Below are 144,179 nucleotides of genomic sequence, written 5' to 3' on the forward strand. Positions count from 1 at the left end.
GTTGACCACATGCGGTTTTCAAGCGCAACAAAACCGCATCAACGACGCACCGTGTGGCCTTACCCTAAGGCCCCATGCACATGAACGTGCTTTTGCGACCGCAATTCCCCCGAAAATCCACGGGAGAATTGCGGCCCCATTCATTTCTATGGGCCCATGCAGATGACCGTGGTTTCCACGTACCGTGCATGGCCCAGCAGCCTGGACTGGAGAACACGGGCGTAATAACACATGTCCATTCTACGGTCCAGGCTCCTCGGCCATGCACGGACCGTGGAAACCACGGTCGTGTGCGTGGGCCCATAAAAATGAATGGGGCCGCAATTCTCCCGTGGATTTTCAGGGTAATTGCGGCCACAAAAGCACGTTCCAGACTCATAGAAAATAATCGTTGCGGCCATGTGCATGGCCCGCGATTTGTGGGTGGCTCGCGGGTGACACTCGTCGGGCGGCTGACCCGAAAAGCACGGCCATGCAAATGGCTACTGTTGTGTGCATGAGGCCTAATAGAGAGCAGTCTTTGCACAATGGCACAATCTGGGTACAACATATTGGGCACTGAAAAGGCATACCTGTGGAAAAATTGCAAATTTCACTTCGCTACATCCATTGCACACTAAATTCTGCAAAACACGTGTGGGGTGCAAACGGGACATGGCGTCCGAAAACATGCTAGACAAATCTGCAGTCCAAGGCTGGGTTCCCACACAGAGTAAATACTGCGCAATTTTCGCAACGGAATTCTGTGCGGACATACCGCAGCATTAATAGTAGCAGTGAGGATGAGATTTGAACAAATCTCATGCACACACTGCAGAAAAAAAAATCTGTGGCGACAACTTTCATAAATTGACCTGCGGTGCGCAATTTAAATCCACAGCATGTCAATTTATGCTGAGGATTTGTTGCTCTTCGGTTGTGGGTTTTCCTCATTGAACAAATAGCCAAGTGTTGCAACTATTTTTTTTTTATTTGAAAATAAGAAAAAGAAAAATCCTTTTTTCTGTAAAATAATTGAAAAAGTTAATACTAAGGTTATGTGCACACAAAAAACGTCTGAAAATACAGAGCTGTTTTCAAGGGAAAACAACTCCTGATTTTGAGATGTTTTTTATTCAAAGTCGCGTTTTTCGCGGCCGTTTCCGGAGCTGTTCTTGTATAGAGTCTATGAAAAATGGCTCCAAAAACGTCCCAAGAAGTGACCTGCTCTTCTTTTTCGCGGCCGTTTTTTTACGCGGCCTTTTTCAAAACGGCCCGTCGGCACAGAACATCGGTTTTCCCATTGAAATCAATGGACAGATGTTTGGAGGCATTCTGCTTACGATTTTTCTGCCGTTTTCGGCCCGAAAAACGGCCGAAAATAAGCCGTGTGAACATACCCTTGCAGCCTGGCCGTTGTAATAGCGATACTTTTTTCTGTTGTCCGTCCAGGTCAGCCACCCGGGATGAAGTTTCATCCCATGTGACTGCTGCAGCCAATCACAGTCTGCAGCATTATTTTAGGAGGCCGTATTGTACGGACAGCAAAAGGACGCGTTGCCATTACAACAGCCTGGGGTACGTATAGAGTTTTATTTTATTTTTTTTCAAGCGCTGGTTTTCCGCAGAGGAGATTCCGCCCGAAAAACTGCACCACAATTTGGGCAGAATTTGCTGCGGGTTCTAGGTCAGATACGCTGCGTGCTTTTACGCAGCGTATCTGACATGTGGGAACCCAGCCATACACTGCGGAATTTCTGCAAAAGAAAATCTGCAGCAGAATCTCAAAAAAATTCAAATAATTCAGTCACAGAAATACGCAGCAAATTTTTGCTGTGCATATTGCTGTGAAAAAACCGCAGAGGTTTTACCTGCGGATTTAGTGTCAAACATTGATTATAGCAAAGTATATGTGCATCTGCGGATTTCCAGTGGTACTTCGTGTAAAATGCTGCATAAATGCTGTACAAGCCGCAACAAAACTCATCTGTTGCAGAACTTATGCCCATTTAAGTCTATGGGCCAAACACGCAGCATCTTCGCACAGAACCCGCAGCATAAGCTGACATGCTGCAGAGTTGAAAGTAGCACAGCAGAACACTTTCCACACGACTTTTCTGCATTTTTTTTCCGCAGCGTGGTCATGAGATTTGCTAAATCTCATTCAGGGTATAGTTATCTAAATTGGGGTCAGTTCTCTGGGGGTTCTACTATCTGGTACTTCAGGGGCTCTGCAAATGCGACATGGCGTACAAAAATAATTCCACCAAAATCTGCGTTCCAAAAGCCAAATGGTGCACCTTACCTTTTAGGCCCTGCCATCTGTCCAAACATGAGCTTACGACCACATATGGGGTATTGCCTTATTTGGGAGAAATTGCGTAAGAAACGTTGTGGTGCGTTGACCAAAATTTACCTTAAAACGACACATTATTAGAATTTTTTTTTTATTTACGGCCCAATTCTAATAAATTCTACAAAATATCTGTGGCGGTCCAAATGCTCACCATATCCACCAGATTATTGATTTGAGTGGTGTCGTTTCCTACATGGAGTCACTTTTAGGGGGTTCCACTGTAAGGCAAAAAAGTCTGAAAATACGGAGCTGTTTTGAAGGGAAAACAGCTCCTGATTTTCAGACGTTTTTTAAGCAAACTTCCGTTTTTCACGGCCGTTTTTGGAGATGTTTTTCTATAGAGCCTCGGCTCCAAAAACGGAATAGAACGTATTTCCCATTGAAATCAATGGGCAGATGTCTGGAGGCGTTCTGCTACCGACTTTTTGGCCGTTTACGGCCCGAAAAACAGCCGAAAATAAGCCGTGTGAACATACCCTAGCGATCCCTCAGGGGCTCTGCAAATTCAAAAAAGCATCCAAAGTCCATGCCAGCAAAATCTGCACTCCAAAAGCCAAATGGTGCTCCTCTCCTTCTGAGCCCTACCGTGTGTCTAAACAGCAGTTTACAACCACATTCCTGCGGAACGTCTAAAGGATTACCAGCCTTCCTAAATACTGTTTTAAATACTTTGTGGGGTGCGATTTTTAAAATATGGTGATATCTCAAAATAACTTGTATAACTTTTATCATAAAAAAGTTACACGTCAGATTTGAAAAAAGGGGCTGCGTCCTGAAGTCCAAAATAGGCCGCATTCTTAAGGGGTTAAAGAGGACTTGTCACCTCTCCTGACATGTCTATTGTAGTAATTTCTCTCGTTCCCCAGGAAATATTTTTTGACAACTCTGTGTTTTGCTGTTCCTCTGTTATTCCTCCTAGAAATTTATGAATAAATTGACACCTGGGTGTTACTATTCCCCTCGTCAAAGGAACTTGTCCCTACACAGTCTCACTCTGTCAGCAATGATTGGACCTTATCAGTCTGTGTAAGGACACGCCCCCAACAGGTAACACCCAGTTGTCAGTTCATTCATAAATTTCTAGAAGGAATAACAGAGGAACGACACAACAAAGAGGTCTAAGAAAAGATGCTTCCGAAATGTTAATTTGTGGAATATATCATTATTTACTAAGAGACACATCTCAGGAGAAGTGACAGGTCCACTTTAACTACATCAATATTTGCCACTATACAAGCTAGTTAGGGCGGATTTAAACGAGCGTGTGCACGTGGTGCTTTTCTGTTTTCAATCATACTTCTTACTGCTGTTGCGCGAATCACGCATGTCCCACGGAAGTGCTTCCATGTGGTGGCCGTGATTTTTACGCACCCATTGACTTCAATGGGTGCGTGATGCGCGAACAGCGCAGAAATATAGGACATGTCGTGCATTTCACGCAGCGGACACACGCTGCGCGAAAATCACGGACTGTCTATACGGCCCCATAGGCTAACATAGGTCCGTGCGATGCCCGTGAAAATCACGCGCGTTGCACGGACGTATTACATGTTCGTGTAAATCCGCCCTTAGGGTGAAAATATTTGTTTCATATATGTGTGAACTTTGATGTATTTGGCTATTTGCATCCACAAAGGAACCTGGGAGATATGCTGACAGGTGGCCTGCAACATCAGTCTGGAAATACACACTGCTGAAGTAACATAAATGCTTCAATAACTAGACAATCCTATATTGGTACTGGTGCAAGCACAAGCTATAAAACCTGCTCACCCTAATAAAGCTGAATTGGAGTGCTATCCTCTCACCTACTCTAAGGGTAAGGTCACTTTTTTTTTGTGCCTCCTGTTGATTTCAATGGAGTTTCAGAGGCGGAAACCGCTCCAAGAAAGTGCATGTCATTTTTTTTCCGCGCGCAAACAAAAGCCGTCCGGGGGGCAAAAACGCTTCTACCACTCATTAAAATCAATGGACGGAGATATGGGATGTTTGGCGCTGATTCTGAAGCGGTTTCAGCAACAAAATCAGAGACAAAAACTCTGTATTAACTGGGCTGAAGGCTACATTCACACGACAGTGAAAAATGGTCGTGTGATGGACGTTTTTGTAACGGCCGTCACACAGCCGTTTTTAGAACAATAGAGTTCTATGGGTGTAATCACATGGCCCGTGAACACGTGGACATGTCCTATTTTTGGCCGTTTTGATGGTCCCAGTCTATGGATCAGTTTTTACTGGCCGTTTTTCAGGTATCAATCCTTTTAATAGCCAGTAAAAACTGATCCTGGCCGAGGATTTCCTGCACACAGCACTACTTTGAGCGATGAGCCCGGGGAAGCCCTTGAAATTACTGTCCATATATGGACAGTGATGTTGGGCTTTCAACTATGGAGTCCCCGGCCAGAGCACCGCAAGATCTCTGGCCATTGGGAAAGCCCTTGACGTCACTGCCCATATATGGACAGTGACGTCAGGGGCTCCCTCTGATCCCCCCCCTGTAGATAGTGGCACCCCCCGCCGTAGATGAAACCCCCCCAGATAGCGCCGCTGCAGCTCGCTGTAGGAGTGGAATTCCCGGCCGACGCCCTGGCCATAGGATTCCGGTACTGGAGAAGCCCCTGTCATCACTGTCCATATATGGACAGTGACGCCAGGGGTTTCCTCTGGAAATCCCCTGCCAGAGCGGAATCCCCGGCCAACGCTCCGGCCAGGGTATTCCGCTACTGGAGAAGCCCCCGGGGTCACTGTCCATATATGGACAGTGACGTCAGGATCTACCTTTGGAATCCCCGGCCGACGCTCTCGTGAGGGGATTCCGCTACTGGAGAAGCTCCTAGTGTCATTGTCCATATATGGATAGTGCCGCCAGGGGCTTCTCCAGTAGCGGAATCAACTGGCCAGTGCATCGGAAAAGCTAGTGGCGCTATCTACAGGGGGAGGTGCCATTTACGGGGGCCCGGGTAGTGCTATCTACGTGGGTTCTTCTATCTACATGGGGGAGGTGTCATTTACAGGGGGTGCTTTCTACAATGAGTGGTGCTATCTACAGGGGGTGTGGCGCTATCTACATGGGCACTGTGGCACTATGAGGGTGTTGGCACTTTATATGTGGGCACTATGTCACTGTCACTTTATATGTAGGCACTGTGCCACTATCTACAGTGGGCCTTGTGCCACTATCTACAGTGGGCCTTGTGGCACTATCTACAGTGGGCACTGTGGCACTATCTACAGGGACATTGCGGCATTATCTACATGGGCACTGTGATGTATTCAAGGGGTTTGGACAATAAAACCAACAAATTAAATCCATCAGTTTATTTAATTGCGATGAAAAACGGATGGCAAACGGCCAATCAAAACAGACAGACGAACTGGATGAAAATTTGGAGACACACTGATGCAAAATGGCCATGTAAAACTGACTGTTCATCAGTTTTTAATGGCAATTTTTTTTCACTGTCGTGTGAATGTAGCCTAAGGCCTCATGCACACTTCCGCCTGCCGTTGTACGGCCGCTAATGATGGTTCCGTGAATCACGGACCGCACACGGATGGCTTCTGTGTGCGGTCCGATGTTTCACGGACCAAATCAATGCAAAGGCCGAGACTGTTCCGTCAAAAACGGGCAGGAGTAGGACCTGCACTATTTTTGACTCAATGGCCGCACGGTTCGGTTAAAACAACGGAAGTGTGCATGGCCCCTTTGAAATGAATGTGTCAGGGTGCTATCAGTTAAAACAACGGATAGCACCCTGACGGAAAAAGTGGGCATGAGGCCAAAGGCACACATCCTTCACCGTTTTCACGTCCATTTAAAACGGATCCGTGTGTCCGTTTTGATTTCCGCATGGTTTCCGTTGTCACTCCGCATCCAATCCGTTGTTCCGTTTTAAACGGACATTGTGCTTCCGTTTGTCTTCCATTTTCAACGGTCTGTTAAAATTCATCTTGTGTGTTGAATGCAGGGAACTTTTGGCACGCCATGCCGTTGCTTGGCAACGAATCCGTGAAAAACAGACGGCACACGGATGCCTTACGGGTACCGTCCGTTGTTTTGACGGACCCATAGGCTTCAATAGGCGAAACGGACACTGAACCACAGACAAAAGTAGGACATGTTCTACTTTGGATGGAATGGAAGAACGGAACCGTCAAAACAACGGAAGTGTGCATGGCCCCATTGAAATGAATGTGTCAGGATGCTATCAGTTAAAAAAAAATGGATCGCACCCTGAAGAAAATAACTGAAGTGGGCATGATGCCGAACACCTTTTCTTTTATACTGACGCTTAAAGAGGCTCTGTCACCACATTATAAGTGCCCTATCTCCTATATAAGATCGGCACTATAATGTAGGTGACAGTAATGCTTTTTATTTAGAAAAACTATCTATTTTAAACCACTTTATGAGCGATTTTTAGCTTTATGCTAATGAGTTTCTTAATGCCTAAGTGGGCGTCTTTTTACTTTAGACCAAGTGGGCGTTGTACAGAGGAGTGTATGGCGCTGACCAATCAGCGTCATACACTTCTCTCCATTCATTTACACTGCACTAGCGATATAGTTATATCGTTATGTGCAGCTACATACACAAACATATGATCCTGATAATGAATATACATCACTACCAGCCTGGACATGATGTTTATTCAGAATCCTGACCACTTCTGAATCTTTTCTGTGAGATTCCAGCAAGGCAAACGTAATCTCGCGAGATTACGATGTAACCTGTCATTTCAAACGAGATTACGCTTGCCTTGCTGGAATCTCACAGAAAAGATTAAGAAGTGGTCAGGATTCTGAATAAACATCACGTCCAGGCTGGTAGTGATGTACTGTATATTCATTATCAGGGCACTACAGTAATGTTTGTGTATGGAGCTGCACATAACGATATAACTATATCGCTAGTGCAGTGTAAATGAATGGAGAGAAGTGTATGACGCTGATTGGTCAGCGTCATACACTCCTTTGTACAACGCCCAGTTGGTCTAAAGTAAAACACGCCCACTTGGGCATTAAGAAACTCATCAGCATAAAGCTAAAAATCGCTCATAAATTGGTTTAAAATAGATAGTTTTTCTAAATAAAAAGCATTACTGTCACCTACATTATAGCGCCGATCTTCTTATATAGGAGATAGAGCACTTATAATGTGGTGACAGAGCCTCTTTAACCTCTTCACGCACTGCTCCGCAATAGTACGTCCTGCAGAAGGGTTGCTTCCCGCATCAGGACGTACAGTTGCGGAGTAGTTCCCGGCGCACACTGTCCCAACGGACAGTGTCCGGGAACCGGGAGGTCAGCTGTCCCCGACAGCCGACACTCCAGTCTTGCCAGTCAGCGGACCATCGCTGCTGATTTCGGAAATTAACCCCATAAATGCGGCGACGATTGCGTTCGCCACATTTAAGGAGTTTGAAGCACATCGGCTACCCCCACGAAGTGATTGTGGGGGCTTCCGATGCTTGTCGTGGCAATCGGAGGTCAGACAATGACCTCCGGGTTGCCATGTACGGAAGCCTCGGAGGAGCAGCCTCTGGCCGGTCCTCCGAGGCTTCCTGTCAGTGTGACTGTCACGTCACAATGACAGTTGGAATGCATTACACTACGTAGGTAGTGTAATGTATTCCAGCAGCGATCAAAGCTGCAAGTCTAAGTGTTCCCTAGTGGGATAAGTGAAAAAAGTAAACTAAAAGTAATAAAAAAGTTTTAAAAAAGTGTAAAAATAAAAGTTATAAGTTATATAAACAAACACTGCATTTTTTTCCTATAATAAGACTTTCATTAGAGGAAAAAAATGAACACGTTAAAAAAAGTACACATATCTGGTATCACCGTGTTCGTAACGACCCCACCTATAAAACTGTAGTGCTATTTTTTCCCGCACGATGAACACCCCCAAAAAAATCTATAAAAAACTACACCAGATTTGCTATTTTTTGGTCACCACCCCTCCCAAAATAGAGAATAAAAAGTGATCAAAAAGTGACATGTACCCGAAAATAGTACCGATAAAAACTACAACCCGTCCCGCAAAAAACAAGCCCTTACACAACTTTTTTGACTGAAAAATAAAAAAGTTACGGCTCTCAGAATACGGTGACTGAAAAGAAATAATTGTATAAAAAAGTGATTTTATTGCGCAAACGCTGCAAAACATTACAAAACCGATATACATTTGGTATCACCGTAATCGTATCAACCCGCAGAATAAAGTAAAATTGTCATTTATAGTGAACGGTGAACGCCGCAAAAAAATAAACTAAAAAACATTGTCAGAATTGCTTGTTTTTGGTCACCCGCCTTGCAAAAAAATTTAATAAAATGTAATAAAAAATAAATAAATCGCATGTACCCCAAAATGGTACCAATGAAAACTACAGATTATCCCGCAACAAATAAGCCCTCACACAGCTCCGGTGGTGAAAAAATAAAGAAGTTCTGGCACTCAGAATATGGCGATGCAAAATGTGCAGTGTTTTCTAAAAGCGGATAAGATCCGACACCATTTATCAGTGCGACACCGGCCACATATCTATGAATTATTATTTATTTACCGCATTATTATACCCTATTATTACGCCCTGATGTTCTCCGCACAGCTCACATATGCCCCCACATTATAAACTGAAATACCAGCGAAACCCAAAACAGAAAAACTACCAAGCAAAATCTGCGCTCCAAAAGCAAAATGGCGTGCCTCCATTCTGAGCCCTGCAGCGTGCCCAAACAGCAATTTGTGCCCACATATATGGCATAACCATACCCAGGAGAACCCGTTTAACGTTTTATGAGGTATTTGTTTTCAGTGGCACAAACTGGGCACGACATATTATGCACTAAAATGGCACATCAGTGCAAAATTGCAATATTCACACCATCCGCTGTGCATTAACCCCTTTGAGCACTATGACTTAATAGCACGTCATGGTGCGGGGGTTGATGTATGGAGCGGCATCACGTGCTGAGCCCGCTCCATACGCTGCGGGTGTCGGCAGTGTATGTTACAGGAGTCTGTAAAAATAACAATATACTGCAATACATTAGTATTGCAGTATATTGTACCAGCGATCCAATGATCGCTGGTACAAGTCCCCTAAGGGGACTAATAAAATGTGTAGAAGAATTAAAGTTATTAGTAGTGAGAAAGAAAAAAAGTTTAAAGTTAAAAAAAAAACCTTTTCCCATTTTTCTTCTAAAGTAATGTGAAAAAATAAACAAAATTGGTATCGCTACGTCCGTAAAAGGCCGAACTATTACAATATACCATTATTTAACTCGCACGGTGAACACCGTAAAAAACGTAAATAATTTAAACTGCCAAAATCGCTGTAGTTTTCGTTTTTACCGCACGGCGAAAGCTGTAAAAACAAAAACCTCAAAAAATGGAATCAGATTTTTTTCCTATATTACTATATTTTCCTATTTTTTTTCAGTTTCCCAGTACTTTTTATGGCACTTTAAATGGTGTCAATAGAAACTACAATTCCTCCCGCAAGAAATAAGCCGTCACATCACTCTACTGACGGAAAAAGCAAAAAGTTATGACTCTTGGAAGGCGGGGAGTGAAAAACGAAAAGAAAGCAAAAAATGGATCAGTCCTGAAAGGGTTAATTAATTTCTAATGAAAAAAAATGTATGACCCCATGCGGGGTATTTCCGTACTCGGGAGAATTTGCTTTACAAAAATTGGTTGTTTATTTCTCCTTTATCCCTTGTGAAAATTAGAAAATTCAACATTTTAGTGGAAAAAAATTGTGATATTAATTTTCTCCGCCTAATTCTAATAAATTCTGCAAAGGCGGAATGGCACCGAAAAACAATCCAGCAAAATCCATGCTCCAAAATCCAAATGGCGCTACTTCCCTTCTGAGCGCTGCCATGGGTCCAATCAGCAGTTTATGACAACATATGGGGGGGGGGGGGGGGTATTGCCATAATCAGAAGAAAATTCTTTACAAATGTTGTGATTCTTTTTTTCCTTTATTCCTTGTAAAAATTTAAATTTAAAATTTCTATGCTTTTTCAGAAAAAAAGTCGATTTTCATTTTCACTGCCTAATTCCACTAAATTCTTCAAAAAAACGGTGTGGTCAAAATGCTAATTATACCCCTAGATAAATTCCTTGATAGGTGTAGTTTCCAAAATGGGGTCACTTTTGGAGGGTTTCCCCTGTTTTGGTCCCTCCAGGGTGTTGCAAACGCGACATGGAACCGAAAACCAATCCAGCAAAATCCGTGCTTCAAAATCCAAATGGCACTCCTTCCCTTCTGAGCCCTGCTGCGGGTCCAATCAGCAGGTGTTTTTTTTTACCACATATGGGATATTGCTGTAATCAGGAGACATTGCTTTACAAATGTTGGGGTGATTTTCTTCATTATTCCTCGTAAATATTAAAAATTTCTATGCTTTTTCAGAAAAAAAGTTGATTTTAAATTTTACAGACTAATTCCAATATATTTAGCGAAAAACCTGTGTGGTCAAAACGCTAACTATATCCCTAGATAAATTCCTTGATAGGTGTAGTTTACAAAATGGGTTCACTTTTGGAGGGTTCCCCTGTTTTGGTCCCTCCAGGGGGTTGCAAACGCGACATGGAACCGAAAACCAATCCAGCAAAATCCGTGCTCCAAAATCCAAATGGCGCTCCTTCCCTTCTGAGCCCTGCTGTGGGTCCAATCAGTAGTTTATTACCACACATGGGATATTGCCGTAATCGGGAGACATTGCTTTACAAATGTTGGGGTGCATTTTCTTTATTATTTCTTGTAAATATTAAAAATTTCTATGTTTTTTCAGAAAAAAAGTATTTTTTCATTTTTACAGACTAATTCTAATAAATTTAGCGAAAAACCTGTGTGGTCAAAATGCTAACTATACCACTAAATAAATTCCTTGAGGGGTGTAGTTTCCAAAATGGGTTTCAACTGTTTTGGCACCACAAGACCTCTTCAAACCTGACAAGGTGCCTAAAATATTTTCTAAAAAAAAGGAGGCCCAAAATCCACTGGGTGCTACTTTGCTTCTGAGGCCGGTGTTTCAGTCCATTATCACACTAGAGCCGCATGTGGGATATTTCTAAAAACTGCAGAATCTGGGCAATAAATATTGAGTTGCATTTCTCTGGTAAAACCTTCTGTGTTACAATTTTTTTTTTATTAGAAATGAATTTCGGCAAAAAAAAGAATAATTTGTAAATTTCACCTCTACTTTCTTTCATTCCTGTGAAACGCCTAAAGGGTTAAAACACTTTGTGAATGCTGATTTGAATACCTTGAGGGGTGCAGTTTTCAAAATGGGGTGACTTCTGGGGATTTTCTAATATATAAGGCCCTCAAAGCCACCTCAGAACTGAACTGGTCCCTGAAAAAATGGCCTTTTGAAATTTTCTTTACAATATGAGAAATTGGTGCTAAAGTTCTAAGCCTTGTAACGTCCTAGAAAAATAAAAGGACATTCAAAAAACGATGCAAACATAAAGTAGACATATGGGAAATGTTAACTAGTAACTATTTTGTGTGGTATTACGATCTGTTTTACAAGCAGATACGTTTAAATTTAGAAGAATGCTAATTTTTGCTAATTTTTTCTAAATTGTGGCGTTTTTCAGAAATAAATACCAAAATTATCGCCAAAACTTTTTCACTAACAAAGTACAACATGTCACGAGAAAACAATCTCAGAATCGCTTGGATAGGTAAAAGCATTCCAACGTTATTACCACATAAAGTAACACATGTCAGATTTGAAAAAATCGGCTGTGTCCTGAAGCCCAAAACAGGCTGGGTCCTGAAGGGGTTAAGGATGGCCAACCTATGCCCAAAGACATTCTTTTCAATATCACATGGCTGACAAGATTTTTGATAAGATTTTTGGCAAGATTTTGGCAACTAAAGCTCAACAAAACTGTCAAAGATCATCCAGGCATGAAGTATAATGCAACCAGAGTGTGATATTTTATCGCACAACAGTTGCATAAAAATGTTATTAAAGTTGCATGTACATGAGACTTAAAAAAATCATGTATTCAATAGGACAATAACTTTTATTATCTCAGCCGTCACATTACACAAAGTCTGCGTGTAGCCCCGGGATTAAAAAGACTGAGGTCACAACAAATAGTTGGCCCTACTGTGAAGGTCATATAGAAGTTCTGCCGAAAAAAATGTTGCTTTTCTCCATCCTAACATTTTGTGATTCTGAGAAATGCATCATCTTCTGAGATTAGAAAACAACTGTTTTGGTGACCTGATCAAGGAAAGAAAAAGTTCTACTTTTGTCCTAAAGTAGTAGCTTGTTTTTTAAAAAAAAACAACTTTGAGCCAACTCCTGGACCGCTCACCCATTAACAATCATCCTCTCTCTACCTACCTAATGATATATGATGTAATTATCAGAGACAGGTTATGTTTTATTTTCCTCCCCATATAGTTAAACGCCATTCACCCATTCCTGACGTATCACGTATAATTACGCCATAGCCGGGTTGGGGGAAGTATGGAGCGGACTCCATACAACGCAGGTGTCAGCTGTATGTTAGAGACGATACTTCACTGTAATGAGTGGGATCGCGCTCGAGCACGATCCCATTAATTTAACCCCTTAGATGCCACAGTCAATAGCGACCGCGGCATCTAAATCATTAAAAAGAGGGGTGCAACCCCCTCTGACAGCCCATCGCATTCCCCTGACAGTGAACTCCCCCAGATGGTGTGGCTTCCAAAAGTTAGAGTTGACTGAAAGGTCTATTTGATCCAACATTCCAGAAAAGTCAGTGGATATTTTGTGCAACCATTCCAGTCATCTACATTTTCTCTTATTAAACTTTGCATATGTAGGATGAGGCGCATTCTTCATTCATAGGCCGCCTTCACATGACATTTTTTTCCTATGTTTTAGGGCATGACCACACATGGCGGAATTCCTCCGCAACTGTCCGCATCAATGCCGCACCTAATCCGGGTTGCGGATTACGGCTGCGGATCTGCACAAAATGTGCAGAAAATTGATGCGGACTAGCTGCTGCGGACTGCGGGAAAAGTGCTTCCCTTCTCCCTATCAGTGCAGGATAGAGAGAAGGGACAGCACTTTCCCTAGTGAAAGTAAAAGAAATTCATACTTACCGCCCGTTGTCTTTATGACGCGTCCCTCCTTCGGCATCCAGCCCGACCTCCCTGGATGACGCGCCAGTCCATGTGACCGCTGCAGCCTGTGCTTGGCCTGTGATTGGCTGCAGCCGTCACTTACACTGAAACGTCATCCTGGGAGGCCGGACTGGAGACAGAAACAGGGAGTTCTCGGTAAGTACGAACTTCATTTTTTTTTACAGATACATGTATATTGGGATCGGTAGTCACTGTCCCGGGTGCAGAAACAGTTACTGCCGATCGCTTAACTCTTTCAGCACCCTGGACAGTGACTATTTACTGACGTCTCCTAGCAACGCTCCCGTCATTACGGGAGCCCCATTGACTTCCTCAGTCTGGCTGTAGACCTAGAAATACATAGGTCCAGCCAGAATGAAGAAATGTCAAGTAAAAAAAGCAAGACGCATCCGCAGCACACATGACATGTGCATGACAGCTGCGGACTTCATTGCGGAACTTTGAATCTCCATTGAAGTCAATGGAGAAATTCCGCCATGAGTCCGCCACTGCTCCGCAACAGACAGAGCATGCTGCGGACACCAAATTCCGCTCCGCAGCCTATGCTCCGCAGCGGAATTGTACGCATCGTGTAAACGAACACTGCTAAATTAAAGTGAAAGTCAATGTAGAAACGGCTCCGCTGCGGATTAACGCTGCGGAGTGTCCGCAGCGGAATTTAAGTGCAATTCCGCCATGTGTGAACCCGCCCTAACTTGTGCATTGAGAAAGCTCTCGGCATACATGCTAAATGTGTACATAGGGCTCTATTAGCTCGACGAAGGCCAAAAGACCTCCATCGCACTGGTATACGTCTGAATTACTTATTTTTTTGTTTAAGGTATGGAGTAGCGTAGTAGACTACACTATTCCATACAACAGAATCTCATAAAAATGCCAATGAATAGCATACGTCACAAGTTTAACCCCTTAGTGACCAGCCCATTTTAGGCCCTAATGACCAAGCTGTTTTATTCGTTTTTCTATAGTCGCATTCAAAGAGCTATAACGTTTTTATTTTTTCGTCTACATAGCTGTATGAGGACTTGTTTTTTGCGGGATTAGTTGTGCTTTTTAATAGCACCATTTTTGGGTACATATAATTTTTATATTAACTTTTATTAAACTATGCGACGTAAATAACATGTTACCTTTATTCTATGGGTCGGTACGATTACGGCGATACCACATATGTAGAGGTTTTTTTATGTTTTACGACTTTTGCACAATAAAAACACTTTTGAACTAAAATTATTTGTTTTTGCATCGTCGCTTTCCAAGAGCTGTAATTTTTTTATTTTTCCATCAATGTAGTGATTTTTTGGGCTTGTTTTCTGCGGGACAAGACGTAGTTCTGAATGGTACTGTTTTGGGGTGCATGGGTCTTATTGATTCATTTTTATTATGACTTTTTTGGGGGGCAATGTAAAAAAATTGCAATTTCGCCATGGTTTTTTGAGGTTTTTTTTTTTACGGTGTTCACTTTGCGGTTTAAATTACATATTAACTTTATTAATGGAGTCATTACGGTCGCGGCAATACCACGTGTACTTTTTTTTTTTTTTTTTTACACTTTTACTAAATAAAACCACTTTTTATGGAAAAAAATGGATTTTTTTACTGTACTTTTTATTAATAATATTTATTTCACTTTGATGACTTATTTTATTAGTCCCACTAGGGGACTTTACTGTGCGATATTCCGATCGCTGCTATAATGCTCTGGTATACTTTGTATACCAGAGCATTATTGCCTGTCAGTGTAAATCTGACAGGCAATCTGTTAGGACGTGCCTCCGGCGCGTCCTAACAGGAATATGTCCAGGGCAGACCTGGGGGCTTTTATCAGGCCCCCGGCTGCCATGACACCCCATCGGAGACCCGCGATTGCATTCACGGGCCGCCGATGGGTGACAGAGGGAGCGCACTCCCTCTGTAAACAAAGTTAAATGCCGCGGTCGCTATTGACGGCGGCATTTAACGGGTTAAACGGCCGCGATTGAAGTAAACTTCGATCGCGAGCGTTGGAGCAGGAGCTCAGCTGTCATCAGACAGCAGAGCCCCGGCTCCAGCCTGCACGGGAGACCCGTGCAGGACTTAGACTAGGCTGACGTGAAAAGGCGTCAGCCTAGCCTAAAGCCCATTAGTGACCGACGTAAAAAGGCGTATTAGTAGTCACTAAGGGGTTAATGTATACGTCATTGGCTTTTTAATAGCTTTTCAGTGGCATCCGTCACCTATAGACTATAATGGTATGCGTTTAGGGCATCCATCACAGTTTACATTTAACGTATACATGAGATTTCCCAGTGTATACATCGATTGTGGTGCAATAACGTGATGTAAAGGCGGCCAAACATGGATGAGTGGGCAGTCATATGACGTGCTATGCACAGGGGATGTTCTTAGCACAGTGACGTCACATCAGAAATGGGCATATCCACTAACTACCAATACAAAAAGTGTCATGATTTTTTTTTCATTAATTTATGCGTTTTTATTTAATAAAATATTATATTGACTTTATTTTTTCACACACGTTTTTTTTTTTTATGAACACTTTCTTACTTTACTGGGAGCTGCCATGTTTTCATTCATCTGTGTATGTGTCAATTCACGACACATACACAGATGGAATACGGCAGCTACAAGGCATAGGACATAACGAACGTGACCCGTTCCTTACATCTTCTGCTGTCTCGCTCTGTACTGCGCATGCGCAGTTCAGAGCGACCCAGGATAGAAGCTGGTTTGTAGTGGGAAAGCCGGCGCCATTTTGAAGACCGGCCGCACTGCTGGTAAGGTGTGTGTGTGTCTGTCTCTCTTGCGGCGACCCCCTTGCACACCACTGTAACTTTGTGTGTGTGTATGTGCACGCAGCAGAGCTGTGTGCGCATGCAGCAGAGCTGTGTATTTGCGTGCACCAGAGCTGTGTCTGTGCGCGTAGTGTGCGACACAGAGTTGTGTGTGTGTAGCGTGCGCAGCAGAGCTGTGTGTCTGTGTGTGTGTAGTGTGCGCAGAGCCCCCAAACACAAATTCCACCCAAAATGCAACTGTGCCACACACAAACCCCCCAACTGTGTGGGGGTTGTGTGCCGGGGTGCTTGTGTGATGGTTTGTGTGGGGGTGCGTGCAGGGTGCTTGTGGTTGGGTTGTGTGATGGTTTGCGTGGGCGCTTGTTTGTGTGTGAGGCGGTGAGAGCAGGGTGCTTATTGGGACCTCTAGTATTTATTGTGGTGCAGCGGAGAAGAAAGAAGTCGCTGTAGGTGAGTATAAGTATTTATATTTTTCATATTGTTAACTTTATTTTTTTTTTGTTTTGCAGGACATATTGGACTACATCGATTCAGTAGACTACTGCGATGATCTAGGTTTGTTTTTTAAAATAAAATGGTTAACGAGGGTTTTGTGGGGGGGGGTTTATTTAAATAGAAATATTTTCTTATGTGTTTTTTTAATACGTTATTAGCACCTGGATAATGGCAGTTGCCTGTTTGACGACGTCCAGCTAAAAACTGTGACCCTTCCCACCCTTGTAATGCTAGGCTGCTGCTGCGTTATATCTGCCTGGTTATGAAAATGGGGGGGAACCCCACGTCATTTAAAAAAATTAAATTAAATTATGTGGGGTCCCCCCTATTTACATAACCAGCCAGATACAACAGAGCAGCAGCCTAGCATTACCAGTGTGGGAAGGGTCATGGTTTTTGGCTCTTCCCAGCCTCATAATACCAGCCAGCGGCCACCCCAGTGCCCAACCCTCACTACAGATGATCGAGTACTGGATCGTACCTGGGTTTCCCGATAACCCTGGTGGCGGTGGGTACCGGGGTAATAATGGGGGGTTAGTTAAAGCCTTTTTACTGGCTAACATTAAGTAATGGACGTTGTCAAACAGACAACTGCCATTATCCAGGCGCTAATAAAGTATTAAAAAAACAGAGACATAAGAAAATATTTTTATTGAAATAAAAACTCCCCCGCACAATCCTCGCTAACCATTTTATTTTTTAAAAAACGTGGATCATCGCAGTAGTCCACCAAATCTACGACGTAGTCCAATACGTACAACAGAACGTGCAAAAAAAATAAAGTTAGGCCTCAAGCACACTTCAGTGAAATGATTCAGTGTGCTATCCGTTTTTTTAACGGATAACACAATGACCCATTCATTTCTATGGGGCCATGCACAATTCCTTTTTATTTGCGGGTTTTTTTTTTCTTCAGTTTTTGTGTGTACTTTTGCAAGTTTTTGGGTGCGTATTTAGGACTCCTAATGACTCTGGGAACATTTGCCGCATTTTATGCACCAAAGAATTGATCCAACGCATCTTTTTTACGCAACACGGTTTTTAAAAATGGCTTGCTTTCCCATTGATGTAAAGCTGTAATGTCCGTGGCTGCGGGCCGTCAGCTCCAATCCCTCCGACAGCCACAAGTCGGCAAGCGCTGGCCCCAGCCTCCTCCTCAGGAGACGCCAGCGCTCGCTTCCACTCACCTCAGCCGGATCCCGTAGGGTGCGCGCGCATGCTCGTGCATGCTCTTAAAGGGGCAGCGCGAGTACCGGACTTTTGATGAACTTTGAACCCGTGAGAACCTTGGACTATAAGAGGGTTTCAGCCCCCTGCTTCTATGCCTGAGTGTTGTTGATGTTTCCTAAGTTTGTCTATGAGATGACCTCCTAGAGTGTTCCTGTTCATGTTCCTTGCATTCCATACTATCCTGGTTGAGCACTCTGCTGTGCCAAAGTTGTGTTGTGCTGTATCCACGTCTGACCTGCTTCACCTCGCCTGACGTCCATCTGCTGCCTAGTCCCAGCCGAGCCTGCCTTGCTGCTGTCCGAGCTGCCACAGGTACCTATACGAACTATAGACATTGACCTGCGCCCTGTTGGCCAGCTGCCTTACCGCCAAGGCGGTATGGTCCAGTGGGTCCACAGACCCTTCGTGACAGTACGCTCAGGCCATGGACCCCGCTCGCCGATTCAAGACTATGACGACGTCTCAAGAGATGCGAGCGGATATGCTAGACCTCCGGTCTCGACAGGACTAACTCCTCCAGGCTTTGAACATTCTTGCACGTCGGCAGGAGGCACAAGCTGCCGTTCCGCCTACTACACCTCCTGGCAGTGTTGATCCTCAGACTACACATCTTGGCAGTGTTGACCTGCGTGTTTCTTTGCCACTTCCTGACCGCTATGATGGAAAAGCACGTACCTGTCGTGGATTTCTGAATCAGTGCCAGATCCACTTCAGCCTGTATATTAGGACATTTTCGTCTGATGGCGCAAGGGTAGTTTTCTTCATCTCTCTCCTCACTGGCAAGGCTCTTGCATGGGCGAACCCTATCTGGGAGAGACAAGGACCAGAGACCCGTGACTTCCAAGCCTTCCTCTGGACTTTTCGTATGGTGTTTGAGGAGCCTGGTCGGGTCTCATCTGCAGCGGCCCCTTTGATTAATCTATGCCAAGGAGACACCTCCGGGAGTGAGTACGTCATCCACTTCCGCACCCTGGCGGGAGAGCTGTTATGGAACAACGAGGCCCTGGTGGCTGCATTCTCGCATGGACTGGTTCCTAAAATTAAGGACGAACTTGCTGCTCGGGATCTGCCTTCTACCCTGGATGACCTCATCCTTCTGTCCGCCCGGATTGATATACGGATCCGAGAATGCCTTCAAGAGGTTCGATGGGAGGGAGTCCTTCCCAGTCTGGCTCCTACTTTGCAGCAACCACTGCTGTCCTCAGATGTCGATCCTCCTAAGGAGTTTGTGATAACGGACCAGTGTAAGTTATCCACCCAGGAGAGACAACGCAGATGCATTTCTGGACTCTGTCTTTATTGCAGCCTCGGTGCCAATCTAGGGGCGCCTGTGTCCCCAATGATCCCAAAGCCTAGGGTTGATAGGAGTGACAACCGTGGGTAAGAATGCACTTCCGTCTAAATTGTCCATACCTGTGAACATAGTGTCCGGTGAGAGAACACATCAGGTCTCTGCGTATCTGGACTCTGGATCCGCTGCTAATTTCAACCGTAGAGACCTGGTGGACCTTCTGCAATAACCCACCACCCCTCTGGAGAGCCCATTGACAGTTGCTTCAGTAAATGGACTACCTCTGCCAGACCCTGTTATAGATGTGACCAAGCCGCTGAGGCTTCAAGTAGGGGCTCTTCACTCCGAACGTCTTTCGTTCTATGTCCTACCCAAAGCTGTTAACCCTGTGTTGCTGGGCCTGCCTTGGATCCGACTGCATGCCCCAGTCCTGGACTGGAATTCTCGAGAGGTTCTCCTGTGGGGCACTGAGTGTCAAAGCCGGTGCCTGGTGCAGATTCGTTCGGTTCAGCCTTCGCTGCCTTGGTCATTGGCAGGATTGCCGAGTCATTATGCAGCATTTTCGGACGTCTTCAGCAAGAGGGAGGTCGGAGACATTGCCTCCACATCGGGCGTATGACTGCCCTATTGAACTGATTCTTGGTGCATCCCTTCCCCGTGGTAGGGTATACCCTCTCTCCTTGCCAGAGACTTTGTCCATGTCCACCTATTTGAAAGAGAACTTGGAGAGGGGCTTGATACGAAAGTCTTCCTCCCCGGCAGGAGCCGGGTTCTTCTTTGTCAAAAAGAAAGATGGTTCTCTTCGTCCTTGTATCGACTACCGAGGTCTCAACTAGATCACGGTGAAGAATAAATATCCGTTGCCACTGATCTCTGAACTGTTTGATCGTATACGTGGTGCCAAGATTTTTTCTAAACTAGACCTGCGTGGAGCTTACAACCTTGTCCGGATTCACCAGGGTGATGAATGGAAGACTGCATTTAACACCCGTAATGGACACTAGGAGTATCTAGTAATGCCCTTCGGCCTGTGTAATGCTCCCGCGGTCTTCCAGGAGTTTTTAAATGACATTTTCCGTGACCTCCTATATGTTTGTATAGAAGTCTACCTTGAAGACATCTTGATTTTTTCTCCAGATCCTATGACGCATCAGAGACATGTCCGTCAAGTTCTGCTACGGTTAAGGGAGAATCGTTTGTACGCCAAGTTGGAGAAGTGCGTGTTTGACAGAGATGCTCTAGCCTTCCTGGGCTACATCGTCTCGAATCGAGGTCTCGAGATGGACCCTGTGAAGGTAAAGTCTGTCCTGGGATGGCCACGCCCTCAAGGCTTGAGGGCCATACAGCGCTTTTTGGGATTCGCAAATTTTTACAGGCAATTTATTCCAAATTTCTCACTGACTTCTCCCATCTCTAATCTCACTAAAAAGGGTATGAACGCCAAGGTGTGGACTCCCAAGGCAGAGTCCGCATTCAATAGCCTGAAGAGTGCCTTCACGTCAGCCTCTATCCTCCATCATCTGGATGTCTCTCTGCAGTTCTCGTTGGAGGTGGACGCATACTCTGTCGGTGCTGGTGCACTCCTGTTCCAGAGAGGTCCCAAGGGGATGTGGATATTTCTCTAAGCTCTTCTCTTCCGCAGAACGCAACTACTCGATTTGGGATCGGGAGTTACCGGCCAACAAATTGGCTCTGGAGGAGTGGAGACATCTACTAGAGGGCGCAGCTCATCCGATCCTAATTTTTACAAACCACAAGAATCTGACCTACCTCCAGACGGCCCAACGGCTGAACCCTCATCAGGCCAGGTGGTCACTGTTCTTTACCAGGTTCCAGTTTGAGCTCCATTATCGCCCGGCCGACAAGAATGTGAGGGCCGATGCCTTGTCCAGGTCTTTCGAGATAGAAGACGCCATGGAGATTCAACAGAACATTATTGATCCGTCTTGTATTGTCTCTGTCAATCCCCTGCAAGTTGGGGACATTCCTCCAGGGAGGACTTTTGTGATTGTGGAAGAATCCTCGACTGGGGACACTCCTCTAGACTGGCAGGTCAAGCTGGGGTCCATAAGACCTGGGATGATTGCTCATCATTTCTGGTGGCCCACGCTGCCCAAGGACATTATGGACTTTGTTTCTTCTTGTTTTGTATGTGCAGCCAACAAGGCCGCTCACTCCAGACCTGCTGGTCTGCTGCTTCAGCCATTGCCTGTGCCCAATGCTCCCTGGCAGCATATAGCTATGGACTTTATTACGGACCTGCCTCTCTCTGCCGGATGCAGTACTGTCTGGGTGGTGGTGGATCGATTTTCGAAGATGGCCCACTTCGTTCCTCTGACTGGTCTTCCTTCTGCTGGCCAAGCTGTTCATCCAACACATCTTCCGCCTGCACGGCTTGCCGCAGCATATTGTGTCTGATCGAGGGGTTCAGTTTATCCCGAAGTTCTGGAGAGACCTCTGCAGACTCCTCGGTGTGCAGTTGGACTTTTCCTCAGCCTACCATCCTCAGTCCAATGGTCAGGTCAAGAGGATCAATCAGATTTTGGAGAACTACCTACGCCACTTCATCTCCAAGCCGCATGATGACTGGGTGCAGTTGCTCCCATGGGCTGAATTTTCCTACAATAATCACACCAGCGAATACACTAGGAATACACCGTTCTTCATTGTCTACGGCCAGCACCCACGAATTCCTCTCCCGGTGCCCGATACTTCCGTGGTACCAGCGGCTGACTCCGCTTTTAGAGAATTCCTACAGATCTGGCAGCAGACTCGATCCTCCATCCTAATGGCAGTCGACCGCATTAAATGGAAGGCTGACACAAGGAGAAGAGAACCTCCTCAGTTTCTTCCTGGCACGAGGGTCTGGCTGTCTTCCAGGAATATACGACGAAGGGTGCCATCATACAAATTTGCTCCCAGGTTCCTCAGACACTTCGAGATCCTACAGCAGATCAACCCTGTCGCCTACAAGCTTCGGCTGCCTCCTACCCTCAAGATCCCCAACCCCTTCCACGTCTCCCTCCTGAAGCCGGTGGTTCTGAACTGCTATACCAAAACTCCTAGCCCTGTGGTTGCCTCCAGCGTGTAACGTCTATGGCCGGGGGTCGTCGTTCAGACTTACTACTTGATGACCCCATCCATGGACATCTCTCTTCATGGCGTCAGCTCCCTCCAGGGAAACGCCAGCACTCACTTCCGGGTCCTCTGACTGATTCCCGAAGTTCTGGAGAACCCTCTGCAGACTCCTCGTGTGCAGTTGGACTTTTCCTCAGCCTACCATCCTCAGTCCAATGGTCAGGTCGAGAGGATCAATCAGATCTTGGAGAACTACCTACGCCACTTCATCTCCAAGCAGCATGATGACTGGGTGCAGTTGCTCCCACGGGCTGAGTTTTCCTACAATAATCACACCAGCGAGTAAAGGGCCAGTACGCGTCCAGCTGTCACCCATCAATTATTAGCCCAAATCGTTGCTGGACTACTTGTCTGAGCATTGTTGTATACCTAAGTTTGTCTCGCAAATGGTCCCCCAGTGTTTTCCGTTCCTGCTGCCTGTACCCTGTATCCCGTGCTATCGTATCTACAGTGAAAGCCAAGTCGAGTCTTCCGTTGCATCCAGTGTCACGTGCTGATAAAGTCAAGTCGTGTCTTCCGCTGCATCCACGGTGTCACCTGCTGTGAGTCAAGTCGTGCTCCCGCTACTGTCTACATTGCCTCAGGTACCCGTTCTGAACTATAGACATTGTTTTGTACCTTGTTGGCCAGCTGCTACTCCGCTACGCGGTACGGCCCAGTGGGTCCCCACCCCACGCCGTGACACAGCGGCCCTTCAGACACCTTTGAGGTTAAGGAGATCTTGGACACCAAAAAAGTGAGGGGAAAGACTATTTATTTGGCTGGATTGGAGGGGGCTTGGTCCTGAAGAGAGGTCTTGGGAGCCTACTCTTCTGAAGAAGTTTCTCTCTCGCTCTGGTCCTAAGAAGAGGGGGCGTAAGAGGGGGGATACTGCCATGTCCGTGGCTGCGGGCCGGCAGCTCCAATCCCTCCCTGACAGCCGCAGCCACGAGTCGGGAAGCGCTGGCCCCAGCCTCCTCCTCAGGAGACACCAGCGCTCGCTTCCACTCATCTCAGCCGGATCCCGTAGGGTGCGCGCGCATGCTCGTGCCCGCTCTTAAAGGGGCAGCACGCTTACCGGACTTTTGATGAACTTTGAACCCGTGAGTACCCTGGACTATTAGAGGGGTTCAGCCCCCTGCTTCTATGCCTGAGCATTGTTGATGTCTCCTAAGTTTGTCTATGTGATGGCCTCCTAGTGTGTTCCTGTTCCTTGCATTCCATACTATCCTGGTCGAGCACTCTGCTGTGCCAAAGTCGTGTCGTGCTGTATCTACGTCTGACCTGCTTCACCTCGCCTGACGTCCACCTGCTGCCTAGTCCCAGCCGAGCCTGCCTTGCTGCTGTCCGAGCTGCCACAGGTACCTAAACAACCTATAGACATTGACCTGCGCCCTGTTGGCCGGCTGCCTTACCGCCAAGGCGGTACTGTCCAGTGGGTCCACAGACCCTTCGTGACCCAAACGTTTGATGCTTTTTTCGCGTGTTTTTTGACGCATTTTGTGTGCACTTTTTGCATGTTTTTTGGCTAATAATTAGGAGTCCCATTGACTACGGGAACATTTGACGTGTTTTACGTGCACAGGAATTGACTCGACACTTCTTTATTTACACAAAACGTTTTTAAAAACGCATGTGCAAAATAGCACGTTGCATGTACTAACAGCACGATTTACTAATTATGTAAATGTAAAGCTTATTCAATCGTTTTTTGGCACGTAAAATGCGCCAACAAAACCACGTCAAATACACGCCGTGTGAACCTGTCAACTGAAAAGCCATTCACCACAGGGGCTTCACTCTTCACTTTCATCACTTTTAGGCTGGATTCACACGACCATGTTACGTCCGTAATGGACGGAACGTATTTCGGCCGGAAGTCCCGGACTGAACACAGTGCAGGGAGCCGGGCTCCTAGCATCATAGTTATGTATGACGCTAGGAGTCCCTGCCTCTCCGTGGAACTACTGTCCCGTACTGAATACATGATTACAGTACGGGACAGTTGTCCTGCAGCGAGGCAGGGACTCCTAGCATCGTACATAACTATGATGCTAGGAGCCCGGCTCCCTGCAGTGTGTTCGGTCCGGGATTAGCGGCCGAAATACGTTCCGTCCATTACGGACGTAATGTGCTCGTGTGAATCCAGCCTTAGCCTTTTGGTGTGTTTTAGAGCTTCTACCGGCTGCATTGTAAAAACACTCCCAAAATAGGAGCTTTACACTGCTTAGCAATTTGAAGACAGACACCTTTTCCTGGCTTGTAGCCAAAAATAGTCAGGTTGCTTTCCCTTAGGGTATGTGCACACACACTAATTACGTCTGTAATATACGGACGTATTTCGGCCGCAAGTACCGGACCGAACACAGTGCAGGGAGCCGGGCTCCAAGCATCATACTTATGTACGATGCTAGGAGTCCCTGCCTCGCTGCAGGACAACTGTCACGTACTGAAAACATGATTACAGTACGGGACAGTTGTCCGGCAGCGAGGCAGGGACTCCTAGCGTCGTACATAACTATGATGCTAGGAGCCCGGCTCCCTGCACTGAGTTCGGTCCGGAACTTGCGGCCGAAATACGTAATTAGTGTGTGTGCACATACCCTTATTCACCTTGCTGTAATTCTGGGAAGTGCTCCCTCTGGTGGCCAACATAGGAAAACATGTCAAATTATTTAATTTTTAATACTTCCCACCTTGCGGAAAAAACTAAAAATACAGCAAAAAAAATAAATATAATAAAAATAAGTAACTTACTTGAAAACATTTTTGGGGAAAATTCGCGACACTTTACCTTTAAAGATTTGGAATTTTTGCACCACATTGGCATGGTTGTAGGCCACAGGCGTAACTTGCAGATCCTGGGCCCCAATGCAAAATCTCAATGGAGGGCCACCCACCTACCATGTGCAATTTATAATATTGGTGTCTTGTATATGACATTTGAGGCCCCTCAGGTACCGGAGTGCAACCTCTGCACCCCCTATTTCTACACTCCTGTTGTGGGCAGTTCTGTGTAAAACAAACCCCAAAGTAACCTTGACCCCTCTATTCTAGGCATTGCAGGGGGCTCCTTTAGAAATCCTACAGTTCATTTGACTGATATGCCATCAAAGTCTATTGGGGGATGACTGTACATTTCCGTCAGTGGTCAGCACCATAGAGCTCTAGTCCCAGCATGCTGACGCCGTCAGCACAGGCTATAGCATTGCACTTGCGACTTCTGAGGTTTCAGCACAGTTTTCGTTTCTTTACTTTTTTTGTTGCACGACACATCATGAAAATGACATTTACATGCGATTTCTATACTAGACTCTGGGGGGAAAAAGTGCAGAAAATCCCATAGAGATAACAAACATCGCGCATAGTTGCGTCAGTCGCATGTAATATAACCGGAGAAAAGAGTCTTGGTCTACCCGCAAGTGCAGGGGGAATAGTGTGCCCACCTTGAGAGATAAGTCTGTCTGTATGAATGACATGTCCTGTGCTCTCACACGGTTTCCCTCCAAGTCCCAGAGCCCACTCTCCTGTAGTCAGTCAGTGTGCGCTGCCGTAGTCCCGCCTCCTCCTCCCTGTGACACACTCGGAGTATCTCCATTCTGTGTCATCCCCTCCTCCTCACACACTCTGTGTGTTGTCACCGCTGCCACCCCCACTCTCCAGCGGCAACAGCAGCTCCGTGCCCCGGGACCTCATTACGTGCAAGGTAAGGGTGCCCAACCCCGGCATCGACTGCGGCACTTCGCCTATTTCTAGTGGCCTCACACACGCCTGTATGTTGTAGACCAGGAGCAGGGAACACGGGGAAGCCTGCGCGCAGCGGACATGATGGCACCTCCCGTCAGCGATGATCCCTGGGTGCGAGGTAGAGGCTTCTGCCCCTGTGCTGCCCACCTCTCCGCCCTGATTATCTTATGCGCTTTGTTGCCCTTTAACCTCACCAGTGTATGGCGGCTGCCGGCCGCACATTAAGGGTTAACAGGCCGGGGGTCCCCCTCCCTCCCTCCATTGCAGACCCTCGCTGCTTGCCATCCTGTGCACTGAGAGAGGAGTCCCGGCTGGTGGGGGTGGGTAGCTGCTGGGTGTCATTGGGGCCTACATGTTTGTTGTGAAACCCAGTCCAGTGTGCAGGGGAGGAGAGAGCCTGGGAGAGTTGTACGAATCCCTCCCCATGTAACGTGCTCCCCGGTGGTGTGTTACTTGGCTGGCAGGATGTGCTGCTGATAAGGCCGGACTGCACCTCACCCAGGTTATCATGTGACACATGGCCCTGAAGTTTGCTGTCACTTCTGCTTGTGACTTGTTTTTTCTCTGGTCTTTCTTCTACTTTCACTTTTTCCATGTACGCAGCCTGTCCTGCTGCCTAGAAATAGTCAAGTACAGGACCCAGCACTACTAGGAGAGGTGCCAGGCTGACGCAGGCTGCCCATAGACATTACATAGACCTCATCGCCTTGTACGACTGCAGTACTCCCCAATAACTCTACAAACATTTCCAATAAACATTGACAGCCCATTTTATTACCCCACCCTGGGCGTCCAGTCATCTGGGAATGTCAGTGAAGGGTCTCCTTATCTGCTAGCTACTTAAATATACGAAAATTAAAAACTCCACTGACTGCTGGTGTCTTTGGATTATATTTCATCCAAAGTGACGTGTTTTTTTTTAATATTCTGTATATAACGGCGTGTATATATCAGGACTGGACAATAGGTCTCGGTCCCTGCGTGCACATCATGCATTCTGTAGCCTAGTTCTGGTGAATGTATAGATCCTGGGCAGTCACTGACAGCCATAGACTCCAGGGCCCGCTGTCAGATAATGACAGCTCTTTGTGTTCTTGCATCAGTCTTGGTTTCCAAACAGGGGAAGCCCAGCGATGGCTACTGGGGATAAGAGGGGAGAACTGTTGTGACTACTGGGGGCATGGTGTTGTTGTGACTACTGGGGGCATGGTGTTGTTATGACTTTTGGAGGGAGTGGGGCCCTGCTACGACTACTGGGGTAAGTGGTGGAGCACTTCTGATACTTCCTGATAAAAAGGGGAGCGAGGCATGGAAGAAGACTTGCAGAGGCATTGCTTTATCTACTTGAGGAGAGAGAGAGGACTTTTCTGTGACCACGAAGTGAAGGTGTGCAACTGTCAAGTGGTGTTCCAGGAGTCTTAGGCTATGTTCACACGCAGTGAGCAAAAACGTCTGAAAATACGGAGCTGTTTTCAGGCGAAAACAGCTCCTGATTTTCGACATTTTTTTTTAACAACTCACATTTTTCACGGCCGTTTTTGGAGCCGTTTTTCAATGAAAAACGCCTCCAAAAACGTCCGAAGAAGTGACATGCACTTCTTTTGACGAGTCGTCATTTTACGCGCCGTATTTTGACAGCGACGTGTAAAATAAAGGCTCGTGGGAACCGAACATCGTAATTCCCATTGAAAGCAATGGGCAGATGTTTGTAGGCGTATTAGGGTCGTTTTTTCAGGTGTAATTCGAGGCGTAAAACGCCTGCATTACGTCTGAAACCACTGTGTGTGAACATACCCTCACACATTCCAGTTAAAGTTGGTTTTCCACACCTCTAGTACATCACTTGTAGCTAGTAGAGTTGTCATGGACTATCCTGGGAGTCCACCTTTAGATGGCTGCTTGTTGGGCCGATAACTAAGTGACCGCTCCATAAACATGTACACTTGGATCAGTCAATCATGCATTACTGCTACAGGAAAGAGGCTGCCAGACATGAAATAGTCGGACTGCCCTCATACGTATCATCAGATTGTTGACAGTCCCTGCTGAAATTGCGCCGACTATTATCTAACGTGAAGCTAAACTGTACTCTCTTCAGAGGTTTACTCCTATAAAGGGGGGGGGGGCTGCATTCCACAGGTGTCTGGGCGTACTGTAAATTTTGGCAATGCCTCCCTGGCAGTTGTAGTGGTGCCTAACTCTAAACCAAAGCTGAATCTCCAGTATTTGCCTGGAGTTACATTTAAAATAAATCTTTGTCGTACATTGATGTATAAAATATCACACACACAGTCCTCCACCGATGCCTAGAATGAAGTGGGTGCAAAGTGGTCCCTTTTTTTTTTCTGCTGGGGAAACTTCATTGGATCAGCAACAATTTAACCCATCCAGCTTTTTTCCTACGAGGATCCTTGCATTAGACATGTACATATATTATGTTGATCTGAATTTCAGTTCCAGTGATCATTTAGTTGTTTTTTCTTGTTCCACAGAAATATATGAATGAAACCTTACTTCTTTTATGGACTTTTTGGAAAGTATCTTTAGTGTCGGCTTGAAGACTTACCCAGAACGCACTGAAACCCAGCTCTGGTAAGCTGAAAAGCAATAGCTTATATTGTTCTTTATCCCTTGTCTGTAACATCTGTGCATGGACTGTGTGTATCAGTATATGAACCAAGGACACCAATGTCAAGGAAAATTGGCTCTCCCTTACCGTGCAACTCAGAACTGAAGGAGCACAGTATGCTATGCAATGTGTCCTCTCCTGCTGACACTGCTTGTCGTGATGCACTTTTATACCTTGAAAGTGCATATAAATGTTACACTTGTAGGGATGCTTTAACTTGTCTTTCTTGGTGTCTACATTCTCCTATTTTGTTATGAAAAAATGAAAACCTTCTATGTAGTTTAAAGTTGCCACTCCTTCGAGAGAAAAAAAAGGTCCCCTCCCTTGAGACCTCCCTTCCATCAGCCACAGTGAAAGAACAAACAATGACTTCAGTGGCCATCTTGCTCTGACAGGCTGGAGTGGAAGTGCTGCCGACACATATTAATACATACCGCCAGCTCTTGCTGTAAATGTGATTGAACCAGTTTTGATAACACTCCCCTATGGTGTCAAAGGAAAAATGGAGGCGTTGACGATTACAACCAAAAATATGGCTTCTTTCTTTTTCCAAAAGGACCTCTGAAAACAAATGATTGGTTGCTATGGGTAACTGATCCACTTTTCCTTTGCACCAGTTTTGTTAAATCTGCTCATTGAGTTCTCCACATGGGCATGTAGATCAGCATGTCACCCGCAAACCGTGCCCTGTGTTGCTGTGCAACTGTCTGAAAATTATTGGGCCTCCGTAATGAATGACTAGGTTTACACACAATGATCACTGATACGATCTAACATTCGCTCAATGCTAGAATCACAACATATAAACAGTACGTCTAAGGCTTCGTTCACATCTGCGCTAGGGCTCCATTCCGACGTTCCGTTGGAGCTTTCCGTCGGAACGGAGCCCTGACAGACACAAACGGAAACCATAGGTTTCCGTTTCCATCACCATTGATTTCAATGGTGGCGGTTCCGGCGCCAATGGTTTCTGTTTGTCTCCGTTGTGCAAGGGTTCTGTAGTCGACTACGCTATTGATTCTGTGAAAACGAGGAACCAACTGCACAAAAGAGACCATTATTTGTATCTTTTGGAAGATATGATTTGAAGAGGACCTGTCACGTCCCCTAACATATAATACAACTGGATAGCTTACCAGCCGCTGCAGCACTGGCTTTCTATTCCTGCTAGCTTTCCACTGTAATTGGCCCCGTTAGTTTCAGGGCCCTATAAGGGTAGACTGTCAAGTGGGTGGTCCCCAGTTTTTTGTCCTAGGAAAAAGGCGACATCATTTACCTGGGTGTAGGAATATCTTGAAAAATATATTTCAATTAGCATAGTAAAAACTGCAACATTTCAACCCATGCATGGGTCTTTTTCAAGCGTGCTTGAATTGGGATTATTTGTTTAGGGAGTGTGCTGCAGACGCTATTTTTCTTTTCAAGTGCTCAGTCTCAATCTCAGTCACAGACGACACTGAGCGCTGGGGACCACCCACTTGATAGTCTACTCTCACAGGGCACCTAAACTAACGGGGCCGATTGCAGGGGAATGTGGGCGGCTAGCAGGAAAAGAAAACCAGCGCTGCAGTGGCTAGTGAGCTATTCTGCTTATTCATGTTAGAGGACGTGACCGGTCCTCTTAAAGAGGCTCTGTCACCAGATTTTGCAACCCCTATCTGCTATTGCAGCAGATCGGCGCTGCAATGTAGATCACAGTAACGTTTTTATTTTTAAAAAACGAGCATTTTTGGCCAAGTTATGACCATTTTCGTATTTATGCAAATGAGGCTTGCAAAAGTCCAAGTGGGTGTGTTTAAAAGTAAAAGTACAACTGGGCGTGTATTATGTGCGTACATCGGGGCGTGTTTACTACTTTTACTAGCTGGGCGTTGTGTATAGAAGTATCATCCACCTCTCTTCACAACGCCCAGCTTCTGGCAGTGCAGACACAGCCGTGTTCTCCAGAGATCACGCTGTGTCGTCACTCACAGGTCCTGCATCGTGTCAGACGAGCGAGGACACATCGGCACCAGAGGCTACAGATGATTCTGCAGCAGCATCGGCGTTTGCAGGTAAGTCGATGTAGCTACTTACCTGCAAATGCTGATGCTGCAGAATCAACTGTAGCCTCTGGTGCCGACACGATGCTGGACCTGTGAGTGACGTCACAGATCTGCACTGCCAGAAGCTGGGCGTTGTGAAGAGAAGTGGATGATACTTCTCATCAGAGCGCCCAGCTAGTAAAAGTAGTAAAAACGCCCCGATGTACGCACATAATAAACGCCCAGTTGTACTTTTACTTTTAAACACGCCCAGTTGTACTTTTACAAGCCTCGTTTGCATAAATACGAAAATGGTCATAACTTGGCCAAAAATGCTCGTTTTTTAAAAATAAAAACGTTACTGTAATCTACATTGCAGCGCCTATCTGCTGCAATAGCAGATAGGGGTTGCAAAATCTGGTGACAGAGCCTCTTTAAAGAGAACCTTTCATCTGCCCACACATGTGCAGCATGTAATAGGCAGGGCTGTACAAACCCTGGGGAACTTTACATTTTTTCCCTATCTTCCTCCGTTATTTAGATATCCGTGCCGTTATATTTGGTGCCCCAAAATTTTAAATAACACCCTGAACAGTCAATGGGGCGTGTAATTGGCAAGGGGGCGTGTAACATCGCTGTGACACTGTCCAATCCGCTACAGACAGTGCTACAGCAAGAGCTGGAGAGAGGAGAGCGTGTGCATGCGCAGCTCGGAGCTGTGCGAGCATGCGCACCCACGCTCTCACTCTTTAGCTCTCGGCAGACAAGAACTGAAGAGCAAGTGAGAGCGCGCATGCGCGCACAGCTCCGATGCCGCTGCCGAAGATACTCCCGCCGCCATGGAACAGAAGAAGAAGAATTCATTATTTTTCTCTTCTACTGTTCCGTACTGGTGGCGGCGGAGCTGTGCATGCAAACTCTCTCGCTTTCCTCTCTCCAGCTCCTAGCAGTCCGTGGCTGATTGGACAGTGTCACAGCGATGTCACACGCCCCTTTGACAGTTCAGGGGGTTATTTAAATATCGGGCGCCAGATATAACGGCACTGATATCTAAATAACGGAGAAAGATAGGAAAAAAGTTTATAGTGAGACAAGGTTTGTACAGCCCTTCTCATTACATGCTTCATGTGTATGGGCAGGTGAAATGTTGTCTTTAAAGGAAACTTAGGTTGCATATAATTATATGTGGCGGAAATACTGTGGCAGAGAGCAGTTTCAGGGTATGAGCACACACTGCGTAAACACTGCGGATTTTCCGCAACAAATTAATTGCGGAAAAACCGCCGCGTATTAAAATAGCAGCAGTGTGGGTGATACAAATCTCGTCCCCGCACGGCAGGAAAAACCCGCCAAAAAAACTGCACATAAATTGACCTGCAGTGCGGTTTACTCAAACGCAGCATGTCAATTAATGGTGCGAAATCGCAGCTCTTCTGTTGTGGGTTTCCCCATTGAATTCAATGGGGTGCTTAAACCCACAACAAAGTGGTGTGTGATGCGACATATGCGGCGGAATCACAGCGCAAAAGACGCAAGTATGAAAAAAAATAATAGTTATACTTACCCAGAGTTCCTTGCTTCTCCAGTCCGGCCTCCTGGGATGACGTTCATCCCATGTGATCGCTGCAGGCTGTAGCGGTTACATGGCCTGCAACGTCATCCCAGGAGGCCGAACTACCCGCAGAGAAGGGGGAGGGGTAAGTATGAAGGTTTTTTTAAATTTTCTGGTTCTGCTTTACACAGCAGAAATTCCGCTGCAAAACTCCCCACAGTGTGGTGTGGATTTTTGGATGGCATTCCCTGCGCTGTTTAGGGCGGATACGCTGTGAAGCTTGACCCAGTGTAACTGCCCTGTGTGTGTTTGTACCCTCAGACATTTTCTGCAGCGGATTTTCCGCAATTCCAGTTTGTGACCACAGTTGTGTGTAAACCACAAGTATTTGCCCCGTGTGGCTGTATCTATTCCATAGGAGTAAATGGTGACAAACCTAGGTGATATGTTGTAATCAATGCCCCTCATTTATGTGGCAAAAAATAAAATAACTGACCGTATCAGCAGGAACCAGTGAGTTTCTGCTGACACAGGGAGCATGGAGAAGGGCAGAGATCACTGGTACAGGGGCAGGGCCAGCGGCCAACTTCTGTACTGAAAACCTGGTGATAAATACAATCTGAACAATCTGAACAGGCTCAAGCCTTATCTGCAAAATGTTGTCGTTTCTTACCAAGCAGTGTAGCTTTGTCAGACAACCCTGTTTTCTATCATACTGTGGTTTGCAAAAAAAAAAGCTAAAATTGAATGAGGTTGGGGATTTCTGGATATTGCATGTCAAAATCTCAAAGTAATGTCAAAAGAGATTTAAATCAATATTTTTGTTGACTCACCTGCTGAACCCAGTGGTTTAGTGCAATAATTAACAGGATTTGCAGCAGTGAGTTGAAACTTTCAGTTCTATTAGTGGTTTAATTTAAATAATAAAGATTACGTTTTTCCTAACCGTGCGGTGGATTTAGGGTATTTGTTGCCATTTTGGCAATTTGATTTTCTGTTGATATGCAAAAATAAGCAGTGCTGTTAATTCCATCCTGTATATCATTAATAGACAAGTTAAGGAGTGTCTGTCATGAGATTTAAGGCTGGGTTCACACAGGACAAATACGCTGAGTAAAACTGTGCAGCGTATCCGACCTAGAACCCGCAGCACATTCTATCCCAAAAACTGCAGTGCAGTTTTTCGGGCAGAATTTCTGCTGTGGAAAACAGCGATAGAAAAAAATAACTTCATACTTACCATGGCCATAACCATGGCGACGCATCCCTCTGACATCCTTCATCGCGGCCTCCTGGGATAATGTTTCATCCCATGTGAACGCTGCAGCCTGTGATTGGTTGCAGCAGTCACATGGGATAAAACATCATCCCTGGAGGCCGGGCTGGATGCAGGAGCATCTGAGTTCTGAGTAAGTATAATATATTTTTTTTTCTGAGTTTCGATTTTTCGGCGGAATTGCAGCTTTTCTGTCGCAAAAATTGCAACATCTGCTATTTGTTGTGGGTTTTACATTCCCATTAAATTCAATGGGAAAAACCTGCAACAGAAAAGCAGCGATTCTGCAGCATAAATTGACATGTTGCGGATTAAAAAACCACAGCGTAGGTCAATTTATAAATGGTTTTCCGGCTGATTTTTATGCCACGCGTGAATGAGATTTGTTCAAATCTCATCCATTTTTCTGCTACTGTGATATGCTGCGGCTTTTTCACAATGAAATCCACTGCGGAAAATCTGCAGTGTTTATGCTATGTGCGATTCCGGCAGACGATGCATGTTACATGCGGGTTTTGCCGTGCTTATTTGTTTGTGGCAAAACCTCAGTGTAATACAGTAACAGCATAGTCAATGAGATTCCAGGAAACCTCATGTACACGCTGCAGTATTTTCTGCACGTAAATTGACCTGCGGTGCGGATTATAAAATCCACAGCATGCTAATTTATCTTGCGTTTCCGCTTGCGAATTGCATCTGCCTAGTGCTGGGGAAAATCGTACCAAAACACGCTGAAAAAAATCAAAACGTAAAAAACGCATAGAAAAATGCACGATTAGGTGCGGTTTTACCTGAAAATTTTCTGCGTATTGCTGCGGTTTGGGTGCATATTTTTCGCAGCAAAATACGCAACGTGTGCATGTAGCCTTGTGGTGCAGTCACGTGGCTGATTTTGTTGAAGAAATCTTCTGCGACTGAAAAATCAGAATGGAACTCGCAGAAATCCATGCGCCTGCTGCAGAAACAATCTTATGTTAATCCACCCTGATGCTACAAGTTCACGTTCCATGATTAGATGCAAAAAATCTGCAATCTGGAGTAATTCCGCAGGCAAAATCTGCACTCAATGTTGCGTTTTTGTCTAAAATTTCATGACAGACACCCTTTTACTAATAGTGATCCTAGTACAGAACGCTGGGGTACATCACTTATACCCGGGGACCATTCAGAGTAGGAGTCATTGATCACAACTCTCTGGATACGGTCCTGGAGCAAATTTTTTATTTAAAGAGGCTCTGTCACCAGATTTTGCAGCCCCTATCTGCTATTGCAGCAGATCGGCGCTGCAATGTAGATTACAGTAACGTTTTTATTTTTAAAAAACGAGCATTTTTGGCCAAGTTATGACCATTTTCGTATTTATGCAAATGAGGCTTGCAAAAGTACAACTGGGCGTGTTGAAAAGTAAAAGTACAACTGGGCGTGTATTATGTGCGTACATCGGGGCGTGTTTACTACTATTACTAGCTGGGCGTTGTGTATAGAAGTATCATCCACTTCTCTTCAGAACGCCCAGCTTCTGGCAGTGCAGCACTGTGACGTCACTCACAGGTCCTGCATCGTGTCGGCACCAGAGGCTACACTTGATTCTGCAGCAGCATCAGCGTTTGCAGGTAAGTAGCTACATCGACTTACCTGCAAACGCCGATGCTGCTGCAGAATCATCTGTAGCCTCTGGTGCCGACACGATGCAGGACCTGTGAGTGACGTCACAGTGCTGCACTGCCAGAAGCTGGGCGTTGTGAAGAGAAGTGGATGACACTTCTATACACAACGCCCAGCTAGTAAAAGTAGTAAACACGCCCCGATGTACGCACATAATACACGCCCAGTTGTACTTTTACTTTTCAACACGCCCAGTTGTACTTTTGCAAGCCTCATTTGCATAAATACAAAAATGGTCATAACTTGGCCAAAAATGCTCGTTTTTTAAAAATAAAAACGTTACTGTAATCTACATTGCAGCGCCGATCTGCTGCAATAGCAGATAGCGGTTGCAAAATCTGGTGACAGAGCCTCTTTAATTCTGAACTTTATGTTCGAAATCTATAGACCTCAATTTACCCATTAAACGAGTATCAGGGACAGTGTCAAAACCACTATATCCACAGCGGCCCCTCTGTCTAGGCTTCTGCTCACCTCTTCGTAAAAACAAATGGGGATAATTTGATAGCCGTGCTGCCTATCACTTCTAATATTATCTTCCGTCATATAGTCCCTCAAGAGCCCCTGGAGTATTTTTCCAACAACATTCCCTAGATGCCATTTACTTATTTATACCAGGGCCGCTCTGACGTGATATTGGCTGTGAATGAAGCTTTGTGGTTTCTATTTACATTTGTACGTTATTGTGTTTCATGCTTATGTAATGTGTTTAGTGGAGTGAGCCATTGCTTGGTAACGTTCTCAGTTTAACATGGATTAGCGTACAATGGGCATTAATGTGTAGGCTGATGTGGCTGGTCGTTCTAGAACAGCCGTCTATGGGTCTAGAGAAATTGCAGCTGTAGTACTTGCAGCAGCGTAGTCGAGCTTTCCTCTTTGCTGAAGATGCTGCATTTCCTCTTGGCTTTGTGTCATTTGCTGTTGTCATATTTTCCACATACACATTATTGGGAAACTTTCTGCACTGGGTATACACAATCCGTGCTGCTCAATCTTGTATAGCATGGACTGCCCATCTGGCGACTCTGGCATTCGATACAAGGGCTGGTCTGTTTGAGAATAATGGTTCGCTGGTCTGAGCGCTTATGTATTTGTAAGAATGGGTTTTCGAGTGGCAGTAATCCTTTTGGGAAAAAAGGTATAAAATGTAATGATCATTTGCAGTCACAGCTGTGGTAGAAATGACTAGAACTGGTGTTTGTTCGATGCAGTGGCACTTGCAATCCTTTTACTGTCTCGTGTTGTGTGACAAAGGGCTTTGAAAATATGTCACTAAGGGCTCTTTTACACCGGCCAATTATCGGGCAGACAAGCATTCACAAAACTCTCATTCCCGATAATTGACCTGTGTAAACAGGGCAACGATCAGCCGATGAACGAGCTCGTTCATCAACTGATTGTATAGTTTACGCAGCCTAAAATATTATTGTTGTCACAGCACATCGCTGACATGATAGAAATGTATGAGGACGAGCACTCGGAGTAACTAGTACTCATCCCCATACATTACTGATAATAGTTTCTTGTGAAAGGAGCAAACGAGCGCCTATCAATGAGCTGTCTCGTTGATCAGCGCTCGTTTACGCGGCCCTCGTCTCGTCGGGCCTTGAAAGAGGACACTAAGATAAGTGCAGCATGATAAAGCATGTGATGCTACATACAATGATTTTGTTTCTCATCGCGAGATTACGATGTAACCTGTCATTTCAAACGACATTACGCTTGCCTTGCTGGAATCTCGCAGAAAAGATTCAGAAGTGTCAGGATTCTGAGTACACATGACGTCCAGGCTGGATGGTCATGTGTATTCATTATCAGGACACTAGTAATGTTAGGGCTTGTGTATGAGGCTGCACATAGCGATATATCTATATCGCTAGTGCAGTGTAAATGAATGGAGAGAAGTGCATGATGCCGATTAGTCAGCGTCATACACTCCTCTGTACAACGCCCACTTGGTCTAAAGTAAAACACGCCCACTTGGGCATTAAGAATCTCATTAGCATAAAGCTAAAAATCGCTCATAAATTGGATTAAAATAGATTGTTTTTCTAAATAAAAAGCACTGCTGTCCCCTACATTACAGCGCCCATCTCCTTATGTAGGCGATAGGGCACTTATAATGTGGTGACAGAGACTCTTTAAGACTTCTTGGCCCGGGAGATCCATTTAGACTTCTCTAAACCTTCTGCTTAGGCCATATGTACACAAGCGTACAGAGGTCGCACTACATTTTTTTTTCAGCAGGGTAAAAATACTCCTCTGAGCCTTTTTGAGGAGTATTTTTAGCTGAGGAGGAATACGTAATTTGCGGCAATTCAAATAAAAAAAAAAGTAATACATTGTGTTAAAACTCACTATTTCTGCAGGGAAACCTTACTAATACTTGACGAGTTTAGGTCATTCTAAGCATGTTTTATATTATACACTGAACATAAGTGTGACACTACTTTTCCCGAAGCACGAAACCTGTCACTCCGGGACCAGGGCAGGAGACCATGCGAAGAGACCAAGTCAAAGCAAAAATAGCTGAAATAGTGGAATTGGAACAGTGGAACTCGTCAAATAAGGTGTGTGCCCTGCAGTTTTTCACGTCCTATTTGCATCCGTGCTCGGCGCTGCGGGGCGCGATATCACGCATCCCCCATAGACTAGAGTCTATTACGGGATGCGTGAAGCGTGAGAAAATAGGACATGTACTATTTTCTCACGGACCCTTCACACGGTCCATTAAAACAGCAGCCGTGTGAACGGCCACATTGAATTTTATATAGGTCCGTGTGACGGGCGTTGTTTAAATGGACGTCACACGGACGTTTAAGGGTATGTTCACACGCAGAGTCAGAAACGTCTCAAAATACGGAGCTGTTTTCAAGAGAAAACAGCTCCTGATTTTCAGACGTTTCTTGTGCCATTCGCGATTTTCGTGGCGTTTTTTTACGCCCGTTTTTGGAGCTTTTTCCAATAGAGTCTATGGAAAACGGCTCCAAAAAACGTCCCAAGAAGTGTCCTGCACTTTTTCGCGTCCGTTTTTTTACGCGGAATAGACCGCCGTTTTCCCATTGAAATCACTGGACAGATGTTTGGAGGCGTTCTGCTTCTGATTTTTTTTGGGTGTTTACGGCCCGAAAATAGGCTGTGTGAACATACCCTAGCACGTTCATGTGAATAAGGCCTTCACACGAACGTGTCAGTTTTGCGCATTTAAAAAATGCAGCGTTTTTCTTGCGTTGCAGTTCCGTGTGACATCTGTGTACGGTGCACGTACGTCATGCGTTTTTTCCGTCAACAAAACCTGAAGGAGGTGTTTTTTATTTTTCTGATCGTTTCTTTAGCAACGGCTGCGTGAATCACGGACAGCACATGGATGACGTCCGTGTGCTGTCTGTGATTTTCACGCACCCATTGACTTGTGAAATACGCTTGTGTGATTAAGGCCTTGGGCCTTATTCACACGAACGTGTTAAACGTTCGTGTGACGGCTGTCGAAACAGCGGCTGTCACACGGACCTATGCAATTCAATGTGGCCATTGTGGACATGTCATTTTTTTTTTTCACGCATCCCTCCATAGACTCTAGTCTATGGAGGATGCGTGATATCACGTCCTTCAGCGCAGAGCATGGATGCACCACGGACGTGAAAACTGCAGTTTTTTACGTTCCGAGATGCGCAACGCCCGTGTGAATTAGGCCTAACTCCAATAAATATAGCAAAAGACCTCTTGGGTCAAGATGCTAACTATACCCCTAGATAAATTGTGTAGTTTCCAAAACGGGGCCACTTTTGGGGGGTTTCCATGGTTTGCGCACCACAAGATCTCTTCAAACCTGACATGGTGCCTAAAATATATTCTAAAAAGAGGAGGATCAAAATCCACTAGGTGCGTCTTTGCTTCTGAGGCCGGTGTTTCAGTCCATTAACACACTAGGGCCACACATGGAATATTTCTAAAAACGGCAGAATCTGGGCAATAGCAATAGATATTGAGTCGCGTTTCTCTGGTAAAACTTTCTGTGTTGCAGGAAAAAATGTATTACAAATAAATTTCGGCAAAAAAAATCACATTTGTAACTTTCCCATCTATTTTGCTTTTAATTCCTGTGAAACGCCTAAAGGGTTAAGAAACTTTGAGTGCTGTTTTGAATACTTTGAGGGGTGCAGTTTTTAAAATGTTGTGGTTTAGCCACTTCAGAATTGAACTGGTCCTTGAAAAAAATAGCCTTTTGAAATTTTCATGAAAATGTGAGAAATTGCTGCTAAAGTTCTAAGCCTTAATTTAAAAAAAGAATGTTAAACGATGCAAACATAATGTAGACACATGGGAAATGTTAACTAGTAACTATTTTGTGTGGTATTACTATCAGTTTTTCAAGCAGATGCATTTAAATTACGAAAAAATTAAAATTTTCTCAATTTTGGTGTTTTTCACAAATAAATACTGAATTTATCGACCACATTTTTCCACTAACGTAAAGTACAATATGTCACAAGAAAACAGTCTCAGAATCGCTTGGATAGATAAAAGCACTCCAAAGTTATCACAGCATAAATTGACTCGTCAGATTTGAAAAGATCTGCTTCGTCCTCAAGGCGAAAACAGGCTGTGTCTCGAAGGGGTTAAACTTCATTTGCCATTTATCTGCCCAAACCTCTAGCTTGCCCAAATACCTCTGTAGTACCTGTGTGCCAATCTGAGGTCACCGTTAACCCCAATTTCAGCATTTATCATTTTTTAGACCAATCTTTTATGTGGCACAGTATCAAATTCTTTGAAACCGTCTAGATACAGTACATTCACAGCCTTAGGCTTCATTCACACTGGCGTTACTATCCGTTTACCTCTCTTCCGTCAGAGGAAGGGAGGATCGATACATTAAACAGAAAGCAACTGTTCCGTTAGAATTATCATTCAATGGTAATTCTTTTGTATACGTTGCTTTCCGTTTGTCTCCGTTCGCTAGGTTTCCGGGTTTTTGAACGGAAACAAAAGTTCTGCAGACTTCACTTTTGTTTCCGTTCAAGAAAATGGAAACCTAGCGAACGGAGACAAACGGAAAGCAACGTATACAAAAGAATTACCATTGAATGATAATTCTAACGGAACCGTTGCTTTCTGTTTAATGTATCGATCCTCCCTTCCTCTGACGGAAGAGAGGTAAATGTATAGTAACTGTAATGTGAACTTAGCCTTACCCAGGTCCAGTCTAGAACTCACCTCCTCATAGAAGCTGATCAGATTCGTTTTGACCGGACCAATCCCTCATAAACCCATGTTGATTCAAAGTGGTTGTAACCACATCTCAACCACAACGTGTGAATGGACCATTGAGACATTTGTCATGAGTTGTGCAACATCTTGAATAATATGTTCTCGAGGACCTGCAAATTATTGGCAGTTTTTGCAAAAAGGTCGAACTTTTCCCTGCAGCATTGATGATAATTCAGCGTTCTGGCAATGAAAACCCAGACGGCAGTCTGTTTATTTGTGTGTCCGTATTAACCAGTTCATTAGATTTTCTCATCCTGTTTCTACTTGCTTTTGAAAAGTGATGGAAGTGTAGAGCCAACCATAAGATTACAGGTTGCCTGGCAATAGCTTCTGTAGGGAGCGGAGGGATATGTAGTATGATGCTGGAGCGCACAGCATATCCACACACTGCCTGCTCCCTTCATGCAGCCTTTCCATTACTCATCCCTCACTCCCTAGTTAACACATTCATTCTGCACATCTGTCTTCCCGAGTTCTGGATTTAGTCCAGCCTCTAACAATGGCCCATATTGTAACTACAAAGAATCCAAACAGTGTTTAGGAATGCAGATTTATTCTTTCTGCCTATATTAGAACGGAGTACAATAACTATATGGTTTAAAAAACAAACAAAGCGACGTATGGCATTTGTTGCTTTATGATAAAAAAAAATAAAAAAAATCATCCTAGAGATTACAAACTAAGATGATTATATAAAGCTTGGTTGCCCAGGGGAAGTGCATGGCTGGGCACAGGTTCTTCCTAATCATTTGCTCACCAGTAATTTCAGCACCGGACCTGCAGTGTTCAGCTGTTCCCCACAATGGCTTTGTTTTTTGGAGGGGTTTTCCAGATGTCTCTCTTTTAAGGGAAGTTTATCATTTATATTCAGAAATATCAGCTGTAATATTTTCAGTATTTTTTCTTTATTCACAAGAGAAAATAAAGATAACACATAGTCTTATACTGCACGCTCCTTAAAGGCTATGCTAGGGCTGGGCAATTATGACCTAAATCAATATCACGATTAATTGAACATGTAACCTTAATTACGATTATTTAGGCCACACCCCTATTTGCATGCCACACCCCCTATTTGAATGCTACGCCATTGAATAATTTATCCCCTGAGCCTGTTGTATGCAGAAGATTTAGAGCCAGGGGGTATACATACAGCATATATATTATACAACAGGCAGGCTCAGGGGGTATATATTATATACAGTAGTATACCATTCCACTAACACTTGGCTGAGGCATCTCAAAGTCAGGTTCTTTCTGACTAGTGTGTTCTTAATCTTTGAAGTCCTTCTACCCAGCTTCTTTTCAGTATCAAGAAAAGTACACAAACATTGAAGAGTAGCAATTTATAAGAGAGGAATCATAGTCCTGTTTCACATACTGTATGTCCCCAGAGGTGGTCAGGCCGCGCCCGGTGCGCAATGTCAGCTCCCTCTCTGCTGCGTTTGCGGCTCACCCCCCCCCAGGACAGACCCCATACTTTCTGCTTTGTTCCGTCAGCTTTCACTCCAATGCGGTCGCCCCCCCCCCCCCATGCAGAAAGTATGGGGACTGTCCTGGGGGATGAGCGGCGACGGCTGACCAAAACAAAGTGGACTACCTGTAAATAGTGCAGTGGCAGCACTATGCCGTGCGCTGCTCGTGGGTGGGGGACCACTCTTGGCTCAGGCAGGGTCCACCGGCTGATTTGGTGGGTCTGCTTGTGCCTTAGCAGCCAGCCTGAACGTGCTGTAACTGATAATCCCTGCATGTAATAACCAAACCGAAATGCAAAGATGACGTCAGTTACCTGCACTGATTTTCGGTTTCGGTTAATTTTCGATTAATTGCCAAGCCCTAGGCTATGCACACTTTTTTTATTTATTTATTTATTTATTTTTAACTAAAAATGTCTGTCATTGTTTATAATTATTTTTTACTTGTTGAGATACATCTGTTTGTATCCTGTATACAGAGCAGCTGTATCTAGCACTGACACCTGTATCCGTCAGGTCAGCGGGGCTGACTGGTTCCGTGTCAGCGGCTCCTGTGTCTCTCTAACTTGGATATGATCAATAACGGGTGGATCACGCAGGACCAACTTGCACTGAACCAGTCAGTGCCGCTGACCTGACGGATACAGGTTTCAGCGCTAGATACAGCTGATCTGTATACAGGATACAAAGCAGCTGTAAAAATATTTTTTAATAAAAAGTATTTAGAAAGTTGCACGAAACACACAGACCTTTTTATTGAAAACAAACAAACCACGATTTCAAAGGTGTACATAGGCTTTAAAGAGACTCTGTCAACACATTATAAGTGCCCTATCTCCTACATAATGTGATCAGCGCTGTAATGTAGGTGACAACAGTGCTTTTTATTTAGAAAAACTATCTATTTTTACCGCGTTAGGAGCGATTTTAGATTTATGCTAATTAGTTTCTTAATGCCCAAGTGGGCGTGTTTTTACTTTAGACCAAGTGGGCGTTGTACAGAGGAGTGTATGACGCTGACCAATCAGTGACCAATCAGCGTTATGCACTTCTCCCCATTCATTTACACAGCAGATAGATATATAGCTATATCACTATGTGCAGCCACATAAACACACTGTAACGTTACTGCAGTGTCCTGACAATGAATATACAGTCCCTCCAGCCAGGACGTGATGTCTATTCAGAATCCTGACACTTCTGAATCTTTTCTGTGAGATTTCCAGCAAGGCAAACGTAATCTCGTTTTAAATGACCGTTTACATCTTAATCTCGCGAGATTACGTTTGCCTTGCTGGAAATCTCACAGAAAAGATTCAGACATGTCAGGATTCTGAATAAACCTCACGTCCTGGCTGGAGGTAATGTATATTCATTGTCAGGACACTGCAGTAATGTTATAGTGTGTTTATGTGGCTGCACATAGCTATATCGCTATCTGCTGTGTAAATGAATGGGGAGAAGTGTATGACGCTGACTGGTCACTGATTGGTCAGCGTCATACACTCCTCTGTACAACGCCCACTTGGTCTAAAGTAAAAACACGCCCAGTTGGGCATTAAGAAACGAATTAGCATAAAGCTAAAAATCGCTCATAAAGTGGTAAAAATAGATAGTTTTTCTAAATAAAAAGCACTGCTGTCACCTACATTATAGCGCCGATCTTCTTATGTAGGAGATAGAGCACTTATAATCTGGTGACAGTCTCTTTAACATCTGTGCTACGATTATGCATGGAAACAATTCTTGAAACAAAAACAGCTTGAGAGAGGCTGTGTAGCTGAAACATCACGTGTGTATTAAATATATATTTGCATCAAGTGAGTGCTGTACGCCACTACTTTTTTACATTGTACAATTATTGCTTTCACTGCCAACCGTGTAGATTCTGGCATATGTCCTTTACTTTATCTCTAACGCAGTAGCTGAGTCTAGTTCTTTTATTTATTATACGGCTGAGATAGGCCTGTTTAGTTTATGAATTTGAATCTATGAGGGGTTTCATTTATAATCTCTTGCTGTGATGTCTTTAGAAGCAGGAGCAAGGACACTTACGTGACATACTTTACCGCTACTTATAGTCCTTATTTACTACTGTGAGTCTTCCCACCTTTGGCAGAGCAAGGTCTGGTTCACACACACTTAGGCCTGGGCATTGATATCTGCAACAATATTGCGGCAAAACCACTTGTTGCCACGTTTAACAATTTTTAAAGTTGAGGCTACGCAGTAACTAAAGTCACATTATAGTCATATGACAATTCTGGTTGCAATGTTAGTTATACCTTTTGGGTGTAAAAAAAAAACAACAAAACCCTGTGTGGACGAGCAGCAATTATGTATTTACTGTTTTCGGTCATGTTGACACATAGCAATCTTTCCTGTAAACCTTTGTATGTCTATTGTTTTAAAGCGTACCTAACTTTTTAGCTGCCTTAAGAATAAGCTGTCATATGTGTACATGAGGAATAACACTATTTCTGGCCATTATTATGACATGTATCCTGAATATTTTTTTTCTTTTTTAGCAGTTTTCCCCTCTGTAGGCTCTTTGTAATTCTCAGGCTCTGCCCACTAACACAGAGACAACGAACTGCTATCATGACTTACACTATTCTTGATAAATACGGAATTCGTTCAAATTCTAAATAAACATCACTGCCTGAAAGAACGATTAAAACAAACTTTATTTTCTGTATCAAGTTAAAAAATGGGCAAGTATGCCAATGTAACTAGTATCGGGCATAAACAAGAGTCAGATTAACCCCTTCAGGACTGAGCCTGTTTTGGTCTTGTGGTACAGCCGATTTTTTTTTCACATCGGACATGTCACTTTATGTGGTAATAACTCTGGAATACTTTTACCTATCCAAGCGATTCTGAGATTGTTTTCTCGTGACATATTGTACTTTATGATAGTGGAAAAATTTGGTAGATAAATTCAATATTTATTCATGAAATACACCGAAATTTAGAGAGAATTTTCAAAAATGTGCATTTTTCTAAATTTTAAATGTATCTGCTTGTAAAACCGATAGTAATACCACACAAAATAGTCACTAGTTCACATATCCCATATGTCTACTTTATGTTTGCATCGTTTTTTGAACATCCTTTTATTTTTCTATGAGGTTACAAGGCTTAGAACTTTAGCAGCAATTTCTCACATTTTCAAGAAAATTTCAAAAGGCCATTATTACACGTACCAGTTTAGTTGTGAAGTGGTTTTGAGGGCCTTATATATATTAGAATCCTCCAATAAATCACCCCATTTTAAAAACTGCACCCCTCAAAGTATTCAAAACAGCATTCAGAAAGTTTCTTAACCCTTTAGGTGTTTCACAGGAAATAAAGCAAAGTAAAGGGGAGATTTACAAATTTCTTATATTTTTTTTTTTGCCAAAATTCATTTGCAATAAAAAAAATTCTGTAACACAGAAGGTTTTACCAGAGAAATACAACTCAATATTTATTGACCAGGTCCTGCAGTTTTTAGGAATATCCCACATGTGGCCCTAGTGCCCTAATGGACCGAAACACCGGCCTCAGAAGCAAAAGAGCACCTCTAGGATTTTGGGGCCTGCTTATTTTTAGATTATATTTTAGGCACCATGTCAGGTTTGAAGAGGTCTTGTGGTGCCAAAACAGTGGAAACTCCCCAAAAGTCACCCCATTTTCGAAACTAGACCCATCAAGGAATTTATCTAGGGGTATAGTTAGCACTTTGACCCCACAGGTATTTTGCTATATTTATTGGAGTTAGTCTGTGAAAATGAAAATCTACTTTTTTTTCTGAAAAAAAAACATAGAAGTTTGTAATATTTACAAGGAATAAATACATCATATGTGGTAATTGATGTTTGGACTCACAGCAGGGCTCTTAAGGGAGGGAGCGCCATTTGGATTTTGGACCGCAGATTTTGCTGGATTGGTTTTCAGTGCCATGTCGCGATTGCAATGCCCTGGAAAGAACAAAACTGTAGAAACACCCCAAAAGTGACCCCATTTGGGAAACTACATCCCTCAAGGAATTTTTCTAGGGGTATAGTAAGAATTTATACCACACTAGTTTTTTTGCAGAATTTAGTAGAATTAGGCCGTGAAAATGAATATAAACATTTTTGTCTACTAAAATGTTGAATTTTTTCATTTTCACAAGGGATAAAGGAGAAAGTTGCCCTAAATTTGTAACGCAATCTCTCCCGAGTATGACAGTACCCCAAATGTGGTAATAATAAAAAAGTTTAATGGAAATTAACGTTTTTTTGCTTTTCGATTTTAGTTTTTCACAAAACGCCTTCTAAACGCCATAACTTTTTTTTAATTTCCCATGAATTGAGCGGTGTGAGGGCTTATTTTTGGCAGGACGAGCTGTAGTTTTTATTGGTACCATTTTTTGGTACATACAACTTTTTGATCACTTTTTATTACATTTAATTTAGAGCTTTGGTGACCAAAAACCAGTGATTTTGGCGGCTTAAATTTCTTACGGCGTTCATAATGCGCTATAAATGACAATTTTACTTTATTCTGCAGGTCGGTATGATTTCGGCTATACTATATGTATATCGTTTTTTTATGTTTTGCAGCATTTGCACAATAAAATCACTTCTTTATAAAAAAAAATTCTTGTGTCACCATATTTTGAGAGCCGTAACTTTTTTTTTTCAGTCAAAAAAGCGGTGTAAGGGCTTGTTTTTTGCGGGACGGGTTGTAGTTTTTATTGGTACTATTTTGCGGTACATGCAACTTTTTGATCACTTTTTTTATTCTATATTTTGGGAGGGGTGGTGACCAAAAATAGTGATTCTGGCATTGCTTTTAGTTGTTTTTTTTGCGGCGTTCACCGTGCGGTAAAAATAACATAGTTTTATAGTTTGGGTCGTTACGAACGCGGTGATACCAAATATGTGTACTGGTTTTTAACGTTTTCATTTTTTCCCTATAATAAGAGACTTCTTATAGGGAAAAAAATATTTTATTTTAATTAACTTTTTTTACATTTTTCTTTACTTTTTACAGTTTCTTTTTTTACCTGCAGCACTGATCGCTGCTAGAATACATTACACTTCCTAAGTAGTGTAATGTATTCCAACTGTCAGTGTGACGTCACAGTCACTCTGACAGTAAGTCTACGAGGACCAGCCAGAGGCTGGTCCTCATAGGCTTGCATACATGGCAGACCCGGAGGCCGTTGTCTGGCCCCCGAGTGCCATCGCAAGCATCATCAGCCCCCACAATTGCATGGGGGCTGCTGATGTGCTACAAACCCCTGACATGCGGAGATCACAATCGAGCTCCGCATTTAACGGGTTAATTGACAAAATCAGTGGCAATGAGCCGCTGATCGGCAACAGTGGAGTGTCCGCTGTCAGGGACAGCTGACGTCCCGGTTCCTGATGCACACTGTCACCGACAGTGTGCATCGCGAACAGCAGTGACGTACTGTCACTCTATCAGGAGGCTGGTCCTTATAGGCTTCCGTACATGGCAGACACCGAGGCCATTACTTGGCCTCCGGTCGCCATGCTAGCCATCTGCAAACCTCATGATTTCATTGTGAGATCTGCCGATGTGCTAGAAACCCTTAAAATTCGGCGATTGCAATCGATCACCGCAATTAAGGGGTTAATTGCCTATATCAGTTGAAATAAGCCGCCGATCTGGATAAACAGTGGAGTGTCAGCTGTCAGGGACAGCTGGGTTTCAGGTGCACACTGTCGCCGACAGTGTGCACCGGGAACTGCGCAGTAACTACGTCCCCGTGCGCTAAGACACTGGCTACCAGGACGTACCGTTGCGTCGTGGTGCGCCTAGGGGTTAATTAGAGCACAGGAAAAAAGAAGGTTGAAGCTCTATTCCCATTTAATAGTATCAAACCTGCTCTAGTAAAATATAATTCTACCTGACCAATAGCCTATGAAATATATAGCTGTTTGCAAATGAGTGTCCCTACATGTTTCTGCACCCAATTTGTATGGGGGGGGGGGGTGCTCAGGGGACACAGTAGATTTAATTGAATTGAACAATGTCCGGGCAGTGCTGTTTATGTACTGTATATTCTACCCAGTTTATATTCTATGACATTTTTAGCCGGACAATACTGAAAAGTGCTGTATCGTGTCTCCTGGCATCCAAACGTCACGGATATCTGGCCGCTCGCGCACCAGAAGAACGACGAGTACAAAAAGGCTTTACCCCGGCCACAGGGCGGCATCCTATGTTAATGAACGGACCTATGTTAATGAATGGGGCCGTTCAGACTGTCAGTGAATTTCACGCAGCGTATGTCCGCTGCCTGCGTGAAACACACGACATGTCCTATATTTGGTTGTGCTTCGCGCAGTACGCACCCATTGAAGTCAATGGGTGCATGAAAACCGCGCACGGCACACGGACGCAATTCCGTGTGATGCACGCTACAGTAGTCAAAACTATGAATTTACAAACATAAAAACAGAGTGTCATAATGATGCCGGCTGCGCGAAAATCACGCAGCCACGTATCATATGCTGATGACACACGGACCTTTTGTGGACCTTTTGCGCGCGCAAAACGCAGCGTTTTTGCGTCTCCTGAATTCCCTTTTCATTTTACCACTGTACTGAATATTACAAATGCATGTAATGAGGTATACAACCCCCTTTGTTTTGCAGTTGAAGGATCTATTTTCATAGACTTTCCCTGTGGATTTGCTCATAAGTGTTTGTATAGATAGAATCACAAGCTTTACGTGACCCACAGCGATGGGAACCCTTTGTAGTCATAGTTAACCAGGTGGTCATTTTAGATGGATGGCAATGTACCAATCTGTCTCTGATATTTCGAAATTGACTAAAGGTAATGGAGGGATATTCCCCCACTACGTCTCCAATATCAGGGTCAGCTCTGAGCATACCCCAAAGCTAGAAAGATCCTTCAGCAGATTGGGAATGGTGACAACCAGGGAGGAGATAGCAGCTATTTCCACCCCCCTTTATATCATGGTTGCCCCTGAGTTGAAGTGCTCGTGGTTAAGACCTCATGCACATGAACGTATTTTTTCCCTCCCGTAAATACTGGCGTAAATACGGGTCCGGTGTCACATGTATTCGACCCGTTTTGCACCAGTATTTACAGACCCGTGCCCGTAAATACGGTTCCGGTGTCACCAGTATTCCACCCGTATTTACAGCCACGTTTTCGATGCAAAATTGCACTTCACTAATCGGCAGCCCCTTCTCTCTATCAGTGCAGGATAGAGAGAAGGGGCAGCCCTTTCCGAGGTAAAAGTAAAAGAAATTCATACTTACCCGGCTGTTGCCTTGGTGACGCGTCCCTCTCTTGACATCCAGCCCGACATCCCTGGATGACGCAGCAGTCTATGTGATTGGCTGCAGCGGTCACATGGGCTGAAACGTCATCCAGGGATGTCGGGCCGGATGTCGAGAGGGACGCGTCACCAAGGCAACGGCCGGGAGGTCGGACTGGAGGAAGAAGCAGGAAGTTCTCGGTAAGTATGAACGTCCTTTTTTTTTTTAACAGGTTGCTTTATATTGTGATCGGAATTCACTGTCCAGGGTGCTGAAAGAGTTACTGCCGATCAGTTAACTCTTTCAGCACCCTGGACAGTGACTATTTACTGACGTCGCCTAGCAACGCTGCCGTAATGACGGGTGCACACATGTAGCCACCCGTCATTACGGAAGCTCCATAGACTTCTATGGGCTGCCCGTGCCGTTATTACGGCCTGAAATAGGACATGTTCTATCTTTTTCAACGGCACGAGCACCTTCCCGTAAGAAAACGGGAAGGTACCCGTGGCCAATAGAAGTCTATGAGCCCGTTATTACGGGTCGTAATAACGGGAGTTTTCACGGTCGTGTGCATGAGGCCTAAAGGGGAAATAGAGGATAGAGGACATACCAGGCGGGCACCACGGTAATGGGGAAAGGATCAGATTTATAGCCGCTGTATTTCACAAAAATATATAGGTACGGAGGTTTACTAACTCCTGGCAGCGAAAGGCTTAAGAGTCCACATATTAGCTACACATTAAGCTTTTTATAGCTATGGTTCTTTTGAAGTAAAAAAAAGAAAATAAATATATATATATATATATATATATATATATATATATATATAGTTTATTTTTTTACTACTAGAGCATTGTATGTATGTCTACATTTCAAAATGCAAAAATACATACACAGGAGCACGTGACCACCGTATGTACGTTTCTTTAGGTTATATACATTTAATTGAATCATAACAAAATAAGAAATGAGCACTGATTTAGGCCTCATCCACACGACCGTACTTTTGCGGCCGCAATTTATCCGCGTTTTTGTATCCATAATTTATACCCACTCTTTTTTATGGGCCAAAGCACACAACTATGGTGTATACGGATCGGTGTGGGGGCCGCAAATCCGGACCGCAAAAACTCGGACGTGTCAATTTTACGGTCCGGATTTGCAGATTGGTGAATTGTTGTGGATCCGTGTGTTCTGATGACACACGGATGCACAAGGGTTTTTTGCGGTCGTGTGTATGAGGCCTTACTAATTTGTTGCAATTCTATGTACACCTAGTTGAAGAAAGGCCCATGCCAGGAAAATTCAACACTTTGCCTCATGCATTAGGGTATATTTACATGTGCTGCGCTGTTAAAAGCTACATGCGTTTTACCACAAATTGGTGCGGTTTTACAATGTGTTTTTTGGTGTTTAAAAAGTTTCACTTGTAAAAACGGTGTATCTAAAAACAGCTTCGCAAACCATGGCGATTTGCAGAAAATGGATGCAGTTTTTCAACACGTAGCACTTGTGGAGCCTAAAGAGAAGACAAATATTTTTGAGTCTCTTTTTTTTTTTGGATTCTTTAGGGTCGGTTCACACTGAGTTTTTTTACATGTTTTCTGAAAACGCGCCAAAAAACGGCCGAAAATACCTCCCATTGATTTCAATGGGAGGCGGCGGCATTTTTTCCCGCGAGCGGAAAATACGGCTCGCGGGAAAAAGAAGGGACATGCCCTATCTTCAGGCGTTTACATCTCTGACCTCCCATTGACATCAATGGGAGGCTGAGAAAGCGTATTTTGCAGCGTTTTTTGGCCGCGGCCGAGAAACGACGCGAAAATTGGCGTACAGGCAGAGCAAAATCTGCCTCAAAATTCCAAACTGAGTTTTGAGGCAGATTTTCTGCCTGCAAAAAACTCAGTGTGAACCCATTATTAGTTTTGGCTAAATCTGCTTAACTTTTATTAGGTGAACTATTTTTTATTTATTCGTTAATGTTGAACAGGGTTTTGCACTTTGCTCATATTTACTTGAATGGAGAAGAAATAAGGTACACTATGTGTAAGGCTGTGTTCACACAGTTTTTTTGCATGAGGAAAATTCCTCCTGCAAAAACTGCTCCAGACGTTTTTTGCACAGTGGTTTGACAAAAACTCGTCAAAACACTCGTCAAGGTGTTTTTTTTACTCTTTCTGACTGATTGAAATGGGGTTTTGGAGGCGGAAACCGTCTCAAGATGGGTCATGTCGCTTATATTTACCGCGACACAGTTTTTTTACTCGTGGTAAAAAAACTAGTCCAACTCCCATTTGAAATCAATGGGAGGCATTTTTGGGTGTTTTTTTACGAGTTTTGCGGAGCGGTTTCCGCGCTAAAAAACTCGTAAAAAAACTCAGTGTGAACAGGGCCTTAGTACCGAGAGATAGAGAAATGTAAGGTGACTTTTCAGGAAAGGTTCAGTTATAATAATGTGCTATCTAATCTATATAATCCATCCATATATGTAATCTATCTACATACACTATGCTGTATATGTATTCTTTGTATCAATGTTTAGCACTTCCATATGGTGGACCAGTCGCATGCCAACATTTCCGCAGCTATTCGTGTCTGTGATAATCACATTCAATTACAATTAAAGTTCATTAGGATATTATTTTGACCATTTTTCTAGTAGTTGCATAAATAATCACATTATTGTTATGAAAAACCTGCAGAAAACTTTTTGGAGTGATAAAGCACCAGGGAAATTGGATTAAAATCACTTTAAATATTTTAATAACCCAAAAAGATTCCCCATAATGAATGATTCAACCAGCAAAGGACACCCGCCTAATAAGCATCCAGATGACATATGTTAAAAGAAGTTTACATATACACTGCGAACATATATACAAGGAGACCGAAGACATTATGGCATCAAAAGAACCGAACAGCCTACGGTTCAAATCCCAACAATTATATACGCCCCAAATAAACCAGTTTTACAAATAACATAAAATACATTTATAGGACTAGCACAGTACAGGGAGGTATAATCAGAAGCAAAAAAATAATAATTTCCATCCACATGTAGCGGAAATAAATAGCAAGGAAGGCATTCTGCAGATCGTCTAATACGCAGCATGTCAATTCTGTTGTGGATTTCACGCTTAACAATGTAACCCATGCTGATTTAGTTCAGGATTTTCTGCAAAATCCGCAACAGAGAAAGTATTACCGTATTTTTATTTTTTTTCTCTCTCATGGTTTTATCATCTTACTTCTGTGACCACAGCTTTTTATAAATTATTCAATAATTCAAAATTCCTAATAAACAAACATTGTGTGTGTATATAGTTGTGTTCATATTCAATGTATAGTCTTTTTTTCTTTTTTCCTGTAGGGTCGCTTTAACATTTAACTTCTTAAACAACTTTTGCTAATCTAATAGTGTACCTGATATTAAACCATTTTGTAATTTACTTATTGTTAAAATTTAGTTGTTTTATCCATCCAACTTCTGCGGTAAGTTCAGCTACATTCACACGACAGGGAAAAATGCCCGTGTGACTTCAGCGTTGAGTCCGGGGAAGCCCTTGATGTCACTGTCCATACATAGACACTGATGTCAGGGCTTTCAACTATGGAGTCCCCAGCCAGGGCATCGCAAGCTCTCTGTCCGGGGACATATATGGACAGTGACATTAGGAGCTTGAGATGTGGGAATTCCCTGGCCAGATCGTTGCATTTCTAAGCCCCTAAAATCACTGTCCATATATGGACAGTGACGTCAGGGGCTCCATCTGGAACGGAATCCCCGGCCAGAGCGTGCCCCAATGCGGCTATCTGCAGGGTGTTAAAACATTTTAAGGCTCTATTTTATAAATGAAACAAAGCTCAATATTAAAGATCAATATCTTCTTCTGTTTACAGGATTAGTGTGAAGACCTGAGTCAAGTGTTTTTTTGGGCGACCGGTTGACCAGTTTTGTTTGCAGCTAGATACAGGGGATGCAACATGACCTCCGCTGTGGTGGATGGTGGCGGATCAGTGGGGAGCTATGTCAGCAATGGAGTGGAAAATCCGGAACAGGTGAGGGAAAAAAATTGAAAATGTAGTAAGGTAAAATCAGTATGGCATCATTTACACTAGCGTAATATACGCGCGTGCTTTTCACGCGTGTCGTACGCACCTATATTACTCTATGGGGCAGTGGAGACAGTCAGTGAGTTTTGCGCAGCGTGAGTCCGCTGCGTAAAACTCACGACATGTTATATATTTCTGCGTTTTTCGAGCATCACGCACCCATTGAAGTCAATGGGTGCGTGAAAACCACGCAGGTCGCACGGAAGCACTTCCGTGCGAACTGCGTGATTCGCGCAAGAGCTGTCAAACTCTGAATGTAAACAGAAAAGCACCACGTGCTTTTCTGTTTACAAACATCCAAACGGAGTGTCATAATGATGGCGGCTGCGCGAAAATCTCGCAGCTGCGCATCATACACTGATGACACACGCAGCTGTTATGTGCCTTTTGCACACGCAAAACGCCGCGTTTTTTGCGTGCGCAAAACGCACACGCTCGTGTAAATCAGGCCTCAAGCTGATAGTTTGATGAAATGAAACAAAAAGCCCTGTGATCTTACAAAGCTGTTCATTCTAGAATCACGGGGTGAGTTAGCTGTGATAGGATATATAGAAGTTGTATCTTAAAAAGTTACAATAATTTTTTTATTTTAGGTAAACAATTAGAAAAAAAGAATGAAAATCTGCATTTTCTTACAACCCAGCTATTAACGCAGCTTTTGATTTGTATAGTCCTCACACCTGCATAGTTTGGCATAGTACATCCTTTACATAGAAGTCTTTTCAGTGTTGGATCTCTCTTTTTGGTTATAGTAAAAAGAAAAACCTGCCTAATGTTAATGCACAACTTAAAGAGGCTCTGTCACCACATTATAAGTGCCCTGTCTCCTATATAAGGAGATCGGTGCTGTAATGTAGGGGACAGTAATGCTTTTTATTTAAAAAAACGATCTTTTTTCACAACGTTAGCAGCGATTTTAGTTTATGCTAATGAGCTTTCTTAATGCCCAAGTGGGCGTACTTTTACTTTCGACCAAGTGGGCGTTGTACAGAGGAGTGCATGACGCTGACCAATCGGCATCATGCACTCCTCTCCATTCATTTACACTGCACTAGCGATATAGATATATCGCTATGTGCAGCCTCATACACAAGCCCTAACATTACTACAGTATCCTGATAATGAATACACATCACCATCCAGCCTGGACGTCACGTGTACTCAGAATCCTGACACTTCTGAATCTTTTCTGTGAGATTCCAGCAACGGATACGAAATCTCGTTTAGCTCGTAATCTCGCGAGTTTCAGAAGTGTCAGGATTCTGAGTACACATGACGTCCAGGCTGGATGGTCATGTGTATTCATTATCAGGACACTGCAGTAATGTTAGGGTTTGTGTATGTAGCTGCACATAGTGATATAACTATATCGCTAGTGCAGTGTAAATGAATGGAGAGGAGTGCATGATGCTGATTGGTCAGCATCATACACTCCTCTGTACAACGCCCACTTGGTCGAAAATAAAAGTACGCCCACTTGGGCATTAAGAAAGCTCATTAGCATAAACTAAAATCGCTCCTAACGTTGTGAAAAAAGATCGGTTTTTTAAATAAAAAGCATTACTGTCCCCTACATTACAGCACCGATCTCCTTATATAGGAGACAGGGCACTTATAATGTGGTGACAGAGCCTCTTTAAAGAGGCTCTGTCACCAGATTCTCAAACCCCTATCTCCTATTGCATGTGATTGGCGCTGCAATGTAGATAACAGTAACGTTTTTTTAATTTTTTTTAAAAACGTTCATTTTTGGCCAAGTTATGAGCTATTTTATATATATACAAATGAGCTTTGAAATGGACAATTGGGCGTTTTTTTTTTCGTTATGTCCATGTGTATTGTGTTTTTAACTGGGCGTGTTTACGTGTATGACGCTGACAAATCAGTGACCAGTCAGCATCATACACCCATCTCCATTGATTTACACAGCAGCGATGTGCAGCCACATAAACAGAGATTAACGTTAATCAAGTGTCCTGATAATGAATACACATGAAATCCAGCCTGGACGTCATGTGTATTCAGAATCCTGACACTTCTGACTCTTTTCTTTGAGCTTTCCAGCAAGGGAAACAAAAATCGTTTACCTCCGTAATCTCGCGAGATTACGCGTGGCTTGCTGGAATCTCACAGAAAAGATTCAGACGTGTCAGGATTCTGAATACACATGACGTCCAGGCTGGATGGTCATGTGTATTCATTATCAGGACACTTGATTAATGTTAATCTCTGTGTATGTGGCTGCACATCGCTGCTGTGTAAATCAATCGAGATGAGTGTATGATGCTGACTGGTCACTGATTGGTCAGCGTCATACACGTAAACACGCCCAGTTAAAAACACAATACATGCCCAGTTGGACATAACGAAAAAAAACGCCCAGTTGTCCATTTCAAAGCTCATTTGCATATATATAAAATAGCTCATAACTTGGCCAAAAATGAACGTTTAAAAAAAAAAACAAACACGTTACTGTTATCTACATTGCAGCGCCGATCACATGCAATAGCAGATAGGGATTTCAGAATCTGGTGACAGAGCCTCTTTAATATAGTTATTTCTCACTTTTATATTACACGCTCTCGGGAAGAAATAGTATTACTTGAAGATCATTCTAGTTACAAATTATTTAGGCCTAGTGCGCACTTCAGTCTTTTTCTTCAGTGTGCTAGCCGTTTTTCTGACGGCTAGCACCCTGACCCATTCATTTCAATGTGGCCATGCATACTTCAGTTTTTTTGACGGTCCCGTTACTCAGTTCTGACAAAAGTAGAGCATTTCCTACTTTGGTCTGAGATTCCATGAATGTGAGGCCCATGCAAGTCAATGGGGCCGTCAAAAAAACTCAAGGCACACGGAAGGCATCCGTGTGTGACGGAGCCGTTGCCTAGCAACAGCCTGGCGGGTAGAAGTACATTACAGATATATTACACTAATCGGCAGCCACTTCTCTCTATCCATCACTGATAGAGAGAAGAGGCTGCTGATAAAAATAAAATAAAAAGCAGTTCATACGTACCCCGGTCGTTGTCTTGGTGACGAGTCCCTCTTCTTCCTCCAGTCCGACCTTCCTGTATGACGCGGCAGTCCATGTGGCCCCTGCGCCTGTGATTGGCTGCAGAGGCGGTCACGTGGGATAAAGCGTCATCCCTTGAGGCCGGCCTTCTGACGTCATCCAGTCCAGCGTGACCCCCACTACAGCCTGTGATTGGCTGCAGCAGTGACATGGGATGAAACGTCATCCCAGGAGGCCGGACAGGAGGAAAATGCAGGGAGTTCTGGGTAAGTATGAAACAATTTTTTTGTTATATTCCGAGCGCCGAGCATGGTCATTCTTCAGCGCTAGTCACTGTCCAGGGTGCTGAAAGAGTTACCGCCGATCAGTGCAGCCCATTAACTCTTTAAAGAGGCTCTGTCACCAGATTATAAATGCCCTATCTCCTACATAATGTGATCGGCGCTGGAATGTGGAACAGCAGTGGTTTTTATTTTGAAAAACAATCATTTTTGAGCAAATTATGAGCAATTTTAGATTTAGTTTCTTAAAGACCAACTGGGCGTGTTTTTACTTTTGACCAAGTGGGTGTTGTAAAGAAGTGTATGACGCTGACCAATCAGTGACCAATCCGCCTCATACACTTCTCATTGTTCCAGCCCAGCAGGATCCACAGCACAGTGTGATTGTGCAGTGAAAGAAGCTGGGCTGGAACAATGAGAAGTGTATGAAGCTGATTGGTCACTGATTGGTCAGCCTCATACACTTCTTTCAACACCCACTTGGTCAAAAGTAAAAACACGCCCAGTTGGTCTTTAAGAAACGAAATCTAAAATTGCTCATAATTTGCTCAAAAATGATTGTTTTTCAAAATAAAAACCACTGCTGTTCTCTACATTCCAGCGCCGATCAGATTATGTAGGAGATGGGGCATTTATAATCTGGTGACAGAGCCTGTTTAAGCACCCTGTACAGTGACTAGCGCTGAACAACCATGCTCTTTCAGCACCCTGGACAGTACCATGCTCGGCACACTGAAATCACACGGCCGCTAAAACGGGAACACAGATCCGTCAAAACCGGCCGTGAAAACGGTGATGGAAGTGTGCACGAGGCCTTAGGCAGGGGTGAACCTAGCCCCTCTGCTGCCTGAGGCGAACTATAAAAAGGCGCCCCCCCCCCAATCTATCAGAGTTTTCTCATTACTACCTTTACACATCAAACACGCAATATATAAAAAAAAATTAAATAGGAAAACATTTGTTGTTTATTTGTAAAGTGCTGTTTAATGTATAGAGAAGATTTAAAGAACTCTTTTTACTGTATTACTTTAGTATCATAGATCAGCAACGCAGCATTAACACTGAAAATGGTTTAACGTCTTCTATGCCCCCTTTTTATTACCTAATTGACTTATGATTTTTAACCGAGTTCAGTGGCCCGGCGTGGTCGGCATGATGCAGTGACGTCATCGTGCCGGGCAGTTGACGTCATCAGTGTGCTCCCGATCTCTTGTAGGCCTCAGGCCTAAACCAGGCTGTGGCCTACAAGAGCAAACGGCGGAGCAGGGGTTTCTATTGTGGCAAATGAATTTATTTTTTACATTTTATACTGCTAACTTTTTTTTGGTAGGTTCCGCTGGACCGTTTGGACTACGTCGTAGATTCATTGGACTACTTCAATGATCTACTTTAAAAAAAAAAAAAAATTGTGAAAGAGGGTTGCATGGGGGAGTTTTGATTTCAATAAAAAAAAAAATCTTATGTCTGTTTGTTTTTAATACTTTATTATGGCCTTAGTAATGGCAGCTGTCTGATTGACAGCGTTCAATTACTAAGGCTGGGGCGTAGCATTAGCCAGTAAAAAGGCTATCACTAACCCCTATTATTACCCTGGTTCCCACTGCTGCCAGGGATACCGGGAAGAGTCGAGTACGATTCAGTACCTGGCCATCTGAAACGACTGTTAGGCCGCAGGCTGGTATTATCAGGCTGGGAAGGGCCAAAAAAGTGGCCCTTCCCACCCTGGGGATGCTAGGCTGCAGCTGCTTTATTGTATCTGGCTGGTTATGAAAAATTGGGGAAACCCCTCGTCATTTTTTTTAAATAAATTGAAAAAAAAAATTACGTGAGATCCCCTCCATTTTTCATAGCCAGCCAGATACAATAAAGCAGCAGTAGCCTAGCATCACCAGGGTGGGAAGGGCCATGGTTTTTGTCCCTTCCTAGCCTGATAGTACCAGCCTGCGGCCACCCAAGTGCCCTTCACTTCAGATGGTCGGGTGCTGGATCGTACCCAGCTCTTCCCGGTACTCCTGGTGGCGGTGGGTACCGGGGTAATAATAGGGGTTAGTGACGGCCTTATTACTGGCTAACACTAAGCCCCTTCTTAGTAATGGACGCTCTCGATCAGACAGCAGCCATTACTAAGGCCGTAATGAAGTATTAAAAAACAGAGACATAAAGTAATTTATTTTATTGAAATGACAACTCTTCCACACAATCCACTTTAACCATTTTATTTTAAAAAAAAAGCTTACATCAGCGAAGTAGTCCAACGAATCTACGACGTAGTCCAAATGGTCCAGCGGAACCTACAAAACAAAAATTAGCAGTATGAAAAATAAAAATAAAGTTGGCTGCCCCCGCAGACGTACAAACATATGAATAAATAGTTACCTTCGGGAACATATTAAAATAATTAGAAAAATTAGGCCCATAAAATAAAACATATCAAATAAAAAAAAAAAAATTATAACATCTTTCTTTTAAAGAGAACCTTTCATCTCCCCATCCATGTACAGCTGAGTGCAGCATGTAATGGGGAGGGCCGCACAAACTCTGGGGCACTTTCCATTTTTTTCCTAGCCTCCTTCGTTATTTAGATATCGGTGCTGTAATATTTGGTGCCCGATATTTAAAGAGGCTCTGTCACCAGATTTTGCAACCCCTATCTGCTATTGCAGCAGATAGGCGCTGCAATGTAGATTACAGTAACGTTTTTATTTTTAAAAAACGAGCATTTTTGGCCAAGTTATGACCATTTTCGTATTTATGCAAATGAGGCTTGCAAAAGTACAACTGGGCGTGTTGAAAAGTAAAAGTACAACTGGGCGTGTATTGTGTGCGTACATCGGGGCGTGTTTACTACTTTTACTAGCTGGGCGCTCTGATGAGAAGTATCATCCACTTCTCTTCACAACGCCCAGCTTCTGGCAGTGCAGATCTGTGACGTCACTCACAGGTCCTGCATCGTGTCGGCACCAGAGGCTACAGTTGATTCTGCAGCAGCATCAGCATTTGTAGGTAAGTAGCTACATGGACTTACCTGCAAACGCCGATGCTGCTGCAGAATCATCTGCAGCCTCTGGTGTCGATGTGTCCTCGCTCGTCTGACACGATGCAGGACCTGTGAGTGACGACACAGCGTGATCTCTTGAGAACACGGCTGTGTCTGCACTGCCAGAAGCTGGGCGTTGTGAAGAGAAGTGGATGATACTTCTCATCAGAACGCCCAGCTAGTAAAAGTAGTAAACACGCCCCGATGTACGCACATAATACACGCCCAGTTGTACTTTTACTTTTCAACACGCCCAGTTGTACTTTTGCAAGCCTCATTTGCATAAATACGAAAATAGTCATAACTTGGCCCAAAATGCTCGTTTTTTTAAAATAATAACGTTACTGTAATCTACATTGCAGCGCCGATCTGCTGCAATAGCAGATAGGGGTTGCAAAATCTGGTGACAGAGCCTCTTTAAATAACCCCCTGAACTGTCAATGGGGAGGTAATTGGCAAGGGGGCGTGTAACATCGCTGTGACACTGTCCAATCAGCTACAGACAGTTTCAGAGCAATAGCTGGATAGAGAGCGCGTGCGCGCGAGAGCGCAGCTCCGCCACCACTAAGGAACAGAAGAAGAGTGTGAATTCTTCTTCTGTTTCATGGCATCAGAGCTGTGCGCGCACGCACGCTCTCACTCTTTAGCTCTCGGCAGACAAGGACGACAAGACTGATCTCTCACCTGAGATCACAGTCTTGTACTTGCCTGCCGAGAGCTGAAGAGTGAGAGCGTGTGCACATGCTCGCCTCTCTCCAGCTCTTGCTGTTGACATTGTCCGCAGCGGATTGGACAGTGTCACAGCGATGTTACACGCCCCCTTGCCAATTACCGCCCCATTGGCAGTTCATGGGGTTATTTAAATATCGGCGCCAAACATTACGGCACCGATATCTAAGTAAGAAAAGAGGGTAGGAAAAAAAAAATGTAAAGTGCCCCAGACTTTGTGCAGCCCTGACCATTACACGCTGCACTCAAATGCAAATCTGTGGGCAGGTGAAAGATTCTCTTTAAAGTGTAACAACTTTTTTAAAAACCTTTGACATGTCAGAAGTTTTGATCAGTGGGGTCCGAACACTGAGACCCCCCACTAGTCGCTAAAACGAAGCAACAGAAGTGCTCGGGTGAGCGGTGTGCCGCTTCAATTCTGTTTGGCTTTCCTTGGAGCAGTGTACGGGCTCAATAGAAAGTCTTGGAGTCCGTACACCGCTCACTCGGCTGAAAGTCGATCATAAATGAAGCGGCACAGCGCTCACCCGAGCACTTCTGCTGCTTCCTTTTAGCGATCGGTGGGGGCCTCAGTGCTCGGTCCCCCACCGATGAAAACTTCGGACATGTCACTATGATATATAAAGATATCTATTACTTCGATTGGTGCAAGTTTTAATTACTTTTTATTGAAAATGATTTGTACTTTTTGAGATACAGCTGCTTTGTATCCTGTATACAGAGCAGCTGTATATTGCGCTGAGACCTGAATCCATTAGGTCGCCTATTACCGATCACATCTAAGTTATGAACTTAGATGTGATTGGTAACAGCTCGATCATGCAGGACCCGCTGACCTGATGGATACAGCGCTATATACATTATATAATATATTTATTTTAATTAGCGGGGGCAGGTTTATGGGGAAGGATTAGGGCCTGTTCACATCAGTGTTGGCTTTCTGTTCCGGGGTTCCATGGGAGGTATCCGTCGGGTGAACCCCGCAACGGAAGGTCAAACTGAAACCACAGCTTCCGTTTCAGTCACCATTGAAATCAATGGTGACGGAAACATTGCTAATGGTTTCCGTTCGTCACCATTCCGGCAGGTTTGCGTTTTTGTGACGGAATCAATAGCGCAGTCGACTGCGCTAATGGTGACGGAAACGGAAGCTGTGGTTTCAGTTTGACTTTCCGTTGCAGGGTTACCTCCAACGGAACCCCAGAACGGAAAGCCAACGCTGATGTGAACAGGCCCGAAGGCTTCTTTCACACTAGCATTAATATACGTTTACCTCTCTTCCGTCAGAGGAAGAGAGGATCGATACGTTAAACGGAAAGCAACGGTTCCATTAGAATTACCATTGCTTTCAATGGTAATTCTTTTGTATCAGTTGCTTTCCGTTTGTCTCCGTTCGCTAAGTTTCAGTTTTTTTTAAAGGAAACAAAAGTGCAGTCTGCAGAACTTTTATTTCCGTTCAAAAGAACGGAAACCTAGTGAACGGAGACAAACGGAAAGCAACTGATACAAAAGAATTACCATTGAAAGCAATGGTAATTCTAATGGAGCCGTTGCTTTCCGTTTAACGTATCGATCCTCTCTTCCTCTGACGGAAGAGAGGTAAACGTATATTAATGCTAGTGTGAACAAAGCCCAATACAAGATATTATTTAAAAAAAACAAAAAAAAACCCCAGCTGGGATTTGAACCAGCAACCTTCATGTGTAAGGCAGACAAGCTAACCACTACATTATAGAAGCTGTAATAATCAATCCCTGTGAAACTGTAGTAGTTGAGGGTTTACTATTAGTCTCTCCTGTCTGCTGCGTGTGGGTGGTGACTGGTCAGAGACTCACAGTCAGACTGGCTGCCGCATTCAGTGTGCACTGTGAGTGACTGTGAGACTCACCAGTCACAGCCCTATTTGTAGCTTTCCCACGCTAATTAAGCACAGGAAAGCTACAAAGCCAGGAGTATACTGCAAGGGGGCTCTATAGGGGGGAATTATCCCCCCACCATAGAGCCCTGACTAGTTACTATACTGAAAGGTTAGGGGGGTCTGAGCATCTGACTGACTGTTCTAAAGGGGGGGGGGGCGGAATCCCCCCCTATAGAGCTCTCTGCAGTAAGTCAGACAGTCAGACCCTCCCCCACCCACACTAATCGTTGCATTATAGTGATGTGAGGGCTCTATGGGGTGGATTATTCCAGCCCCATAGAGCCCTCTGCTGTCGGTAAAATGCCCAGACCCCCCCTTGCAGTATACTCACGTCACGGGTCCCGGTCCCCTGATGGCAGATGCGGTACTGGCCTTAGGTTTATATGGTCGAAATATGAAACATCAGTAATATCTTTTTCACTTTAGATATCCTTTATTACAATGGTCTTTTTTTATTTTTTTGTTAGAGCCTTTGTGAAAGTATGTATATGAGTTGGATAAACTACTTGATCCTATTCTGTGATACTGTTTTGGTTCTAACAGGAAGAAGTTCTGGAAATTGAGTACCCTGCTGTTATTGTGGAGCCAATACCCTGTGCCAGACTAGAAGAGGGGTACGCTGCTCAGATTCTGGTGTACGATGATGAGACCTTCATGATGCAAGATGTAGCAGATGAACAGGAGGTAGAAACTGAAACAGTGGAAATAGGTTGGTGTCCCTTGTTTTACAGGACTATAATAGCTATTTAAGCCACGTAATCGGAAATTGGCTGTAGCACGCTAGAAAGACTATAGTTGGTAAGAAAGTGATGCAATTATTATAACCAGCCTAATTTCAGACTTCGCTTGTGGTCTAGGGTAGAGGAGGTTCTAATGTCTGATTGCCAGATAGTCTATGGTAGAGTGGTTAATCCATCCTTTCCTGGTGGTAGTCAAGGCTAGTGGAGGGGTTAATGCCAGCTTCCCTGGTGTTCTAGTGGAGGATTAATGTACACCTCCTAGGTCGTCTAGGATAGGGAAGACTATCATTCCTGATTTTCAGGTGGTCTAGTGTATTGGAGGGGGTTAATGCAGGGGTACATCTCCATAGTTGCCTAGGGTAGTGGGGGGTTAATGCAGGGTTCCTTGGTGGGCTAGGGTTGTTGAACCCACACCACCCCTGCTCTAGAGAATGGGTTAATGCTACCATCCCTGGCAGTCTACTGTAACCTGAGAGGGTTTCTTGTTGAACTAGGGTAGTTAAGGGGTTAAAGACTGCTTCATTGGTTCTTTAGGATAGTGGAGGTGTCCATGCCCACTTCCCTGGTAGTCTAGCCTATTGGAAGGGCTAATAGCTGGTGTCCAGTGGTTTATTCTGCGATGTCTCTTACAGGAAGGTAAATGTGATGCTCTCACCACCTTTACCTTCCCCTTCCTATCCTGCACAGGTAATGTGGATCAGTGCAAGCAGAGACCGTTTCCTGAATTGGGAGAGGGGGGGGTGGTATTTTTAAGAAAATATTATAAAAAAACAACTAGTTTTCTTCAAACAAAATATTAATGTCAATTCTTAATCTCAGATAGGTGAAACTCCCTGGTGTCACAGCCAGTTACACAAGTTTATGTCTTTATTCCAGACATTGCGCGAAGTTACTAAAACAAAAAGTGTTTACGGACAAAAAAAAAGAGGAATTAGTTGTAATCTGACATTTACAGAAACTAGAATATTAATAGAACAAATCACCAATTGTAAGCGCAGCAGAGGTGCATTATCACTACCGCAGCCTTTAAGTCAAACATATTTAATTCTACTCCTAAACGGTGAGGTGGTAATCGCATATAATAGATCGCTTTACACGTGTGACCCATATGAGCCACGGAATGTAACTTCGCACCCACGTGTAAAGAAACCTATTATATGCTGTTTTATTGTGTGTTTTTAGATAAGAATATAGAGGCAACATCTATGAATTTGATGTGGTTTTCATGAGCAAAGGACCACATTGAGATCTTTTTAACACATGATCCTTGGAGAAAAATAATACATAAAGACGGAAACTTTATCTGTCGCCTGCTGTGAGCTATCTGTTTTTTATATCTGTAATATTTTAAAGACGCTTTAAGCAGTGCAAGTTTTATGACATTAACATTTACAGAAGGTTACAATATTTTCAACTGCAGTGACCTTCCCTGAGTCCTTGTAACTGGAAACCTCATTCAACTCTGTTCACATTTCGTTGTTCTTTACATTTGGTGCTTACGCCAGAAAAATCTCCCAACATATGCGCCGAATGTAAGGTTTAGATTTATGCGCCATACAGTTGCGTATTTCTCCCATAAACTCCCATTTAAAAAAAACAAAAACCCCATACACAATGCTGTATATGTTAGTTTGTTTTTGCAGGATACGTCTGCATTTAACCCCTTCCCGCACCTTGACGTAACTGCACGTCAAGGTGTGCAGTAACTTTGCACACCACGACGTGCAATTACGTCTGTACTTTGACAGTTAGCCGTCGCGTGGCGCTACACCGCAGCGGAGGTTAACTGTGCAGGGTGTCTGCCCTGCATTCCCTGTTTCCGATCAGCGGTCCATCGCTGCTGATTTCGGCAGTTAACCCCTTCGATGCGGCAGTCGATTGCGATCGCCGCATTTAAGGAGTTTAGCAGAGATCAGCAGCCCCCACGTGAAATCACGGGGGCTGGAAATGGTACCAGTGGCTTCCGGGCTGCCATGAGGCTGGTCCTCATAGGCTTCCTGTCAGTGTGACTGTCACATCACAATGACAGTTGGAATGCATTACACTACGTGTGTAGTGTAATGTGTTCCAGCAGCGATCAGAGCTGCAAGTCTAAATGTCTTCTAGTGGGACAAGTTAAAAAAAATAAAAGATAATAAAAATGTTTTATAAAAGTTAGAAGTTACATAAACAAAAAATGCTTTTTTTTTTTCTATAATAAGTCTTTTATTATAGGGAAAAAATGAACACATTAAAAAAGTACATATATTTGGTATTACCGCGTTCGTAACAACCCAATCTATAAAACTATAATGTTATTTTTCCCGCACGGTGAACGGCGCAAAAAAAATGCCAGAATCACTATTTTTTTGGTCACCACCCCTCCCAAGATATAGAATAAAAAGTAATCAAAAGGTCGCATGTACGCCAAAATAGTAGAAATAAAAACTACAAACCGTCCCGCAAAAAACAAGCCCTTACACAGCTTTTTTGACTGAAAAATAAAAAAAGTTATGGCTCTAATAATATGGTGACACAAAAAATAATTATGTTATAAAAAAGTGATTTTATCGTGCAAACGCTGCAAAACTTAAAAAAAAAACTATATACATTTGGTATCGCCGTAATCGTACTGACCCGCAGAATAAAGTAAAAATGTCATTTATAGCGCAGGGTCAACTCCATAAAAAAAATGCACTCCTCTCCATTAATTTACACTGCACTAGCGATATAGTTATATTGTTATGTGCAGCTACATATACAAACACTAACATTACTGTAGTGTCCTGATAATGAATATACATCACTACCAGCCTGGACGTGATGTTTATTCAGAATCCTGACCACTTCTGAATCTTTTCTGTGAGATTCCAGCAAGGCAAGCGTAATCTCGTTTGAAATTACAGGTTACATCGTAATCTCGCGAGATTACGCTTGCCTTGCTGGAATCTCACAGAAAAGATTGAGAAGTGTCAGGATTCTGAATAAACATCACGTCCAGGCTGGTAGTGATGTATATTCATTATCAGGACATTGCAGTAATATTAGTGTTTGTGTATGTAGCTGCACATAACGATATAACTATATCGCTAGTGCAGAGTAAATGAATGGAGAGAAGTGTATGACGCTGATTGGTCAGCGTCATACACTCCTCTGTACAACGCCCACTTGGTCTAAAGTAAAACACGCCCACTTGGGCATTAAGAAACTCCTTAGCATAAAGCTAAAAATCGCTCATAAAGTGGTTTAAAATAGATTGTTTTTTTAAATAAAAAGCATTACTGTCACCTACATTACAGCGCCGATCTCCTTATATAGGAGATTGGGCACTTATAATGTGGTGACAGAGCCTCTTTAACTCACACGGTGAACGCTGTAAATAATAAAGAATCTAAAACGCCAAAATTGCTGTTTTTTGGTCACCTTAGCTCAAAAAAAAAAATGTTAATAAAAAGTGCTAAAAAAATGGTACCAATAAAAACTACAGTATGTCCCACAAGAAATGAGTCCTCTCACCACTTTAGTGAGGGAAAAATAAAACCGTTATGGCTCTTGGAATGCGGAGAGTGAAAAACGAAAATAAAAAAGCAAAAAATTGATCAGTCCGGAAAGGGTTAATTAATTTCTAATAAAAAAACATTTATGACCACATGTGGAGTATTGTCATACTCGTGAGAAATTGCTTTTATTTTTGTGAAAATTAAAAAATTCAACATGTTAGGCTGTGAAAATGATTATCAACATTATTCCCACTAATTGTAATAAATTCTGAAAAAGACCTGTGGGGTCTAAATGCTAACTATACCCCTAGATAGATTACTTAAAGAGGCTCTGTCACCAGATTTTGCAACCCCTATCTGCTATTGCAGCAGATCGGCGCTGCAATGTAGATTACAGTAACGTTTTTATTTTTAAAAAACGAGCATTTTTGGCCAAGTTATGACCATTTTCGTATTTATGCAAATGAGGCTTGCAAAAGTACAACTGGGCGTGTTGAAAAGTAAAAGTCCAACTGGGCGTGTATTATGTGCGTACATCGGGGCGTGTTTACTACTTTTACTAGCTGGGCGTTCTGATGAGAAGTATCATCCACTTCTCTTCAGAATGCCCAGCTTCTGGCAGTGCAGATCTGTGACGTCACTCACAGGTCCTGCATCGTGTCGGCACCAGAGGCTACAGATGATTCTGCAGCAGCATCAGCATTTGCAGGTAAGTAGCTACATCGACTTACCTGCAAACGCCGATGCTGCTGCAGAATCATCTGTAGCCTCTGGTGCCGATGTGTCCTCGCTCGTCTGACACGATGCAGGACCTGTGAGTGACGACACAGCGTGATCTCTGGTGAACACGGCTGTGTCTGCACTGCCAGAAGCTGGGCGTTCTGAAGAGAAGTGGATGATACTTCTATGCACAACGCCCAGCTAGTAAAAGTATTAAACACGCCCAGTTGTACTTTTACTTTTCAACACGCCCAGTTGTACTTTTACTTTTCAACACGCCCAGTTGTACTTTTGCAAGCCTCATTTGCATAAATACGAAAATGGTCATAACTTGGCCAAAAATGCTCGTTTTTTAAAAATAAAAACGTTACTGTAATCTACATTGCAGCGCCGATCTGCTGCAATAGCAGATAGGGGTTGCAAAATCTGGTGACAGAGCCTCTTTAAGTGGTGTAGTTTCCCAAATGGGGTCACTTTTGGGGTATTTTCACTGTTTTGGTCTCTCAGGGGCTTTGCAAATGCGACATGACACCCAAAAACTATTCCAGCTAAATCTTAGCTCCAAAAGCCAAATAGTGCTCCTTCACTTCTAAGCCCCGCTGTGTGTTCAAACAGAAGTTTATTACCGCATATGGGGTATTTACGTAATCGGGAGAAATTGCTTTACAAATGCTGGGGTGTTTCTTCTCCTTTATTCCTTGTAAGGGCGGGTTCACACATGGCGGAATTGCACTTAAATTCCGCTGCGGACACTCCGCAGCGTTAATCCGCAGCGGAGCCGTTTCTACATTGACTTTCACTTTAATTTAGCAGTGTTCGTTTACACGATGCGTACAATTCCGCTGCGGAGCATAGGCTGCGGAGCGGAATTTGGTGTCCGCAGCATGCTCTGTCTGTTGCGGAGCAGTGGCGGACTCATGGCGGAATTTCTCCATTGACTTCAATGGAGATTCAAAGTTCCGCAATGAAGTCCGCAGCTGTCATGCACATGTCATGTGTGCTGCGGATGCGTCTTGCTTTTTTTACTTGACATTTCTTCATTCTGGCTGGACCTATGTATTTCTAGGTCTACAGCCAGACTGAGGAAGTCAATGGGGCTCCCGTAATGACGGGAGCGTTGCTAGGAGACGTCAGTAAATAGTCACTGTCCAGGGTGCTGAAAGAGTTACGCGATCGGCAGTAACTGTTTCTGCACCCGGGACAGTGACTACCGATCCCAATATACATGTATCTGTAAAAAAACATATAAGTTCATACTTACCGAGAACTCCCTGTTTCTGTCTCCAGTCCGGCCTCCCAGGATGACGTTTCAGTGTAAGTGACGGCTGCAGCCAATCACAGGCCAAGCACAGGCTGCAGCGGTCACATGGACTGGCGCGTCATCCAGGGAGGTCGGGCTGGATGCCGAAGGAGGGACGCGTCATAAAGACAACGGGCGGTAAGTATGAATTTCTTTTACTTTCACTAGGGAAAGTGCTGTCCCTTCTCTCTATCCTGCACTGATAGGGAGAAGGGAAGCACTTTTCCCGCAGTCCGCAGCAGCTAGTCCGCATCAATGTACTGCACATTTTGTGCAGATCCGCAGCCGTAATCCGCAACCCGGATTAGGTGCGGCATTGATGCGGACAGTTGCGGAGGAATTCCGCCATGTGTGGTCATGCCCTAAAAATTAACATTTCTACGTTTTTTTCAGAAAAAAAGTAGATTCTCATCTTCACAGACTAATTCAAATACATTTAGCATAAAAACTGTGGGGTCAAAATGCTAACTATACCCTTAGATAAATTCAGTGAGGGGTGTAGTTTTCAAAAGGGGGTCACTTTTGGGTTGTTTCCACGGTTTTGGTCCCTCCAGTTCATTGCAAACGTGACATGGCACTGAAAACGAATCCAGCAAAATCAGCTCTTCAAAAGCCAAATGACGCTCCTTCTCTTCTGAGCCCTGCTGTGGGTCCAAAAAGCTGTTTACTACCACATATGGGGTATTGCTGTAATCGGGAGAAATTGCTTAACAAATGCTGTGGTGTTATTTATCCTTTATGCCTTGTGAAAATGTAAACATTGCTATATTTTTTCTGAAAAAAATTAGAATTTCATCTTCACAGACTAATTCAAATACGTTTAGCATAAAAACTGTGGGGGTCAAAATGCTAACTATGCCGCTAGATAAATTCATTGAGGGGTTTAGTTTCCAGAATGGGGTCACTTATTTTTTTTTTTTTCTGTATTGGCACCACAAGACCTCTTCAAACCTGACATGGTGTCTAAAATATATTTTAAAGTAAAGGAGGCCCCAAAATCCTCTAGGTGCTCCTTTGCTTCTGAGGCCGGTGCTTCAGTCTATTACCACACTCGGGCCACATATGGGATATTTCTAAAAACTGCACAATCTGGGCAATATATATTGAGTTGCATTTCTCTGGTAAAACTTTCTGTGTTACAGAAAAAACTATTACAAATGAATTTTGGCAAAAATTAATGAAACTTGTACATTTCACCTCTACTTTGCTTTAATTCCTGAGAAACGCCTATGGGGTTGAAACACTTTCTGAATGCTGTTTTGGATACTTTGAGGGGTGCAGTTTTCAAAATGGGGTGAGTTACGGGGTCTTTCTAATATATAAGGCCCTCAAAGCCGCTTCAGAGCTGAACTGGTCCCTGAAAAAATGGGCTTTTGAAATTTTCTTGAAAATATGAGGAATTGCTGCTAAAGTTCTAAGCCTTGTAACGTCCTAGAAAAATAAAAGAATATAAACATATGGGATATATGAAATTGTAACTATTTTGTGTGGTATTACTGTCTGTCTTACAAGCAGATGCATTTAATTTTAGAAAAATGCTAATTTTTGCTAATTTTCGCAAAATGTTGGTGTTTTTCATACAAATATTAAATTTATCGACCACATTTTTTTGCTAAGATAAAGTACAATATGTTATGAGAAAACAGTCTCAGAATCACTTGGATAGGTTAAAGCATTCCCAAGTTATCACATAAAGTAACACGTCAGATTTAAGAAAATCTGCTTCGTCCTCAAGGCCAAAGCAGGCTCCGTCCTGAAGGGGTTAAAAGTGCAGTTTACAAACAAAAAAAGGTATGTTGATGCATACCACCTGAACCTATGCTAACCCCTTAATGAGCAGCCTATTTTAGACCTTAACCCCTTAATGACCGGGCCATTTTGCACGTTAATGACCAAGGATTATTTTTTGTTTTTTCACGGTCGCATTCCAAGAGTCGTAACTCTTTTTTTATTCTGTCTACATAGCCGTATAAGGGCTTGTTTTTTGCGGGACGAGTTGTATTTTGTAACTGTACCATTTTTAGATGCATATAATATATTGATTAACTTTTATTAACTTTATTTTAGGAGAGAATTGAAAATAAGCAGCTATTCCAGCATTGATTTTCACGTTATAAATTGACGCCGTTTACTAAGCAGCGTAAATAACATGTTACCTTTATTCTATGGGTCGGCACGATTACGGGTATACCAAATGTGTAAAGGTTTTATATGTTTTCCTACGTTTGCACAATAAAAAGCCTTTTAGAAAAAAATTACTTGTTTTTGCATCGCCGCGTTCCAAAAGCCGTAACGTTTTTATTTTTCCGTCGATGTGGCCGTACGTGGGCTTGATTTTTGCGGGGCAATGTGTAGTTTTTATTAGTACTATTTTGGGGTACATAGGACTTATAGATTAATTTTTATTTTATTTTTTATGGGGGGAATGGGAGAAAAGAGAGAATTTTGACGTTGTTTTTTGCGTTTTCTTTGGACGCCGTTCATCCGGCGGTTTAATTAATATGTTCATTTTATTGGTCAAGTCGTTACGATCGCGTGGATACCATATATGTGTATGTGTGATTTGTTTTGACCGTTTTACTAAATAAAACCACTTTTTGGGCCAAAAAAGTAGTTTTATTTGACTTTGACTGTAATTATTATTATTTTTTTTTCACAAACTTTATTTTACTGTTTTACATTTTTTTTTTTAGTCCCACCAGGGGACTTCACTATGCGATCTGCTGATCGCATATATAATGCTTTGGTATACTTCGTATACCAAAGCATTATTGCCTGTCAGTGTAAAACTGACAGGCAACCTGTTAGGTCATGCCTCCGGCATCGCCTAACAGGCAGATGCTGAAGGCAGACCTGGGGGTCTTTGTTAGACCCCCGGCTGTCATGGAAACCCGACGGCGACCCGCAATTTGTTTGCGGGGGCGCCGATCAGGTGACAGAGGGAGCTCCCCCCTCTGTCAAACACATTAAATGCCGCTGTCACTATTGACAGCGGCATTTAATGGGTTAAACTGTCGGAATCGGCGCGCGCTTCGATTCCGGCAGTTGCAGCAGGAGCCAGGCTGTGTATAACAGCCGTGCTCCTGCCGCTGATCGCGTGGGTACAGTCTCAGTACCCGCGCCATCACAGGACGGATATATCCGTCCTCCTGCGCGAAGTAGCAGCTGCTGAGGACGGATATATCCGTCCTTCGGCGTTAAGGAGTTAATGACCAAGCTATTTTTTACGTTTTTCCATCGTCGCATTCCAAGAGTCATAATTTTTTTTTTATTCTGTCTACATAGCCGTATAAGGGCTTGTTTTTTGCGGGACGAGTTGTATTTTGTAACTGTACCATTTTTAGATGCATATAATATATTGATTAACTTTTATTAACTTTATTTTAGGAGAGAATTGAAAATAAGCAGCTATTCCAGCATTGATTTTCACGTTATAAATTGACGCCGTTTACTAAGCAGCGTAAATAACATGTTACCTTTATTCTATGGGTCGGCACGATTACGGGTATACCAAATGTGTAAAGGTTTTATATGTTTTCCTACGTTTGCACAATTAAAAGCCTTTTAGAAAAAAATTACTTGTTTTTGCATCGCCGCGTTCCAAAAGCCGTAACGTTTTTATTTTTCCGTCGATGTGGCCGTACGTGGGCTTGATTTTTGCGGGGCAATGTGTAGTTTTTATTAGTACTATTTTGGGGTACATAGGACTTATAGATTAATTTTTATTTTATTTTTTATGGGGGGAATGGGAGAAAAGAGAGAATTTTGACGTTGTTTTTTGCGTTTTCTTTGGACGCCGTTCATCCGGCGGTTTAATTAATATGTTCATTTTATTGGTCAAGTCGTTACGATCGCGGGGATACCATATATGTGTATGTGTGATTTGTTTTGACCGTTTTACTAAATAAAACCACTTTTTGGGCCAAAAAAGTAGTTTTATTTGACTTTGACTGTAATTATTATTATTTTTTTTTCACAAACTTTATTTTACTGTTTTACATTTTTTTTTTTAGTCCCACCAGGGGACTTCACTATGCGATCTGCTGATCGCATATATAATGCTTTGGTATACTTCGTATACCAAAGCATTATTGCCTGTCAGTGTAAAACTGACAGGCAACCTGTTAGGTCATGCCTCCGGCATCGCCTAACAGGCAGATGCTGAAGGCAGACCTGGGGGTCTTTGTTAGACCCCCGGCTGTCATGGAAACCCGACGGCGACCCGCAATTTGTTTGCGGGGGCGCCGATCAGGTGACAGAGGGAGCTCCCCCCTCTGTCAAACACATTAAATGCCGCTGTCACTATTGACAGCGGCATTTAATGGGTTAAACTGTCGGAATCGGCGCGCGCTTCGATTCCGGCAGTTGCAGCAGGAGCCAGGCTGTGTATAACAGCCGTGCTCCTGCCGCTGATCGCGTGGGTACAGTCTCAGTACCCGCGCCATCACAGGACGGATATATCCGTCCTCCTGCGCGAAGTAGCAGCTGCTGAGGACGGATATATCCGTCCTTCGGCGTTAAGGAGTTAATGACCAAGCTATTTTTTACGTTTTTCCATCGTCGCATTCCAAGAGCTATAATTTTTTTTTAGTTTTGCTTCGACATAGCTGTATAAGGCCTTGTTTTTTGCGGGACAACTTGTGTTTTTTTAATAGCACCATTTTGGGGTACATATAATTTATTTAAAGAGGCTCTGTCACCACCTTATAATTGCCCTATCTCCTACATAAGGAGATTGGCGCTATAATGTAGGTGACAGTAATGCTTTTTATTTAATAAAACGATCTGTTTTCACCACTTTATTAGTGATTTTAGATTTATGCTAATGAGTGTCTTAATGCCCAAGTGGGCATATTTTTACTTTAGACCAAGTAGGCGTTGTACAGAGGAGTGCATGACGCTGACCAATCAGCATCACGCACTCCTCTCCATTCATTTACACAGCGCATAGGGATCCTGCTAGATCCTTATGTGCTGTCTTATACTAACACATTAACAATACTGAAGTGTTTAGACAGTCAATAGACATTCCACGGGATGTCTATTCACAATCTCTGCACTTCGTTACTCTGTCTGTGGTAGTTACAGCAGAGGAAGCGTGATCTCGCGAGATTACGCAGTAAATGACAGGTTACAGCGAGATTACGCTTTGCTCTGTTGTAACTACCATAGAAACAGTAACGAAGTGCAGAGATTGTGAATAGACATCCCGTGGAATGTCTATTCACTGTCTAAACACTTCAGTATCTTTAATGTGTACGTCATGTGTATTCAGAATCCTGACACTTCTGAATCTTTTCTGTGAGATTTACAGCAAGGGAAACGAAATCTCGTTTACCTCCGTGATCTCGAGAGATTTCGTATCCGTTGCTGGAATCTCACAGAAAAGATTCAGAAGTGTCAGGATTCTGAATACACATGACGTCCAGGCTGGATGGTCATGTGTATTCATTATCAGGACACTGGATTAATGTTAATCAAGCAGAATCGCTGTGTATGTGGCTGCAGATCATGTTCCAGTAAGAACGCGATTCTGCTGTCTAAATGAATGGAGAGGAGTGCATGATGCCGATTGGTCAGCGTCATACACTCCTGTACAACGCCCACTTGGTCGAAAGTAAAAATATGCCCACTTGGGCATTAAGCAACTCATTCGCATAAACCAAAATCGCTCCTAACGTTGTGAAAATAGATTGTTTTTTTAAATAAAAAGCATTACTGTCACCTGCATTACAGCGCCCATCTCCTTATGTAGGAGATAGGACACTTATAATGTGGTGACAGAGTCTCTTTAAGGGGTTAATGGAAAGTTGAGAGGAAGTAAAAAGTGTGGTAGAAAAAAGTGCACAAGCAACAGGGATAACCGCAGCCTTGAAAGGATTGTCAAGAAAAGGCCATTCCAGAATCTGGGGAAGATTCACAAGGAGTGGACAGCGGCTGGAGTCAGTGCTTCAAGAACCGCCACACACAGACGTATCCAGGACATGGGCTACAACTGTCGCATTCCTTGTGTCAACCCACTCATGACCCAGACACAACGTCAGAAGCGTCTAACCTGGGCTAAGGAGAAAAAGGACTGGTGTGTTGCTCAGTGGTCCAAAGTCTTGTTTTCAGATGAAAGTAAATTTTGCATTTCATTTGGAAATCTTGGTCCCAGAGACTGGAGGAAGAGTGGCGAGGCATCAATCCAAGTTGCTTGCGGTCCAGTGTAAAGGTTCCACAGTCAGTGATGGTTTGGGGAGCCATGCCATCTGCTGGTGTTGGTCCACTGTGTTATATCACGTCCAGAGTCAGTGCAGCCGTCTACCAGGAAATTTTAGAGCACTTCATGCTTCCCCCTGCTGACAAGCTTTATAGAGATGCTGATTTTATTTTCCAGCAGGATTTGGCACCTGCCCACACTGCCAAATGTACCAATACCTGGATTAACCGGTTAAGGACTAGGCTGTTTTACAGCTAAATGACCAGAGCAAATTTTACAATTTTGCTATGCGCTTCTTTAGATGACTATAACTCAGCAGGTGAATAAAGTTCATCTTTGAATTTTACACTCTTTTTAAAGGACAGATAGGGCTTTGTTTTAGTGGCATTTGTCAGTATATATCATTTTTATTTTTTTCTCTAAAGTGGGCAAAATTGGAAAAAAATGCAAGAATTTATCAATTGCGCCAGTTTTTGCTAGCATTTTTCACACACGGTATGGACCACGGACAAAATTCATCTCCTTTCACATTCTTCCACTTCTCCCGTGCATGGGGGTTTTCTAAAATAAGAAATTGCAGGTTTATGCAAATGGAGCTATCCAGCAGATGAACTTTAGAGAATATGCAAACATGACATCCACCCCCCACCCATTCCCTCCCTCACCCTTGGAGTAAAATCAGGGGAAAAATAAAAACGTAATGTAGGGAAAATATATTTTCAACAAATTAACTAAAATCTAATAATTCAGAACAGTGTGGTATTTTTTAAAACATGGCTCAATGCACAGGCCTGGTTGCGAGGGACATGAGGGACAGAAATATCGGGAATCTTTGCGGTGCCCGTCTTTTCTGCAGACGCGGCACTTTTTCTGGGGGTTGCTTCTGGTTGGTGTTGGGGGAATCCGACTGATGAAGTGTCTTTCAGTCGGTCGCGTGACATCCTCAGACTGGGGGCATTCTCGAGTGTCCTGAACATCAAAAATGAGGCCTTCAATAATTTTTTCCTGGAAATCCAGGTATGTGTCTCTGCCTCTGTTTTTTTTATAGAGCACAAATGAGTTGTGGATTGCCACCTGTAACAAATAAATGGCCACTTTTTTGTACCAGGTTTTAGTTTTGCGTTTTACTAAATAGGGCTGTAAAACCTGGTCGCTTAAATCCACACCCCCCCCCATGTACATGTTATATTCGGACACGCTCACTGGTTTGTGCTTGTCCGATGTTGCCCCCCTTTCCCTCACTGCCACTGTTCCTGCGGTATGAATCGTGCTTAGCACATACACATCTTTGCGATCCCTGAACTTGACCGCCAGCAATTCCTCAGATGCATAAGCACAGGAGTCCCCCTTTACCATGCGCTTCCCCACTAATTGCTGTGGAAAACCAATTCGGTTTTTGCGCATGGTACCACATGCCCCAGTCCTTGCAGCATGCAAATGCCTAAACAGGGGCACACTGGAATAAAAATTGTCGCAGTACAGGTGGTACCCCTTGTGAAGCAGAGGCTGCATTATCTCCCACACGATCTTACTGCTGGTGGAAAGATCAGGGGGGGCATCCAGGAACATTTATTGTGCGGTCCCGCCCTTCATAAATCCTGAAGGCGGTGGTATATCCTGACCCGCTTTCACACAATTTGTAAAGCTTAACGCCATATCTTGCCCTTTTTGAAGGTAGATATGGCGAAAGCTAAGTCTGCCATGAAAGTTGAGGAGGGATTCGTCCACGCTTACATTCTGCTCAGGGGTGTAGAGTTGCAGAAATAAATTATTCAGGGAATTTATTAGCGGTCTTATTTTGAACAACCGATCCCGGTTTGCATCGGTACTTGGGGGGGCCTGTGCGTGGTCGTTGAAGTGGAGGAACCTCATTATTGTCTCATAACGAGACCTGGGCATTACTGCAGAATATACTGGGGTTGCTTGGGCGGGTCTTGTTGACCAGTAAGACCTAATGGAGGGCTTTTTGATAATACCCATATTTAGGGTGAGCCCCAAAAAATTTTTTAATTCCTGCAAATTGGTGGGCGTCCAATCTCTGGCATGGGTGGATGAAGGTTTCTGCCTTATATATTGAGTGGCATAGAAATTTGTTTCGTGGACAATTTGATTTAGGATGTCGTCCGTTATAAATAAATGGAAGTAATCCATTTGGACAATTTGTATTGTCCACGGTTATGCCAGGAGTGGCAGTAAATCCGTGGATTCTAGGCCCAAAAGATGGGGCAGGTACCCATACAAGAGCCTGGACTGGGGGGACCAGGCTGTCCCGTGCTACAGCGCTACTAAGACCTGCGCTTTCATGTTCTGCAGTTTCAACTGCATCAGGGACAACGTCCCCTGAAGATGAACCTGAAGTGACGCTGTCATCGTCACTGCCCAAAACAGGTTCCATCTCTGACGCCATCTCTGATGCGGTCTCTGACTCAGACCACAGCATGGCGTATGTCTCCTCGGCGCTAAACAACTTCCTCCCCATAACGTAACTAACACTAACTAAACAAATTTTTTTTTTTTTTTTTTTTATAAAACACACAAACTAACTGCTATATATATCTACACTACCGCTAACAAAAAATAAACCGCTATTGCTATATATATATTATATATATGTGGATATATATATAATTATATACTCCCTACCTGCCTATTCTAATAGAATGAAAGAAAGATAGATGGATAGATTGTATAGATAGATAGAAAGAAATCTATCTATACAGAGAATGTTTTATAGTGTAACTGTATTTTTTTGTAACTGTAACTGTAATCTTCTGGCAGCAATTCTCCCGAGTCTCTTCTTCTCCTCAAACTGAAACAATGTTTGAGGAGAAGAAAAGAAGCAGGAGATTTACTGCCAGAAAAGTAAAAATAAAACAAATGTGGTCGCTGTGATTGGTCCCTGATACTCTGCCCAGTGCCCAGAGCTGTTGGTAACAGCGTGGGCACAGGGCTGTGTGCACGCGATCGTGTGCATACTGTTTTATACGCAGAAATGCATGTGATCGCTGTGATTGGTTGTCACAGCGATCACATGTTCAGGGGCCAAAAGATTGGCCCCTGACATTCTGCCCAGTGCCCATGGCTGTTAGCAACAGCCAGGGCATAGAGCTGTGTGCACGCGATCGCGCGTGCACAGTCTCTGAAGTGCCGCCGTAATTAGTCTATACGGCGGACTTCAGAGACCCTGACCGCTGGCCGTATATTTACAGCCAGTATTTCGGTTTTAACTCCTTCCCGTTGTAAACAACTTTCAGATTTTAATTTTCGTTTTTTCCTCCCCACCTTCCAAAAGCCATAACGTCTTTATTTTTCCGTCTATATAGTCCTATGAGGGCTTGATTTTTGCGGGATGAGTTGTAGTTTTTCGTAGCACCATTTATTTTGCTATATAATGTACTAGGAAATGGGGAAAAAAATATTTGTGGGGTAGAAAATGAAAAAAAACAGCTATTCCTCCATGGTTTTTTGTGCGCCGTTTTTACGGAATTTGCTGTGAAATTAAAACCACATGTTAACTTTATTCTGTGGGTCAATACGATTACGGCCATACCAAATATATTTATTTTTTTCTATATTTTACTACTTTTACAAGTAAAAACCGAAGTGTGAAAAATAATTTATTTTGTGTCGCCAAATTCCGAGAGCCATAACTTTTTTATTTTTCCGTTGATTTAAGTGGTATGAGGGCTTATTTTTTGCGGGATAAGCTGTAGTTTTTAATAATACGATTTTGGTGTACATGCGACGGTTTGATCACTTTTTATTTAATTTATTGTGGGCTGTTAGGTGACCAAAAAATATAGATTCTGGCGCTTACAATTTATTTTATTTTTTTAATTTTTTTTACGGCGTTCACCGTGCGGGTTAAATAATGATATATTGTAATAGTTCAGACTTTGGCGGACGCGGCGATATCAATTATGTTTTATTTATTTTTTTACTATGCTCTATGGGGAAAATGGGAAAAGGGTTGATTTTTTTTTTTTGAACTTTTAATATTTTTTATTTTTTTTTATGCAAAAAAAACAACTTTATTTAACTCCCATTTTTTACTTTTTTTTTTATTAGTTCCATTAGGGGACTTCAACCAGCGATAGTTAGATCGCTTGCACGATATACTGCAATACTAATGTATTGCAGTATATCATGATTGTGACACACATCTACTAAGCCCTGCCGGAGATGGCGGATCGGGGGCCTTCATTAGGCTCCCAGGCAGCCATAGAAACCATCGACTCCCCCGAGATTGCATTATGGGGGGCGCGATGAGCTGTTAGAGGGGGCCGCCCCCTCTTTCTAACGATTTAAATGCTGTGGTCGCTATTGACTGCAGCATTTAACGAGTTAAACGAGCGGGATCGTTCTCGAGCGCAATGCTGCTCGTTAGGGTATGTTTACGCGATAACTGCAATTACGTCTGAAATTACAGAGCTGTTTTCAGGATTAAACAGCTCCTGAATTCCAGACGTAATTGCATGTACCCGCGTTTTGCGGCGCTTCTTTTACGGACGTAATTTGGAGCTGTTCTTCATTGGAGTCAATGAAAAACTGCTCCAATTACGTCCCAAGAAGTGTCCTGCACTTCTTTTGACAAGGCTGTAATTTTACGTGCCGTATTTTGACAGCGACGCGTAAAATGACAGGTCGTCGGCACAGTACGTCGGCAAACCCATTGAAAGTAATGAGCAGATGTTTGCCGACATATTGGAGCCGTTTTTTCAGACGTAATTCGAGGCGTAAAACGCCTCCATTATGTCTGAAAATAGGTCGTGTGAACCCAGCCTTACTCTGAAGTGTCGGCTGTAACGATACAGTCGACACCCGCATCGTATGGAGCGGGTTCACTCCGTGAGCACGCTCCATACTTCCCCTACCCGGCTATGACGTAACTGTATGTCATATGTCGGGAAGGGAAAATAATATCTATATAAATATTGTAAGGACGCTCTCCTATTTTCTTCGTGCTATTCAGGTTTGGGTTGGAGTACCCAAATATGTATATATAGAACCTAAATAAAAAGCTCTTCGGAAATACTTGTTTGGTTTGTAGTGTGTCTACTTACCAGGAGCGTCTGGATGACGCCAAGATTTCCCCTGTCCACATTTTATGCAGCGATTGTGAGAAAGGCCTAGGTTGGGCCGAAACGTTAAACTATATATCGCTTGCTTCAAAAATACATTCTATGTTACTATTCTTTGGAAATAAAAAATAATAAAGTAACAATTTCTTGAAAACCAAACGAAACGAGTATTTCCGAAGTGCTTTTTATTTAGGTTCTATATATACATATGTCGGGAAGGGGTTAAAAATCATTTTTGAAATTGGGTTTATATAATATTCTAATTTTCTGAAAGACTAAATTTTGGGTTTTCATTAACTGTTAGCCAATCATCAATATTAAAAGAAACAAATGCTGGAAATAGATCACTCTGTGTGTAATGAATTCATATAATATATGAGTTTAACTTTTTTAATTGAATTACTGAAATAAATTAACTTTTTGATGATATTCTTTTAAAAATGTCCCGTAGTTTTATGTATACAGCTCCTATGCAGACCAATGTGTGACGATCCCTGGGAATAAGCAGTTGTCAGACACCTCATCTCCTCAGGAAATCATTAGCAATGATGAATTGTAATCTGGCCGGCAGGCCCCCCCTGTACATGAGATGATTGGACGTTACCAATATTGGTGGGTTAGGATGACCCTCCTCTCGAGTATTCCCTGGTTAAGGCCAGTTTTACACGTGGCATATTGACATTTTTTCAGTGGTGTTTTTATGCACTTTTTTGTGAAATCTGTGGCCAGATGTTAGTTTGAAAACTATGGGGATGCCCACAAATGTTGCATTTTGGTTTTTGGGGGTCATTGGTGTTTTTATCACGTTCACCATGCTGTAGGTATGGCGTTTTCTTTTCTGCGTTTTTCTCTATAGGCTTTTCTATAGAACTTTACAAATAAAATGCTTGTACAAAATGGCACTAAATGAAAAACAATCATGGGTTTGTTTGTATTCTGTAACTATGGAGACAGGCAGCTCTGCATTGGAGCTGTTTACACAAAACAGTAGCAGATTTTTCCTAAGACGGTTTGCAAAAAGTTTTTTCTTATTTTTTTTTTCAAACCCAAGATTGGTTTCTAACCTGAGAAATGATCGATGACGTAATCTGCTTCCTCCATGAGAAATAAAAATTAAAAAAAGTGTGTAATAATACATAACATGTGCCAGTGTCGGCATTGGGGAGGAATAGCGGACGGAGAGTGTACAATAGGGCGGGCGGTGAGAGGCAGCACTTCCTGTGTGGATGTGTGAGAGGCGGAAGGATCGCGCACGGAGACGCATTCAGTGTAGTGAGCGGGTAGCAGCTCCAGTCTTCCTGTAGACTGCGGAAGGATCTGGCCGTCTCTCCTCCCCTTGCACACACGCACTGTGTGTCTGTATCCCCGCTTCCTCCTCTATGCTGCTGCTGTGACTCTATGTGAAGCACAAGCTCCGGGATAAACATGGCGACGTCGCTGCATGAAGGACCGACCAACCAGCTGGATCTGCTTATCAGAGCCGGTAAACCAATATTGGGCATGCATGCGTTGCACGGGAGGGATGCCCGGTTAGCGGGCAGTGATAGTGAGCATGCACCGCCTGCCCCGGCCCAGTGTGCTGGGCACTGGCTGGGATGCAGCTGCGCACGTTGCAGGGAGTGATGGAGGACGGGGTAGGAAGTGATCACCTTGGCTGGGCACATTGATGAGGGGGGTGGTGAGCAGTCGGCAGCGCTGCTGCTCCGGGAACCAGGAAGTGTGTGCTTGTTGTGTGCTGCCACGCTGTCTCGTAGTGCTGCCTGCTTGTCACTGTACATGTGAGCGGCTGTGATTCCCGGCGCAGGGCCGCCTCCTCTGCATTACACATGTCATGTGTACACCGAGTTGCTCTCCGCTGTCTCGTTCTCCGTACTTTCAGGACCGGCTAGTGTCTGATGTGTACCGTGCTAGGGAAGTCACACATTGGGCCTGATTGTAGAAATGTGCATTACTATTGACGTGATGCAGCTGTCAGTCACCGAGGATCGCTTCTTTTTATGTTGATTACAAGATTATATTTGCATTTTTTATTTTTGTATTTAACCTTAGTAAAAAAAAAAAAAAAAAAACCCGTTCATAGCGGAAGCGCAGAGATCAAACGGGCAGGAGGGTCGGATGATGGGCAGCTGCATGCTGCCAATCCGCTCCCGGGGATGGTTCGAAATCTGAGCGCTAACCAATGAGGATGCGATGTAGAGGACTGGCTGCGGGCCAATGAGCGCTCAAGGCGGCTTTGATTGGCAGCGAGCTGTGAGCTCACAATGCGGATGGAATTGGAGGGAAGAGAAAAGATGTAAACACGGAAGTGAGGGGCGGGGTTTCAGCACCTGGGACACTGCAGCTTGTTAGACACGTGAGGACTGCTCAGGAGCTCGCTGTATACAGGGCTGCGGCTCTCGTGTGTTCACACAAAGGACCGTCCTCTCCCATGTAGAGGACTTGTAAACTCCTGACCAGAACTCCTCCGTGCCTGTTTAGAACTGCTCTTCTCCGTGCAATGCATGTTTGGTGACTTACTCTTCTATTGTGAGCTTCTTTACAAGGACGTAATTCTAGGAAACCTGCTCCAACATGGGATTACAAAACATACTATTCACATTATAATAAAGTAACCATTTAACTAAATAAATAGACACGACACTGGAGCGGTGCTAAAAATATTCTGGCCACGGCCTTTTATTAAAGTTACCATAAAATATTGAATAATAAAAACCATTGACTTTATCATCCTGAATTATTAACCTGGTTTAGCCATAAGCTCAAGCCTACCACAAATAATACATATATGTATGTCCACTCATACTGCTGAGCGACTTACCCCTTTCAGCAAAAGGCTGTGGTAATAAATACAGGACAATCACAAAAATTAGGGCGGGGGCAGCGCACATTTATTCCAGGAATATGTCAGAAGGTCTGCCAAGACCACTGCATATTCCTGGGTTATATCTACCGAACTAGTCACCTGACCACACCCCTTACACCAATCCCTGACTTCTACTAAGGCCCTAAACTGCCTTCAAGGGAAGGTGTCATGATTTTTATTATATTGCTTTTAATAAAATATAAACAAAAAATGATTTAGTCTTGTCATGTTCTAATTTTTACTGTGTTCAAACTTTTACTTCTCTATGGGGGCTCTAAATATTTTTTTTGAATACGGCATATACAACCCCATAGAGAATGCGAACGGAAACCGTTCCATTCTCTGAAGCGTACGCAGTCTGTGTGGGAACAGCGCATGCGCCGCTCCCACACAGACCAAAACGAATCTCATTTGTAGATCGAAATCCGGCGCCATTTTCATTTGGACCGGAAGCCTCTGCCGGACAGTTAGATGACAACCTAAGCTTAACTAGTTCATTGTGCAGCCACATACACACACGCTAACATTACTCAAGTGCCCTGACAGTGAATATACATTACCTCCAGCCAGGACGTCATGTCTATTCAGAATCCTGACGTGTCTGTGTGATATTTACGTCAAGGCAAGCGTGATCTTGTTTTTAAATAACAGTTTACAGCGTAATCTCGCGAGATTACCTTTGCCTTGCTGTAAATCTCACACAAACGTTAGCCAAGTGTTTCCGAAACTGGCCGGGGATTCCGCACCAGGAGAAATCCCTGACTTCACTGTCCATATATGGACAATGACTTCTGGAGTGGTCCCCTGCTCTTGAAGCGGAATCGGCGGCCGGTGATTCTGCTGCAGGCGAAGTCTCTAATGTCATTATGTACAGTGACGGCAGGGACTTCTCCTGGAGCGGAATAATGGGCCTCTGTGGCACTACTTAGAGGAGGGTAGTGTGTGGCATTATCTACAGGGTAGCTGTGACCGTATTTACAGAGGGCCGTGTGGCAAAAAATTGGCAAATGAAATTCATCCGTTTTTAAAACTGATGCAAAACGGGCCAAAATCAGCCGTTAACACCTCATGCACACGACCGAGTCCCATCAGTGATCCGAGGAAAGATAGAACATGTCCTATCTTTCCTCGGATCGGAAACTCTGGCATGTGAATCTCGTCCGTGAAAAATGATCAAAGTGAATGGGTCCATGAAGACTATCGGGTGCCATTCAGATGCTGTCAGAAACGGCCCGAGTGGCACAACGGTCGTGTGCATGAGGCGTAAAAACTAAAACACGGAACGGATTTAAAAATGGCAGTTTTTATCAGCCGACACTCGTACGCTGTCGTGTGAATAGAGCCTTGTTGCTCTCCTCTCGGACCAAGAGATGAGGATCCTGATCAGAGGACCCCCCCCTATATAGGGTTGTCACAATACCAGAATTTTGATACATTGGGTGGTATTGCGACTCGATACCTAAACGATAAGAAAAACTCTGCCTCCCATTGATTTCAATGCCAGGTGAGAGACGGAACCGTGGGAAGAAATCGCATGTGCCGCACATTAATAGTAAATAACCCCATCATGTTTCTGTTATGTTGGACAACATTGGGTTAATGTGTGTTACATGATGGGGTTAATTACTAGTAATGTGAGGCACATGGAGGTATTAAATTCATAATACCTCGTGCCTCATGTTAATAAGTGAAAGAAGGCACTTTTTATTTGAATTCTTTCTTACTCCTAAATGACGCTATATATTTGTTTTGCAGGTTATTACGGTCGCGACTATACTGAATATGTGTATATGTTATGTATTGAGACTTTTATTTTATTTATAGTATGTCCCACGATCCAAGGGGCTTTCCCCTTTAATATAGTATAATGGAGAGAAAGAAGGCTGGCACTGCCCCAACTCAGGCAAAAAACAGTCTCTGTGTGGAGATCCTCATTCCTTTATGCACGTGGAATACAGCTGTCAACTTGTTGCCTACGGGGTGCTCATTGAGAGAAAACAGCACGAATAAAACTTGAATATTGGAAGATAGAAATTACGAGGCACTCACCATGTATGCCAATAAAAGGATTTATTGTAGTAGATCTTGGTCTGTTTGATGTGGAAGAAACCGTTTCTTCCAATATTTCCCCTTGAATGCCGCGGTCCGCTTTGATTGCAGCATTTAAGGCAATAGCAGCGGAGATGAGCGACTCCTCTGATCTCCGCCTTTAGAGCGGGGCTGCCGCTGTGTAATACAGCCAGTGCCCGCTCCTGTGCGTGCGGTCAGCATGAGGTGATGCGGCCGGCGCTGCACTGAAGACAGAACATAGGGGTGTATTGCAGTGCGCCCGCTATGTTCTGTCTTCAGTGCTGGCCGAATCGCCTCATTCTGACTGCACGTACACACTTGTTAGGAGCGGGACAATGGAGGTGTTACACGCCCGCAGCCCTGCTCTAACGACATTTTCGTGTTATACAGCTTAATATCGAAATACATGATTTAACGGTATTGAACCGTTTGAGGGTGCATTGCATTCAAATAGTATAGATATTTTGATGCATTGTGCAACCCCTACCCCTCTATTACCTCTAAACCCTAATACAGTATATAAAAATGGTCTTTCTGGGCAAGGTGCACAGGGTAATACATTTGGCGATGTGCATTTTATGCAATTGTTTAAAGAGTAATGAAACTTTCAGAAGACTACTAACGTCAGAAGTTTTGATCAGTGGGGGTCCAGGCAGTGAGACCCCCACCGATCACTAAGACGAAGTAGCAGAAGCGCTCAGGTGAGCGCTGGGCCGCTTGGCCTCTGATTGGCTTTTTTCGGAGCATCGGAAGGCCGTGTTCACACGTGGAAACCGCAGGAAAAAAACCGTCTGACATTGCCTCCCATTGTTTTTAATAGGAGGTGAAGGCGTGGAAAAAGAGGAGACATGCCCTAGCTTGAGGCGTTTTCCGCCTCAAAAACCCCATTGAAATCAATAGGAGATGGAAAAAAATGCTGCAAACGGCCACAGAGTTTTTGATGCGTTTTTTTCCTTTGCCTGTTGAAGAAAGGTAAAAAAAAAATGCCTGTGGTGCAGAACCACTTCAAAAGAACCAGAGTTTATTTTTTCCAGGCAGAATTTTCTGCCTGCAAAAAAACTCTGTGAACATGGTCTAAGGCCCCATGAACACGAACATAAAAACGCCCGGAATTACGGGCCCATGTACTTCTATTGGCCACGGGTACCTCCCCGTATGCTTACGGGAAGGTGCCCGTGCCGTTGAAAAATATAGAACATGTCCTATTTCAGGCCGTAATTACGGCACGGGCAGGCCCATAGAAGTCTATGGGGCTCCCGTAATTACGGGTGACTACGTGTGTGCACCTGTAATTACAGGAGCATTGCTAGGCGACGTCCCGCGATAGTCACTGTCCAGGGTGCTGAAAGAGTTAAACGATCAGCAGTAACACTTTCAGCACCCTGGACAGTGGCTACCAATCACAATATAGATCAACCTCGAAAAAGACGTTCATACTTACCCAGAACTCCCTGCTTCTTCCTCCAGTCCGGCCTCCTGGGATGACGTTTCAGCCCATGTGACCGCTGCAGCCAATCACAGGCTGCAGCCGTCTCATGGACTGCCGCGTCATCCAGGGAGGTCGGACTAGATGTCACCAAGACAACGGCCGGGTAAGTATGAATTTCTTTTACTTTTTCTGCAGAAAGGGCTGTCCCTTCTCTCTATCCTGCACTGATAGAGAGAAGGGCTGCCGATTACTGCAGTGTAATTTTGCAGCGAAAACGTGCCCGTAAATACGGGTGAAATACTGGTGCAATACGGGTCGAATATGTGTGACCAAGGACCCGTATTTACGGGAGGACAACAATACGTTTGTGTGCATTCGGCCTTAGGTTGGCTTTCTGAGAGCAGCCGATAAGAAACGAAGCGGCTCAGCGCTCACCCTTTGTTTTAGCAATCGCTGGGGGTCTCTGTGCCTGGACCCCCATTGATCAAAAGTGTCGTTATGTCAGAAGTTTTCTGCAAGTTTAGTTACCCTTTTAATTACTTTCATTAGTGTAATTGCTCCTATTTTAAGCAAGAATGTTTCTTCTACATCTTTGTTCTGCACTTCATATAGTAAAAATGTAGAGAAGACCGTATAGTCGAACTATAGACAATAGTCTAGTTTGTCACCTTCAGGGACAAGTGCTTTGAATTTTTTTTCCTCTCCGATGCCCTTAATTCAAATTTTATATGTGAATTTCATAAACCTATATCACTATGTACTGCTAAACCAAAATAGGCCATAGGCTATGCAACACATGCAGATTTTGCTGCGGATTGTTGGCAAAATCCATGGTGGATTTCACCCTTTGCGTTGCAAATGGGATCGGTGCCACATTACAGCATTATGAGCATGCTGTGGATTCTAAAATCCACGGAATACTTTTGATTCAGCATTATTTTTTTTCCCATAACATGTTGTTTTCTGTGGTATACACAGGTGGAGCTTGAAAATTGCAGACTTGTAGTTTTCTGTATACGGCCTTTTTCACACTTTGCAGTGTTTTTGAAGCCACAACCAGGAGTGGATTGTAAGGCCTCATTCACACGGCAGGGTTTCCCGGCCGGGTGCCGGCCGTTCATAAATCGGCCGGCACCCGGCTGCATTAGGAATAATAGACCCCTAATGGGGCTATTCACACGACCGATTTTTTGACGGCTGGAAAATCCGGCCGTCAAAAAATAGGACATGCTCTATCTTTGCCCGGACACCCGGCTCCCATAGAAGTCTATGGGGCCGGGTATTACACGGCCATCACCGGAATGTGTTCCGAGTGATGGCCGGGTTTCCCGGCGCTTGCGCTCTATCTCCTCCTCCTCACAGCGCAGAGTGCATGTGAGGAGGAGGAGTTGATGCCATTCTGACGAATGGCATCGCTGTACACTGTGTTGCAGGGCCGGGGTGTACAGCATGTGGAGGGAGCGCTGCGCTGGCTCCCTTCCCCTGCTTGTTAAAAGCACCCTGGCTCGGCGACACCTTCGATGGCGCCGCTAGTAGTAGTAGCAGCAGCTGCTGCGGCTGCTACTACTGTAGCGACGCCACTATAGCAGAGCGGGGAGGTATCTCCTCGCTCTGCTATGTGCTAGCCGCACTTTAGCTCCTTGAAGGAGCGGAATCCCCGTGTTTTCGGGGATTCCGCTCCTGGACAGAGCGCTTGATGTCTCTGTCCATATCTGGGCAGTGACATCAGGGGAAACTCCTGAAGCGGAATCCCCGAACACATGGGGATTCCCCTTCAGGAGCTGCCGCTGATGTCACTGTCCGGATCTACCCGGCCCGGCACGGATGCATAACTTTATGCAAACCGGCCGGGCAAAATGGCCGATTTTACCGGCCGACACTCGGGCTCGGGAACGACCCGGTCGTGTGAATCCCGCCTCAAGGGAGTGGAAGTTCATAGTAAAGATTCTACTTTGTATTTGAATCCACTCCTGTTTGCGGCTTCAATAACTGCACTATGTGAATATACAATGAATGGGAAACGCTTTTCAAACCTACTCTTGTTCTTTCCTGCCTTTAACTTTTATCATGGCACATCCATTAACCCCTTCCCGCTCCTTGACGTACTATTACGTCATGGCAGCTGTATCGTTCGCGCTCCATGCCGTAATAGTACGTCTCGGGAGTAACGGCCGTTTCGGCCGTCCTCCCGACACATACAGGAGCTGTGACGCTGCTGTCTTGTTCAGCAGCTGTCACAGCTCCTACAGCGGGGACCGATCGCTGTGTCCCCGCTGATTAACCCCTTAAAAGCCGCGTTCTATAGAGATCGCGGCTTTTTAGGGGTTAAGCTGCCATCGCCGGCCTGCTACGCGATAGCGGCCGGCGATGGTGACTATGGCAACCGGACACCAAACAATGGCGTCCGGCTATGCCATAGACGGAAGCCTAGTGGGTCCTGACAACGTCAGGACCCACTATGCTTGCTGTCAGTGAGTAGCTGACAGTTCTAATACACTGCACTACGCATGTAGTGCAGTGTATTAGAATAGCGATCAGGGCCTCCTGCCCTCAAGTCCCCTAGTGGGACAAAGTAATAAAGTTAAAAAAAAGTTAAAAAAAGATGTGTAAAAATAAGAAAATAAAAGTTTTAAAAGTAATAAAAGTAAAAGTCCCACTTTTTCCCTTATCAGTCCTTTATTATTAATAAAAATATATAAACAAACAAATAAACTATACATAATTGGTATCGCCGCGTCCGTAACGGCCTGAACTACAAAATTATTTTGTTATTTATCCCGCACGGTGAACGCCGTAAAAAAAAATATTAATAAACCGTACCACAATCACAATTGTTTGGTCACTTCACCTCCCAAAAAATGGAATAAAAAGAGATCAAAAAGTCGCATGTACCTAAAAATGGTACTGATGGAAAATACAGTTCGTTACGCAAAAAATAAGTCCTCGCACGGCTTTATTGATTGAAAAATAAAAACGTTATGGCTCTTAGAATAAGGGAACACAAAAAGTGAATGATTGTTTACAAAACGTATTTTATTGTGCAAACGCCATAAGACATAATAAAAACCTATAAACATCTGGTATCGCCGTAATCGTATCGCCACGCAGAATAAAGTGAATATGTCATTTATAGCGCACGGTGAACGCTGTAAAAAAAAAAGTATACAAAAACAATAGTAGAATTGCTGTTTTTTAGTCACCACGCCACCTAAAAATGGAATAAAAACTGATCAAAAAGCCGCATGCACCCCATGAAAACTACAATGGATTCCTCAAGGGGTCTAGTTTCCAAATTGGGGTCACTTTTGGGGGGTTTCCAATGTTTTGGCACCACAAGACCTCTTCAAACCGGACATGGTGCCTAATAAAAAAGAGGGCTCAAAATCCGCTAGGTGCTGCTTTGCTTCGGAGGCCGGGGCTTCAGTCCATTACCGCCCGAGGGCCACATGTGGGATATTTCTCTAAACTGCAGAATCTGGACAATAAGTATTAATTTGTGTTTCTCTGATAAATCCTTTTGTGTTATAAAAAAAATGGTATAAAAAGAGTAAATTTCACCTCTACTTTGCTCTAAATTTCTGTGAAACACCTAAAGGGTTCATAAACTTTCTAAATGCTGTTGTGAATACTTTGAGGGGTCTAGTTTCTAAAATGGGGTGTTTGATAGGGGTTTCTAATATATGGGCCCCTCAAAGCAACTTCAGAAATGAACTGGAACCTAAAAAAAAAAAAAAATGAGGCAATACTTCGCTTCTTACATTATACTGATAATGAGCAGTGCCCACTCCGAGATGACCCCAGTTTTGACCGTTTGTATAAACGGAGACCCCTATTAGACCGTTCCAGTGCCCGGTTTTCCCAAGCATACACCCCCGAGAAGTGTTTTTCTATTGATGAGTCCCTGGTACATTTTAAAGGGAGGGTTCAATTCCGCCAGTACCTGCCAGGTAAGAGGGCAAGGTATGGCGTGAAGATGTATAAGCTGTGCGAGAGTGCATCAGGCTATACCTACATATTTAGGATATATGAAGGAAAGGCCACCCCCAAACCAGACTGCATCCTGGACTACAATAGGTACATGGGAGGGATGGACTTGTCAAATCAAGTCCTGAAGCCCTACAGCGCCATGCGGTGTAGTATAAGAAGCTGGCCGGGCACATCATACAGATGGCTTTGTACAATGCGTATGTGCTACGTCGATGTGCAGGCCAGAGGGGAACTTTCCTGGAATTTCAAGATCTAATCTTTAGGGACCAGGAAGGGGGGGCACCCAGTACTTCTGGAAGCGAGACCACACGCATCGTACCAGGGCAACACTTTCCAGGAGAAGGTCCCCAAACCGGTGGAAAGGGAAAGAGTCAAAAGAGGTGCAGAGTCTGCTATAAGAGGGGGATAAGGAAGAACACAATATACCAATGTGACACGTGTCCCGAAAAACCAGGGCTCTGTATAAAAGATTGTTTTAAAATGTATCATACATCCCTTGATTTTTAATTTACCCTGATGCACTCCGCACAGCTTACCCCCCTCATCTTTCCCTTCTGAGCCCTGCCGTATGCCCAGGCAGCTGATAACAGCCACATGTAGGGTATTGTCGTACCCAGGAGAACCCACATTACAATTTAAGGGGTGTATATCTCCCGTGGCGCATGCTGGGCACACTATATTGGACACTGAAATGGCATATACATATATAAAATTGCAAATCTCACACTGCACCATCTGCTGCGCATTATCTTTTACACAGTACCTGTGGGGTCAAAATGCTCACTACACCTCTAGATGAATGTCTTAAGGGGTGTAGTTTTTAAAATGGGGTCACTTCTCGGGGGTTTCAACTGTACTGGTACCTCAGGGGCTTCTGCACACATGACTTAGCACCAGAAAAGCTCCAGTAGGCCAAATGGTGGTCCTTTCCTTCTGAGCCCTCCCATGGGCCCAAAGGGCAGTTTATCACCACAAATGGGGTATTGCCGCACTAAGGACAAATTTGGCAACAAAATGGGGTATGTTGTTCCTTGTGAAAATAAGAAATTTTGATCAAAAATGACATCTTATTGGAAAAAATATCATTTTTTTCATTTCACAGCCCAATTCAAATAGGTGCTGTGAAAAACCTGTGCGGTCAAAATGATAACAAAAACCATAAATGAATTCCTTGAGGGGTGTAGTTTCCAAAATGGGGTCACTTCTGGTGGGTTTCCATTGCTTTGATACCTCTGGGGCTCTGCAAATGCGACATGGCACCCGAAAACCAATCCAGCAAAATCTGGACTCCAACAAACACATAGCGCTCCTTTCCTTCTGAGCCCTCCCATGGGCCCAAAGGGCAGTTTATCACCACAAATGGGGTATTGCCGCACTAAGGACAAATTTGGCAACAAAATGGGGTATGTTGTTCCTTGTGAAAATAAGAAATTTTGATCAAAAATGACATCTTATTGGAAAAAATATCATTTTTTTCATTTCACAGCCCAATTCAAATAGGTGCTGTGAAAAACCTGTGCGGTCAAAATGATAACAAAAACCATAAATGAATTCCTTGAGGGGTGTAGTTTCCAAAATGGGGTCACTTCTGGTGGGTTTCCATTGCTTTGATACCTCTGGGGCTCTGCAAATGCGACATGGCACCCGAAAACCAATCCAGCAAAATCTGGACTCCAACAAACACATAGCGCTCCTTTCCTTCTGAGCCCTCCCATGGGCCCAAACGGCAGTTTATCACCACAAATGGGGTATTGCCGCACTAAGGACAAATTGGGCAACAAAATGGGGTATGTTGTTCCCTGTGAAAATAAGAAAATTTGATCAAAAATGACATTTTATTGGAAAAAATATCATTTTTTTCATTTCACAGCCCAATTCAAATAGGTGCTGTGAAAAAACTGTGCGGTCAAAATGATAACAAAAACCATAAATGAATTCCTTGAGGGGTGTAATTTCCAAAATGGGGTCACTTCTGGTGGGTTTCCATTGTTTTGATACCTCAACGCCTCTTCAAACCTGGCATGCTGCCTAAAATATATTCTAATAAAAAAGAGGCCTCAAAATGCACTAGGTGCTTCTTTGCTTCTAGGGCTTGTGTTTTAGTCCACGAGCGCAGTAGGGCCACATGTGGGACATTTCTAAAAACTGCAGAATCTGGACAATACATATTTAGTAGTGTTTCTCTGGTAAAACCTTCTCTGTTACTAAAAAAAAATTGAATAAAATTGAAATTCAGCAGAAAAAATGAAATTTGCAAATTTCATTTCCAATTTGCTTTAATTCCTGTGAAATGCCTGAAGGGTTAAAAAACTTTCTATATGCTGTTTTGAATACTTTGAGGGGTCTAGTTTTTAAAATGGGGTTTTTTTATGGGGGTTTCTAATACATAGGCCCCTCAAATCCACTTCAGAACTGAACTGGCACCTTCAAAAAAAGGCTTTTGAAATTTTCTTAAGAATATGAGAAATTGCTGTTTATGTTCTAAACCTTGTAACGTCCAAGAAAAATAAAATAATGTTCAAAAAACGATGCCAATCTAAAGTAGACACATGGGAAATGTGAACTAGTAACTATTTTGGGTGGTATAACCGTCTGTTTTTCAAGCAGATGCATTTAAATTCTGAAAAATGCTATTTTTTGTAAATTTTCTCTAAATTTTGCAATTTTTCACAAATAAAGACTGAATATATCGACCAAATTTTACCACGAACATGAAGCCCAAAGTGTCACGAGAAAACAATCTCAGAATCGCTTGGATAGGTTTAAGCATTCCGACGTTATTACCACATAAAGTGAAATATGTCAGATTTGAAAAATGGGCTCTGAGCCTTAAGGCCCAAACTAGGCTGCGTCCTTAAGGGGTTAAGAGAAGGGGCATGTTAAACATTCCTATTCATTTTCTATGACAACGTGGTCGTTCAAGGCCAAATGCTTATATCTTTTGCCATTTAGGAATGTTATACCACATGTAAAGGATCAGATTGTCTACCATTGCTCCAGGTTATACCGTGCCAATTTTATTTTTTTTTTCCATTAGTTGCAGTTTTTAGGTGACCGATATGATTGATTTAGTTGATGTTAATATATAAATACACCTGCCGTGTCTGGGGAATTGAAGCACTAGCCTCATAGTAAGTACAGGGTTTCCTATGTGGGACCAGTTATTGTATCAATGTTTAGTAAAACCATCCAAGGCTACTCTAATGCCTAAGCTGCAGGACTAGTTTTTGGTAGTCATTACCTGTGAGCAATTTCACTGTTTAGTGAACATCTTCAGTATTGTGTGTGGTTGAGGGTCCTCTCTGTACTGTCTAACATTGCCAAGTGTTATACTTATTTAGTTTGGATTCACAGCCTGAATAAGAAAATGTGCTTACTGTGTCTTGAAAGTTGAGTTAGGCGTTATTTAGCATCTTTTCGTGTTGCCCGGGACTAGAAAAACATGGTTGCTTTCTTCCAAAAACAGTGCCACACCTGTCCACTGGTTGTGTGTGGTATTGCAGCTGTCCCATTCACTTTAATGGAACTGATCTGCAATACTAGACACAACCCATGGACAGGTGTGAAACCATTTTTGGAAGAAAGCCGCCATGTTTTTCTAATCCTAAACTAAATAGGCTTTCTACAAACGGAAGTACAGTTTATCGGTGCCGTACAATCACATTCCAATCTGGAACGCTGCACTGCTTTTGTGGATTGTAGTTCCCTCATAGGCTAAGTATTAAAAGTGGGTTACTGAGCAGAGCTGACTTTGTAGCATCTCTGTGTTAGAGGCTTTAGATTTTATTTCTAGTTCGCTAATGATTGCTACCTATACTTCAACAATGCAAAGTTCTCGGTGGTTTGTGATGTTAGTCATAATCTTGTTTTGTTAGCTCTTTATTAAATGTAGTTAGCGCGGGACAGTCTAGCCGCTCACTCCAGAAATGTTAGGATCGCATTGTCACTAATCGTGTTGTGGGATTATCACTTCATATCGCCTGTTCCAGAAATAAACCCACAGTTCCTGCATCTGACTTGAGCTGTAAACTTGTGGTTATCCTAGAGGCTTACAGGACGGTTACGTTTTTCAGTAGACACAAATGACATGTCCATGAAAGTCCCTTTTCCCAGCAGATTGTGAAGATTTTCCTCAATGAGAGGTCGTGTGTCTCTTAGGGTATGTGCACACGACCTCTTTTCAGACGTAATGGAGGCGTTTTACGCCTCGAATTACGCCTGAAAAGACGGCTCCAATACGTTGGCAAACATCTGCCCATTGCTTGCAATGGGTCTTACGATGTTCTGTGCAGACGAGCTGTCATTTTACGCGTCACTGTCAAAATACGGCGCATAAAATGACAGCTCGTCAAAAGAAGTGCAGGACACTTCTTGGGACGTTTTTGGAGCAGTTTTCTCATAGACTATTGAAAACAGCTCCAAAAACGCAGCAAAAAACATCTGAAAATCAGGGGCTGTTTTCCCTTGAAAACAGCTCCGTATTTTGAGCCGTTTTTGACTCTGCGTGTGAACATACCCTTATAAAGGAGCGTTACTTTGTGCATACTGATTTTTGTCTTTATGTTTAGTAGTTCGGGGTGAAATACTCTTTCTGTAGTGTCCTGTTGTTTCTGATTCTCCAGAGATTAGTGACCGCAATGCTGGATTCTGTCGCTCTTCATATTATAACGGGTGCTTGTGTGCATGGCATAACATGGCATCTGAGGCCCAGGGATAAGGCTGATATATATTCGTATTTTTTAGTAATGTTCTGTTGTGTTTTGGTTCCTCGCTCTGCTGTTTCTTTTCTATGTATCGATGCAGTTTAGAAATACGAGTAACGTTTACTACATAAATGAGTTCTGTGTAAGTGTCTGGATTGGCACATTGCCGGCTCCTCCCTTGCCCTGTTTTGGCATTGTGATATCCATAGAAACGCCCGCTGGTGACTGATTACCAGGAGCAGACTTGACTATTTTTGGCTGTCTGCCAGCTGTGGCCGCTTTTTGTAAAGGCAGTAACTGATTTTCTCCTATTGGTGGTGCGTTCTATTCCCAGTGCAGTATTTCAGCTTCTTCAGTAACTCGGTCTTCACTGCTGATCAGATTTCGATATTACATTTTGTTGCTTGTTCGTAATGTTTTGTAACATATTTTTTTAGCTGTTGCTTTGTATCAACTATTAAGCAAACAATTTTTTCCAGTTATGCGATTCTGGATACATTGTATCATTTCTTTATTGATCTGATCCTGAGGGTGTATACAGTTGTTTCATATTGTGTAAATAGAAGTAGATGGCAGATGTATTTTCTTACTGTAACCTAATCAGTCTTAAGGCTACATTCACACGAGCGTGTCAGATTCACGCATGTGAAAAACGCGCGTGAATCTGGTCCGTTATGCAACAGTGTGCTTTGCGAGGGCATGCGTTCTTCACGCACTCGCAAAGCACATCATTTTTTAAATTATTATTTTCAATTGAATTGATGCGTAAATCACGCACAGCACACGGATGTGCATCCGTGTGCTGTGTGTGATTTTCACACTCCCATTGACTTCAATGGGCGATCTGTGTGTGAAAAACACCAATATAGGACATGCAGTGAGTTTTAGGCAACGGACACGCTGCGTGAAAACTCCTGCATGCGTGAACGGTCCCATTAAAATCAATGGGTCCGCGTGCTGCGCGTGATTTTCCTGCGCAGCACCACGGACGTTATTCACATTCGTCTGAATGAGCCCTAAGATGCAAAGCCACCCAGGAGGGTGACCCCATTGGATGCTTTGGTCATTTTCATGGTTTGATCACAAGGAGATGCTACCTGGTTACCAGTGGGGACCGTACAGCAAACGTTCAGCATTAATATTGGTCCTTCATTTATACCTTTGTCAGGGACATTATTTGTGAAAAGCTGGTGCACAGTACAAGGTTTGGGGATGTGCCAGTATTCTTGTAAGATCCTACTGCCGTTGTCATATCATGAATCAGTCTTGTCAGAATCCAGTCGGTTGCAGCATATGTTTCAGCGTCCCCGGGTCAGTTGGGATAGCCTGCATTTAAATTGTTGTGCAGGAGGCGTAAGAAAAGGGTCACCTAAAGATAGGCTCAGGCATCGCTCACTGCTGGCTTGGAAGGGATCAGCTGTGTGCACATATCCATAAATGGCCAGAGGAATCGGAGATGGCACCTTGCACCGGGAGTGGATGGGGGCAGCAGGTGCTGCACTGCCGTGTGTACTTTTAAAGCACTTTTTACAGCCTTTGTTACAACAATGAACGTTCTCCTCGATTCTGTACTTTAACACGGTATTGCATCGGTTTTTACTAAATCAGACTTGATGTTTTTATATTTATCCTCCTAACAAGATTTCTTTTGATTTTTATCCCTCTAGAATTCCCTGTAGTATTACATGTACAGAATTAAACCACTTTCACACGGCAGTGTTTTGGATCCGTATTTGTAAGCCAAAACCAGGAGAAGGTCAAAAACATGGAAGAGGTACAAATCTACTCGTGGTTTTTGGCTTTCAAGTGCTGATGCAAAATATTGACTGAAATACTGTAGTGTGAAAGTGTTCTAAAGCTGTCATCATTTATTTACTAGTTGTTAATTCAGTCTAGATTCTGGCTAGTGAATCACTTGTACTGGCACCTTCATTCTTGTCCTCAGATGCTCCCATAGTAGGTTATGCCATACAGGCTGCCTAACCTTGTGCAGGCACTTCTCATTACAGATCAATATACAATGCAGCAAAAGTAGAAAAGGTTCAGTTTTTGTGCCAGTTTTACACCTCCTACAATCATTAAGAACAGCAGCCACATATAAAAACTATCATACATTTTTCAGCAGGTGCGACAAGTATGCTTGAATACCTGCACATGAGTGTGAAAGAAGAAGAGAAATAAAATAAATGGGCTTCAGTAGTGGCTTCAACCATCATATTTGACACTATATCGCCCATCTTTTCTAGGCTCCTGAATAGTAAGTCTGTCTAGGTATGGATAGTTGCATCCCAATCTCCCATATCGCTGCTTAGCTAGGCAATGGAAAAGATTTTGACACTATTGGAGGCAAGATGTAAATACCTAAGATCTGCTCTTTTCTGCAAAAAATAAACTTTGTTGCTTCAGGCTCTTGTGATTTATAACTCCCCTTTCCAGGTACTTGCTCAGCAGGCATGTGTGGAGATGAGTCCAATCCAATGTTCTCCTAGCAAGCCTTGATGTGGAGGCTCTCTACAGCTTCATTCCTCATTCTCTTGGATGTGGAGTACTTTCTTAAAGAAAGAGGGGCTCATTTTAGTGCACATAATCAATTTGTACTAACACTGCTTTGATTTGTATTGGAGCATAACTTTTTTGTCTTTGACCACAAGTTCTTTCACCAGCTCAGGGGGGTGGCTATGGGTAGTCCATGTGCCCCCACCTATGCCAATCTTTACCTGGGCTGGTGGGAGAAAGAATGTGTTCTGTGAGAAAATGGAGAAGTTTACTTCCATTTTAATGTGGCTAAGATTCATTGATGATTTTTTCATATTGTGGTCGGGCACAGCAACTGAATTCAAGGAATTTGTATCCATCTTGAACATCAATGACCTGGGTCTCTATTTTACCTTTGAAATCAAGGATAAAGTGATAACATTCCTTGACATTCAAATAGAGAAAACGGACCAGGGCCACATTCAGACAGAGATGTTTAGAAAGAGCACTGCCACCAATAGCCTATTAAGTTGGGACAGTTGGCACCCCAAACCCCTGAAAATGGGCATACCGAAGGGCCAATACATCAGAGCCAGGCGAAACTGCACTGCAGTGTCAGACTTCAAGACGTCAGCCAGAGGTCTGAGAGAGAGGTTTGAGCATAGGGGATACCCAAGTGGTGTTTTAAAATCAGCATATCAACATGCCCTGGTGGCGGATAGGAATTCTCTACTCAATCCTAGGATACGCTCAGAGAAGGACAGTACCATCAGAGTAATAGGTACATATGATGCTGCACACCATGAAGTTAGGAAAATCCTTACCTCTCATCGGGATATTCTTAAATCAGACCCAGATGTGGGTGATTTGGTCGGAGATTGGCCCCATATTACCTTCAGAAGAGGCCGAAATATTAAGGACCGACTGGTACACAGCCATCTGGAGGTTGGGAACGCTACTACCTGGTTATCACGCAACATTGTAGGATCGCATCAATGTGGTGGGTGCAAAGCGTGCATGTCCATTTTGAAGAGTAAAGCTTTCAAGAGTAATGTAACGGGAGATGTCTTCCATAATAGATCCTTCATCAACTGCATCACCAAGGGGGTGGTGTACTTGATTACTTGTGTTTGCAATACACAATATGTTGGTAAAACGAAGAGAGAGTTTAGACGCAGAATCGGGGACCATATATGCGACATCGATAGGAAAGCGGATACTACCGTCTCCAGGCATGTTTGGGAGTACCACTCTGGGGACCCTTCGGTCATCAAATTCCAGGGGATGGAACATGTCAAACCGCCGGGGAGGGGATTGGGATAGGTGGATTCTGCAGAAGGAGGCCCAGTGGATTTTCAGGATGCAAACCATCAAACCACTGGGCCTTAATGAATCAATATCCTACCTTCCCTTCCTCTAATTATTTAGTATATCTCTCTATTTTATGATGTTTAATTTAAAATAGTGCCGTTAATCAAGGCAATATGACCCCCTCACTAATATATACACTGTTCCCGGTCCTAGGGATATATCTGTCTCTAGTACCAGCTTACTCTAGGCTTTCACTTCACATACTAACAGCCCCTAATCTTATCTTCCTACTCACAGCTTTCTTGGCAGTGTTTGTTTCAGCGTTGTATGCTCGGCCGCCTGGAGCTCCACCTGGTAACCATTGATGCTGTATGCATCTATCCTATTGGTCGCGTCGTCACTATGGGGCCGACGTGTTACTTACCGATTGGCTCAGCCCTCTATGACGCAATCATTGAAGGTGGGGCCTTTGCTGTATAAGGCATGAGGGTTTCCTCGGCGCGTGCAAGACCAACATCAGTGTCTCTTTCACGCCGTAATAACAAACAAACAGCATAATATATTTACGATCTGTGTTGCCAACGCCTGTACCCAGATCTTTGGCATCTAGTGCCCTACTATTTTTAAATAAAGTTTTGTCAATAAAATAATTTTAGACGTTTAGACAGGCAGTGAAATTGCATGTGTGGAGATGAGGTGCACTATTCATCAGTACAAGTGAGAGATTTCTTGGCGATTTTAATAAAGCTCATAACTGTCATTTAGTAGTTTAGGTGCCGGCAGAGGTCACCATTTAGATAACGCTTATGATAATGCTTTTGGTTGATATTTTATTTCTGTTTGGAAAACCGCTTGACAATTCTGCATACGCAGTTCTCCACATTAAATGCTTAATTTCATATTCTTAAAATCTGAATGTTGTATTAAAAACATGAATTTCTGTTGTAAAAAAATACAATTAAATCTCTTTTAAAACCCATCCAGAATTAAATTGAAATTATTATCTGGGCAAAACTTTGAAATATCTAATGACCCAATTTGTTGCATTTCCAGTTGAAGCGTCCGTACACAGCAGCAATGTGCACTGCACCGACAAGACCATCGAGGCAGCAGAGGCCCTGCTACACATGGAATCTCCCACCATCCTTCGGGATTCAAGGTGTCCAGGTATATTGTTTTTATTTTTCCCCTCTTCCTTGTTCTTCACTAAAAGCTACCCCCCTCTTATGTTGGGTTATAAAAGATGTACTTCTTGGTTCTTGATATACAGTCATTGTGTTCATGTTATTAACCTACTGTCATTATTAGGCCAGGCTCCACTGCTATTTTACACGCAGCGATCATCACCCTTTATCTTAGCGTGTTATGGGCGCTAGTGTTCACTTATAGGGGACATGTAAAATAACTTGTTCATGTTTTACGCGCCTGTGATTTTAGAGATGGCAAAAAATTATTTGAGTGTCTGGCAAGCCAGAAACATTAGAAAGTTCTTTGTTTTAAAAACCTATGCCAGGTTAAATTGATTACATATAAAAATCTACTGCTATGTTGTACCGGATTATGTGTAACCTCAGCATTTATACTGTCCATTACCTTTGATGCCTGGTTTCATGCCATCTTTTGTGTCCGACAAGATGTGCCACTTAATATCAGAATGACCGTGAAAGAGTTGTCGTCACAGGTAGAAAGAAATGAATGGGGAAAGAACAGTTCGTTTTTTTTTAAAACCTCTTGCAAACTAGGGTTGTCACGATAACAGAACTTCATGTAGTATTGCGATACTCGATACCAAAACAATACTTTGCCAACAATAATAAAAATAAAAAGTTCTTCCATTTTCTGATGTGAGGCGCGTGCTGTGATGAATTTTGAACCTCCCAAGTTCCTCACGTTAATAATAGTTAACCCCATCATGTTCCTCCGTCTTAATGGACAACATTGAGTTAATGTGTGAGGTACATGATGGGGTTAATTAGTATTAATGTGAGGCACATAAAGGTTCAAAATTCATAATACCTCGTGTCCTCCCATTAATAAGTGACAGAAAGCCGTTTTTATTTTATGTTTTGACAGCGTAAACATCATAAAATAAAGCTATAAATTTGTTATTACGGTCACGACGATACCGGATATGTGTATATTTTATATATTGAGACTTATTTTAAGGTTTATTGTAAAAAATGTGTTTTTCGTTTTTTTTTAATTATTATTATTTAACGTTACTTTTTTTATTTTTAAACTTTAATGTACTGGCATATATCAATATACTGATAGTACACAGGCAGTTGTTAGGACATACCTAAGTATGCGCTAACAGGAAATATGGTCAGACAGCCCTGGAGTCCTTCAATGGACCCTGGGCTATCTGCCCATATATGGTATGTCCCTCGATCGTGTCACAGGGATTCCCTGTGACACAATCCAGGGGGTATCCCCCTTCTCATTTTACCCTTGAATGCTGCAGTCCGCTTTGATCGCAGCATTTAAGGGGATGGAGGTGAGAGGTTTCTCTGATCTCTGCCGTTCGATCGGGACTAAGGCTGTGTAATAGTAATTTCCCCCGCTCCTGACCACAAGTGTGTGCGCGGTCAGCACTGCACTTAATGAGCGGTGGCACTGAAGACAGAACATGGGGGTGTCTTGCAGTGCGCCAGCCATGTTCTGTCTTCAGTGCCGGCGCTCATTAGTGCAGCACTGGTCACATCACCTCATTCTGACCGCGTGTGCACACTTGTTAGGAGTCGGGCAATGGATGTATTACACACCCACAGCCCCGCTCTAACTACATTCCTTTTTTACAATACTAAGCTGTGCGGCCGATCAGCTTAGTATCGAAATACATGAATTAACGGTATTGAACCGTTTGAGGGTGCACGGCATTGAAATAGTATCGATATTTCGATGCATCGTGCAACCCTACTGCTAAATATTCTTGAATTCGGACAGCGAAAGCTTAGGTGTCCATATCCTCCTGATCACCTCCAGTTCAACTAGCCAGTTGGTGAGATACCGTTGGGGTGTGGCTGTGAGTTACTTTTAAGGGTATGTTTTCGGCTGTTTTTCGGGTTGTAAACGTCCGAAAAACGGCTGGAAAATCAGAAGCAGAACGCCTCCAAACATCTGCCCATTGATTTCAATGGGGAAAATGCAGGGCACTTCTTGGGACGTTTTTGGAGCTGTTTTTCATAGATTTATTGGAAAAAGCTCCAAAAACGCAACGAAAATCGCGAGTGGCTGAAACGTCTGAAAATACGAAACTTTTTTCAAGGGATACCAGCTCCTGATTTTCAGACGTTTTTGCGTTTGTGTGTGAACATACCCTTAAAGTGCTGTTTGCTCAGTAGCACAGCTGGGCATGGAACCGTGATAGCCACTTTTTAGTCTCACGCTAAATAAAATGTATTAATGTAGAACTTTTTATATTGCCCCAATCCATCGGGAATATGAAAAGATGAAACTTTGCAAGTGGTTTTACCATATTTGTTTCTACGGCTACTGTGTTTCCGTGGTTACAGACTACAATTAAACCCTGTGTAGTCTGATTCTGCAGAGAAGGATTATTCCATTCATTCTGTACCCTACTTGCTAACCAACTGAATGTATGTTAATGAGAAGTCGGAGGCATGTTGGAGGAAGTAGCACGTGACTGCAGGATCAGACTACCCCGGGTTTATTTATAGTCTGTAATCATGGAGATACAGGTTTGCCCACGTGCTGTAGACACAAAACGGGAGTTTATTTAATTTAAAACTTTGATATATATTTTTTTTAAAGGATTTTTACATATCCTTTAATAGCCTTGGCACAACCCCTTTAACTGTTCAACAACTTCTTAAAAACTCCTAACTGGTGTATATAGTCCTATGATGCTACCAGTGTAAATATCAAAGCACTGTGCCCAGGTTTTGTTGCAATTGGTGTTGTACGGGAATAAATGGTAAATGGTAAATGTTGCACCCCCTTCATGGTAAACTAAAATATGTGCTAATAGTAGAAATCAGCTAAGAAGGGTTTCAAAAGTGTTTAAATTGTACTTCAAAGAGTAACTCATCTGGATAGGTTCTCTCCAGATTTTGATTTTATAAAAAGGTGAATTCCAGCAGTGTGTAGAAGCGCCCGCTTCTTTACAAATACTCTGCTTCGGGGATTAGATGAAGGCAGGGAAACCCAACATTGCTAAATGGCCATGGCTCATTGATTAAAGGGCAGCAGTCCCTCTTTTTTAACTTTTCTAAGTAGATCTATAGTGGAGCACCAGTAAGAAATGATTTGTATTTCTTTAGTAAACACTTCCGTAGTATCAGCACTAGGGATGCACGGTGCATCGAAACTTCGATACTGTGCATCCCTAAACGGTTCGATACCGCTATTTCCTGTATTTCGATACTGAGCTGCGCAGCCGCACAGCTCAGTATAGTAATACATGAATGTCTGGGAGCGCGGCTGCGGCTGTGTAATCCAGCCACAGCCCCGCTCCTGAGTCATGATAAGTTCGCGGGGTCAGGATGATGCGATGCGGCCGGCGCTGCACTAATGAGCGGCGGCACTGGAGACAGAACATGGCGGGCGCACTGCAAAACACCCCCATGTTCTGTCCTCCGTGCCTGAACTGCCGCTCATTAGTACAGCGCCAGCCGCATCACCTCATGCTGACCGCGCGCGCACTTCCTGTCCGGAGCGGGGCAATGGCTGTATTACACAGCCGCAGCCCCGCTCTATAACGGCGGAGATCAGAGAAACCTCTCATCTCCGCCGTTATTCCCCTGAATGCTGAGATCACAGCTGACTGCAGCATTCAGGAGAAAATGAGCAGGGGGGATGCCCCTGGATCGCGTCACAGGGAATTCCTGTGACGCGATCGAGGGCCATACCATATATGGGCAGACAGCTCAGGGTCTATTGACGGACCCCAGGGCTGTCTTACCATATTTCATGTTGTTAGGACATACCCAAGTATGTCCTAACAACAGCCTGTGTGCTATACATACACAGGCTAATGTACTGGCATATATCTGATATATGTCAGTACATTAAAGTTTAAAAATAAAGTATTCTTAAATTTAAAAAAAAATACACATTCACCTTTTTTACAATAAACATTAAAATAAGTCTCAATACATAAAATATACACATTCAGTAATGGCGCGCACAACAATTTTTTTGCATCATTTATGATGTGTACGCTGTAAAAAAATGAAATAAACACTGCTGTCTCACTTATTAATGTGAGGCGCGATGAATTTACCCTCCATGTTCCTCACATTAATACTAATTAACCCCATCATGTACCTCGCACATTAACCCATTATGACTGAGAAACATGATGGGATTAATTACTATTAATGTGAGGCGCGTTCAAAATTCATCAGATCACATCAGAAAACGGAAGAATTTTTTTTTTTTTATTACTGTTGGTAAAAGTATCGAAATTGGTATCGAAATCGCAATACTAAACGAAGTATCGGTATCGAAGTCCAAATTCTGGTATCGTGACATCCCTAATCAGCACCCAATAAATGGACTGCGGTAGATGACAACATTATTAACCCCTTGGCGACAGTCCATTTCAATTTTTTAATTTTCATTTTTCCTCCCTGCCTTCCAAAAGGCCATAACTTCTTTGTTTTTTTTTTTGTCGACATGGCAGTATGAGGGCTTGTTTTTTTGCGTTACAAGTTGTAGTTTGTCATGGCACCATTTATTGTACCGCATAATGTACTGGGAAGCTGAGAAAAATTTTTGTGAGGGGAAAAAAACTACAATGACGCAATTTTTTTGGGGGGGGTTTTGTTTTTACGGTGTCTATCAGGCGGTAAAGACTACATGTTCTCCTTATTCTGCAGGTTGATACGATTACAGCGATACCAAATTTATATGTTTTGTTTTTGGTTTTTTTAAAACTATTTGCTAAATCGACGGAAAAAAAGTTATGAACATTATTTTTTTTTTAGCAGTGTGAGGGCTTCGTTTTTTGCGAGGCGAGCTGTAGTTTTCACCGATACCATTTTGAGGTACATGCGGCTTTTTGATAACTTTTTATTTCATTTTTTTTTTTTTAGAGCTAATGTGACCCAAAAACAGCAATTTGCGTGTTTCACCGAGCGGTTTAAGTAGCACTATATTGTGATAGTTCTGACTTTTACGGACGTGGCGATACCAGTTATGTAAGCTTTTTTTTTTTTACCGTTACTTTAGGGGAAAAAATGGGAAAAGGGGGGCTTTTGGAACTTTTAATATATATATTTTTTTAAACCTAAAAAAAAACTTTTTTATTTAACTGGTTTTTATTTTTTTTATTAAAGTCCTTAGAAGAATTGAACCAGCGATCGTTGGATCGCTTGCACGATCTACTGCAATACCAATGGGGTAGTGCTTCAAAGGGGTACAAAGATGGCAGCACTGTGGGGTCCTTTATTATGCCTCCAGGCTGCCATAGCAACCATTATAAACAGCTGATTGACCTCGGCATTTAAAGTGTTAAACGGGCGGAATCAAAGTGAACTTTGATTCCGCCTGCTGAAGTGAGGTGTCTGCTGTGTAACACAGACGTCACCCACCGAGTATGGAGCTTGCTCAGCCCATGAACCCGCCCCGCCGCCTTGGTGACCGCAACGTAATAGTATGTGGCATGTCGCCAAGGGGTTAACTGGCCCAGATCACTGTCTATAGCTTCAGAAGCAAGGGTAACATAATACACTGTACAACATACCATTGTAAGATAGCATGTCTGTAGTACAACGTTGCTACACCTATTATTATATGCAGTAAAGAACAGTAGTGTTCAAAAAAGCAAATAAAGCGCAAAATCATTATGGCTTATTTGCCTAAATCCAAATGCATTGGAAATACTTCACATTCAATTCTAAAATAAAACGATAACAAAATGTATCCAGTTTGTGTTGTTCCTTTTTTCTTTACTTTCTGTAAAGGACTATTTAAGCTGTTGGAAAAAATAGTACCAGCATTTTTCTTTAGAAACTCAAAAATGTAATGTATAAACTGAAAAAATGTTTCACATTTCACTTTACTGAACTAATATTTTGTGGCATAACCATTGTTTCTGAGAACTGCTTGACATCTGTGTTGCATGCAGTCGTCCAACTTCTGGCACCTCTGAACATGTATTCCAGTCCAGTTCAACAGTTCTTCTGCATTTTTGGGTTTTGCATTATAAACTGCATTTTTGATGTCACCCCACAAGTTCTCTATGGGATTGAGGTCAGGGGATTGGTCTGGCCACTTCATTACCTCAATCCTGTTTGTCTGTAACCAAGATGTTGTTTGCTTACTGGTGTGTTTTGGATCATTCTCGTGTTGAAACACCCATTTCTAGAGCATTTCTTCTTTGGCATCGGGCAACATGATCAAAAGTATTTTGATATTTTCAAACTGATCCATGATCCCTTGTATGCGATAAATAGGCCCAACACCTTGCTATGAGAAACATCCCATGTCATGATTTTTGCAGCACCATGCTTTACGGTCTTCACAGTGAACTGTGGCTTGAATTCAGTGCTCGGGGGTCGTCTGACATACTGTCTACGCCCACTAGACCCAAAAAGAACAATTTTGCTTTCATCCGTCCTCAAAATGTTGTGTCGTTTCTCTTTGGGCTAGTCGATGTGTTCCTTGTCAAATTTTAACCTATTCAGGACGTGTTTTTTTCAACAACGGGACTTTGCGAGGAGTTCTTGCTGGTAACTTGGCTTCACTTAAAAAGAACCTTTCACCTCCCCATACATGTGCAGCATGTAATAAGCAGGGCTGCACAAACCCTGGGGCGCTTGAAAAAAAAAATTCTACCCTCCTCCGTTATTTAGATATCTGTGCCATTATATTTGGCGCCCGATATTTAAATAACCTCCTGAACTGTCAATGGGGCGTGTAATGGCAAGGGGGCGTGTTACTATGGCTGTGACACTGTCCAATCAGATATGGACAGTGTTACAGCAAGAGCGAGGATAGAGGAGATAGTGTTTGAGCGAGCGCGCACGCTCTCACTCTTCAGCTTTCAGGATCAGTCTTCTGCCGAACTGGCGTGTCACTGCTACGGACAGTGAAAGCGCTCCCCAGCTCTTATCAATAAGGGAGAAATAGACATGGACCGCACATACATACTATGATCAATTGCGGCTAGGCAAAATTTATAAACATGAACATGAGGTTCTGTGTTAACATTTTGATCAAATTGTATGCAAGCCCACTTGCTACTTCATGGCGACCTCTTTAACCCCTTCAAGACCAAGCTATTTTTGGCCTTCAGGACCAGAGCCATTTTTTCAAATCTGACATGTGTCACTTTATGTGGTAATAACTCTGGAATGCTTTTACCTATCCAAGCGATTCTGAGATTGTTTTCTCGTGACATATTGTACTTTAGGTTAGTGAAAAAATTTGGTCGATAAATTTATTGCTTATTTGTGAAAAACACCAAAATTTAGAGAAAATTTGAAGAAATTATGATTTTTCTAATTTTAAATGTATCTGCTTGTAAAACAGATAGTAATACCACACAAAATAGTTACCAATTAACATTTCCCATATGTGTACTTTATGTTTGCATCGTTTTTTGAACATCCTTTTATTTTTCTAGGACGTTACGAGGCTTAGAACTTTAGCAGCAATTTCTCATATTTTTAAGAACATTTCAAAAGGCTATTTTTTTCAGGGACGAGTTCAGTTCTGAAGTGGTTTTGAGGGCCTTATATATTAGAAACCCCCATAAAACACCCCATTTTGAAAACTTCACCCCTCAAAGTATTCAAAACAGCATTCAGAAAGTGTTTCAACCCTTTAGGCGTTTCACAGGCATTGAAGGAAATTAGAGGTGAAATTTACAAATTTCATTTTTTTTTACAAAATCCATTTGTAATACATTTTTTTCTGTAACACAGAAGGTTTTACCTGAGAAATGCAACTCAATATTTATTGCCCAGATTCTGCAGTTTTTATAAATATCCCACATGTGGCCCTAGTGTGATAATGGACTGAAACACAGGCCTCAGAAGCAAAGGAGCACCTAGAGGATTTTGGGGCCTCCATTTTTTAGAATATATTTTAGGCACCATGTCAGGTTTGAAGAGGTCTTGTGGTGCCAAAACAGTGGAAACCCCCAAAAGTGACCCCATTTTTGAAACTACACCCGTCAGGGAATTTATCTAGGGGTATAGTTAGCATTTTGACCCCACAGATTTTCTGCTAAATTTATTCGAATTAGTCTGTGAAAATGAAAATCTACTTTTATTGTGGAAAAACTTTGAATTTTCGAATTTTTGCAAGGAATAAAAGAGAAAAAGCACCCCAAAACTTGTAAAGCAATTTCTCCCGATTACGGAAATACCCCACATGTGGTAATAAACTGCTGCTTGGACCCACGGCAGTGCTCAGAAGGGAAGGAGAGCCATTTGGATTTTGGAGCACTGATTTTACTGGAATATTTTTCGGTGCCGTGTCGTGTTTGCAATGCCCTGGAGGGACCTAAACAGGGGAAACCCCCCAAAAGTGACTAAATTTTGGAAACTATGCCCCTCAAGGAATTTTTCTAGTGGTATAGTTGGCATTTTGACCCCACAGGTTTTTTGCTGAATTTATTAGAATTAGTCTGTGAAGATGAAAATAGACTTTTTTTCTGAAAAAACATAGAATTTTCTAATTTTTATAAGGAATAAAGGAGAAAAAGCACCTCAACATTTGTAAAGCAATTTCTCCTGATTACGGAAATACCCCATATGTGGTAATAAACTGCTGTTTGGACCCACGGCAGGGCTCAGAGGGGACGGAGCACCATTTGGATTTTGCAGCTCAGATTTTGCTGAATTGGTTTCCGGGGGCCATGTCGCATTTGCAGAGCCCCTGAAGTACCAGTACAGTAGAAATTCCCCAGGTGTGATCCCATTTTGGAGACTATACCTATCAAAGAATTAAATTAGAGGTGTAGTGAGCATTTTGAGCCCTCAGGTGTTTTATAGATTTTATTAGAATTGGTCCGTGAAAATGAAAAACATTTTTTTTTCCAATAACCTATAGATTTAGCACATAATTTTTCATTTACACAAGCAATACAGGAGAAAAGACACCCCAAAATGTGTGACAAAATTTCTCCTGAATAGGGAAGTACCCCATATGTGGTTGTAAACTGCTATTTGGACATACAGCAAGAGTCTAAAGGGAAAAAGCGCAATTTCGTTTTTGGAGTGGAGATTTTACAAAATTTCTTTTTTACTCCATGTTGCATTGCGCTGAGGTACCAGTACAGTGAAAACCCCCGAAAAGTGACCCCATTTGGGAAACTACACCCCTCAAGGAATTCATCTAGAAGTGTAGTGAGCATTTTAACCCCAAAGGTTTTGTAGAAATTAGTGCACAGTGGATGTTGCAGATTTAAAATTGCCATTTTCCACATATATGCTATTTCAGTGCCCAATGTGTTGTGCCCAGCTTGTACCACCGTAGACACACACACCCCATAAATTATTGTTAAGGGGATCTCCAGAGTACAGTAATACCCCATATGTGGTCATTAACTGCTGTTTGGGCACACTGCCAGGCCCAGAAGGAGCTCCATTTGGCTTTTGGAGCGCAGATTTTGCTTGGTAGTAGTTTTGTTTAGTATTTTACTGGTGTTTCAGCTTATAATATGGGGGCATATGTAAACTGGGCGGAGTGCATCAGGGTATATGTTAGCTGGGTGGAGTGTATCAGGGTATATGTAAGCTGGGCGGAGTGCATCAGGGTATATGTAAGCTGGGCGGAGTACATCAGGGTATATGTAATATGTGAGGAGTACATCAGGGTATATGTAATCTGGGCGGAGTACATCAGGGTATATGTAAGCTGTGAGGAGTACATCAGGATATATGTAATATGTGTGGAGTACATCAGGGTATATGTAAACTGTGCGGAGTACATCAGGGTATATGTAAGCTGTGCGGAGTGCATCAGGATATATGTAATCTGTGAGGAGTACATCAGGGTATATGTAATATGTCAGGAGTACATCAGGGTATATGTAAGCTGTGCGGAGTGCATCAGGATATATGTAAGCTGTGCGGAGTACATCAGGGTATATGTAATCTGGGCGGAGTGCAACAGGTCATAATAGGATGATGTAATAATGGGGAGAATGAATAATAAAATGAATGATCCCTGGATAGTGACGTACGCTTTCAACCAATCCTTCATGCACAGGCCGGATTTTTGGGTGTCTGAGTCGCACTTCTAAAGGGTGTCCGTGGTATTGTACAAAATATCCGCACTCCAGCATTGTCTAATCTTTGACTTCACTAGCCCCTTATGTAGCACAGACCCCAAAATTTCATAGATTCCGCTGCATTTACAGGGTCTACAAATGGGGGCTGCAAATGATGACGTGGGGTTTTAGGTGAAGAACTGCTGCACATATAAATTAGTCTGGGCCGTCGTTTTGCATTATTGCGTTCCAAGAGTCATAACTTTTTATTTTTCCGTTGACGAGCTGTGTGAGCGCTTGATTTTCATGTGATGATCTGTCGTTTTTATTAGTATCATTTTGGGGTAAATGTGATAATGTGATCAGTTTTTATTCAATCTTTTGGAGACCAAAAAACAGAAATTCTCTCGCTGTTTTTTTTAAATCAATTTTTAACGGCGTTCTCTGTGCTGCATAAACAACATGTTTGCTTTATTCTGCGGTTTGATACGATTATGGCAATACCAAATTTATATAGTTTTTATATGTTTTACTACTTTTACACAATAAAAACCCTTTTTACTAAATAAAATATTTTAGTGTCACCATATCCTGAGATTCATAACTTTTTTATTTTTATGTCGACGGAGCTTTGTGAGGGCTTGTTTTTTGCGTGACACACTGTAGTTTTTATTGGTACCAAGTTTGGGTACATGCGGCTTTTTGATCACTTTTTATTCAATTTTATTGGAAACAACGTGACCAAAAAAGGAAATTCTGCCATTGTTTTTTATGGTATTTTTTTTACGGTGTTCACCGTGTGGGATAAATAATATTATATTTTTATAGGTCACGCCGATACGAACGCGGCGATACCTATTATGTCTAGTTTTTGTCTTTTTTTCCATTTTTTTCTAATTATAAAGGACTTGATCAGGGACACAAGATGATTATTGTTTTTATTACATAAAACTTTTATTTATTTATTTATCTAAAACTTTTTTTAACCTTTTTTTTACTTTTTATTTTACACATACTAGGGGACTGGAAGATCTGATCTTCTGATCCCCTGCACAATACACTGCACTACTTCTGTATGTACTTGTGCAGTGCAGTGTATTATAACTGTCATTTTATAACTGACAGTTGAGCCTATTACGTCCTGCCTAGGGCAGGACCTAATAGGCTCCCGTACTGGACAACCAGGAAGCCATTGCTAGGCTTCCTGGTTGCCATTGCAACCATCAGAAACCCGCGATTTTTCGCGGGGGGCCAACGGGGTACAGAGGGAGCCCCCTCCCTCTGTATCGATCACTTAAATGCCGCTGTCGCTATTGACAGCGGCATTTGAGGGGTTAAATGGCGGCGATCGGACATAACAGTGATCGCCGCCGTTGCAGCGGGATGTCAGCTGTATATTACAGCCGACACCCGCTGAGGATGAAGCGCGCACAGCTCCTGTGCCTGCTTCATCCTCAGGACGTTACTGTACGCCCATTTGCGGGAACGAGCCGATAAAAAGGACGTACAGTAACGCCGATTTGCGGGAAGGGGTTAAAGTGGGTCCCTACTCTATTGGTTGCAGCACCGTGTGGCAGTCACCGCCACTGCAGCAACACTCCTGCAGAGGGAGCAACCCAGAGGCCCAAAAGCACCCATGCCATCAGGCCAAACCAAGCCTCCCTGCCTCTGTGCCACGTCCCCCCACAAGTGCAGCACCACAGCAACAGACTCCACCACTCAGTAGCACAACATATGAACGGATGGAATAAGCTCCCCTTACCATGTGTCCCCAGTGGGCAACTGAGCGTTCAAGCAAGAGCAGAAACACTTATGAGGTCATTCCCCAGCTCTTACACTGTCGTAACAGTGACACGCCCCATTACCAGTTCGGCAGAAGACTGATCTTGAAAGCTGAAGTGAGCGTGCGCTCGCGCACTCTCCTCTATCCTGGCTCTTGCTGTAACACTGTCCATATCTTCTGATTGGACAGTATCACAGCCATAGTAACACGCCCGCTTGCCAGTACACACCCCATTGACCGTTCAGGGGGTTATTTAAATATCGGGCGCCAAATATAACGGCACCGATGTCTAAATAACGGAGGAGGGTAGAATTTTTTTTTTTAAAGTGCCCCAGGGTTTGTGCAGCCCTCCCCATTACATGCTGCACTCAGCTGCACATGTATGGGGAGGTGAAAGGTTCTCTTTAATAGTCTTCTGATTGTAGCAGTGCTCACTGGTAACTTTAGATCTCTGATCTTTCTGGAGGTCGTCATTGGCTGAGCCTTTGCTATTTTGGCTATTCTTCGATCCATTCGAACAGTAGTTCCGCGTGTTTCAGGTTTTGGTTGTCACTTCAAGGCATTTGAGATAATTTTAGCTGAGCAGCCTATAATTTGCTGCACTTCTCTATGATTTTCACTCTAATCAGAACAATGTCCGGAACGACCCATTTTCCCCAGTATTTCAGACGGAAATGCACTATAACCAACGTGTGCAACATTTGCCACCCTCCTACCTTTAAATAAGGGCCAAAATTGACACCTGTTATTCCACAGAATGAAGGACTTCACCAATTGAACTCTTCGTTGCTATTATTTCGAACAAGCCCCTTTCAATTAATGATTCAATTCCTCAGAATGAGCAGCGTGTATGTCCTAATTGTTGGCTCTGTTTTTTTTCTACTACACTTACAAGTAAATTATTTGCCATGTAGAAATATTACTTCTGCCAAAAACATTGATTTATCAGGTTTATGATGTTGAACTGCAATAATTTTTTTTAACACTACTGTATATACATCCATTTATTTGTATTATTTTTGTTGTATTGCAGTAGACTTGTATGTACCACCATGTGTGTCCACCCCAGAATTTATCCATGCTGCCATGAGGCCAGATGTTATCACCGAGACTGTGGTAGAAGTGTCCACTGAGGACTCTGAGCCGATGGATTCATCCCCCATCCCAATATCTCTTGAGCTTGGAGAGCCTATGAAAAAGAAGAAAGGTAATTTAACAGACGCTGTTGTGGCTCATTTTATCTGTTCCAAAGACTTCTGTGCCACCATATTTAAAAAATGCCATGGTTTGCATTGTAATGGGGGAGAAGTTACTGACACCGGTCCATTAAGTTGAGCCTTTCTCAATAAATTACCCGTCATTCATTGCTAGATTAATTATAACCCTCAATGCCATTGGTCAGTAAATAATTATCTAGTCTTTTTTTAAATGCTGACATAGTATCTGCCATTACTACCTCTTGGGGTAGGGCATTCTATAGCTTGACTACTCTAACTGTAAAGAACCCTTTCCTATGATGTCTGAAACGTCTTTCACACCATGAATGTCCCGTGGTCCTTTGTAGAGTCCTTGGGAAGGACAGATCATGTTCTAGTTTTTTGTATTGACCCCACATATCTGTTAATAAGATCCCCTCTAATGCGTCTTTTTCCAAGCTGAACAAGACCATTGTTTCTAGTCTTTCTTTATAAGAGAGACCTCCCATCATTTAATAATCTCTCGCCCTCTTTTGAACCCTCTCCATCTCTACTGTATTCTTTTTTGCAATGTGGATATATATTTTTTTTAATATGTACATGGTGTCTAAAAGTTCTGTATTCCGTTATGCAGCTGGTCGTAAACCAAAGATGCAGCAGCCCACATTTGCCAATGGTTCACCAGATTTGGGAATAAAGAAGAAGCCACGGGAAGGAAAAGGTAAAAAAATAAAAGCATAAATATACCAATTACTGGGGTACATTTTCCAAGGATTATTTATATGAACAACTAATGCTGAAACATGAGCCTGTGCATATCTAATGGCGCTTTGTGAAAGGCAGCTGAATTTCAAGACTCGACTGAAGCTTTTTTTTGTTAAAAATGCTACTTGTTAGGCCGCTGTTCTATTTTGTCTTTGACAGCTCTTTATTATATTATCACCAATCAATGTGCACACGTACAAGCTAGGTAAAGGACAACATGTCCCCATAACGGACCATGACCTAACGTGTCCAATTATGGTGCTCGCCACATTTGCCCCTCACGGCTGTCCAGCTTTTTCTGGTTACCAAATGTTGAATATGAAGATACAGAAGTCATACTTTGCAGAATCCTTTTTGTGCCTCACTCTATTTGGATTGTTTTTGTTTAAAATAAATGCCATAAAATGTGATTTTGTTCCCCGAAGTACACGTGAGTATGTGGCTTTGTGATTCAACCGTTTTTTATTTTTTTATTTTATTTTTTGTTTTTTCTGTGTCTTGTAGGAAATACAACATACCTATGGGAGTTTCTCTTAGACTTACTTCAGGATAAGAATACGTGCCCCAGATACATCAAGTGGACACAAAGGGAAAAAGGCATCTTTAAGCTGGTGGATTCTAAAGCCGTTTCAAAACTTTGGGGGAAACACAAGAACAAACCAGACATGAACTATGAGACTATGGGAAGAGCTTTAAGGTAACCGGGAAGCACAGAGCATTACCGACTAGAACAGACCGGTGACTATAACTTCAGTAGAACTTGAGAGAGCCGTCAAATCAGATGTGATGGCAAATCTTGAACTATTGTAGGTAAAATCGTATACAGGGAATACATTCTGCCCTATCTGAAGGCAGTTTACGGTATTTGCTGCTGTATTTTATTGTATAAAGTTGAGTAAATTCTCCCTAGATTGCAAGCGACCCCGTAACTGTGACCGCTTTCCTTGTTTAAACGTGTATACTGGGAAAGCGGTCAGTCACTGGCACACCACAGTTGATTTCAATGGTGCTATCAAAGCTGTAGCTCTGTTTATAAAAGCACGTCAGAAGATAACATGTTAAAGGGATTTTCCAGTTTGAGCACTACATGCATTATGTACTTTACCTAGAGTACGAGTAGCCATGGTGTTTTATGTTTTCACACTACAGATATTACTATCAAAGAGGAATTCTAGCAAAAGTGGAGGGACAGAGGCTGGTGTACCAGTTTAAGGAGATGCCGAAGAACATTGTGGTCATAGAAGATGACAAAGCAGAGCCCTGCACAGAAGATTTGGTATCCTCAATTGATGTCAAGTCTCTGGAGCGTGTATCTATCCCTACAGATGGTATACTTAAAATGTCCATACCCGCTCGAATAGAGAAAAGCCAGATGCAACAAACCTCACCCCGAAAGCCTCGATTTGTAAGCTTGGCTTCTCCGATCGGTGAGGTACCTCCTCACTCGCCCACCAGCATCACACCAAACCCAGCACAGAGGTCAGTATCTCATTGTTGCTTTTGAGTTCATTTACTTTCTAAAACATTTTAATTATTTCGCTTTTTTGATTATCTAATGCCACCCATGAGCAACGTTGTTAGGTTCTTAATAGATCCAGGGCACAAAACAAGTGACCACCTCAGTCGCCAAAGCAGACATGCTAGTTGGAGTATTTGTGCACACCAGCTAATATGCCAATACCCTATTTCTCTGCTTGGCATAGTGACGCCGCTCTATAAACCGCATGTCAGCGGTGGGACAGAACAATATTTTGATCCTCTTAGAAAAGGGCCCATGGTTGTCCAAATAGTGTTCAGGACACAACTGCTGTGTCTAATAAAAAGGTTTGCCTAGCAAAAACCATTTTCCCACCCCTGTCCACCAGAGCCTTCAGTTCATAATTTAGGTCTCCTTCACAAACTAGTGAGTTGCCTTGCAGTTCTAACTTCACATAGAGCTCCCCCTGCTGGCTGCCTTGGTCAATTATTTCAGTGACTTCTAATACAGTTACATAGTGGCAGACAGCCTGGGATCAAAGCTTTGCCACCAAGTATAAATACCTACACGTTCAGTAAACCCAAACAGTCCTTTCATGGCCAACCAGAGTATTTCCAGTTTATAGTGCACAACATTCTACAAAATGGCGTATTCTAAGCTTCTGGCGTCTATGAACAATTCTTGGAATGCTTCTGTAATAGCACATGATTTAAGTAGCCGTTTTTGATTGTTGTTGTGGCTTATGATCTTATGATCCTTCTGCTAAGAGTAATATTTTCATGTAACAATGCTTTACAGGACTGTTCGTGTTGCAATGCAAGTGCCTGTTGTGATGACTTCCCTGGGCCAGAAAATTTCAACTTTGGCCGTCCAGTCCATGAATCCAGGGTCCCCGCTGTTAGCCAGTACGAGCCCCACAACTGCATCCGCTCCAAAGGTTGTAATTCAGACAATACCACATATGATGCAAGCTTCCTCAGAAAATGACAAATACACAATGCAACCTGCCAAAATAATAACCATCCCAACCTCTCAGCTCACCCAATGTCAGCTGCAGACAAAGCCTAACCTAGGTGGTGCTGGGGGCTTGAATCTGGTGGGAACGCCACTGACTGTGAGAGCACTTACTCCTGTATCTATTGCCCATGGAACCCCTGTTATGCGACTAGCTATGCCAGCACAACAGGCTCGGTGCCAGACGCCACCTCGGGTTATTAGCACCCTTATTAAAGGACCTGACATGAAATCGGACATAATGGTGAGCAGGCAGGATGGAGAAATGACAACTTTTCAGCTGGTTAAAGAGGAAAGACCAGTAGATGGGGGCAAAACAGTAACTCACGTTGTGGTCGTCAGTGCTCCGTCTGGAATTACCTTGCCAATGACTGTCAAACAAGAAGGGACGGTGCTCTGTGAGAAGTGAGAAACATTCCACAAACGTGTTCAGAGATTTGGGTCAAACTGACAAAAAAAATAAAATACAGACAATAAAGTTATTCTGTGGAAGAAAAGGGAGGTGGTTCAAGTCCGACGCGACTTTAAAGCAAGTGAGAGAGACGGTGTAATGGTGGAGTGTAAAGAAAAGACATTGTAACGGGAATGGATTTCTCCCATGTTCTTAGTGGGATGTTGGTTCACATTCTGATGGGAATGTTGCCTCTACGATCACAAGTGACCGCAAAGGAAAAAAAATGAAAACTGAAAGGGACCAAAGTGTTCATTCATTTATACATACATAGATATATTTTTAGGTTACACTAAATAAGGTGGAACACTAAAATTACTTTTCAGAGTTGCTGTTTGTCCTCCCAAAATTCAAAAGCAAAGATCAGGTCAAAGTGGAATTGTAACGATCATGTGTTGTTGTTTTTTTGTTTGTTTTTTGTTTTTTATTATTATTTCTTTATATATACAGTATATATGAGTCGTCCTCCTTTTTTTTTTTTTTTTTTTTTAGAAATATATATAAATACCAGCAACTTATACCACTGTGTACAAATAGCCCTCATTTAACCGGTGCTATGTGACCGTTCTGCTAAACAAGTATATGACATGGTCAGTAGAAGAGTCTCCCTTTTTAAGTTTTATGGACGCACAAAGTGCAGATGAGATTTGGGTTGTTAGAAAGCAGATTTCATATGGAAGCCTTAGACTGATTCAATTTTATTTTTCCTTAAATAAGCTAACAGCTATTTGTGTAAAGCAATCTTTTTATATATAAATATATTATAGAAAATATGGAGAGAAAAAAAACCTTGTACCTAGCACAGTATTGGCATAGAATTACTTGTAACATATTTTATATGGTAGATTAAAGTCAGTTTTTTTTATATAGCTTTAAATGGCTGGAAGTGTTTAAAAGAATACTCCGCTGCCAGCCTTTCATTCAGCGAAGGGTTGAACCGTGGGCACGACAGGCAAATAGGCCAACTACTGCAACTTGCTTTTGTCACACGGAATCCATGCATACATTTCAATTCCTGCTATCCATTTGAAAGGTCACTGCAGCATGAGCCCTTTTTTTGGAGTGCAAGCATTTTGAAGCCTGCTATTTTTTTAGTTGAAGTTCTGATGGGGCAGTCTAGGGGAGGGGTCGGGGATAAAGTACCAGTGTTCAGAATGAACTACAATAGTTTGTATATTCAACATTTGAAGTATATTCTATTTTGTTGTACTCTTGTTTCAAAGTGTATTCAAGTAGATTTTACTGCAATATAGAAAATGAATTTCATGCCTGGTCTTGTCTTTTTGTTTTCTCCGTCATTTTCTGGATATTTGTACAGTGAAATTCCAGAGCTTTTAATATATATTGTCTTGTTTTACAGGGGTATTCCCAGAATCGTAAATTATCACATATTTAAAGGATAGGTGATAATTTTCTGATTCGGGGTCCGAACCACCAGATCCTTCTCACTGCTCGACCACAGGAGACTTTGAATGGTGCAGCATTCGAGCAGGCGCACTGCCGCTCCATTCAAAGTCTACAGAAATAACGGAAACAGCTGAGTACAGCACTCGGCTGTTTCTGTCATTCCCATAGACTGCGAATGGAGCTCCATTCAGGCTGCTCCTCACTGCTTGGAGTGCAGGGAGAAGGATTTCAGGGTTCGGGACCCCCGTTCTCAAGATCGATGTGGTCCCCAGCGATTAGAAAATGATCACCTATCCTGTGTATATGTGATATTTTATGATTTTGGGAATACCTCTTGAAGGATAGAGAACATCCAGGATATAAACTGAAAATAAATGATGGCACTATCACGTGTGTCTTTCAACAGAGGAGCCTTATAATTTAGTTTTCTGTTTAATATTTTACTCAAATTAATAACACATAATGTGGAAGGACCAAGCATCCTAACATTGTAATGTACTGTATTATCTGTTTACTCCGTTTTAGAGACTAAGCATAAAGTTGAGAAAGTCGAAGCGTGGTTCTTGCCTCCAAGGAGCCCATGTTCCAGTACAGGACTTATGTTGCAAAGTTCCTATTCATTGTAATAAAAGCCTCACAGCAAGGTCACAGGATCCTGGTCGACAGTCTATACTCAGACAGACTAACTTGTGCTCAGTTCCTAAAACAGAGTGTGAAGTGACAGTAAGCCCTTATGCACACGACAGGGTTTGCCGGCCGCGTGACGGCCGTTCAGAAAAACGTCCGTCACACGGCTGCAGTAGGAACAATAGACCCCTAATGGGGCTATTTACACGACCGATTTTTTGACGGCCCAGGAAACCCGGCTGTCAAAAAATGGGACATGCCCTATTTTTGGCCATTCTCTCGGCGATGTGACCGGGGATTCCGCTCCAGGTGAAGTCCCCGGCTTCACTGTCCATATATGGACAGTGAAGTCAGGGACTTCTCCTGGAACGGTGGCGCTATCTACAGACAGGTGGGGGGGGGGGTGCCATCTATGGGAGGAGCTGTGTAGAACTACCTGCAGGGGGCTGTGTGGCATTACCTATGGGGGGGGGGGGCTGTGTGCCATTACCTATGGGGGGGGGCGGCTGTGCCACTACCTGCAGAGAGGGGGGAGCTGTGTGCCACTACCTGCGGAGAGGAGGGGGCGGCTGTGTGCCACTACCTGCGGAGAGGAGGGGGCGGCTGTGTGCCACTACCTGCGGAGAGGAGGGGGCGGCTGTGTGCCACTACCTGCGGAGAGGAGGGGGCGGCTGTGTGCCACTACCTGCGGAGAGGAGGGGGCGGCTGTGTGCCACTACCTGCGGAGAGGAGGGGGCGGCTGTGTGCCACTACCTGCGGAGAGGAGGGGGCGGCTGTGTGCCACTACCTGCGGAGAGGAGGGGGCGGCTGTGTGCCACTACCTGCGGAGAGGAGGGGGCGGCTGTGTGCCACTACCTGCGGAGAGGAGGGGGCGGCTGTGTGCCACTACCTGCGGAGAGGAGGGGGCGGCTGTGTGCCACTACCTGCGGAGAGGAGGGGGCGGCTGTGTGCCACTACCTGCGGAGAGGAGGGGGCGGCTGTGTGCCACTACCTGCGGAGAGGGAGGAGCTGTGGGGCAGTTTCTACGGAGGGAAGTGTGTGACAAATTCATCCGATTTTTAAAACGGACAGGGAAAAAAACAGATGCAAAATGGGTCAAAATTGGCCATTAAAAGCGGCAACACGGCTCGGAACTAATGCAAACCAGCTGGGAAAAACGGACGATTTTATCGGCCGGACACTCGGACCCTGTCGTGTGAATAAGGCTGAAGTATAGCTATTAAACCCAGACATAATATCTAAACTCAGCCCTGACCTCCATTTTTTTTATTCCTAGGGATGCTAGCATTTTTTTACGCTAATTTAGTAAATTCTAAAAATAAAGAGTGTCCGAAATCGGGGCATGACTTATTTATTTTTATTTTTCGTTTACGGCAAGTGGACAAAAGACACCCGGGGAAAAGACATCTCAACCTCTCATTGTAATCAATGGAGGGAGTTTTGGGGTATATTTTGGCATGGAGTGCGCCTTTAAACGTCAGTGCCTAAAAAACGCAGTGTGAACAGGGCCCTAGACTTTCCGGACACCTTTTGTAAATGGATTGGGTAGGCACAGCTGGTGACGTCACTCAAATGTGTCGGCCCAAACGCTTGATTCTAAGGCCGAAGTGAAGCTGCGGGATAACGGAGGAAAGATATTTATTTTTTTAGCCCCCAACAGTGCTTGGGATACCCCAAAGGGGGCCATAATATAAGTGTATCAAGATACCGAAGGCCCTGGCAAGTCTTGAAACATATTATGAATATTTAATTGGAGCTATACTTCGAGTTCTTTTGTTTTTGGTCTTGTAAGATTTCACTGTTCTGTCCCGAAAAGCAGAGAATGTTGTGTTACTGCTACATTGTGGCTTTTCATCCCATCCATTGCTTGTAACCACCGATTTCCCCTCACCCGTCTGCTAAACTGACACACAGCAGCTGTAAACTTCCCAGCTTTCAAACAACCAATTGATTCCCATGTTTTAACCTGTCCAAACATTGTCCTAGAATAATTTTTTGGTTAACTTGTGTATTTTGTAACCATGTAAGGTGATGCATTCCAGATACACAACACTATTGTTATGGACCTATGAGCTGCCTCTGACCTCCCAGTCATACCTGGAGTAATCCTATGTCTTCTAACACTTGGGTGGACTGTTCTACTTCTGGTGCCCAATACTTCAGAGCAACTTCTGCCCTTTTTAGACCCGATAAATGGGTACGGTTATCGAAGATGCTATATACCTTGCGGCTTCTTTTCTTCAGGAGCTGCAAAATACGGTAAGTGAGATTTACTATGCAAAATTTGCCAGCATCCTGCCAGAAATTGTACTAAAAAAAATGTTTTGCAACTTCCTTGACCGTTTTGAAAAGTGTCTGGGAAAAAGGGGTGTTTTTAAGGAGACTCTGTCACCACATTATGTAGGAGATAGGCCACTTATAATGTGATCGGCGCTGTAATGTAGATTACAGCAGTGTTTTTTATTTAGAAAAACGATCTATTTTCACCAAGTTATGAGCGATTTTAGCTTTATGCTAATGATTAACCCCTTCAGGACTGAGCCTGTTTTGGCCTTCAGGACGAAGCTGATTTTTCAAATCTGACATGTCACTTTATGTGGTAATAACTTCGGAATGCTTTTACCTCTCCAAGTGATTGTTTTCTCGTGACATATTGTACTTTATGTTAGGGAAAATATTTGGTCGATAAATTCAATATTTATTTGTAAAAAACACCAAGATTTAGAGAAAATTAGCAAAAATTTGCATTTTTCTAAATTTAAATGTATCTACTTGTAATACCACACAAAATAAGTTTTTTGAACATTCTTTTATTTTTCTAGGACGTTACAAGGCTTAGAACTTTAGCAGCAATTTTTCACATTTTCAAGAAAATTTCAAAAGCCTATTTTTTTTCAGGGACCAGTTCAGTTCTGAAGTGGCTTTGAGGGCCTTATATATTAGAAAGTTACCATAAATCACCCCATTTTGAAAACTGCACCCCTCAAAGTATTCAAAACCGCATTCAGAAAGCATTTTAACCATTTAGGCGTTTCACAGGCATTAAGGCAAAGTAGAGGTGAAATTGACAAATTACATTTTTTTTGCTGAAATTCATTTGTAATAAAAAAAAAAAATTCTGTGACACAGAAGATTTTACCAGAGAAACGCATCTCAATATTTATTGCCCAGATTCTACCGTTTTTAGAAATATCCCACATGTGGCCCTAATGTGCTAATGGCCTGAAGAACCGGCCTCAGAAGCAAAGGAGCACCTAGTGGATTTTGGGGCCTCCTTTTTTTAGGAATATATTTTAGGAATGTCAGGTTTGAAGTGGTCTAGTGGTGCCTAAACAGTCGAACCCCCCCAAAAGTGACCCCATTTTGGAAACTACACCCCTCAAGGCATTTTTCTAGGGGTATAGTTAGCATTTTGACCCCACAGTTTTTTTTTTTGCAGAATTTAGTGTAATTTAGTCTGTGAAGATGAAAATCACCTTTTTTTTTTCTGCGGAAACATAGAATTTTTTCATCTTTACAAGGAATAAAGGAGAAAAAGCCGCCCAACATTTGTAAAGCAATTTCTCCCGATTACGTAAATACCCCATATCTTGTGAGTCCAAACATCAGTTTGACCACAGTGCTCAGAAGGGAAGGAGCGTCTTTTGGATTTTGCTGAATTGGTTTTCAGTGCCATGTCTGGTTTACAATGAACTGGAGGGACCAAAACAGTGGAAACCCCCCAAAAGTGACCCTATTTTGGAAACCACCCCTCAAGGAATTTTTCTAGGGGTATAGTGAGCATTTTGACCCCACAGGTTTTTTGTAGAATTTAGTGGTATTAGGCCGTGAAAATGAATATCAACATTTTTGTCCACTAAAATGTTGAATTTTTTAATTTTCACAAGGGATAAAAGAGAAAAAGCACCCCAACATTTGTAAAGCAATTTCGGCAATACCCCATATAAGGTCATAAATGTTTTTTTATTAGAAATTAATTAACCCTTTCAGGACTAATCCTTTTTTGCTTTTTCGTTTTTCACTCCCCGCCTTCCAAGAGCCATAATTTGTTTGGTTTTTCCATCAATCGAGTGGTGTGAGGGCTTATTTTTTGCGGGAAGAGTTGTAGTTTCTATTAACACCATTTAAAGTACCATAAAATGTACTGGGAAACTGAAAAAAAATAATTTGCCGGCTGAAATTGGAAAAAACTGATTTCCTCCATTGTTTTTGGGGTTTTGTTTTTACGTCTTTCACCGTGCTGTAAAAACTACAATTTTTTATTTTATTCTGCGTCTCAATACGATTACAGTGATACCAAATGTATATAGTTTTTTTTTATATTTTACTACTTTTACAAAGAAAAGACTGTTAAATTTTTTTATTGTTTTGTATCACATTCTGACTGAGAACTTTTTTTATTTTTTGGTCGATTGAGCGGTGTGAGGGCTTATTTTTGGCGGGACGAGCTGTAGCTTTTATTGGTACAATTTTATGGTACATACAACTTATTGATCACCTTTTATCTTTTTTAGAGCTAAGGTAACCAAAAAACAGCAATTTTGTCGTTTTAAATTCTTTTTCTTACAGCGTTCACTGTGCGCAATAAATTACGTTTTACTTCTGCGGGTCGGTACGATTATGGCGATACCATATGTATATAGTTTTTTTATGTTTTTGTAGTGTTTGCACAATAAAATGTAAATTTCTATAAAATTATTTATTTTCTGAGACACCAAATTCTGAGCGCCGAAACTTTTTCTTATTTGTTAGTAAAGAAAAAGCTGTGTAAGGTCTTGTTTTTTGCGGGACCGGTTGTTGTTTTTATTGGTACTATTTTGGGGTAAATGCGACTTTTTGATCACTTTTTATTCTATATCTTGGGAGGGGTGGTGACCAAAAAACAGCGGTGCTGACATAGTTTTTCGTTTATTTTGTTTGCGGCGTTCACAATGCGGAAAAATAACATTATAGTTTCATAGTTTGGGTCGTTACGAACGCGATGATACCAAATATGTGTACTTTAACGGTTTCATTTTTTTCCTATAATGACAGGACAAAAAAGTTTTTATTTTTACACTTGTTTTATTAACTTTTTTTTTCTTCACTTTTTACACTTTATTTTTTTACCTTCCGGTCTGATCGCTGCTAGAATACATTACACTAGGTAGTGTAATGTATTTCAACTGTCAGTGTGACCTGGTCCTCATAGGCTTCCGTACATGGCAGACCCGGAGGCCGTTGTCTGGCCTCCGGATGCCATCACAAGCATCAGCAACCCCCACAATTGCATGGGGGCTGCTGATGTGCTACAAACCCCCTAAATGCAGCGATCGCAATCGAGCACCGCATTTAACGGGTTAATTGCCGAAATCAGCGGCGATGAGCCGCTAATCAGCAACACTGGAGTGTCAGCTGTTGGGGACAGCTGACCTCCCGGTTCCCGAAGCACACCTTGTCGCAGACGGTGTGCATCGGGATCGAGGAAGCCGATCAGGACCAGCCGGTAGTTGGTCCTGATGGGATTCCGTCCATGGCAGACACGGAGGCCATTGTTTGGCTTCCGTTTGCCATGCGAACTATCGGCAAACCCCATGTTTTCAGATCGGGGTCTGCCGATATGCTAGAGCCCCCTAAAATGCGGCGATTGCAACCTATCGCCGTATTTAGGGTATATTCACACCAAGTTTTTTGACGCGGAAACGGCCGAAAATGCCTCCCATTGATTTCAATGGGAGGTGGAGTCGGTTTTCTCCTGCGAGCGGTAAAACTGGCTTGCGGGAGAAAGAAGGGATATGCCATATCTTCAGACGGTTACGCCTCTGACCTCCCATTGACATCAATGGGAGGTAGAGAAAGCGTATTTCGCGACGTTTTATGCCCAAGGTGCTCAATGGCCGCGGGCGAAAAACGCAGCAAAAATCGGCCTGCAGGCAGAGGAAAATCTGCCTCAAACTTCCAAATGGAATTTTGAGGCACATTTTCCACCTGCAAAACGCTGAGTGAACCCAGCCTTAGGGGGGGGGGGGGGGTTCACACGAGCCTGTATTCGGTCCGTGCGGGTTCCACGCGCCACGCATCGACCAATACAAGTCTATGGGGCAGTACAGACAGTCCGTGCTTTTTGTGCAGCGTTTGTTCGCTGCGTACAAAACGCGACAGGTTCAATAACTCTGCGTATTTCGCGCATCACCCACCCATTGAAGTCAATGGGTGCGTGAAAACCACGCAGGTTGCACGGAAGCACTTCCGTACGAACCGACAAACAGCGCACCAGCTGTCAAAAGGATGAATGTAAACAGAAAAGCACCACGTGCTTTTCTGTTTCCGAACATCCAAATGGAGTGTCTTTGAGACAATCGAACCGAACTTCACCGGCTTCGACCGAACTCGTTTTGGCCGAACACGCCAAAAAAAATTCCGGTACGCGACGTCAGGAGATAGTCACTGTCCAGGGTGCTGAAAGAGTTAAACTGTTTCAGCACCATGGACCGTGACTACCGATCCCAATAAACATGAACCTGTAAAAAAAAAAGAAGTTCTGACTTACCGAGAACTCCCTGCTTCTTCCTCCAGTCTGACCTCCCGGGATGACAATTCAGTCCAAGTGACAGCTCCAGCCAATCACAGGCCAAGCACAGGCTGCAGCGGTCACATGGACGGCCGCGTCATCCAGGGAGGTGGGGCCAGATGTCGAGAGGCGCGTCACCAAGGACGCGTCACCAAGGCAACGGCCGGGAGAGAAGTTCTCGGTAAGTACGAACTTTTTCTTTTTTTTTTTTAACAGGTTGCTGTATATTGTGTTCGGCATTCACTGTCGAGGGTGCTGAAAGAGTTACTGCCGATCAGTTAGCTCTTTCAGCACCTTGGACAGTGACGGCCGTCGACTAGCCTCATCTCTATGATGGCGGCTGCGCGAAAATCACGCAGCCGCGCATCAGACACGGATGACACACGCAGCTGTCAAATGGTTTTTGCCCGTGCAAAACGCAGCGTTGTTTGCGCGCGCAAAAACGCAACGTCCGTCTGTATCTGCCCTTAAGCTGTTAATTCACCGAAATCAGCGGCAAATGACCGCTGGCCGGCAAGAGTGGAGTGTCAGATGTTGGTGACAGCTGACCTCCCGGTTCCCGGTGCACACTGTCGCCGACAGTGTGCATCGGAAACAACTCAGTAACTATACGTCCTCGCGCGGGAAGTAACCTCCCGCGCCGACGTATAGTTACTGCCTTGTGTGGGTAGGGGTTAATAGACATGGCGCCCTGGCTGGTAGTGATGTTTATTTACTCTCAAAACACTCCAGTAACGTTAATATGTGTATGCGACAGCATATAGTGAACAACGCAGGATCACTATGTGCTGATTACATGAATGGAGAGAAGTGTATGAGGCTGATTGGTCAGCCTCATACACTCCTCTCCACAACGCCCTCTTGGTCAAAAGTAAAAACACGCCCAGTTGGGCATTAAGAAAGTCATTAGCATAAAGCTAAAATTGCTCATAATTTGTTGAAAATAGATAGTTTTTCTAAATAAAAAACACTGCTGTTACCTACATTACAGTGCCCAGCTCCTTATGTAGGAGATAGGGCACTTGTAATGTGGTGACAGTCTCTTTAAGTCATAAAATATTGGTGTAAAGTATGGTAGAAGTGTCTAGCAAGTTGCGCCAAAAATCGATCATACGATGTGCACCATTGTGAGAAAATGAAGTGTAGTTTCTGCCTGTGGACCGTAAATTAAATCTGTCCCAATGTGTATCATTTTTCTACCACTACGATGATACTATTTTTAAATCAAGGATTGCCTTCAACGTTATCAACTACAAGTAAGAATGTGGCCAGGAACTTGTAGATTATCATATTCAATATTAGTCTGTGTTATAGTATATCAGCGTGGGAAGGCGGTCAGCCAAGAACTCCGATCTCATGACGGCTTTGTCAGATAAATTGTTTCACAGCTTTTGAAGTTCTGAGTTGGTAGAAGGTTCTTTTATAGAGCGGGCTTTTTTTATTTTTTTTTATCAAATACTTTTTATTGTGCGTTTCAACAAATACAGTAACATACACAAAAATAAACACTAACCCCCCCCCCCCCTTCCACTCAACCAAACAGCCAGAGAGAAGGAGAAGGAAAGGGACCATAGCAATGACACAGGAAGTTCTCGCCACGCAGGGCAGACACATTATAGTGACATTAATCTTCATAAAACAATTAGCTCCCCATTTGTCAGAGGGTAACTTAGCGTATGTAAAGACAGAGATATACCTTACCCCAGAGATTCCTTCAAACAGCTATGTGAGTTACTGCCCCCGGACACATCTACAGCAGACACCCAATAGGAAACATAAATACCTAGCTCCTCCCCCTCTATTGCTGAGCAGTGAGGCACAGGCCAGGCTATCAGTTTCTAGCCAAGATGCCCATAATTTGTCGAATTTAGCAGACGCTCCACATTTAAGAAAAACAGCCTTTTCATTGATAAGCAACAGATTCACCTTTGCTATAAACTTGCTTGGTTGGAGTAGAGGGCTGTATCCAATGCTGTGCAATCAATTTCTGAGCCACATACAGCAATCTCCCCACTGCCACCTTCCCATTGGAGTCCGGAGGCAGACCATCTACGAAGCCCAATAGACAAACCTTGGCTCACTGGGTACCGACACCTTCCCCACAATTGTCAGGAGATGGGACCAAAACATCTAGTTGCGGGCAGTCCCACAGCATATGTAGGCTGCAGGATCTAGACCACATCTTGGGCTGTGAGAGTCTACCACCCTCGCTCAGTGAAACGTTGTGGACATCCGCCATTATAATAGAGCACTGGTCATCGTCGATCCCAAGTATATCCCTTTCCCATTTATGCATAGCAACTAAAGGCTATCTAAGAATTTAGACAATAGTGGCTGATACACACATGATATAACTCCTTTTGTGGTACCAGAAGGACCTAGGGTTTGGATAATAGTGTCCTGTTGTAAATTCACTGGTGACTGGGAGAACTGTGTCTGAAACGCAAGCCGTAGTTGTAGATACCTGAAGAACCTACTATGGGGGATATGCAATTCATCCTGAAACTGCTGAAAGGATTTAAAGTCAGACCCGCTAACCAATTGGGAAACCCTCGTAAACCCTGCAGTTTTCCAGTACTCCAAACCATCTAGTGTGAGAAATTCTGGGAGCGACCCATTCCCCCATAAGGGGGTATATGCCGTGTAACCCTGCACCCCTCTCAATTGTTTTAACTTTCCCCCACGTTTTGTGGACAAGGTCTAGCATTGGAAACACAGAACGTCTGCCCGAGAGACGACCACCCTCAACTGCCTCTAATAAAACATCACGTTTCCAATGGTATTGCAGTATTGATTCTGAAGCCTCTCTTATGCGTGCACCCCACTCCTTGAGGTGTTGACCGCGCAGCCAGAAAATATGTCCAGGGGTTAGGGAGTGTAAGACCCCCTTAACTTTGGGCCTCTGCAAAATTTCTAACCGCAGTCTAGGGTGGTCCCTACGCCATATAAGATCTCGGAAAAGGGCATTTATCCTGTGAAACCTGATGAGTGGGATCCTCACCGGTGCATTGTGTAACAGGTAGAGCAATTGTGGCATCAGTATCATTTGTATAAGGTTCACCCGACCCACGACAGAAAGAGACAGCTTGCACCACGCACCGATCTTACGTTTAAACTTCTGTAGTAAAGGATTCAGGTTAAGATCTTCAAAATCAGACAGTCGCCCAGTTACCTCAATACCCAAGTAACGTATCTGCTCAACACATTGGACCAAGGTCCCCAGTCTCGCCAGAGGCTCGGGTAAGGGATCAGTCCGCAGCAATGTCGACTTTTGCCAGTTAACAGCGAGACCGGAGATGCGTCCAAACTCATCAACCAGAGTCATAGCTGCCGTCAGGGAAGAACCAGTATCGCCCAAAAAGAGCAACGCATCATCTGCGTACAAGGCAATTTTGTTTTCGTAGCTATCTTATGTAAACCCTTTAATCGTGGAGGAAAGTCTAATAGCAGCAGCCAGGGGTTCAATAGCAATGGCAAACAGAAGGGGCGAAAGTGGACACCCCTGTCGCGTACCCCTATAAAGTTGAAACCTCTCCGATAAGCTTCCATTCGCTCTAATTCTGGCCTTGGGACTCGAATATAAAACTTTGACCCAGGAGATGAAAACCGGACCTATCCCCATACTGGCAAGCGTGTGCCATAAATATGGCCATTCAACACTGTCGAATGCCTTAGCAGCATCAAGTGAGAGGATGTCCCTATTACCATCATTATCCGGCTGGATCTGTAAGCTTAGAAACAGCTGTCGGATATTTACAGACGTTGCTTTCCCAGGCATAAATCCGGTTTGATATAGTAGGCTTTTAAATGTTTTTTTCTATGATTTGGGGACTTATTATTCTCCACCTTCTAAGTGAGGACTGGAAAGGCAAGGTTATGAGAATGTAAGAAGCAGTTTACATGTGGGAAAGTTTCTGTTGATGCCAGAAGTCTGCAGTTGCTGTTTTCTCCCACTGGAAAAAGGATAATCGAGAACCATGGTTTCTATACCATGAAGGGTGTAAGCTGGGTAGCAGACAAATTGGGGTCATTGGTAGTGCAAGGAGATTAGAGAGAGACTTAGACAAGGTCATATGACAAAAGATTACACCCATAGGTTACTATAGGCAGACAATGGAAGCATGTTCATGTCTTTTCTGGATTCAAAACGAATTGGTGAGTCGTGATCAACACTGCTCGAACACTTACATACAAGAGATTATTTAGAAACAACCAACCTCTAAGATACTGTGATCGGATGGATTTTAAAACCTTTGATTATGAAGCTTTGCTATTCAGCACTATGGGAAAGCAGTGGTAACGACAGTAATGGAAAAGTAATTTTTTTTTGTGGTAGCTCTTTTAAATCCCTACCTGCACGAGTCAGTAACTACATCCTGGCGAGAGGTTACTTGCCGCACCAGGACGTACAGTTACTGAACCGTTCCCAGAGCTCACTGTCCTAACTAACAGTGTCCGGGAGATCAATATATACATATACACACATATTTATAAAATGGCAGCGAGAATTTACACCGCTGAAGAGGCATATGCCATGAACGCGTCTCATACAGACACAGCAAGCGATAAAGAAGATTCATGCTCTCATTCTCTAGTGACCTTGAGGAACCTCCTCGTAGTCGCAGGAGGGTAAGTCCCAGGTTCTGCGTGATCCTGGAACTGCCAGATCTGATTGGTCACCCCCAACCAATTACACCCCCCAAATCCCGAAATTTACTGCTGCGGCAGGAATTCATGTGCAGATGGAAGTGCTGCCTGTAATGTTTTTTGTATTTTTTTTCTGATGATTTGATCCAGCTTATGGTGGACCAAGCCAACCTTTATGCCCAGCAATTTTTGTATATTATTTAGTATAATATTTTGGAACACCCCCTACTCCTCTCATGCCCAGCCCAATAGGTGGCATTCCACTAATTGTGCCGTAATGCAAAAACATTGGGGGTTAGTCCTCAACATCCTACTGGTCCAGGACATTTTATATCATTGTCTTCTGTATCGCAATACATACAATGACCAGACCCCGCTTTCTACACTTTAGTGACAACTCCCAATGCCCCCCTCCCGCAGAATGACCCCAATTTTGATAGACTTTTTAAAATTAGGCCCCTCATTAACATTTTATCCTGAAATTTTTCGTTCATTTACACCCCTCCAAAAGACATTTCAATTGATTAATCCCTGGTGTACTTCAAGGGCAGGCTGAAGTTTTGCCATTATTTTCCAAATAAGCGCACCAGGTACGGCATCCAGGTCTACAAGCTGTGTGAATCTGAGACCGGATACACATATGCTTTCTGGATTTATGAGGGGAAGGACAGGACAATACAGCCCCCAGATTGTCCCCTCCTGCATGACAACCAGTGTGAAGATCGTATGGGGCCTCCTGCACCCACCGTTAGATCAGGGGTACAACTTGTGCTTGGACAACTGGTAAACAAGTGTACTCCTGTTCAAATGTCTAATAGGCAAAAAAACAGTGGTGTGTGGGACGGTTCGGAAAAAAACAGCGGCAGCTTCCCAAGACCCTCATCGGCCAATCCCTGCAAATTGGCGAAAGCAGGGCATTGTTGCAGGATGGGATCCTGTGTCTCAAATATAGAGATACAAAAGATGTCTGTATGTTGACATCTACACATGATGCCAGCTGCACCCTTGTCCCCACATGTGGCTTCACATCACCACGATGAAGCCTGTGTGCATTCAGCTATATAAAAAAATGTATGGGGGGGGGGGTTGATCTTAACCCCTTAAGGACATGGACTAGTTGGCACGTTCAGGACGCAGCCCGATTTTTCAAATCTGACGTGTGTCACTATATGTGGTAATAACTCTGGAGTGCTTATACCTATCCAAGCGATTCTGAGATTGTTTTCTCGTGACACATTATACTTTAAGTTAATGGTAACATTTTGTCTGAATTCAGTATTTTATTGGGAAAAACTCCCAAATTTTGAGAAAAACTGCAAAAATTTGCATTTTTCTAAATTTAAATGTATCTGCTTGTAAGACAGATAGTAATACCACACAAATAAATGCTAATTAACATTTCCCATATGTCTACTTTAGATTGACATAATTTTTTGAACATCCTTTTATTTTTCTAGGACATTACAAGGCTCAGAACTTTAGCAGAAATTTCTCATATTTTCAAGAAATTTTCAAAAGGCTATTTTTACAGGGGCCAGTTCAGTTGTGAAGTGGTTCTGAGGCGCCCATACAATGCAGATCCCCATAAATCGCCCCATTTTAAAAACAACCCATTAAAGTATTCAAAACAGCATTTAGAACGTTTATTAACCCTTTATTTTTTTTTGCAGAAATTCATTTTTAATACTTTTTTTAACAGAAGGTTTTACCAGAGAAACGCAACTAAATATTTATTGCCCGCATTCTGCAGTTTTTCTAAATATCCCACATGTGGCCCGTGTGTGCCAATTCACTGAAACACAGACCTCCGAAGCAAGGGATCGCGTAGAGGATTTTGGGGCCTTCTTTTCATTCGAATATATTTTAGGCACCATGTCAGGTTTAAAGAGGTCTTGTGATGCCAAAACAGTGAAAACACCCCCAAAAAGACACAATTTGGCAAACTACAGCCCTCAAGGAATTTATCAAGAGGTATAGTGAGCATTTTGACCCCACAGGTTTTTTGCTGACTTTAGTGGAATTAGGCCGTGAAAATGAAAATCACCATTTTTTCTAATAAAAGGTGGAAAGGAGAAAAAGCACCAACATTTGAAAAGCAATTTCTTCCGATTACGTCAATACCCCATAAGTGGTCATAAACTGCTGTTTGGACACACGGCAGGGGTCAAAAGGGAAGGATCACCATTTGGAATTGATCTGGAATGGTTTTCGGGTGACTGCGGGACCAAAATAGTAGGAAACCCCCAAAAGTGACCCATTTTGGGAAACTACACCCCTTAAGGAATCTATCTAGCGGTATAGTAAGCTTTTAGACCCTACTGCTCTTTTTCATAATTTATTGTAATTAGGCCGTAAAATGAATATCAACATTTTATTCACTAAAAAGTTGAATATTTTTATTTCCTCAGGGATAAAAGGAGAAAAAGCACCCCATCATTTGTAAAGCAATTTCTCCAGAGTACGGAAATACCCCACATGTGCTCATAAACTGCTGTTTGGACAAACGGCAGGGCTCAGAAAGGCAGGAGCGCTATTTAGCATGCAGATTTTGCTGGATTGGTTTTTGGGCGCCATGTCGCATTTGCAAAACCCTAAGGTACCAGAGCACAGTGGAAGCCCCCAAGAAGTGACCCCATTTTGGAAACTACACCCCTCAAGGCATTTAACATTTGCCTGGACATATGACAGAGCTCAGAAGTGAAGAGCAAGATGCGCATTTGAGGTCTATTTTGGGGATTTTCAGAGCATTGGCCCTGAGGTCAAATAGTAAAACAAACCCCCAAGTCGTGACCCCCATTTTGGAAACTTCACCCCTTGAGGCATTTTAAGGGGTGCAGTGAGCATTTTGCCCCCACAGGTTTTTTTCCATTAGTAATTACCGCACAGCGGATGGTGCAAAGTGAAAATTTAAATTTTACGCCCAGTTTGTGCCAACCAAGAAACACACCTCGTAAACTGCTAAGCTGGTTCTCAAGGGTATGGCGATGCCATATATGTGAACGTGAACTGATGTTTGGCCACGCTGTAGGGTTCAGAAGGGAGGGAGCGACATTTGGCTTTTGGAGCGCAGATTTTGCTTGGTAATAGTTCTGTTTGGGGTTTTGCTGGCATTTCAGTTTATAATGTGGGGGCATATGTAATCTGTGCGGAGTAAATCAGGGCATATATAAGCTGTGCGGAGTAAATCAGGGCATATGTAAGCTATGCGGAGTACATCAGGGCATTATAAGAGGGTGTAATAATGCGGTAAATAATAATTCATAGATATGTGGCCCGTGTCGCACTGATAAATGGTGCCCAATCTTATCCACTTTTGGACACACTGCAGATTTTGTGTTGCCATATTCTGAGAGCCAGAACTTTTTTATTTTTTAGTCAGAAAAGCTGTGTAAGGACTTGTTTATTGCGAGATGGGTTGTAGTTTTTATTGGTACTATTTTGGGGTACATGGGACTTTATGATCACTTTTTATTCCATGTTTTGTGAGGGGTGGCAGTGTTCTTTTATTGTTTTGTTTTGCGGTGTTCACCGTGTGGGAAAAATAACATTAAAGTTTTATAGATTAGGTCGTTACGGACGCGGTGATACCAAATATGTGTATTTTTTTTAATGTTCTCATTTTTTTCCTATAATAAAAGGCTTATTCTAGGAAAAAAGTCAGTGTTTGTTTTTATTAACTTGAAACTTTTCTTTTTACACATATTCAACTTTTTTTTTTTTGTCCCACTAGGGGACTTGAGGGCCTGCACCTCTGATCTTTACTCTAATGCATTGCACTACCCACGTAGTCATTCACTGACAGTAAGCCTATTAGGTCCCGTCTGTGGGCGGGGCCTAATAGGCTATCAAACGTGGCAGACCAGAAGGCCATTATCAGGCCTCCAGTTGCCATAGCAATGATCGGCATCGTCACGATCACATCATGTCGATCCCTACAAACCACTAAGATGCTGCAAACACTTTTGATCGCGGCATCTAAGGAGTTAATGGCAGGGATTGGAGCTACCTCCGTTCCATGCCGTTACAGCACGGTGTCAGCTGTAACATACAGCTGACACCAGCGGCTGATGTCGCAGGCTCCGCTTCTGAGCCTGCGCCATCTTGTTACTGCAGCCGGACGCCTTGGGCGGGACCTAACAGGCATCTGTTCTAGCCAGACAGGAGGCCATTGTTAGGCCATTGTTAGTCATCGGAACCCCGCAATTTCATTGCAGAATTCCGATCTGCTTGTAAACACCATAGATGCAGCGCTCACTTTTGAGCGCTGCATCTAAGGGGTTAATCGGCCGGATCGGAGGCTAGCTCCGGTCCTGGCGTTGAAGCAGTGATTGTGTTAAGCTGTAGTAGACACAGTACCCTGTTAACGCTATGACTTAATAGTATGTCAGTTCGCGTTAACAGTCCACCGCCCGTGACATAATAGTACGTCACAGGGCGTTAAGGGGTTAATGAACAGGTTTTAAAACCATATAGTGCCATGAGAAAAAGTAAAATCTGGTACAAGAAATAGTCAGTGTACCTTGTGCAGAAGGCACGTTACAATTCATTTTTTAGTAAAACAGGAAAGCTGGCCACCTGGATACATGCTTGGAGTATGTATTCACTGTATTAGATTGTTGAGGTGTTTCGTTCATTAAAGTCTAAAATTTGTTACAGCCTGAAGAAACGATTAAAATTATGATTATTTTTAATTATTCAATTGTAAAAACTGGCTCGTAAGCCCAATATACCCTAAGTACAGGCACAAGCAAGCGGTAAGAGATATGAGAAGCGTCAGTAGGCGTTAAGACGTACATCCACCCACTGATCGTGCACTCTCCTTATGATATATGCTTTCTCTGGAACCCTTGCCACAAATTGTATAATCCAACACGTTTCAGTATCCCCTAGTTTATGGGGTACGTCATCAGGGATTATGTTTCATTGATATATGGCCGGTTAGCACTGTTTTGTGCTTATAATAGTCTCCCAGCGTGTGTACGGCTCTAATGCACTGGCCGCACACGTGCAGGAAAAACGCCGGATATTTAAAGGCTTAAGCCCTCCCACCGACTCACGTAGGTTCACCTGCCGACCAATCCGCATCGAACACGTCATTGCTGACATCCCGGATGGTGGCGAGCCTCCAATGTATCAGCCAGTCAGCGCGCCCGGATACCAAAGCGTCCCTAGTAACACTGGGGAGCACCAGGCGGTTTGAACTCACATCGTATTCAGCACAGGATTGTAGGTAAACAATACAAGTGTAACTGAAGCTCTGTGCATACTCATGTTCCCCATTAGTCACAGAGTATATCAGACGAAAATAAAATGCTTCTAAATACCAACATCAGAGCGATAACAGACGGGGCCCCCCACGATATAAAGACACGTATACACTGTAGATGTCACATATATTGTGTTTCCTTATGGCCATGGAGTACTTCAAAATACATAAATTAAATTAAAAAAATATATAAACATTTTTTTAAACATATTTTTACTTTTTGAAAGCCTAAATAAGGTACCATCGAACATGTATGAGTCCACACCTGAATAAGGTAGAATAGAGTAAAATGTAGGAGCCAATAACAGGACTTGGGTATAGGACCGGGAATAGATGTTGTGGTATGGTAAATACCGGTACACAAAATAGTAAATACAAAAATAATAGTAAATTTGCTACTTAGGGTATATTGTCCATCCAAACCCGGACTCTGCATGAATGACTGCTTCCAAATCTGCCACACCTCGCTGGATTAAAAATTGATACTTTTAAAATCTTCACCCGCATTCTGGTCTTTTACGCATTTTTAAAATTGGACACTGAAAAAAAACCTATAACAAAACTAAAAACCCTCATTATACCCCTAGATGAATACATAATGGTATGTTCACACGGCCTATTTTCAGACGTTTTTCTGGCTGTAAAAGCCCGAAAAACCGGAAGCAGAACGCCTCCAAACATCTGCCCATTGATTTCAATGAGAAAAACGGTGTTCTGTTCCGACGGGCCGTTTTTTTACGCGGCTGTTAAAAAATGGCCGCGAAAAAGTAGTGCAGTTCACTTCTTGGGACGTTTTTGGAGCCGTTTTTCATAGACTATTGAAAACAGCTCCAAAAACGCAGCGAAAAACGCCCTTGACAACTGCTCCGTATTTTCAGACGTTTTTGACTCAGCGTGTGAACATACCCTAATACTATGCCCAATGTGTATGATCTGCACGACTTTTTAGACCTATGCTGGTGCCAAAAATCATCCAAGTAAAAATAAGGCCTCAAAAGTCTTGCGGTGCTCCTCACTTCCAGGCACTTCTATGTGTCCAGACAACATATTTAGACCGCTTTGGGAGGTAGCTCTGAACTCAGAAGAAATAGTCCAATAAATATTTAGGTGCTTTCCTTCACTTACATGCTGTGTCTGAAAAATCTGTCCTATAAATGACGCGTTTGTGAAAAATGTAACATTTTATTTTTCATGCCAGATTTCCACTAAATTCAGCAAAAAAACTCTAGGGTCATAAAAGTGATCACACCTCTAGATAAATTCTTTGAGGGGGGTGAAGTTTCCAAAGTGGGGTCACTAATTGGGGGTCTCCACTATACTGGTAGCTCAGGGGCTCTGCAAACGCGACATGGCACCCGAAAACCATTCCAGCAAAATCTAAAAAGCCAAATGGTGCTCCTACCCTTCTGAGCCCTGTGCCCATACAGCAGTTTACGACCACATATGGAGTATTTCTATATTCAGGAGAAATTGTGTATTATTGAATAATTTGGGGCTAAAGCAACATTTTATTGGAAAAAATGCAATTCCTCATTTTCACAGCCCAATGTTTATAACTTTTATAAAGCACCAATGAGGGGTGTATTTTCCAAAATGGGGTCACATCTTGGGGGTTTCCATAGTACTGGTTATATAGTTACATAGTTACATAGTTAGTATGGCTGAAAAAAGACACATGTCCATCAAGTTCAACCAAGGGACGGGAAAAGGGAAGTAAAAAATTTCTACACATAGGAGCTAATACTTTTTTGTTCTAGGAAATTATCTAAGCCTTTTGTAAAGCCATCTACTGTCCCTGCTGCGACCAGCTCCTGCGGTAGGCCATTCCATAGATTCACAGTTCTCACAGTAAAGAAGGCTTGTCGCCTCTGCAGGTTGAACCTTTTTTTCTCCAGACGGAGGGAGTGCCCCCTTGTTTTTTGAGAGGGTTTTACATGGAACAGGATTTCACCATATTTTTTGTATGTGCCATTAACCCGTTAGTCACCGCCAATACGCCTTTTAACGGCGGCCACTAACGGACTTTATTCTGATGCATATGCCTTTTTATGGCACTGCATCAGGATAAAGTAAACAGAGCAGGGAGCGTCAAATCTCCCTGCTCTCAGCTGCTAGAGGCAGCTGAATGCTGGGAGCGTCCCTGCTCTGCCGGGTGAGATCGATATTAGTATCGATCTCACCCGTTTAACCCCTCCGATGCGGTGCACAATAGCGTGCACCGCATCTGAGTGGTTTTGGAGAGAGGGAGGGAGCTCCCTCTCTCTCCCACCGACACCCGGCGATACGATCGCCGAGTGTCTGTGTCTCTAATGGCAGCCGGGGGCCTAATAAAGGCCCCCAGGTCTGCCATTAATGAATGCCTACTAGATCATGCCGGAGGCATGACCTAGCAGATGCCTGTCCGTTTTAAACGGACAGGCAGTAATATACTGCAATACAAAAGTATTAAAGTCCCCTAATGGGACTAGTAAAAAAGTTTAATAAAGTTAATTTAAAGAGGCTCTGTCACCAGATTTTGCAACCCCTATCTCCTATTGCAGCAGATCGGCGCTGCAATGGAGATAAGAGTAACGTTTTTTTTTTTTAAAAACGAGCATTTTTGGCCAAGTTAGGACCATTTTTATATTTATGTAAATGAGGCTTTCTAAAGTACAACTGGGCGTGTATTATGTGTGTACATCGGGGCGTTTTTACTTCTTTTACTAGCTGAGCGTTGTGAATAGAAGTATCATCCACTTCTCTTCAGAACGCCCAGCTTCTGGCAGTGCAGACACACAGCGTGTTCTCGAGAGATCATGCTGTGACGTCACTTCCTGCCCCAGGTCCTGCATCGTGTCGGACGAGTGAGGACACATCGGCACCAGAGGCTACATTTGATTCTGCAGCAGCATCGGCGTTTGCAGGTAAGTCGATGTAGCTACTTACCTGCAAACGCTGATGCTGCTGCAGAATCAACTGTAGCCTCTGGTGCCGATGTGTCCTCGCTCGTCCGACACGATGCAGGACCTGGGGCAGGAAGTGAGTGACGTCACAGCGTGGTCTCTCGAGAACACGCTGTGTGTCTGCACTGCCAGAAACTGGGCGTTGTGAAGAGAAGTGGATGATACTTCTCCTCAGAACGCCCAGCTAGTAAAAGAAGAAAAAACGCCCAGATGTAACGAACACAATACACGCCCAGTTGTACTTTTACTTTAAACACGCCCAGTTGTACTTTAGAAAGCCTCATTTACATAAATATAAAAACGGTCATAACTTGGCCAAAAAAACATTACTCTTATCTACATTGCAGCGCCCTTCTGCTGCAATAGGAGATAGGGGTTGCAAAATCTGGTGACAGAGCCTCTTTAAAAAAAAATTTGAAAAAAAATGAAAAACCCAGCTTTTCCCCTTACAAAATGCTTTACTATTAAAAAAACAAAATAAAGTAAAAAAGTTACACATATTTGGTATCGCCGCGTCCATAACGACCCCGACTATAAAAGTATTACATTATTTAACCCGCACGGTGAACGCCGTAAAAAATGTAATAAAAAACTATGGAAAAATTGCTGTTTTTTGTGAATCCTGACTTTAAAAAAATGTGATAAAAAGTGATCAAAAAGTCGCATCTACTCAAAAATGGTACCAATAAAAACGACAAGTCTTCCCGCAAAAAAAAAGCCCTCATACAACCGCATCGGCGAAAAAATAAAAACGTTACGGCTCTTCAAATATGGAGACATAAAAACAAATCATTTTGAAAAAAAAAGCGTTTTTACTGTGTAAAAGTAGTAAAACATACAAAAACTATACAAATTTGGTATCGTTGCAATCGTAACAACCCGCTGAATAAAGTTATTGTGTTATTTATATCACACGGTAAACGCCGTTGATTTAAGACGCGAAAAAGGGTGGCAAAATTTCAGGTTTTGTTCTATTCCCCCCCAAAAAAAAGTTAATAAAAGTTAATCAATAAATAATATGTCCCCCAAAATGGTGCTATTAAAAAGTACAACTTGTCCCGCAAAAAACAAGACCTTATACAGCTATGTCGATGCAAAAATAAAAAGGTTATAGCTCTTGGAATGCGACGATGGAAAAACTTAAAAAAATGGCTTGGTCATTAAGGTCTAAAATAGGCTGGTCATTAAGGGGTTAATATATTTATATAAATTAATCATGTCCCCCCTTAGTCGTCTTTTTTCAAGGCTAAATAGGTTTAATTCTTTTAATCTTTCCTCATAACTTAGATTCTCCATGCCCCTTATTAGCTTCGTTGCTCTTCTTTGTATTTTTTCCAACTCCAGGGCATCCTTTCTATGAACTGGAGCCCAGAACTGAACTGCATATTCTAGATGAGGCCTCACTAATGCTTTGTAAAGTGGTAATATTACATCCCTGTCCCGCGAGTCCATGCCTCTTTTAATACACGACAATATCCTGCTGGCCTTTGAAGCAGCTGATTGACATTGCATGCTGTTATTTAGTTTATGATTTACAAGTACACCCAGATCCTTCTCAACAAGTGACTCCCCCAGTGTAGCTCCCCCTAGGACATATGATGCATGCAGGTTGTTCGTACCCAGGTGCATAACTTTACATTTATCTACATTAAACTTCATCTGCCAAGTGGATGCCCAAACACTTAGTTTGTTTAAATCTGCCTGCAATTCACAAACATCTTCCATAGTCTGAACTATATTACATAGCTTGGTGTCATCTGCAAAAATAGAAATAGTGCTACTAATCCCATCCTTTATATCATTAATAATTAAGTTGAATAATAGTGGTCCCAGCACTGAACCCTGGGGTACACCACTTATTACCGGGGACCATTCAGAGTAGGAATCATTGACCACAACTCTCTGGATACGGTCCTTGAGCCAATTCTCAATCCAATTACAAACTATATTTTCTAAACCTATAGTCCTTAATTTACCCATTAGACGTCTATGAGGGACAGTGTCAAATGCCTTTGCAAAGTCCAAAAACACTAAATCCACAGCGGCCCCTCTGTCTAGGCTTCTGCTCACCTCTTCATAAAAACAGATTAGGTTAGTTTGAGAACTTCTGTCCTTAGTAAAACCGTGCTGGCTGTCACTTATAATGCTATTTATTGTCACATAATCCTGTATATAGTCCCTCAATAGCCCCTCAAACATTTTCCCCACGATGGATGTTCAGTTTACTGGTCTATAATTACCCGGGGAAGACCTAGAGCCCTTTTTGAAAATAGGCACCACATTTGCCCTGCGCCAGTCCCTTGGCACTATTCCAGTCACTAGAGATTCTCTGAATATTATGAAAAGGGGGACAGAAATAACTGAACTAAGCTCTTTAAGAATTCTAGGGTGTATCCCATCTGGTCCCGGGGCCTTGTGCACATTTATTTTATTTAATTTAGCTTGGACCATATCTATATTCAGTCAATTCAGTATATCAACTGATATATTAACAGCACTGGCACCTGCTACATCAGCTGCTCTTTCTTCAGTTGTTTATACAGAGAAAAAGAACCCATTTGGTAACTCTGCCTTCTCTTGATCCCCTGTCACCAACTCCCCATTACCACTATCTAGGGGTCCTACATCTTCAGACCTTGGCTTTTTAGCATTTATATACTTGAAGAACTTTTTGGGATTTGTTTTACTATCCTTGGCCCACCTGACTTTCATTTTGTATTTTTGCTAATTTTATTACATTTTTACAGATTTTATTAAGTTTTTTATATTTTACAAAGGCTGCAGATGTACCCTCAGATTTGTATTTTTTAAATGCCCTTTTTTTGTCATGTATTGCCCCTTTCACAGAAGGTGTAAGCCATGTGGGATTTAATTTTAGTCGTTTATACTTGTTACCTATAGGAATAAATTTTGCACTATAATAACCCAAAGTAGATTTGAAATTCTCCCATTTATCATTTGTTCCATTATTTGACATTAGTTCTTCCCAGTCCATATCCTGAATTGCAGCCTTCATCCTGGGGAAATTGGCTTTCTTAAAATTAAATATTTTTGCCCTCCCAGCCTGCGTTTGTTTTTTACAGTATAGGTAAAATGTAACTATATTGTGATCACTGTTATCGAGGTTTTCACGAACATTGACATTCCCAACAAGCTCTGCATTATTAGAAATGACCAGATCCAACAGAGCTTCACCTCTAGTCGGGTCTTCCACAAACTGGCCCATAAAATTTTCCTGCAACAGGTTGAGGAAATGTCTCCCCTTTGCAGTTGAAGCCGAACCATGACACCAATTAATATCCCTGAAATTAAAATCTCCCATTATCACTACAGTACCAACCTGTGCAGCCCGCTCCATCTGTTTATATAGCTGACCTTCCATCTCCTCAGTTATATTGGGGGGTCTATAGATTACACCAAAAGTAATTTTTTCAGTGTTTACCTCCCTTTGTAATTCCACCCACAAGGTTTCAACCTCCTCACAATCTTCACCCACTATTGTCTCTTTCACACTCACCTTCATATCATTTCTCACATACAGACATACACCACCACCTTTCCTATTTGTCCTGTCTTTACGAAAAAGTGTAAAACCCTGTAGATTTACAGCGCAGTCATGTGAAGAGTCCAGCCATGTTTCAGCAACACCAACTATATCTATATTTTCTTCCAGTATCAAGGCCTCCAGCTCCCCCATTTTGCTTGCTAGACTTCTGGCATTTGTGAACATACACTTTAACTTGCCTTTCAGTTTTTCACTTTTATTATCAGAAATGTGATTTGACATTATTTGGGCATTTTTAATTTCACTGCTGTTCTGTAACAAAAGGATCTCCTTATCCTGTTGTCTAGTCCTCTCCCCACATTCTGTTTCTCCCCCCACCAATATAGTCTGACCCCTCTCTAACCTGACTACCCCTTTATTTTCTACATTGACCTCCCTCCTCAGCCCTAGTTTAAATACTCCACCACCCCATCTAGAATTCTCTCCCCCAGCACAGCGGACCCCCTTCCGTTTAGGTGCAAATCATCTGCAGAATACAGTTTGTACCCCAATGAAAAGTCAGCGCAGTGCTCTAGGAACCCAAATCCTCCTCTACACCAAGACTTAAAGGGAATGTGTTGCGAGTTTTTTTATTTTTTTTAAATTGAACAGTTAGTGTAAAAATGATTAAACAGTGTTCTAATTTTTAACTTTTTTTCACTAGTCAGGAAATATTACAAATTAGATTCTAATTTATAATATTTCCCAGTGCTGGTCACTAGATGGAGCAATTCCCAAAATTGCAGCATTGCATGTGGTAAAGCAACCACATTGCTTTATGCTGCAAAATTTGGGAAAACTCACTCGCTCTAGTGAGCTCTCAGAATCCCCCCCTCCTTTATCCTGGCTAGTGCCGGGAGAAACGAGGGGATTGAACGATCAAACCTCCTACACTGTGTGTCGCCATTTTTTGAGCTAACACACAGTGTAGTAGGTTTACGTACACTAGTAAACACACAGTAAAACACGAACATACATAGAAATAACTTACCTGCTCCAGTCGCCGCCGCGACCGGAAGTAGTAATCTTACTGTCCGGCCGCGACTTCCGGTCTACAGGAAAATGGCGCCGGATGGCGCGCAGTTCAACTTGGGCTGTGTGGGAGCGGCGCATGCACCGTTCCCACACAGACGGCGTACAGCATAGTGAATGGAACGGGCCCCGTTCACATTCACTATGGGACTGTAGCTGCCGTATTCCATGTCTGTATGTGTCGTTAATCGACACATACAGAATTGGAAAAAAAAAATGGCAGCCCCCATAGGGAAGAAAAAAATAGTGTAAAAATAAAAAAGTAAAACACAAACACACAAATAAATATAAAAGTTTTTAATAAAACACTAAAACCAAACTGATGTAAAAAAAATTTTTTTCGTGACACTGTTCCTTTAAGCCATGCATTTAACTCCCTGAGCTCCCGCTGTCTTTCCTGTGATGCACATGGCACAGGCAGTATTCCTGAGAATACAACCTTGGAGGTCCTTCCCTTCAGCTTGTAGCCTAGTTCTTTAAAATTATTCTTAAGGCTCCTCCACCTACCATTTATTCTGTCGTTTGGTACCGACATGGACCACGACAGCTGGATCATCACCAGCCCCTCCCAGCAATTTGTCCACCCGTTCCACCACATGCCGAACCCTGGCACCAGGGAGACAGCAAACCATTCGGTTGAGGTGGTCTTGGCGACAAATTATTCTATCCGTCTTCCTGATTATAGAATCCCCTATGACTATCAATTGCCTTGGCTTACCTGCATTACCATCCCGCCGATGCGACAAATGCGACATAGCAGCCAAAAACCATTCAAGCAAAATCTGTGCTTCAAATGGCGCACCTTCCCTTCTGAGCCCAGCCGTGTGCCCAGGCAGCAAATAATGGCCACATATGGGGTATTGCCATACCCGGGAGAACCTACCTAACAATTTATGGTAATAGTATCTCCGATAACACAAGCTGGACACAAATATATATATTTTTTTTAATTTTCTTAACCCCTTCCCGCTCCTGGACGTACTATTAGGTCATGGCAGCTGTATCGTTCGCGCTCCATGACCTAATAGTACGTCTCGGGAGTAACGGCCATTTCGGCCGTCCTCCCGACACATACATGAGCTGTGACAGCTGCTGTCTCGTACAGCAGCTGCCGCAGGTCCTACAGTGGGGACCGATCGCTGTGTCCCCGCTGATTAACCCCTTAAAATCCTCGTTCAATAGAGATCGCGGCTTTTTAGGGGTTAAGCTACCATCGCCGGCCTGCTACACGATAGCGGCCGGCGATGGTTACTATGGTAACCGGACACCAAACAATGGCGTCCGGCTAAGCCATCGACGGAAGCCTAGTGGGTCCTGACAGTCAGGACCCACTATGCTTGCTGTCAGTAAGCAGCTGACAGTTCTAATACACTGCACTACGCATGTAGTGCAGTGTATTAGAATAGCGATCAGGGCCTCCTGCCCTCAAGTCCCCTAGTGGGACAAAGTAATAAAGTAAAAAAAAAGA

General features: G+C 43.1%; 1 protein-coding gene across 2 annotated transcripts; it reads left to right on the forward strand.

The window, feature by feature from the left end:
- Nucleotides 1–25,992: 25,992 nt before the first annotated feature.
- On the forward strand, nucleotides 25,993–118,603 carry ELF2 (E74 like ETS transcription factor 2). Of its 2 annotated transcripts, XM_075860438.1 has the most exons (10): nucleotides 25,993–26,140; nucleotides 28,674–28,773; nucleotides 53,269–53,427; nucleotides 63,006–63,171; nucleotides 99,876–99,989; nucleotides 112,827–113,000; nucleotides 113,624–113,710; nucleotides 114,259–114,451; nucleotides 114,904–115,233; nucleotides 116,030–118,603. In XM_075860438.1, exons 3-10 carry the CDS (start codon nucleotides 53,353–53,355, stop codon nucleotides 116,652–116,654), a joined length of 1,764 nt encoding a protein of 587 aa, XP_075716553.1. In that variant the 5' UTR covers nucleotides 25,993–26,140; nucleotides 28,674–28,773; nucleotides 53,269–53,352; the 3' UTR covers nucleotides 116,655–118,603. The 2 variants fall into 2 exon arrangements, with proteins under 2 accessions (XP_075716553.1, XP_075716554.1); XM_075860439.1 differs by lacking the exons at nucleotides 25,993–26,140; nucleotides 28,674–28,773; nucleotides 53,269–53,427; nucleotides 63,006–63,171 and adding an exon at nucleotides 81,228–81,467 and having other exon boundaries at nucleotides 116,030–118,602.
- Nucleotides 118,604–144,179: the final 25,576 nt, after the last annotated feature.

This window comes from Rhinoderma darwinii, chromosome 1 (assembly GCF_050947455.1).
Source record: "Rhinoderma darwinii isolate aRhiDar2 chromosome 1, aRhiDar2.hap1, whole genome shotgun sequence".
Classification (NCBI taxonomy): Eukaryota; Metazoa; Chordata; class Amphibia; order Anura; family Rhinodermatidae; genus Rhinoderma; species Rhinoderma darwinii.

Excerpts from the sequence above, each read along its gene's own strand:
- ELF2 (XM_075860438.1), top strand. The coding sequence starts at position 53,353 with ATGACCTCCGCTGTGGTGGATGGTGGCGGATCAGTGGGGAGCTATGTC. Across the intron at positions 113,001-113,623 it reads GCCTATGAAAAAGAAGAAAG|CTGGTCGTAAACCAAAGATG; the intron begins GTAATTTAACAG and ends TCCGTTATGCAG. Across the intron at positions 113,711-114,258 it reads GAAGCCACGGGAAGGAAAAG|GAAATACAACATACCTATGG; the intron begins GTAAAAAAATAA and ends TGTGTCTTGTAG.